Here is a 144,179-nt window from a genome sequence, read left to right on the forward strand (position 1 = left end):
GGTGAAACCATGTTATATCAAACTTGCTTTGATCCGCCAGAGTGCGCAGCCCTGCCCCCCTCCTCCCCCCGAGCACTGCTTTACCACGTTATATCAGAATTTGTGTTCTATCGGGACGCATTATATTGGAGTAGAGTTGTATCTTTTTAGAGAGGGGCAACCATATTTGCACACAAGTTTCAAAATATGGGCATACATACCATGGATTTATATAGAGTCAATATGATATTTTCTGTCTTATCTATCCCTTTCTTAATGATTTTTAACATGTCACGGTGCTGGTGGAGTGGCAGGGGAAGTTTTGGCAGCCCCTGCAGTTCTGTGCTCCTAACAATATGTTTTAACATAAGTGGTGCGGGGCGGCAGCGGAGCCCCACATAAAACGTGGGGGTGCTGCAGCACCCCCTCCCCCTCCCCGCACCCAGGGCTGCTGATTGGGGGGGGGAAGGGAAGGGCGAAAGGGGCAGCTGCCCCAGGGCTCCCGGCTGCCACTACTGAGGTGGGGGCCCCAAAAATGAAGCTGCACACAGGGCCCACCAACTCTAAATCCTCCACTGTTTGTTTAGGTGCAAGGCTACGCTGGTTAGAAAGCAGCCTGACTCAGAGTAGAAGTAAAAACAGCTGTAAAATTTTATATATAAATTATATTAATGGCAATCAAGTTCCCCTTTTTTCCATTTGTTATAATGACAAATGGGGAAAAAGGGGAAGTTAATAGAAATTAACATAAATCACAAGTTAGCAATGGTAGAAACTTAATACAAGAAGCAAAAGGACACAAAGAAATCTTACTGTCCTTTATTTCTGCTTGCCATAGGAATTGTTAAATACAATAGGAACAAGAGGAATCCTATAATGGTAACTGGTCCATTACTTGAGGAAATAGTGGCATTGTCAATAACTACACAGATGTGTAGTTTGATAAATAGTTCTGTTCTATGTTTGGGGGAAAAGTAAGATGGTATTTTCATGTCATATGATTGTGATGAAATACTTTCCATTCCAACAGTAACTAAGGAAGATGTTAAACAACAGCTACTAAAGTTAGTCATTTTTAAATCAGCAGGTCTGGATAATTTTCATCCAAGAATCTTAAGAGCTGGCTGGGGAGCTCTCTGGCCCCCTACTATTGATTTTGAATAAGTCTTGGAACACTGGGGAGGTTCCAGAAGACGGGAAGAAAATTAATGTTATGCCAGTATTTAAAAAGCATAAATGGGATGACCAAGTAAGTATAGGCCTGTCAGTCTGACATGGATCCCAAGCAAAATAATAGAACGACTGACATGGGACTTGACTTAATGAGGGATAATATAATTGATGACCATCAACATGGGTTTATAGGGTGACAAAATTTGTTTTCTCACTGGATATCTTTTTGGATGAGGTTACAAGTTTAGTTAAAAGTAGTAGTGTCAATGTAACATACTTAGACTTCTGTAAGACACTTGATGTGGTATTTTAATTTGTTAGGAAACTAGAATGATACAAAATGAACATGCCACACATTAAATGGATTAAAACATAGCTCACTGATAGCTCTCAAAATGAAATTGTAAATGTGAGGAATCATCATCCAGCGGGTGTGTTTCTGGTGGAATCCTACAGGGATCGATTCTTCCGTTTAACATTTTTGTCAATGACCTGGAAGAAGCTATATGGGGATCAAAAATTTGATAATAGTGTTCTTTGATCTAACAGACGAAGGTATAACAAATTCTACTGGTACCTACATGGAGAAGAGATTTCTGAACATAGCTCTTTAATCTGCCAGAAAAAGTCATTACAAAATCCGATGGCTAGAAGTTGAAGCTAGACATTTTTAGACTGAAAACAAGATGCACATTTTAAGTGAAGGTAATTAACCACAGGAACAACTTACTAGAGATGTGTTGGATTCTCTGTCACTAGAAATCTTTAAATCAGGGTTGCATGTTTTTCTAAAGGATGTGCTCTCATTCAACCACAGCTATTAGACTTGAAGCAGGACTTAATTCAGGCAAGTCCTATGGCCTGTGTCTTATAGGCAGTCAGACTGGATAATGATAATGGTGCCTTCTGGCTTTAAAATCTATGCATCTGTGAGAGCCCGAGAATAAAACAGTAAAGCATGGACAAGTTCCTCTCCAGTGCCCTGTAAATGTATCCCAGACCTAGAGCTGGTTGGTTACATCCAAAATTAATTTGGGGAAATTGCCAACATGTTTTTGGTTCAAAGTGTTTTAAATTGAACCTAGTTTCTTTGTTTACTTTTGGGGGTTTTTGTTTTGTTTTTAATTTTTAGCAAAGACACTGTCAAAAAGATTACTGGAACTTTGCATTTACTAAAAACCTAAATCAACTATTTTTCTTTTACCAAAAAAAACTGACAGTGGGAGAAAATCAAAATGGTTATTGACTTTTTTGGTTATGTTTCTGATTAGTTTTTGATGTAAAAAACAAAACAAAAAAAACCAAAAATATCCAAAAAGGCATGAAAGTGTTGATGTCAAATTTCAACAATGTCAACGAATTTTCACACAAGAAAATCATTTTAGAGACTTTTTGTTTTTACTACAAGAACATGTTCAAAAAATTTCAGCCCGCTCTACTCAAAGCTGAGGTAGAGGGACTCTCGCTCTGGACAAAAGAGGAGTCAAGTCTCCCTGGCTCCTTCAGGTTTGGCGTATTACCAGTCCCGGGTTTACAGTGGCTCCATGGAACCGGGCCCATGCTCAGAAGGGGCCCCGGCCTGCTCCACTTGCACTGCTCCCCGAGACCCCTCTAGCTCCCCCCACCCACCACTTGCTCCTCTTGGCCTGCCCGCCTGCTGCCTCCTCAGCCCCACCCCCCCGCTCCTCTCTGCCCCCTGTTCGGGGAGCTTGGCTGGGCCCCTCAAGGGGAAGTGCATCTTGAGGGAACCCGGCTGGGGCAGGCCCTGGCCTGGCTGATCGTGACACTCCTGAGGGACCAGAGCGATTCCCCACCCCGGGACCAGCTCTGGCTGCACTGCCCGCTCAACCTGGCAGACACAGTTGCCTCCCAGCAGGGCCAGTGAGTGCAGCCGGGAGCCAGGGCATGGGGGAGTGGGTTTCTTGCGGGGGAAGGGGTGCTGGGCTGTGAGGGGGCAGGGAAGATGTGTATGTTGGGGCACTAGGGAGTGGGGGTTCTGTGGGGGGTGCAGGCAGTTGTGGTAGGGCTGTGGGCAGGGGGGCGCTGGGCCAGGGTGGTGGTGTGCAAGGCACTATGCATTTGTGTGAACGAGGTTTGGGGTGGGGTGGGTGGGGGGTGCTGAGCATAGTGGGTCTGGGGGGCTCTGCCCATAGGGAGTCCAGAGGATGTTGTGGGGGGAGGGGCTGTGTGGCGTGCCATGTGCCCGCCCCCTGGGGGGAAGGGACAGGCTGGCAGCACAGGACCAGGTGGGCCCCTGTGTGTCTGGCAACTGCCAGTTTCTAAATAGTGCCTTCGCACTGGGCTGGACAGAACAGGGAGGCCCATGCCATGCCCCATTGCCCCTGGCTGGCCCCTTGCTCTGGGGATTGACCTCCCCGCGCCATGCTCCATTGCTCCCACAGGAGTCCATAAATAAGTTTGGCGCCAGGCCACAAAAGGTTAATCCGGCTCTGCGTATTGCCTTCTAATAAAGGGAGCATTTAATGTCAATTATCTGATTATGCGAATGCCAGGGCCGGCTCCAGGCACCAGCCTGGCAAGCAGGTGCTTGGGGCGGCTGCTCCGGAGAGGGGCAGCATGTCCAGCTATTCGGCGGCAATTTGGCGGATGGTCCCTCACTCCTGCTTGGAGCGAAGGACCTCCCGCCGAATTGCCGCCGCAGATCGCAATCGCAGCGCTTTTTTTTTTTTTCTCCCGCTGCTTGGGTGGCCAAAACCCTGGAGCCGGCCCTGGCAGATGCTTGTCAACTAGGAGCTCCCGGATTATCACAGGCTACGACAGAGCTGTCCTGAGGTAGCAGCTGTCAGTTTCTATTAACCTAGACTGGATTTGAACTAGTACGAGTTTCTGGAGCCTGTCAGTCCCCAGGCCCTGAACTATTTCTTGCTCTGTATCACCCAGCATGCCAGGTTTGCAGGATGTAGGATCTTTCCCCCTCAAAATTGGAATAATCCCTGACATCCAAGGACATGTGACATCCCTAGCCAGCCCTGCCCCCAGTGCCAGCACTCCACCTATGCTTCATCACCCTGCAAGTCAACCACATAAACCGTTCCTATTTGGGTTGCTGCCCCTAATACTCTACTGCCCTAGTAGGCAACGACCCAGCCAACCAACTCTGCCTTGTGTGGTTGAGGCTGCTTGTCCTTTGTGCTTGGCACACAGCAGGGAAGATGTGGGGGAGGGAGGAAAAGGCAGCCTGAACAGCTGTTTATCTCCACTCTGATTCCTGTCAGCAGCAGGAGGAGGGAAGAGCAATGACCTGGGTGTCACTAACACCACCATCACCTCTTGCATCACTAACCACAATGAAAGCATTTCCCCAGCATTAGCCAAAGCAGCAGCCACTGCTCGTGTCTCCCAGTGTGGCATCAGCAGGAGCTTGCACCATGGGGCTCTCCTGCATTCACCTCCTTCTCTTGATGCTGCTTGGTTTGTGGTGGCCAGGTTTGGCATGGCATCGGGTGGGAGCAGCTCAGGTTCGGGAACACTACATAGCCGCAGAGACTATCAGCTGGAGCTACAGACCCCAGTCCAAAGAACAGTCCAGGTAAGTGCGGGAAAGGGCTGAAAGGTACTTGAGTCTCCTGAGGAGTTTGTGCCCAGCTGGGCTTAGGGACTGATCCAGCTTATGGAAGTTAAGAGCCTTTGCATTGACTCCAGTTGGATGAAGCCCTTAATTCAGTTCAATGCTATCAGCTGTTTTATTCACAATGTGATTTTTTTGAGCAGTTTTTATTGATGCCATTTTGATAAAGGCAAACTTGGGCTCACTCCCACATCCTCTGAACTCCCAAAACTCTCACTGGGGTCAATCCTACATTGAGGATTTTTGCATGAGTCTCTCTAGATTTGGTGTCTTCTCACAGCCTCCGCTCCTGCAGCTAAGTGAAAACATCAGAATCTCAGCTTTCATTTCAACAATTAAAAAAAGTTTCTGGCCCCCACAGTCGTGTAGAAAAAGCTCAAAGGTCACAAGGCAAATAAAAAAAAAAAAAAAACCTCTCAACATTATCTGTTTAAAATCTCATCATTTGGGGGGAAATTTTGAGTTCTTTTTATTTGCTTTTTGGTCACCCACTCTTCACATTTTCAAGTTTTCTCTGCAACCACTAGAAATATGCTGTTTTGTGTTTTTGTTTTTTTAAAAAAGCTGAGATTCTCATGCAAACTTTTGATTCAAGTGACTGGGGCCTTAAGGAAAAAAAACAAATATTGTAGAAATAACCCCAAAAAATCACCAGAGTTGGCAATACTACACCTATTTTTAAATAAGAAAAGGTCCATACAAAAAACACCATCAATTTTTAAAAATGTAAATGAATAATCTAGTTTACTTTCCTTATGGTTGCTTACTAAGTACATTTCTTCAGCTGGGGTGATGAATACACAATAATCAGTTTCACTTTCAGGTTCCCATGGCAGCATTGACAATTTTTTTGTGATTAGTATTTTATTGATTTTGTGTGTGTGTGTGTGTGTGTGTGTGTGTGGTTTAAAAAAAAAAAAAAAAACAATAAAAAGTACCAAAAGGTAAATGACTTACAGCTCATATGTGCTGCAGAATACTGCAGGCTTCATGGGATCTCCAACAGAATTATGCAATTTTACAACTCTTCAAAGCTGCAAGAACAGACAGTACTATATAGGCATAACACAGTAGGGTGGAGGTTACAGTAATAATATAGGAGACCTACGTGAATAGGGAGGGGAGGGAAGGACCCAGAAGGGAAAAGGTGGAGGAGTTAGGTGGAATGGAAGTCTGACATTCTTTGAGCAGTCTGAATGGTTTTTATTCAAATGTATCTAGAAAGAGGGCCCAAAACTTCTTTGACTGCATTTAACTGATCTCTAGAGTGATAATCTATTCTTTCATTGGCTGTTAACTCAGAAAGAAGTTGTTCCAATAAAAGACGTTCTCACCCACCTTGTCTCTCTCATATCCTGAGACAAACATGGCAACAACAACACTAAAAACAACTCAGGTCTGAATACGTGACTGCTCTATTTTTGGCATAAGCTTACTCTTCTATTTTGTTTAAAAAAATCTCATGTTTTTGAACATTTGAGGCTGGCAGTACTGTATATGATATAACCAGGTATAATTTTTCAGTGCCCCCTGCCCTCCAAACATACAACGTTAGGGCTTGCATGCACATGTCCATGACGTTTCCAAGCTGCTCTTTGGTTTCCTTTGTGCTACGTGGATATCTCCCACACAGCTCTGTATAGAAACCAAGCTGGCTAGAGGTTTGGCTCTGTTTACACGTGCTGGTCAATGATTATTTCTGGCTGTATGTTATTGCTAATCCTGGCAGAAACATTTCAGATTTAATTAATTAAAAAATGTCAGGTTTTTCTAATGTTTCTATTCCTTTTGTAATAACTTCCTTCTTCCTATGTCCCAGGGTTGATCTGGCATGTTCCATCTAATATCATTACAGGAGGTCACATATCACCTTTGTGAGGACAAACTGTTGCAGGGGAAGACTCCACAGTGAGCTCCATAGATCAGAGCCGTCTCTTGCTGAAGTCAATAACAAAATTCCTGTTAACTCAAGGGGCCCAATTCTGCTCCCCATGGAGTAGAAACCTGTGGCATTTCTGTCTGATTCTTTCCTTGCTGGGAGAGTGATTTAGAGTAATCCACAGCCTTGCAGGGCAGCAGAGCTGCTCTGAACTCAGGCTGGATCCTGAGCCATCACCATGGGCTGACCTCCCCTTCATCCAGCTGTCCTGCCTCCCTGTCTGTGTGCTGTCATCAGCTTCCCCCTACCAAGCCTGTGCCTTACCTTCCTGAAAGGAAGATAGGAGACTTTGAGGGGGAGTTGTTGCTGCACCCCCACTCTGGTAGATTTCTTGGTAGCTACTGATCAGCTAGGGATGCATGACATAAAATGTAGCTGCTCTGCCCCTCCAACCTTCATTTCTGCTCAACACCCATCGTCCAATCGCCACGTGCTCTCTTCCTTTTGCCTGCTTGGGTTTCTTCTACAGCACCTAGCATGGGATCCATTTGATCCTATACTTTTATGAATCAAAAGGTAAAGACAGTTGCCACATTTCCCAAGAAGCAGTTTCCTGAATGGCCTTGATCCCTGGGCTGCCTTATAAGAGACCAGTTTGCTCTTTCAAAGGGGAACGAATCACATTTTCTATTTTACCTAAAAGTCACGGCAGTTACAGATGATAATTGCCATGCTGAATGATTGTGCTGGGATCATTGCAGGTGATCTTGAAACTGAAGCACAGGGATGGGGGATCCAGATTCTGCTCCCAGCTCTGCAATACACATCCTGTGTGACTTTGGGCAGGTCACTTCAGCTCTCTGGGTTCCTATTTCCCCAACTGTGAAGTGAGGAAACTAATACCAACCTCACAGTAGAGCCAAAAGGAGCTACAGCATAGCAAAACATGGTTTGTTACATTATTAAACTGTAACACAATAGTGTCTAGAAGCCCCAGCTGCAATCGGGGCTCCATTGTGCTAAGTGCTGAATAAAGATGTAATAAGAGAGTCCCTGTCCAAAGAACTTACCCGCTAAATGGACACAGGGTGGGAGGGGAAACAGATTAAATGATTTACCCAAATGACAGAGCCAGGAATAGAAGCCATTAGAGGCCCACTCTAGTGCCCACTCCACTGGACCACACTGCATAGCTAAGAAGCTTTACATTTAATTTTTTTTTAATACTTCCTATTGCAGATTAGACAAATCAGAACCTGTGTTTAAGAAAATTGCCTATAGAGAGTATGAAGCAGATTTTCAGACAGCAAAACCAAGAGATACTTTCTCAGGTAAGCAGAAAATAACTTTCAAAGCCAGTTTCTTCTACGTGCAGGAAAATGTGCCTGTATTTGTATACCCATCACTAGCATGTACTGCAAGCCAAGCAAATAGAGAATTCTCTATAGCACAGGAGCCAAAAGCCCAATCCTTAAAAATATTGTCCTCTGTTATCCATATTGATTAAATTGGAGAGGGTTCAAAGAAGAGCCACAAAAATGACTACAGGGTTAGAAAACATGCTGTAGAGTGATTGAGTTCTCAGAGTCTGTCTATTTAGTGTAACAACGAGAAGGTTAAGGGGTCACTTAATTACAGTTTATAAATATCTTCATAGGGTACAAATATTTAATAATGGGCTCTTCAATCTAGCAGAGAAAGCTATAATAGGATCCAATGGTTGGAAGTTGCAGCTAGACAAATTCAGACTGGAAATAAGGTGTACGTTTTTGACAGTGAGAGTAATTAGCCATTGGAACAATTTACCAAAGGTTGTGCTGGGTTCTCCATCACTGGCCATTTTTAAATCAAGATTGAGTGCTTTCAGAAAGATCTGCTCTAGGAATTATTTTGGAGAAGTTCTATGGCCTGTGTTGTACAGGAGGTGAGACTAGATCAGCGGTCCTTAAACTGGGTTGGGACCCCAAAGTGGGTGATGACCCTGTTGTAATGGGGTTGCCATGGGCCGACATTAGCCTTGCTGGAGCCCAGGACCGAAGCTCAAGGGCTATCATGGGAATGCCTTGCCGAGCTGCAACTGCATATCCCACTGCAGTGGAGACAAAGCTTGTGTTGTAAAGGCTGTTGCTCTGGATATCGCATTAAACACTCCCTAAGACTTCGGTCTGCTTTCCTAAAACTATGCTAGTACTGGTGACTAATTTGTAAGGGGAGAAAACCCTTCCCCAACCTTTAAGCTGTCTGTTCACTAAACTTTCCATAGCCAGGAAACAGCCTTCTCGCTTCATGTGCAGAATTTTTCTATGAATTTCAGTGTCCTTTGCTGAATATATAATTCACGGCCTTATTTACATTGGGCCACATCTGTTAGATCCTTGAGGGCATTTCTACCCTCCAGGTATTTCACAGCTAAATCACTGGATAGGATTAATCCTCATTGCACTGGCATTAAATCCTCTGATTTATTTTGTGCCACTTGTCCTTTAACAGGAGTTCACTCTCCCACTGAGGAGAAGGTGACTTTCTCTTTCAATAAGATGCACCATTTGATGCTCATTATCGCTTTTTATTTTTAATACTGAATTTCTGCAGGACTTCTGGGACCAACTCTGCGGGCTGAAGTGGGAGACACTTTAGTAGTTCACTTCAAGAACATGGCCAACAAACCGCTGAGCATTCACCCACAAGGCATAGCTTACAACAAACTGTCGGAAGGTATGTGCTGTAAAATGCCATCTGTTCTTTTTTTCTACTCAAGACTATATAATCTTAGATCGAGAAGGGCCTAAAACCAAGTCCAGGGTATGGACACCATCGACCTTTGATCTTTGGATCTGAATCTACATTTTGTGGCCCAACTTCCTCTATTATTACATCAACCATGTGACAGCCCTGTTGTCTGAGATGTGTATACTGCTGAATGACTCTTCACTTATGCTGGTGACATAGCTGTTTTGCCAAAGCTGAGAACCTGGAGAACAAAAGTAACTGGTCAGTTAAAATACCCACCCTGAAGAAAAGGAGGAGGGAAGTTGTCAGCTGCTGCAGGCTGACACAAACTGACTGGCCTGGTCTACACCTAAAATTTAGATCGAGCTAGCTACCTCGCTCAGGGCTGTGAAAAATTTCACACTCTGTACAAACAGTTAGATCAACCTAATCCCCGCTGTAGATGCAGCTAGGGCAATGGAAGAATTAATCCGTCGACCTAGTTACTGCCTCTCAGAAGGGTGGACTAACAATCTTAATGGAAATCCCCTCGTGTCAATAAGGAAGCGTTACACTTCAGCAGTACAGCAGCAGCACCACAGCTGTGCTGCTCCAATGCAGATGTATCCAGAAGAGAGTCAGGGGCAGCAAGCAGGATGTAATTTGGTCCCCAAGAAAACATGGGCTCCAAGGCTACCTAGGGGCTTGAGGGGAATGCCTAGTGTAGGTAAGACGGTATGTGTATAGGTCTCTTATTTTCAATCCATCTCTGAGTGCTGTGCACCTTTTGGCAAACAAATCATACTTTTGTTTTGAAGAGGCTGCTTCTGTGTCACTGCGTACCACCACTGATCACAGGCTCCCAAGGAGAAACTCTTGCAGGTGCCACGCCATTGGGCTTGCTAGATATCATGGTTGGCAACCAGGGAGGTGTGATCCAGAGACCAAATCGAGGAGTGGTTGGATCAGGGGATCTCACCCCAAAAAGAAATGGAGACACAGCCCTGTCACTTGAAAGAGATGCAGTCGGGGGACAGGAACAGGGTCTCAGAAGGGGTAGTCTACCCAGGGACTATGACAAAGGGTACTTGGTATCTCCCAGTAGGAGCTCAGCTTCTTGCAAGATCTGGCCTTTGGCTGTCAACTCTTAGAGGCGTGGTACTAATATATCCTGCTGGTTTCCTAGAATGCCATAGAGACCAAATCAAACTTGAGTAAAGCTATCAGTTTAAGACACTGCCACTCTATCCTGCCAAATGATTTACCGACATCCATTAATAAAATTAAGGATGGAATCCAATTTGATGTTAACTTCTTCTAACTGGCACTCAATCAGCTTGATTGCATAGAGCTGAAAATGCAACAAGGGGGTAGAAAATAGAGTGGTGAGGGAGGAAATGCTCAGAAAATCCCCCTAAGACTGATGTTATGTGACCTTTGAATCCAGTCTGTGGCTGTTTGTGCACTAAATGAACTGCACGACATTGTCCTGCCTCCTCACATGCTGTTTACTCCAGATACCTACAGTGTTTTCAGAAAGCACCGTATCCTAAAGATTGGGAACTATCCTCCCATACAGTAAATGTTTAAATGTATGTGTTAAAGAAAATGTATTTGTATTCTTTCAGTTCCAAGGCTTTAGAGTTCAAGGCATTTGCCACCATTGGTAATGGGTTATTTAGTACTTAATATGTGCCCAATTTGCATTTTGTGTCTCATTTTCACCAGTGCAAAGTGAATGTAAAGCACTTCCACATCAGAATGGTAGCATTTTACACTCCCTATGCACTGGTGTCAATGACTTCAAGTGGGCTGTCAGCTTGCAAATATTTAATTGCATTAGGGTTGATGTCAGAGGTGGTTGAAATGTTTTGAATCTCGAAACAATATCTGGAAAAATGTTCTCCCTTTTCAGCAGCTCTCAAGGCGGTTGGGATTTTTTCCAGATTTTAAAATTTGTTGAAATTTCAAATTGTGTGAATACATTTTTTGCAAAAACGTCCAAGATTCCTCCCCCCCAACACACCAGTTCTAGATCATCTTGTTCTTTGCTATTAATCAGTTTGTCAGGAGAGCTCGCTGAGGTTTTGTTTAATGCCTTGTTCATATTATGGGCCCAAGAGGAGTTTTGCTCTCAGCTGAGTGGGAGCAGAGCAGAGCCCTGTGTTGAGGAACTATCACTTGTCACTGAAAATCTCCAGTTCCGTTTGATGATGGTTCAGGTTGATATTTCACTGATTTCTGATCGTATTTGCAGCTAGAATTTTGATAACCTCCATGAAGCCTTCTTGTTAAGTCAAAATTTTTATCGGCTGTAGATAATGCAAACAAATTAAATACATAAATGCAATGTTATCACCATTCAGATTTGTAATGTGCAAAAGTCATAAGGCTGCAGTAGCTCCTACTGGGCCAGTGTTATGGAGGGAGGCTGGACCAGGATCAGTGGAGAGCTGGCGATTTGGGCAGCTAGTACCTTCTAGATCGCTCCTGAATCCAACCATGGAGAAGCTGAACAGTTGTACTATGCTCCCCCACCACATCAGCCTGGGTAAATGAAACAGAGTACTGGTCTTGATTCTGCTCTCAGGGACACCAGTGAGGATCGGGAGCAATGATAGTAAAAACCCTGTGCACACGTTCATCAACCTCTCCCTCAATGCCACCTCTACCTCCCTCTCTCGACTTCTACCTACGCAGGTTCCCTGTACGCTGACAGAACATCTTCTTTTGAAAAACTGGATGATGCTGTGCTTCCAGGCCTGGTGTATAAATACACGTGGGAGATCACTGCGGAAATTGGGCCTAAAGAAGCCGACCCACCCTGTCTCACCTATATCTATTACTCACATGAGAACATGGTGATGGACTTTAACTCCGGTCTGATTGGAGCATTGCTTATATGTAAAAAAGGTAAATAAAATGCTTTGGGTAGACAAAAGCTATAAAATGTCAGCTGGTCTACTGTTTCAGTGGCCTCGCACATTCTGATAGTGTTGTTTTCTGTTATGGTAACGATAAAAACTAAAAAACATAAAAATCAAGCTTGAAGATTGTATCATAATGTGAGAAGGCATTTCATTTTCCTCTTTCCTTCTCGTGTTTCTGTGCAGGCAGTTTAGAGGAAATTGATTTTTGTTTCCTGTGTCTTTATTTTAGGCCTTAGGGTTACAGTGTTCTGGACTAGCTGTAATGCACACTAGTTTCTTGAATAATTCTAATTGTAGGCAGGGCTGGTAACACCGCCTTATATTAAAGTTGCCTGACACTTCCCATTTTGAGATCCCCAGCTTCAATTGCTTATAACATTGTCAAACTTCAACTGTTCAGGCTGGAATTTACCATTCCAGGTGTCTGCCTCAGATTGAATTCTTTTGGAAAGTTGTAGCCAAAGTTGTTTAACTGTTTCCAAGAACAAGGCTAGGAAAAAACACTTTGTTTTGCCATATTAAAAATGCTCCCTGTCCTGATGATGTAGCTGATGTGATTGTGTATATGAGTATTTTGGAAATATTTATTTTCTTTCCTTGTGTCAAGCTTCTCTAAATTCATTGATATCTGTCTTAGTCCTGTGTTCAGTGCTTAATGTCTGCCAGAACTGAGCCCCGGCACCTCTGGGCTGAGCAGTTCACAGCCCCGGCACCTCTGGGCTTGCCACATCAGTTATAAAAGTAACAAAATTGCTTGAGCCCCAGCACCTCTTTTGTTACAAATTAAGCACTGCCTGGGAGACACAAGTCAATTAATAAACTAGCAATATATTAAAACCAAGTTTGCATTTCTGACATCTCTAATCTCACGGATGAAACAATGAGATGACACTAGGTTTGGGTGGGATGGCAATACATATGTGTATAAAAAATAAATGCATCTCACCTCTAGGTCACCAGTCCTATTCTCTTCTATTTAGGTTCTTATAATACACTCATCACTGCAGTATCTGCCCATGGCAGTGATGACCAAAAATCCTTACCATGTGAAGGCTGCTTGCTTGTCTGTGTGAAATGATTTGGGGGTCTCAGTCCAGTACCAAGGGGGCAGCTGTCCACATTGGCAGAAACTCAACTATACCTGGTATTAATCTGGTAGTCCCAGAAGAGAAGCCAAGGACTGAATAGGACCTCAAAATGGATCTCCTCTCTCGCGGTCAGAGATAGTCCCTGTGGCACATTACTGGAGTAGTTTAGAGGGAGCATGTACTGATGCTCCCTATGCTGAACCTGTTCTGTGGATGCTAGAGGCCCTCAGTCTCCAAAGCTGCCAGTCCAGCACCTTTCCCCAGAACTAAATTCACCTCAAACACATTTTGAAAAAACGTCCTATGTGGCCAGGTGCTGCTCACACGTGCGGCAAGCTCATGGAATAGATCTGGATGCCTTTTAGTTGATGTGAGCTGTTTTTATTTTTGCCTTCATCTGATACCTCTTGTTTCCTCCCACAGGAAGCCTGAAGGAAGATGGGACACAGAAGCTGTTTGACAGAGAATATGTGTTGATGTTTGCTGTGTTCGATGAAAGCAAAAGCTGGCAAAAATCAACCTCTCTCCTGTACACGATTAATGGTTACGCTAATGGGACATTGCCAGGTACTGTACGTACTCATGGCGTCCAGCCAGAGTCCACAAACTGTGTATTATTCCTCACTGCAGCATACCCTAGTCAGCTGCAGAAAGCAAACAGAAGAAGTAGAGTGGCACAGCCTCGTGTGTAACCGTACGATGAGCAGCTGGTTCCACAAGGGAGCATGTGTGCACTCCCAACCACCACCGCTTTCCCCTGCAGTCTGACCTTGGTGCTGAGAGCACATGGCTTCCAAGAGCGTTGCAGTTCGTGCAGAGAGAGAATTAAATCTCTTCTTGCCACCTGCTGGATAAGGAGTGAGGGTTTTTCAAAAGCACTTAAGTGAGTTAGGCACCCAACTCCCATTGACTTTCAATGGGATTTAGACTCCTAATCCACTTAAGTACTTTTGAAAATCCCACCCATGGCCTATACAATATCCATCCTAGACATGGCCATCAGGATATCAGAGACTTTATTGAAAGTGCAGAGGGGTATTCACTTTTGACCTACCAGTGGGAATTAATTAAACATTCTGTAATTCTGGGATGATTCACCTGTATTCTGAACCCTGCTGTTCTGTTTCAGACCTAGGAGCTTGCACATACGATAACATTAGCTGGCATTTGATAGGAATGAGTTCCAAGCCAGAGATTTTCTCCATCCATTTCAATGGGCAAGTCCTGGAACAAAATCGTCGCAAGGTCTCGACTGTCAACCTTGTGGGAGGTGCATCGACCACAGCAAACATGACTGTGAGCCAGAAAGGAAGGTGGCTGATATCTTCACTTGTCCAGAAGCATCTGCAAGGCAAGGGAACATCTTGTTCAGAAGGCAGTTGTGCAGTTACAGAGAGTGTCATTCTTGTCTCTTCCTCCTTATCTCCGAAAGTGCTGCTAACTTTGTCAAAAACGGTGGCTAACGCATTTGGGATCATCCTAGGAAATCAGTGGAAACAGGGCATTTTGTTTGAATTAGGGTCGCAAGATGTGGCTCAAGTATCAAAGGGGTAGCCGTGTTAGTCTGGATCTGTAAAAGCAGCAAAGAGTCCCGTGGCACCTTATTAGACTAACAGACGTATAGGAGCATGAGCTTTCATGGATGAATACCCACTTTTTCGGATGCATGTAGTGGACATGCATCCGAAGAAGTGGGTATTCACCCACGAAAGCTCATGGTCCTATACGTCTGTTAGTTTATAAGATGCCACAGGACTCTTTGCTGCTTTTAAAGATGGGGTTCATTAGGACTACTGCTGCAAAGGGGCTACAGGGCAACAATGAATCTAACTCTTAGCTTTTAACTCTTTGGGAGGTGCTCAGATGAGCCTCATTATAAAAAAACCTCGAGATTGACCAGCTTTTTCAGGAGAAACAGAAAACTTTTGCAGTTCAGTGAGCAAAAAATCTTTTCTGCTCATCTTTAACAGTGGATGTTAGTTTTCCCCTAGAGTGAAGAGATCTCTGTTGTAATGGATCAGTGGATTCCCTCTTGTAAAGGTTGGAGGGCTCATTTAACAGAAAAGGGGAAGTTCTTGCTGTCAGTTAGGCTGGTATTTTCAAAGGAGGCTATGCGAGTTAGTTGCTGAGCTCTCATTGACTCCCACAAGCCCCTTTGAAAATACCACCCTTAATGCCTGCACTCTTCTTTTCTTTTCTTCTTCTTTTTAAACCTGAATAGACTCAGGTCAATCAGTGAATGTTTTCATGCATCCTGAGCTGATGGGCTGTAGAAATGCACTGTTCATAGGAATAACAGTAACCATTGTACTGTGTCTCTATTCAACCAGCTGGAATGCACGGTTACCTCAACATAGAAGAACATGCCGGGAAAGACGTGTTCAATAAGAAATTCTCCTTTAAGGAACGGCGTATGATTAAGGACTGGGAATATTTCATTGCTGCGGAAGAAATCACCTGGGATTATGCTCCAGAAATTCCAGAGACCATTGATAGGTAAAATGGTGAACTGTACCCTGTTGATGAAATGTTAACTTGGGGTGGCTTAGAAAATGCGCTATATAATGTAAAGTCTTAGCCCTTAAGAACTTCTTCTGCATATTTTTCACAGGAACTCAATCTTGTAGAACAGGAGGAACATTAGAGGCAGGGTTGCATGGTATTTATGGAATGCACTATCTAGAAGTCCTAGTGCGTGGCTTCTGAAGGGCTCTACCAGGCTGAATAAGTGAATGTGTCAGGCTCTGGGTTCTAAGTGGTCAAGCCTGGTGGTTGGAGCAGTAGTCGAAGCTGGACATAGAGTCGGGACAGGGCAGTGCTCAAACTAAGGTCCGGGGACAGGCAGTGTGTTAGAACCAAGGTCAGAGTCCATAGATGAGCTCAGTCAGGATCACAGTCAGATACCAGAAGCAGGCCAAAGGTTGAAGCCAGGTTGGAGTCAGGCGAAGGGGGTCAGGAGGTGGGTACAGGGTTAGAGCGGGTCAGGAACACGTCTGGAGCAGAGTCAGAATAGGGGACAGAGAAGACTGGATCAGGCTGGAACAAATCCCGGGCAAGGCTGGAGCCGGAACAGGGACAGGATCAAGGGCAGGCTGGAAGCCTAGGGAGTCTGACACCACGAGGCAGCAGGAGGTTTCCTAGGCAAGTGGTGCTGTTGCACAGACTAAGATCCATGTCTATGCGAAAAATTATGTTGACCTAAGTTACATCAGCGTACAGCTGCTGCAGTAATTACATCGTTTTTACGTGTCCACACTACGCTCGTTTTGTCGGCTGTGCGCGTTCTCACTAGCAGCGCTTGTATCGATGCAAAACGAGTCACGCAGGGGTGATTAGGAACACGATTTCAACGTCCCATAATGCAGTGTTCTCCAGCCCATAATTTCATCTGCATCCCATCATGTTGTGTGCCTCTTTTCAAAATCCCCACAAACCTGTGCATCCCTCCTCGCTGTCCACTATCTGTGTCAGAAGCATGGATCCTGCACAGCTCTGCCCTGTTGTGACGAGTGCTGTGAGAATGGCATGCCTGATCCTGCAGTATTTGCAGAGCCGCCAGAGGAGCTGCAGGGAACATGACAATTTCTTGGAGGCTAGATTGCTCTGGGACATAGAAAGAAACAATTCAAAGTTGTTGATGGCATTGATGATGGAGCTGGAGGTGGGCCGGAAAAGAAGCACTGATGGGTGGGATCACATCAGGTTTGGGAAGATGAACAGTGATTGCAGAACTTTCGGATGTTCTTGGATCTATGTGCCGAACTCACCCCGACCCTCCTGCGCAGCAACACCAAAATGAGATCTGCACTGACAGTGGAGAAGTGAGTGGTAATTGCACTGTGGAAACTTGCAATGTCTGACTGCTACCGATCAGTCAGGACTCAGTTTGGAGTTGGAAAATCCACCAAGTTGCCAAAAATAGACGTATATTCCATACCCAGGCAAATAGAGAAAAAATTATAATTGAATAAAACTGAAATAAAGGGAAAAAAACTTTTGGAGGGGAAAGAACAGTCATTTCCATTTCAGAAACACATACACTGACCTGTGAGAGACCCGGTTGGTGTATGTGCAGCTGTGATTCTCCAGGGTGGTGTGGAAGGATAAGTGCAGTGGCTCCAGAGGTCCTAGAATGCAGTTCTCTATGGGCTGCAGAAGGAGGCGAGCACAAGATGGTTGAACCTGAAGGTCAACAAGAGTCTGCAGCATGTCTGTTTGCTGCTTGAGAAGCACTAGCATCTCCTGCTGCACGTCTGTCCTTTTCCTGCACCTTTCTCCTCTCTGCTCTCTTCCTGGGCTGCTGTCCATGAGGGTGAACATCCAAGCCCCGGGCTTGGTATCCAGAGCAGCAGAGGTTTGCAGGATCTCTTGGAACATTCCATCCCTCATCTTCCTTCTCCTTCTTATCTGGCTGAGCTGCTCCGCTGCTGTGGATGGAGAGACCCCCCAAGGCTAGGGTTACCATACGTCCGGTTTTTCCCGGACATGTCCGGCTTTTCGGCAATCAAACCCCCGTCCGGGGGGAATTGCCAAAAAGCCAAACATGTCCGGGAAAAATACCGGCCAGGCACTTCCCCTCCCGCGGCTGCTCTGCTCCTCCCTGGACTCAGACTTCGGCTCTGTTTAAGAGCCGGGCTGCCCCAGCGCTACCGGCTTCGGGCAGCCCCCATGCCTCCGGACCCTGTGCCCCTGGACGGGCACTTCTCCTCCCCGGCTCCAGCTGCTCTGCTCCAGTGGCGCAGGGTCTGGAGGCAAGGGGGCTGCCTGAAGCCTGTAGCGCTGGCTCGGGCAGCTTGGCTCTTAAACAGAGCCGAAGAGTCAGGGGAGGAGCACAGCAGCTGGAGCCTGGGAGGGGAAGTGCCCGGCCGGGGGCGCAGGGTCCGGAGGCATGGGGGCTGCCTGAAGCCCAAGCGCTACCGGCTTCACGGGTTTGCCGGGCAGCCTCCAGACCCTGCGCCCCCCGTTGGGCGCTTCCAATCCCGGGCTCCAGCTGCGTTGGGGAAGTGCCGGCTTCCCCAACGCAGTAGTAGGGGTGGGGCCAGAGCCCATGGAGTGTCCTCTTTTTTTTTTTTTATTTTTTAAATATGGTAACCCTACCCAAGGCCACATTTCCAACCGCAAAGGGTACAATGCACAGAGGTACTGTTGTGAGTGTGTTCATGAGATAAATGGAAACTTGGTATACTGAACTCACTCCCCTTCATCCACACAAGTTGCAAGCACTAGGTTCTCATTTTTCCTTGCGATTGATACAGCCCGGCTGCAGTCCAGCCATGGTGAGTACAACCATGAAGGGAAAGGGGGTGGGGCAGAATGAAGGGGGATAGCTCACAGGCATGAGTGTATGCATATAGGGCAATTGAACGCAATATTCTGGCACTGTTTTCCACAGGCAGTGGTGATTTTAACTGATATCTCACTCCTGAGGGTAATGGAGGCTGGAAGGGAACAGATCCTGCAGGCGTCTGGCTGCAAACCAGGGCCGTGTGCTGCAATGGTTCCAGCTGAAGTAATCGCTGAGTTGCGTAGGAAAGTGTCCTATCACAGCGGAAGAAATAAGGAAGCCCTCCCCAGAAACCTTTGGCAGAGGCTTGCACACCACATCCAGAGAAGTTTCCTGACGATCTCTATGGAGGATGCACAGGACATCCTGATGCGCACAAACTGTTCTGCAGGGACCCTCTGCCTAACTCTAGAGGGGGATGAAAAGCAGATAGCAACTTTACCTCTATTGGTTGCTTCATTACCTCACCTAGCATAAGTAAAAAAGAATAAATCAACAGACGTGTCCTGCAACTTTGGGTGTTCCATCCCTGCAATTTCAAAGCAAACTGCATACTTACGAGACATTCCTTCCCCTGCATCAGGCTCACCTGTGTTGGACCGTAGGTACTAGCTGGACTGCGCAGGACTCAAAAACATGTCCTGGCTTGCTGCGCCGCTGGATACCTTGGTCGCCTGTCCCCGTACTCCTCCTCCTCCTCGCTGTTCAAAATTACAATATTGATGCAGACTGCCCCGATTTCTAAACTGCCTGTTCAGCTATTGTTGATTCCATGTACTGTGGAACTGTGATCAGTGATCCTCTTAACTGAAAAATGTGGGCGGGGGGGGTGTCTCTCCATCCACACCAGCGGAGCAGCTCAGCCATATAAGGAGGAGAAGGAAGCTGTGACTCAGGCTCCTCCAAAGAATCCTCAGGGCTCTTGAGGGTGGTGGTGGGTTCTCCACCGAGGATAGCATGCAGCTCTTTGTAAAAGCGGCAGGTCTGCAGCTCCACACCAGAGCAATTGTTGGCCTCCCTTGCCTTCTGGTACACCTGCTGCAGCTCCTTGGCATTCGCACAGCACTGCTGTGGGTCCCTTGTGTAGCCCTTTTTTCTCTCACTTTGAAGGACATGTTCTGTATTATTCAGATCTAATATTATTTGAAGCCCCCTTTGCAATTCCATCCTAAAACAGAAACTCCCTTTCGGGCTACATGGATTTTTTTTTTTCCCCTTTTGGGATTACTGCTTTTATACTCTATGGTAGCTGTAAAATAGTCACTGATTGGGATAGTAGACCCACCATAGCCTCTGGGGTATGTCGGGAGTTGGCAAATAGCAGAGTGTAGAGTTGGTTGGGAATAAAGAATGTAGATTTAGGAGCTTTGCAGGTTGCAGTCTTGTATCAGACTGTATTAACCTGTAGGCTAGAAGACATCTGATGTTGCAGAAAGCGACTTAACACGGTGGATGGTGCTTTCCAATTGTCAGGCAGCTTCTATGGTTTTCTCCAAGGTAAGGCCTTTTACCATGGGGAGTTGTTCATAAATCTTGGGGGACCTTGTTGTCTTCATGACAATTTGATCTCTGATCATTTCATCTGTTAAATTGACGAATTCACGCAGCCTATCCCTGGGCTGGGCCCAGGTCAGATAACCCCAAGGCACAGGTATTTCACGCTCAGTGCCAGAGCCTCACTTTAGGCCTGGTCTACATTACAGAGATAGGTCGATGCAAGGCATCTGACGTTGACCTAACTATGGAAGTGTCTACCCTTAAATTTCAATCCCGCCGAAGTAACTGCCCTGCTGTGCCAAATAAACTCCACCTCCATGAGCAGCGTAGAGTCAAGGTTGATGTAGTTAGGTTGATGCAGTGTCAGTGTAGACACTGCATTACTTACATCAACTTAATGGCCTCAGGAGGTGTCCCACAATGCCCCTCCTTGACCTCTCACTGTTTTGAACTCCATTGGACATATGCAGGAAGCTGCCCCTCCCCTTAAAAGGCCCATGAATTTTTGGAATTCCATTTCCTGGTTGCCCAGCTTGGAGAGCTCATCTAGCAACTGACCATGCTGGCTACATGTTGCAGGCACACTCCTGACTGTACTACACAGGAGGTGTTCAATCTCCTGGATCTGTGGGGAGAAGAGGCTGGTCAGGAACAGCCCCAATCCATCTGCAGAAACTTAAATATCTACAAGCGGATCACTTGGGGCATGGGAATCAGACTTTCCAGAAGTTTTCACAGATACTGAAGGTGTTGCAAAAAAAGTTCAAGCACAAGATGCAGCTAAAATATAATGCGGTGCCTGTACAACATAAAATGCGAAACATACCAGTTGCAGTAAGACAACCACTCGAGGAGATTCTGAAATGACGTAAAGCAGATACAATTGAACCAGTTGATTAATCAGAATGGGTTTCTCCTATCATTCTCACCACTAAGCCCAACGGTGCTATTCACATGTATGTGGACTTGATAAATTTAAACTCCAGCATAGTTGTGTATTGTCATCCTCCTATCCAACATCAGTGAAATGCTGCTCACCTTGAAGGAGGCAAGAGTCTTTATGACTCTTGATTTATGCTCGGCTTACCACCAGGTCCCCTTAATGGAAAAATCCCGCAAATACACAGCTTTCATCACTGCAGAAGGTTTTTTCCAATTCAAAAGGATGTTGTTGTTTGGGGTTAGACTCTGCAGCACCAGTATGCCAGAGAATGATGCATGCAATCTTTGGCGAGAGAATGGGCGTTACATTAGAATGTCATCTTGAAAGTAAGTATGGCAAAGATGAATCTGAACATGATGGCATGCTAAAAAAGCTTCTAGAAAAACTTTGATACAGATTTACCATTAGCAGGAAGAAATGTCAACTCCGTACCAACTCAGTAACATGTCTAGGACATAGAATCTCTCAGAATGGCATACAACCAAAACCAGACCTAGCGAAAGCCGTTTGTGATGCACCACAGCCTGACAAAAAGGACAATCTTCAGTCCTCCTTTGGATTATGCAAATACCATTCAAAGTTTATAAAGAAGTTTGCTGTGAAAGTAGTTCCATTGAGTCCTCTCCTAAAAAAGGACATGTAAGGTCTGAATGAGTTGAAGTGTACAAGAACAGCTTTAGCCAGATCAAATATGCAATGTCCATCATCCCAGCTTTAAGCCCTTTTGATTCTGTGAAACAAATAATTGTCACAACAGAAGTTTGTGAGTAAGGTCTTGGTGCTGTCTTGACTCAGCTTAAAAATGGACAGGAGTCACTACTGCATTTGCCTCCAGAGCCCTGACTGATTCTGAAAAATGTTATTCTTTCATTGAGAGAGAAGTTCTGGCATGGTTCTGGACAGTAAGACACTTCAGAACTTACTTATGGGGTGGTGGGAGATTTATCTTAAGATCTGATCATAAGCCTCTTTCAGCTTATTTTTATTCACCACATAAGGTTCTGGAAAAGCAACTCCAAGAATTGCCAAATGGGCCACCAAACTAATGGACTTTGATTTGCTGACAGTGCATCTTTCAGGAGTCAACACCACCACTGCAGATTCTATCTTGCCTGCCCATACCTTACCATGAGGGTGCAGTAGAGACAGATGATGCAGAGATTGTCCTTGCACAAATTTCTGCTACAACTCAATCTCAGAGTGGGTAACAGCCATGAGAGAAGACCAGGTACTTCAGGACTGTGATGGGGTTGCTGTACTCACCGCTGGATGGCGCCGCTTCATGGCAGTCCTGGGGATTAGCTCAGTCAGGCCAATGCCCCTCCCGGCAATTACACTCTGTCAGTTTCTCCTCTGCAGCCCTCCCCACTTCCGGGAGCTGCAGCGTCCTCTTTGTGACTCAGCCCTCTAGCTAGGTCACTGTTGTGGTTTCCCCTTCTAGGTGCTGGAGTGTATCAATGTTCCTGCTCTCCAGCAGTCTTCCGCTTCATTAGCTCACAGTGCCGTTCCTGCAGTGGCTGGTGGGGGGAACCTGGGCCCATCCTTTACTTCAGATTCCGGCTCAGGGACTCTCTACACAACAGCCAAGATCAGTTCCCTGCACCTTGCTGCCTTTCCCTGAGCCGCTTTCATACCTCTTGGCCTGCCCCCCTCCTCTGGATTTGCCAGTCCCTTCACTCCCTCCTCCCAGGGAGTAACCATAGGCTACCTGCCTCTGTAGCCCCAGCCACATCTCCCTTCTCCCGGGAAGTGACTGCACATATCTCCCTGCTAATTTCCTGTCTTTTGTAGAAGCCCCACCTCTCTCTCACAAATGAGCTTCTCTCTGATTAGCTACCTCCAACCCAAAGCTCCCTTGTTTACAACCTAATTAGCTGATTGGGCCCACCTGACCTAATGCAACTCTTGCAGTTTCAGTGTGGGGCGCACACCCCATCACAAGGACCTAAAGACTTAAATAGACCATAGATGGTCTTACATGACAATGATACCAGAACACTTGGAAACATATAGACATGTCACATGAGCTGTCCTTTGTAAATGAATGCGTTTTGAGAATTAACCATCTTGTTGTGCCTACGCTTCTGAGAGAACGATTAATTCATCTGTCACATGGAGGACATATGGAGATGAGCCTAACCAAAAGACAACTGCGATAAGACTTCTGGTGGCCAGGGATGGACAAGCAAGTTGCGGAAATAATCAAGAATTACATGGCTTGTCCTAGAAGTGTCAACCTTAGCCTAGATCAATCCACACAAGCGGTCCATTTCCTGGACACTACTGTGCTAATAAGCGATGGTCACATAAATACCACCCTATACCGGAAACCTACTGACCGCTATACTTACCTACATGCCTCCAGCTTCCATCCAGAACACGCCACACGATCCATTGTCTACAGCCAAGCTCTAAGGCCTGGTCTACACTAACCCTCCAATTCGAACTAAGGTACGCAACTTCAGCTACATGAATAACATAGCTGAAGTCGACGTACCTTAGTCTGAACATACCGCGGTCCAGACGCGGCAGGCAGGCTCCCCCGTCGACTCCGTGTACTCCTCGCGCCGAGCAGGATTATCGGAGTCGACGGGGAGCACTTCTGGGTTCGATTTATCGCGTCCAGACAAGACACGATAAATCGAACCCAGAAGTTCGATTGCCTGCCGTCGAACCAGCACGTAAGTATAGACAAGCCCTAAGATACAACCGCATTTGCTCCAATCCCTCAGACAGAGACAAGCACCTACAAGATCTCTATCAAGCATTCTTAAAACTACAATACCCACCTGCTGAAGTGAAAAAACAGATTGACAGGGCCAGACGAGTACCCAGAAGTCACTTCCTACAAGACAGGCCCAACAAAGAAAATAGCAGAACACCACTAGCTGTCACCTTCAGTCCCCAACTAAAACCTCTCCAGCGCATCATCAAAGATCTACAACCTATCCTGAAAGATGATCCTTTACTCTCACAGATCTTGGGAGACAGACCTGTCCTCGCTTACAGACAACCCCCCCACCTAAAGCAAATACTCACCAGCAACCACACATCACTGAACAAAAACACTGACCCAGGAACCTATCCTTGTAACAAACCCCGATGCCAACTCTGCCCACATATCTATTCAAGTGATATCATCATAGGACCTAATCACATCAGCCATGGCATCAGGGGCTCGTTCACCTGCACATCTACCAATGTGATATATGCCATCATGTGCCAGCAATGCCCCTCTGCCATGTACATTGGCCAAACCGGACAGTCCCTACGCAAAAGAATTAATGGACACAAATCTGACATCAGGAATCCTAACATTCAAAAACCAGTAGGAGAATACTTTAGCCTGTCTGGTCATTCAATGACAGACCTGCAGGTGGCAATTTTGCAACAAAAAAGCTTAAAAAACAGACTCCAACGAGAAACTGCTGAGCTTGAATTGATATGCAAATTAGATACAATCAACTTAAGCTTAAATAGATTCAATGTTTGTAATGGCTCAGCCATTCCCAGTCTCTATCGCCCCATGTAAGTACTCTCACACTTCTTATCAACCAGTCTGTACTGGGCTATCTTGATTATCACTTCAAAAATTGTTTTTTCCCCTCTTACTTAATTGGCCTCTCAGAGTTGGCAAGACAACTCCCACCTTTTCATGCTCTCTGTATGTGTGTATATATATCTCCTCAATATATGTTCCATTCTATGCATCCGAAAAAGTGGGCTGTAGCCCACGAAAGCTTATGCTCAAATAAATTTGTTAGTCTCTAAGGTACCACAAGTACTCCTGTTTTTTTTGTTTTTTTGAGAAAACCTTCGGCCTCCTTCTCACACCAGTTCTTGATCCCAATTGTCCATGGGAGAAACTGGCTCCTGACCTAATGGGAGCATTTGAAGATCAGCCTGTTACACAGAGGTTTGTCATAGGAATGGTAAACTATCATTCAAATTGGCCACAAGTTACATTCACTGGTAAGGTTACCTCTGAAATAGTAAATAAGTTTAATGTCATCAGTTTTTGCCCGAGAAGGGTTTCCCAAGGAATTGGTACCTGACAATGGAATGCAAATAACTTCTGCTGAAATGCAACGCTACCTCATTAGCAGTGGTATCAAACGCAAAACGGTTTCTTTATACCATCCAAGAGCCAGTGGTCTACTTGACCAGGGAAAGAAGCTTTACATGAAACACTGTTTGCTTACGGGACCACTCCACAGTTAACACCAGGAGTATTACCCTTTGAACTGTTAAGAGGACACAAGGCTGGTAAATGATTTACTACCTGTCAAGGGTCTACATGTTCTCCTTTTTCAACCAAACTTTCTGATGAAACTAATCCTGAATGTGTTAAGAACAAACAGGAGAAATATAGGCAGTGTGTATACTGTAGGGTGCTAAACCTCACAAATTTGAAATTGGAGATCTTGTTCGTGTGAAGCTGTCATACAAAGTCAAAAAAGAACGTTCAAGATATTCCTTTCCTTTGCAGATAACAGAAATCTGAGAAGATTCTGCTGGATTAATAGATCAAAAGAAATAGAACACTTTGAGATTCTCCACAGCTCATCAGCCAGCAGCTGAAGAAGAGAATGCTGATTTCCACCTTGGACCAGAGAACGTTGATGACACCAATAATAATGATGGACAATCTATAGTAGTAGGAATTACTCCACTACCCGATCTTGTTCCTGCCTCTCCGGGTATTAGGAGAAGTGTGAGACAAAAGAAACTGCCTAAAAGATTGGAAGACTTTGTTACTGGACTCAAGTGATAGTCTGGAAGTGACTGAAGTTTTACAATGGTTATTCTAAAGGGGGAAGGTGTGTTGTATCTAGTTAGATGCAGATAGCTATCCCAGTGTGTGTTTGTAAATTTGTTCCTAGCTGGCTCCTGTAGCTTTGAGTTCAGGAATTACAATTCCCAGGATGCACCAGAAGAGAGGGAGAGGATTGAGAGGAGAAGGAAAGGAAGAGAGTGAGGGGAATAAATCTTACCTTTGCTGTTATCACGCTTCTACAGCCTTTCTCAAAAGGGTCCATGTACAAAACAGCCACAGTTCATGGCTAAACCACAACTGCTCACCTCATTTCATGAATGCTACCTATTCTTAGCCATCATTGGGAATTCCACTGTCTTTGAAACCTTGATGTAACATTGATTAAGTCAAGTCTCTTGATTTGGATTCAGGATATCAGAGTTCAATTCCTGGCTCTGCCACAGACTGTGACACCTTGGGCAAGTCACTCAGTCCTTCTGTGCTTCCCTTTCCTATTTGTAAAATGGGAGACGTAATACTTCCTCTCTCCCCTCCTTTGTTTGTCTTGAAAATTTTGATTGGAAGCTCTCTCATACTGTGTGTTTATATAGTGTCTAGCACAATGAGAACCCTGGCCTTGGTTGGGTCTCTAGCTGCTACTGTAGCACAAATCATAATAATCTATTTTATAGAGCTGTGTCTAATCTAGATCTGTTTTTTCCCATGCAATGGGCTTCTGCTATTTCCCCTGGGAGAGTATTCTACCATCTAGTGGATCTCACCATTAAGAAGATATTATTGATACTTTTTCCCTTTTTTTTTTTTTAAGGCAATATAAAGCTCAGTACTTGGACAACTTCTCAAATCTCATTGGGAAGAAGTATAAAAAGGCTGTTTTCAGGCAGTATGCAGATGCCAACTTCAATAAGCGTCTGGAGACTCCCCGGCCCAAGGAAATGGGAATTCTGGGCCCTATTATCAGAGCTCAGGTTAGAGACATAATCAAGGTAAGTGGCGAGGGCCAAATACAAAGACTGTATGTACTGTGGTGTAACTTACTGTAAATGTAAACTAACTTACTGTAAACAAGAAACCGCTTGTGTTGTATTCTTTGTCAGACAATGTGTAATGATACAAAGAGTGGCCATATTTGAAGGTATGAGCACAAGGGGACAGAGTTAAGTTTAAGTTTGCAGTCTTGTATCTGCCATCCCTGACTTTGGGTGCTGGGTTTATCAATCTTAACTTTGCATTGATTTTTGTAAAGAATATTTAAAATAGCTGGTCCAAAACCCCAACTCCAAACACACCTGAACTTCGGGGAAGTTCGAATCTGTCTGAACTTTATGAACCCATAATCTCTACCTTAGAGACTAACAAATTTATTTGGGCGTAAGCTTTCGTGGGATATGTCCCACTTCATCAGCTGCATGGAGTGGAAAATACAGTAAGCAGGTATAAATATACAGCCCATGAAAAGATGGGAGTTGCCACAAGGACTCCTCCTTGTTTTTAAGGGATCCCAGTGATTCCAATCTGTGGCTCAGCACTCTCCATGGCTTTGTGTGCCTGGCAGTGTGGGAAGATCTCCTGAGGACGGCGTTCTCATCAGCTGCCTGAGACCAGGCAGAACAAGAGCAGCCCCAATCCGTGGGCTCCACAAATGTTCACGTTGCAGTATAGCTCCTGGTTTAACGTCGCCAGATTTTTCTTTTAAGGAGTGTTTCTTCCCCTGAGCACTTTCGGTGCTGAAATCTGCAAGTTTCGCTCTCACTGGGATTTGTAGCAATGTACCCAGACCAGGATTCACTGAATGCTGAACTCATACTTTCTTCATCTTCATATCTACGTAGATTGTGTTCAAAAATATGGCCAGTCGACCCTACAGCATTTACCTTCATGGAGTGACACTTTCAAAGGATGCAGAAGGAGCCACTGACCCCCTGGATTCCACAGGTCAGAAACTGTTCACATGTGCACAATATCAAAAGTGTTATTTTGTTTAGGGTCTCTCTTTGCCTTTAGGGGGTCATGTAATTGATTAGGGCACAGGAGTGGGAGACCTGCGTTTTGTTCCCAGCTCTGCCACTGATCTGCTGCCTGATTTGGGGTAAGTTGCATCTCTTCTCCGTGCCTCATTTTCCCCATCGGTAAAATGGGGATTATGTTAAATGCCCACTTTTGTAAAGTGCTTTGAGATCTACAGATGAAAAATAAAATGTAAATATGCTAAGCAGCACTATTATTTAAAAAAAAAAACTGTGTGGACGTGTTCCTCGACTTCAATGAGCTAATGTCAGTTTACACCAGCCAAGGATCTCATCCAACATAACATAAGAACAGCCATACTGGGTCAGACCAATGGTCCATCTAGCTTCGTATCCTATCTGACAGTGGCCGGTACCAGATGCTTCAGAGGGAATGAACAGAATAGGGCAATTTCCAGTGATCCATCCCCTGTCGTACAGTCCCAGCTTCTGGTAATTGGAGCATGGGGTTGGGACCCTGACCATTTTGGCTAATGGCCATCGATGGACCGACCTGTCCTCCATATTCTTATCTAATTATTTTTTGAGCCCAGTTATACTTCTGGCCTTCGTAGCATCCCCTGACATTGAGTTCCACAGGTTGACTGTGCGTTGGGCAAAGTAGTACTTTTGTTTTACACCTGCTGCCTATTAATTTCATCGGGTGATCGTTAGTTCTTGTGTTATGTGAAGGAGTAAATAACACTTCCCTCTTCACTTTCTCCTCACCATGCATGATTTTATAGACCTCTATCATATTCCCCCCCCCCTTAATTGTCCCTTTTCTAAGATGAACAGTCCCAGTCTTTTTAATCTCTGCTCGTACAAAAGCTGTTCCATACCCCTCATCATTTTTGTTGCTGTTCTCTCCACCTTTTCCAATTCTGAGAGATCTTTTTTGAGACAAGGTGACCAGAACTGCACAGTTCAAGATATGGGTGTATCACGGATTTATATAGTGGCAGTATGATATTTTCTGTTTTAATATCTATCCCTTTCCTAATGGTTCCTAACATTCTGTTTGCTTTTTTGACTGCTGCACAGAGTGGATGTTTTCAGAGAACTAACCATGTTGACTCCAAGATCCTTCTGAAGTGGTAACAGCTAATTTAGACCCCGTCATTTTGTATATATAGTTGGGATTATTTTCTCCGATGTGTATTATTTTGTATTTATCAACATTGAACTTAATCTGCCATTTTGTTGCCCAGTCACCCAGTTTAGTGAGATCCCTTTATCACTATTCACAGTCAGTTTTGTACTTAACTGACTTGAGTGCTTTTGTATAGCTGCAAATTTTGCCACCTTTCTGTTCAACCCCTTTTCCAGATCATTTATGAATAAGTTGAACACATTTCCCAATACAGATCCTTGTGGGAACCCGCTATTTACCTTTCTCTGTTGTGAAAACAGACCCTTTATCCCTACCCTGTATTTCCTATCTTTTAATTAGTTACTGATCTAGGAGAGGACCTTCCCTCTTATCCCACGACTGCTTACTTTGCCTTTGGTTAGGGATTTGTCAAAGGCTTTCTGAAAGTCCAAGTACACTATATCTTCATATTCTTTGCATGGTTAAATAGTAACGGAGGAGAAGAAATATTAGAAAATATTAAGAAGCATAGCTAAGGGAAAAAGAGAAATGTTTTCTGCTGTGATATGAGATGAGGCTGAGAGATACAGAAAGAGCAGAAGTAGCAGCAGGAAAAGTCATCAACAGTGGCAAGACTGTGTATCCACAATCTTGGATAGTGAGGATGCTCGTGCTGGGCGAGCAAACGAGAGACTACACAGAAGTTAGGGGCTATGAAATAAGCTGTAGCCAGTCCATGGAAGGCTTTAGAGAAGGAAGAGGGGACGTTTTATTTCCTGATTCCTGGAAAGAATGGGAGAGTCAGTGGATTTGTTCAAAGACCGGAAAGATGTGATTGCACTTCTTTTTGTATGAGTCAGACAGCAAGCACAGTAGTTTGCAGTCAAGATGGAAGGGCATATCAAGTGGGGTCTGGTTCTATTCAATATCTTCATCAGTGATTTAGATAATGGCAGAGAGAGTATATTGTGATATAGCATGGCCAGAGGGCAGCAGGAGAGTGATAGATGAGAGATATGTAAGCCCCAGGATGAGGAGAGCCTTATTCCCTGTAGAGGGAAGAGAGGCTGCTACAGATTAGAGCACCTGAAACCAATTAAGCCAATTAGAGCAGCTGAAGCCAGTCACCTGATTAAACCCCACCCCTGCTTCAATCAGACAGTTGGAGGAGTTGAAGCGGAGTGGTTTGGTGTTGGAGCAGAGAGCAGTTTGGAGGAGAGCAGTTTGAAGAAGTGCTGTGGCGGGCCAGAAGACCAAGACCCTAGATAAAGGGAAACCCGGCTTGCGCAGACCAGAGGGACTCTACAGGCGCAAGGGATTGGGAGAAACTTGGCCCAAGCGGAGAGAGGGCAGGAGGCCCCACAAGCTGAAGGGCCGGAGAGGGAAGTAGCCCAGGGGAAGGAATTGCTAGTTCAAGTGGTTCGCTGCTATCCTTAGGGCCCCTGGGCTGGGACCCGGAGTAGAGGGCGGGCCTGGGTCCCTCCCTCTCCACTCCCCTTTTCTGGGACACTACTGGGACAGTTGATACCCCAGTTCAGGGATGAGAAATGGCGCCCTGAACCCCCACAAGACGAGAAAGCGCGGTACTCCTCATAATAGTGCCGGTAATTTGCCACAATATTTATAAAGTTTGTGGCTGATATGAAGCTGGGAGGGGTTGCAAGTGCTTTAGAGGATACGATTAAAATTCGAAATGATCTGACAAACTGGAGAAATGGTCTGAAGTAACTAGAATGAAATTCAATAAGGACAAATGAAAGTACTCCACTTAGAAAGGAACAATCACTTGTGCAAACACAAAATGGGAAATGACTGCCTAGGAAGGAGTACTGCGGAAACCCCCCACTCCAAGCTAAATATGAGTCAACCGTGTAACACGGTTGCAAAAGAAGGCAAACGTCATTCTGGCATGTATTAGCAGGAGTGTTGTAAGCAAAACACAAGAAGTAATTCTTCTGCTCTACAGTGTGCTGATTAGGCCTCAACTGGAGTATTGTGTCCAGTTCTGGGTGCCACATTTCAGAAAAGATCTGGACAAATCGGAGAAAGTCCAGAAAAGAGCAACAGAAATGACTAAAGGTCTAGAAAACATGACCTTTGAGGGAAGATTGAAAAAATTGGGTTTGTTTAGTCTGGAGAAGAGAAGACTGAGGAGGGGACATAAGTTTTCAAGTACATAAAAGGTTGTTACAAGGAGGGAGGTAATTTGTTCTCCTTAAACTCTTAGGATAGGACAAGAAGCAATGGGCTTAAATTGCAGCAAGGGAGGTTTAGGTTGGACTTTAGGAAAAACTTCCAAACTGTCAGGGTAGTTAAACCTTGGAATAAACTGCCCAGGGAGGTTGTGGAATCTCCTTCATTGGAGATTTTTAAGAGCAGGTTAGATGACCATGCCTGACAGGTGTTTTAGATATTACTTAGTCCTGTCATGAGTACAGGGGGCTGGACTAGATGACCTCTCAAGGTCCTTTCCAGTCCTTTGATTCTATTTCTGCAGCATTAACTTCAACTGATTAGATGCTGTTTTATGGGTGATGGTTTGGTATAGGAAGAATGTAGTGAGTAGCAGGTTTGTTGTAGAAATAGAATGGAGCTGGCTCTAGCCAGGACGTATGCTTAGAGCCAAGGCAATTCCTTCTGAATCTGCCTCCCCAACAGTGTGCAGTTCACTGTCACCTTAAAATGTCACAATTAAAATATAGAATGTTCTGCCCCAGATATGAACAGTCCTTGTTCAACAGTTTTTTTGTCCTTCTGTAGTGCCTTTCATCCATGGATCTCAAAGTGATTTACACGCATCATTCATTTAGCTTCATGACAAGTCTCTAAAGTAAGTGATAGAATTCCCATTTAGCACATGGGAGCTTAGCAGGGACAACTATGCTGTATCTAGGTCCCCATACTCAATTGTTTTTGAAATGTAGACCTGCCCAAAGTACATATTGGACTTCAAGTGCCTGAAGGTGCACTGACTTCATCAGAGCTATGCCAGTTTACACCAGTCATGAATCTGGCTCTAGTTTGTAAGTCCTAATAAAGTTTCTCTCATTTTATTTCTCCTTCAGACAACAGCACGCTGAGTAAAGCCGTTCAACCAGGGGAAACCTACACGTATAAATGGAGCATCGTGGACACCGATCAGCCCACTGCACAGGATGCCCAGTGTCTAACGAGATTATATCACAGTGCTGTAGATGTAACCAGGGATATAGCCTCTGGACTGATTGGCCCACTTCTGATTTGTAAAAGCGAAGCACTGGACAAGAGGGGTGTGCAGGTATGATCATATTGTACAACCTCTGAGGGGGCAGGGGGAAGGGGGCTCCTGTCTGTGTGCAGTGTTTGAACTACAGGGGAATTTGGTTTCATTGATTGATCCCTTAGAGAAAAGGCCTCTAGAACTGAACTGGGATCGGGTCACTAGGCTTCTGTAGAAGTCAGTCTAAAAACCTGTAGAATGTAATGAGGTATGAGATCTGTAGGGTGGTTCAAAGAACTTCTCCAAAGGAACTCCCTAGTTGGGACATTAAATTCTATAGGATGAGTCAAAAACCCTAAAATAAGGGGATTGTTTTCTATTAAATTCGATAGGACTTTTCTATAAGGGCTGCTTGCAGTGATAGCTTTTAGCTGCCTGCTGGCATATTTGGCCCCAGATTTAGTGTGCTCGTTGGGGCTTTCAGTTAGAAAGATCAGGCTGCTAGTGATTTCTTTCATGGTGCTTTGTTTGCCAAGACAAGAAATTGCGAAATCCTGGTTCTAGACACCACCCTAAACTTCCCCAAAGTTTGAAGGTATGCAGGGAGAAAGGGAGGAAGTTCTGACCCCAATCTATCATAGGTTTAACCTAGGTCTGAAACCCCAAACTTTGGGGATCCAGAAGCATTGCAAGGGGGTTGCTGGGAGAGTTCTTCTTCCACTTCCCCTCCATGGGGCCAAAAGAAGGAATCTACTTTGGCAGTGGCTCAGACACCAACCACTAGTGAGTGGAAGCAGTGACTAAAGCGCCTGCACGTACAGCAACAAGTGCCCCAGTAAGGGGAGCCCAGCTCATAGCAGCCATGCTAGTAGCTGGTCCAGTGTCACCCAGTGAGTCGGTTGCAGAGGTAGGAATGGAACCCAGGAGTCCGGAACCCCAGTCCCTTGCTCTAACCACTGGACTGTGCTTCTGTTCACTTGAATGGGAAGTTTGCCTCTGGAGGGGTGGCAAGATTAGGCCCTTAATATACCCCACTATGTATCAATTAGCTGCTTGCAAAACTTACCCTGCCGTGTCTGCTGTCTTTTTCAGAAAAAGGCAGATGTAGAGCAGCAGGCCGTGTTTGCCGTGTTTGATGAAAACAAGAGTTGGTACTTAGAGGATAACATCAAGCAGTACTGCAGCAACCCCTCCAGCGTTAAAAGGGATGATCCCAAGTTCTACAGGTCTAACGTAAAGCACAGTGAGTGGGAAACTAGGCCCAAGGGGAAGTGAAAGTGGCCCCTGCCCTGAGATTGTGTGCTGAAGGATGGATGTGTGCTGAAAGCACGAATGAGCAGAGTTTTCTGGTTCTGGCCTCAAGGATCTGCTATTTCCAGAATTTCATAGGGCAACTTAGCCGCAAACAAGCTCATCATAAGCCAGGCAAGTGTAAACCAGGAAGGGGAAGTGAGAGTGGTCTCAGCAGCCCTGCATGGGCTTCTGGGCCACCAACTGCAGTCCATTGAGGTAGCACCTGGAGGTGGGGGGTGGAGGTATCCGTGACTGTGGGAGACAGAGGTAGAGTACCTGGGTGAGGGACTGGGGTTCTGGTAAATGTCTGCGTAGAGCCTGGCAGAGGGGAATGGATACTGGGCGTGAGTGGTTATAGTGGGCAGGGGCTGGCAGGGTTCCTGGGGTGGTGACAAGGAACAATCTGTGATGCTGCACCTGTTTGCCCTGGGGTGGATGGGGGAAGGAATCAGGAGGGAACTAAAGGGAGGGATGTTGGGAAGAATCCAGAAGTCAGCCAAGCAGCTGCATGCCTCGTACTGCATGCTTTTGGGTTTGGAGCAAGCTGCAGCTATGAGCATGGCACTAAGCAATTGGTAAGTGTTAATGAATCTGTTAACTTGACAGTGGGGAGGGGAGCCTGGCTGCTCAGCCCTGTGTGTGGCCTCAGTGCATGTAGTTGTGAAAAGCTGCCTCCTTAGAGCCACAGCACAAGGAAATCAGGAGGGAGCATGTGGTCCAGTAACACACAGGATAGCAGAGCAGCCAGAGAAACTGCTGATGCAACGCTAGCCTCTGGGGTTTCTTCCAGTGTTTGACTCTAGCTTGTGAATCTGAGCATGTGTCCTGAAGGCATATGCCTTCCCACAATAGCTGGTGACTATGATTGCACAAGCACTAGGAGCCCATTTCTCACCCTCCCCAGCGTACCCGGCCCAGGTCACCCACAGACCTGTGTTATACAGTGAGTAATGCAGAACCCAAAAGTGAAAAGTAAACACAAGTGAAATTGACTCGTAGTCTGTTTTCACAGCTAGCTAGCTGAGAGAAATGTACAAAATAAACAATTTAAAAAATATATATTTGAATTCTTTCACCCTGAATCCATTATAGGGTGACTAGGAACAGAGGTAAGGGCATGTTATTTTAATATGTGATTTTTTTTTTTTTAAACCTAATGGTGTCCCTTCAAATGAAGGTGACTGGATTGCAGCCCAATTTCATTAGAGTGCCAATAATCTTTCTGTCTAGATACAAAGATGTGTCAGTTCCATCCCTGATGTCACTCCATTGAAGGCATGAATTTAGCTTACCATCTTGCATACTGGTGAGGCTTTAAGGTGCAGTAATATCATATCTTGTGCTTTGTTTTAGCAATAAATGGCTACATGTCTGACAGAACTGAAATCCTTAGATTTTGCCATGACGATATTGTGCAGTGGCACGTCTCCAGTATTGGCACCCAGGATGAGGTAGTGTCCATACGCTTTTCTGGTCACACTTTTTTGACTCGAGGGAAGTATGAAGATGTACTGAATCTTTTTCCCATGAGTGGAGAATCGGTCACTGTAGAAATGGACAACGCTGGTACGTGGCAGGACTGCTGTGTTTGTTTAATGATCTGCTAAGAGATTTCGTAGCTAGAGTCCATAAGGACTCATAAAAATAGAAAAGCTTTGAATAAATTGCATACAAAATTTCAGCCCCTCTAAATCTTTCCCTAGATTACAGCAAGCGTGATTGATACACATGGGGTATATGTATGCTGGCTGCACATGACACAGCAGTGCATATGCTATACTTACTGATGATTCTGATTTGCTTTTGAGCACTCCCCAAAAAAATCCTTACTGTGGGACTAGTTGTATAACTGTCATTTGAGGCACTGTATTGAAGTTCTCGTAAAAATCTATAGAAATGGAAAAATGTCCACATCTAAACCAGCAGGCTTGATGCCTTGAAGTAGAAGGGTTTAGATCCCTTAATTATTTATCCTGTTTAAAGTACCTGTGAATGTTCTCCTTGTCCATATAAATGGCTAGTTCTCTGCTAACTTCTTGGCTCTAGTGATACCTTCTGGCAGTGAGTTCCACAGGCTAATTATGCATTATGGTTACTTTTTTTTAAAGGAAAATGTTTACATGAAGCTGGAAACCTCCATCAGACTTAACAGAAATCTCCAAAGTCATACTTTTGTACTTCTCCATCATTATTGTTTGGTTTTAGTATTTGATCACCTCCTTCCCTCCCTAGACCTTCTTTTCCAGTTCTTGTAAAATGTGTTCATTATTGTTGACTTTGGAAATAATGTAAGGAAAGCAATGCAATTCTGTCACGTAATTTTCTACCTCCTCTATATTTTAAATCTGGCATCTTTTTCAGGTAAAAGCCATTTTTGTCCCTCTCTCCCATGTTTTATTCTGGGACATGCCATGAAATGCAAAGAGCCTGGACTCAATTGATGCGCTGTGCCCATTTATTCTCATGTAGGCCAATCTAATGTGGAATTTCACTGTCCTATTAAAGACCTTCACCCTCCAGAGGGTTTTAAATTATTGTAACATATCTGATTTTGAAATGATTTAAAATGCCTGTGAGGATTTTTATCATGATCAGTATTTTCTCATCCTTAGGTTTATACACATAACACAAGAGACATAACCCAAACTCCCAGTTCAAACTTTGCAAAGTTTGGATCCCTATCTAAACTTCACAACTGTCCTCTTGTTTCCATCTAGTTTTGGTCTCTTATCTCCCTTTATATCACGGGTTGTACCAAACACTGGAAACCAAATAACCCTAAACTTTAGGGAAGTTGAGATCCACATCTGTTTCTGAGCTTTATGGGTCAGTTGTATTCAGTATTCATGATTTATTGCTTCGGTTATGCCTAGAAATCTCAATCAAGGACCAGAGCAATATTGTGGGGTGCTGTACAGACTAATAACACAGGAGACAGCCCCTGACCAGGAGAGTTTACAATCTAGATGGGACATGATAGGTGGGGGTCAAGCTATACAAATAATATGTAGTACCATTTTTTTTCTTTTTTCCCCAATTGCAGGTACGTGGCTTTTTGCATCCTGGGGTTCCCCTGAGATGAGCCATGGCATGAGGCTGAGGTTTAAAGATGCCAAATGTGAAAAAGATGTAGATTATTATTCTGATGAGGATGACTCGTACAAAATCATACATTTCTCCTCTGAGAAGACTTTTAAAAATGTGCCTGTCACCTCACCCCAAACTGGAGGAGAAAAAGGAGAAACATCAGAAAAAAAACAGTCTTCTGATGATTTTGATTACCAAGATTTTCTGGCCTCAAGTTTGGGACTTCGGACATTTAGGAATAAATCAATGGTCCAGGAAGAAATGCAGAATCTTACTGCTCTGGCCATAGATGAGAACTTTGGCACCAGCACTAAAAGTGCTGATGTGGCTGCTGGCTCAGATCCGCCATTCATGGAGAACAGTGATACCTTGGACACTGCTGTGCTCTGGGAAACACAAAGCACTGCTCCTCTCCCAACCAAGGCTGGGTCCCTCCATAAAGATTACATAGTGGCAGCAGAAGAACATTCACTGCCAGTCACCACAACAGTGAGTCCTGACTTGGCATCTGAAGCTGGAAACCAAAGTGACTATGAAGCAAATCAGAGTCAGATGTCAGGAAATTATGAGAAAACACTTGCAGGTGAACTACTGAGGACCAGGGAAGAAGCCCAAACAAAAGATGCAGCAGAACTGTTACCTGACAGAGGGGACAGCATGAAGTCCTTTGCAACACTCTCTTCAGAGGAGCCGCAAGAGGAAAATTCAGGAGGAGAATACAATTTCAGTAGAAATAGGGAAAGGCGAGACCTGATGGAGACTAAGTTTTACGCCGTTAAAAAGATGCGAGCCCTCTTCGATCGTATACAGCAAAATAAAAGTTTTTCCTCTCTAGGCAACACCAGTTCAGACAGAGCATCTCTTTCTGCTCACCATGCAGAGAATATCTCCAGTTCAGATATATTAGGGACTGACCAACTTACAAATGAATATGTTGAAGACCAGGGCGTGGAGGAGGAAGAAGAGGAGGAAGCCAAGAAAGAAAATGCTGAATTTCCCAAACATGCAGATAACTTGACTTTTGCTGTGGGACACAGGGCAGAAAACAATGAATTAAACATGTTCAATCTCCCGGACTTAGAACTACCCAAAGATAAACAAGAAAGAAATTTTACTCTAGATTATGCATCGGATATCTTAATTCCTACTCGCAGTCCAGTGGAGACAAAGGACATGCTGGGAAAGCTGTCGCCGACGGGTATGAAGTCTTCATCTAAAATTATGAATGAGGAAAGGAATTTGGCCTCTGGGAAGGAGAGTTATGGGATGGAGACAAATTCAGCTCAGGCTACTGATACATTACAGAATCATTCCAGAAATGCTACAATGCCTACAAGAGAGAGTGTATCCCTGAATAAGAAGCAAGGAAAATTCAAAGGCTACTCACAGTTTACAGAGGGTCATTGGAAAGTAAGCAGTAAGCATCCAACTCTGAAAGAGAGAAATGTGAATGGTACCTTGAGTACATCTGTGACTCGCATCAAGACCCGAAGGAGGAAAAAAGATAATCAAAAGTATAGTAGTCTCTCATTGACACCCAGAGGTGTGAGACCCCCAAAGATACCTGGAGAGCAAAACTGCACATTATTGTCCAGTGAGGCCAACCACACAGTGTCCCTTTGTGAGACCAACAATACAGCATTGCCCAGCGAGCCCAACCTCCTGGTTTTGCCAAGCAGGACTAACTACACGCTGACCCCAAGACAATTTAAGCCAGTCATCATAGGGCTTCCCAGTGGGAATGGGGACTACAAGGAGTATGTACCAGGAGGCTCTGATAGTGAGGAAATTGCAGATAACCTATATTCATATGAATACGCAGACTTCAATGATCCATACACAACAGACCCCAGATTCAACATTAATAATGTCCGTAACCCTGATGACATTGCTGTGCATTATCTACGTAGCAGAGGGAACATGAGGAGATACTACATCACAGCCGAAGAGGTCTTCTGGGACTATGCAGGATTAAAGAAAAGGTTGGGCCAAATTCTTCCTCTCTTGCCTCACACCCTGTTGCTAAATACCAGGCCACTGATTCAGATAGCTGTCCCACAGCAAAGCTACTGTTGTTGAAGGGTTATGGGATTTCTTAATCACACAAGTGCTGTTCAGTTTAACAGTCTGTAATGCAGTAGGTGAAGAGGAAGGAAGGACAGACCAGTGCTTTAGGGCACTAGCCTGAAATTCAGGAGACCTGGGTTTAATGCCCAGCTCTGCCGGGGACTTCCTGTGTGACCTTGGGCAAGTCACTTAGTCTCTCTGTGCCTCAGTTCCCCTTCTGTAAAATGGAGATAAAGCCCTTTCCTACCTCACAGGTGCTTTTGTGGGGATAAAATGCATTGAAGATTGGGAGGTGCTCAGATACTACAGTAATGAGGCCCACATCAATACCTCAGCTTGGTACGTGTGGATGGGATGGTTTGGGGCTCAGTCAAGAGAGAGCCTATAGGTTGCCAGTTTGAATCCAGCTTGGGTAGGTAGGGACTTAGGTGGAGATTTTTCAAAGTGACCTAAGGGAGTTTCAGTGGAGCTGGTGCCTAACACCCTTAGGCCCCACTGAAAATTCCAGCCTTATAGTTCCCACCTCTGAAGTTTTATTCAATCTCCAATACAAAATGAGGAGTTTGACTCTGTCCAGTTCCCAGCAGATAAATATCCACATCATGCAAATCACCACCACCATAGATGATTTTAATTAACCCCCTTGTTGCTAGTCTTAGCAGAGATCAAGAACTGATTGGACCATCGTGCATGAACCCCAAATTTGAGATGTTCACATTTTGTTTTGATTTGGAAAAAGTGGCTTTATTTCCCAACAAGCATTTGTAATCCCGTTTTTCTGAGAGAGAAATTCAACCTGTTAGAAATTTGAAATTTCATTGTGATGAACATCAACACTTAAATCAAACCATGCAAAATTACCAGTGGTTGCATATTTCTGTGCAAAATCTGCCTTTTTTTTTTCTTTCTAAAATTGCTACCCACAAAAATATTTGCACAGCCTGAATTTTCACTGTCTGGTGATTTTAGAACAGGAGCAGAAATTTCACTACAGCAAATTCAGTCTCCGAATTGTGTATTTTTCAAATTGTATTTCCAGGCTACTTGACAAACTTGTCTATTTCCCCCTTCCCAACTTTCCCCATGTAGAACCCTGCTTCAGCTCCACCTTCATTATTTGTATTTGCAAGATTGCCCAGAGGGCTCTGAGTTCTCCATATGTAAAAATCCTGAAGCTCAAATATTGAAATGATTTACCCTGTGTGGGGCAGATACTCGGCTGCTGATATAAATGACCATAGCACAACTGAAGTCAGTGGTGCTTCCCCCAGCTGAGGATCTGTCCCTGAGTCTTTGGAAGAGTTGAGAATAGAACCTACATCCATAAGAAACTGAATCAGCACTTAGAGTTTTGGTGAGGCAATAAGAATCCAGCTCCCTCTCCCACAGGTGTATCGGTACTGGAGAGCTAATGGGAATAAAGGTTGTAATTAGTTATCTGCTAAAATTTAGAGCCACATGAGGAAGCGATGATCCCAGGGCCTTTGCTCTAGTCCAGGGGTGGGCAAACTACGGGAGGCTAGCCCCGGACGCTCTCCTGCTGTCCCCCCTCCCCCACAGCCTCAGCTCGCAAGCTTGCTCCGCTGCCGCCGGCGCAATGCTCTGGGCAGCAGGGCTGTGAGCTCCGGGGGCAGCGCAGTTGCAGAGCCCGGCCTGACCCGGTGCTCTGTGCTGCGCGGTGGTGGCGTGGCTCGACTGTAGCACCGCCAGCGACCGTTGCTCAAGGCAGTGCGGTAAGGGGGCAAGGAGTGGGGGTGGTGGTCAGGGGGTGGGGGTGGATGGTGGTTGGGGGGGAATGGGGGTTGAATGGGGGCAGGGGTCCTCGGGGGCAGTCAGGAAGGAGGGGGGTTGGATGGGGTGGCAAGGGGCAGTCAGGGGCAGGGGTTCCGGGGGCAGTCAGGGGACAGGGAGAAAGGGTGGTTGGATGGGGCAAGGGTCCCGGGGGGAGGGGGAGGGCATGTCAGGAATGAGAGGAGGGGTTGGATGGGGCGGCAGGTATCCGGGGGCAGTCAGAGAACAAGGAGCGGGGGGGTTGGATGAGGCAGGAGTCCGGGGGGGGGGGGGGGGGGCAGATAGGAGGTGGAGGCCGGGCCATGACCTCCTCCCCTAACTGGCCCTACATACAATTTACGAAACCCGATGCAACCCTCAGGCCAAAAAGTTTGCCCGCCCCTGCTCTAGCCACTAGAGGAATAGTGATCTTTCCACTAAGGGTACATCTACACAGTCTGCGGCAGCAAGCCTTCCAAGTGCAGCTCAACATACTTGGCCTTGTGCTAACATTATAAAAATAGCTGTGTAGACAGTGTGTTGAAACTGAAGCACAGGCTGGCACTTGGTCTCTGACTCCCACCCCCCTCCCTAGGCTTCAAAGCCCAAGCCACATCTACACAGCTACAGTCACTCCTCACTTAACCTTGTAGTTATTTTCCTGAAAAATGCAACTTTAAGTGAAATGATGTTAAACGAATCGAATTTCCCCATAAGAATTAATGTAAATGGGGGGGTTAGGTTCCAGGGAAATTTTTTTCACTACACACACTCTCTCTCTCTCTCTCTCTCTCTCTCTAAGTTTTAAACAAACAATTTAATATTGGTACACAGCGATGATGATTGAGAAGCTTGGTTGAGGTGGAGGAGTCAGAGGGTGGGATATTTCCCAGGAAATGCCTCACTGCTAAATGAACTAGCAATTGACAGAGCCCTCAAGGGTTAACTTTCATACTCTATGAGGCAGCAGGAAAGGAGGGAGGGCAGACAGAGAGACACACCCTGTGTGTGAGAAAAAATGCACATTTCCCCTTTAAGTAGCTAAACCCAGGCTTAAGTACCCTGCCTTGTTAATTAAATCAGCTTGCTGAGATCTCTGTAGTGTGTCCCCCCACACACTCTATGGAAGATGGGGTAAGCGGGGTGCAGGAGCAGGGGGGAGGGGGAGACACCCTGACATTAGCCCTCCTCTTCCCCCCTCCCCCGTACAGCAAGCAGGAGTCTCTGGGAGCAGCTCCAAGGCAGAGGGCTGGAGCAGCACATGGCAGTGGGGGGAGGGACACAGCTGAACTGCAGGCAGCTGCTGTACAGGGAACTTAGGGGAGGGGGGAGCTGATAGGGAGGGCTGCTGGTCCATCCTGGTTCCAAGCCCCCACCAGCTAGCTCCAACAGGCTGCTCTTCCTGCAAGCAGTGGACAAAACAGGTGGCTGCCAAACGGAGGTTAGAAGGGAGCATTTCACAACTTTAAACGAGCACGTTCCCTAATTGATCAGCAACTTAACATCGAAACAACGTTAACCGGGATGACTTTAAGTGAGGAGTTACTGTATTTTTAGTTGGGTAGTGCAAGCCCGAGTCTGTTGTGGGCTGTGTAGATGTACCTTAGGTGACTATGGGGGACTAAACTCCTATTTCTCCACAGTTCAGTTGCATCTTTAAATGTGGTTGTGATCAGATGGCAAATATGCAAAGGGACACCTTCTCACTGAGCTGTCAGCATCACTTCCTCATGCGGCTCTGATTTATAGCTGATAACTAATTACATCCTTTATTCCCATTAGCTCTCCAGTGCTGATACATCTATGGGAGAGGGAGCTGGATTCTTATTGCCTCACCAAAACTCTTAAGTGCTGATTCAGTTTCTTATGGATGATGGTGTAAGAAGTATAAATAGCCCAGATGGATTTTCAGAAAACGGAATGTAGTGATATCATTTTGTATCACTTTAATACCCTGGATCATACATTTTCAGTGTGAATCACTGACATTTGTGTTGATTCTTTTTCCTCCAAAGCATTCCAACAGTAAATGTAACTGTTTCTCAGACTACATCTTGAGGGGGTTTTATGTGTAGGTCTTTAATTTTCATCATAAGATGTCCGTTTTTCTAATTCCATGATGTTTATGTTCCATTATGTCCTAATTCCATAATTTTTCTAATTCCATTATGTTCCCCTCAGCACAATGAGGAATGACAGAACCAGCCATGATGGGGGCAACACCATATACAAAAAAGTGATTTTCCGAAGCTATGTGGATAGTACCTTTACAACTCGGGAGCCTGAAGGGGAGTATGACGAACATCTGGGTATCCTGGGTCCTGTTATCAGGGCTGAGGTGGATGATGTCATCCAAGTAAGTCAAGGCTTCAGTGTTTGGTGCATGAAGGTTTCTTACGAGGATCTGAAGAGGCTGAGCTAGAACTGGTTGAAAAATATCAGTCATTTTTGGTGGGACATCTTGTAAAATTAATTTTTTTCTCAACTTCCCACCCAAAAAAGCTTAGTGTTTTAACACAAAACCAAAAAGTGGTGGTGGTAGGGGGGGAGATTTTTAGTTCTACAAAAGTTTGCTCTTTGAAAACTGAAAATTTTCCCCAAAACTCAACTGAAACATGAATTCTTTACTGAAAAAGGTTTTTCAGTGAAAAACCTGAAACTTTAGACAAAAATGAAAATGTTTTCATTTGTCTGAAAAGTCATTTTTTGTCTTAAAAATACTGTGATGTAAAACGTTGAGCAGTTCTCGTGTAAATGTAACTCGCTGGTCAGTATGTGTTACAGGTCCCCCCTCTGAGCCAATTCTCAGAGGACAGGAGTTGTCACAGTCCCCCCCACACTCACAGCCAGCTATGGAGCTTTAGCTCAAGTTGTAGCCACTCAAGTGAATGAGCTCTTTAAGGCGGTGGAACAGTCTTCCCCACGAGAAGCAGTCTCCATTGCTTGGGACTTAAAACTGGGTAGTATATTAGAATATTTACTATAAGGAAGGTGACCCCTCGTGGGATGGACTGAATGAAACAGGATACTTCAGGGGTTCTCAAACTGGGGGTCATGACCCCCTCAGGGGGTTGTGAGGTTATTATGTGGGGGGTCATGAGCTGTCAGCCTCCACCCCAAACCCCGCTTTGCCCCCAGCATTTATAATAGCGTTACATATAAAAAATGTGTTTTTACTTTATAAGGGGGGGGTCGCACTCATACGCTTGCTGTGTGAAAGGGATCACCAGTACAAAAGTTTAAGAACCACTGGGATAGTTCTTCAAGTAATGTCCCTGTGGATACTCCACTTTAAGCAGCAGTGCGTCCCAGCGCTGTCTATCGCAGATGTATGGTAGCAATGGGTCGTGGGTGCGCAGTAGGCGTCTTGTGACGCTAATGGTGCTGTGTGTGTAGCATGCGCACGACCTGAGCCCTCCGGTTCCTTCTCAACTGTCTTCTGCTGAAAAGGGAGCGAAGGGGCAGTGTTAGTACTTCTCCCTAAAAAATGTTAAGAAATAGCTTTTAGATAAATATTTAGATAAGCTGTTAGAGAGAGAGAGAGAGAGAGAGTTAGAGTTAGTGTTAGTAAAACAAAAACAAATTTCTTGTTAGTTCGTTAGACAACAGCTCCCCACACCCTTAAGGGACGGTTACTAGTTAAAATGCCGAGGTCTCCAGGCTTCAAACAATGCAGCTCCTGCCGTGATGCCATGCCCGTTTCAGATGGACACTTTTCATGCGTACACTGCCTGGGTGAGGGGCATATTCCCCAGAAATATTCCCACTGCAGCAACCTGAAAGCCAGAGCCGAGCGGGACAGGGATCTCTGGCTTAAAATGATCCTGATGAAGAAGTCCCTCCAGCCTGAGGAGGACAAGCAAACAGCCTCTCTGGGCACTCCTCAAGATGGAAAAGGAGACCTACCCTCTGAAAAAACGAAAAAGCGGACTCAAACGTCTCTGCAGAGAGGTCTGCGAAAACAGACAGTCTCCTGCCGGACGCTGCCCCTGATGCCATCTTACTCTTGGGTGAGCATCTATAACACTCCAGGCACCTCTGACACCGCCGAGGTCTGAGCAAGAGAAACGGAGTCGAGGCACCGACAAAAACGTGCCTCATCCATGGCACTGAGCTCACCGGTACGGGACTTGGCACTGAGTGTCTCGGGCACCACACCTCCACCCTCGGCACCAACAAATCAGTTGGCACCGGTAGACACTACCAAGTAGGCACCGAGGACACTGGCCAAATAACAACACCGGTCGGCACCGACTCCATCAACTAAAAAGAGAGCACCCCGGGCACTGACTACTCAGAAATGGGCACCTGCACTGTCTCTGCAGCACCAGAGAGACTTAGAAATCTCATTGGCACCACATTCACTCATTCAGTGCCGAGGGCTCCCCCACAGGCTCCAGAGGAGATCACAGCCCACAAGACATGGCATGGTTCTCCAGTGATGAGGAGGAGGAGATATAGGGGACAATACCCCCTATCTCCACATACTCCTCACTTAAGGCCCACGAACCAATGTGGAGCCACATGGGTCCTAAACACCAGATGAACCAACCATGGTGCGGACCTCCATGGATGTACCCTCCTAAGGCTTTCCCAATGCAATGGGCGCATTGGGAACCCTGGAACGCATATAGGGGTCAGCGTTCTAGACTGTCCAAAGCCCATAGAGGTGAACTGCACTCTAACCCAGCATCTCCCACACCACAACCCTTGGAGACACAGGGAGGGGGACAGGACACAGAACCGGGCACAGACCATGATACATCTCCTGTGCATAATTCATCTTTCTCCGCAGATGAGGTGATTATGCCCCCACCACCAATCTCAGCAGATGACTTTAAACAGTTTCAAGAGCTGTTTGAGAGAGTCGCACAAAGCCAAGACATCACGCTAGAGGACATAAAGATAAACAAGCACAAGTTGGTACAAATACTGCAACCCGCATCTACCTCCCAGATTGCCCTTCCCATCAACGAGGCCCTCTTGGATCCTGCGGAGACAGGCTGGCAGACACCTGCCTCTGTTCCACTCATCTGCAAAAGAGTGGATAGACAATATTACGTACCATCCAAGGGGGCAGACTTTCTATTTGCGCACTCGCCTCCCAACACCCTAGTTCTCAAGGCAGTAAGTCACTGTAACAGACAGCCACAATTCAAGGTTGCACCCCATGACAAAGAACACAAAAGACTCGACTTGTTCGGATGCAAGGTATATTCCTCTGGTGCCCTTCAGTTTTGGGTGGCCAATTATTCTGCAGTACTGGCCAAATAAGACTATGACAACTATAGGAAACTTGCCCAGTTCACCTCTGAGCTACCAGAGGAAAAACACACAATTCCGGGACATGGTCACTGAGGGCCAGCTCAGATCCAAAACAGCCCTTCAGGCAGCATTGGACACAGCAGACACGGCATCCAGAACAACGGCCACAGCCTCAGTACTGCGCCGAGCCTCATGGCTTCCGGCCTCGGGGATACCAAAAGAACTCCAGACAAAAGTAGAGGACTTACCTTTCGACCAGGAACAACTCTTCTCTCAGAAGACGGACAACGTCCTTCATTCGCTGAAGGACTCTCGGGCCATGCTCCGCACTTTGGGGATTTACACACACACACCCCCGCAAAGAGAAGGAGATACCAACCATCTCAGAGACCTAGAGACTCCTCAAACAGGCAACTACACCAGTGTCAACAATCACAATGCCAGCGACCACTTCAATCTCAGGCGCCAACTTCTCAGGCAGCACCTCTAAAATCACAATTTTGAAAAGTTGGTCAAGGGTCTGAACGACCTCCCTCACGAAACAGCGCTCATGCCTGACCCATCCCCAATTTTTGGCCATTGACTCCAGCCCTTTTACCACATCTGGGCCACCATAACATCAGACCAATGGGTGTTGGAAGTTATCAAGTCAGGATACACTATACCCTTTATCTCCAGCCCACCTACCCAACCCCCTATCCTGTCAGGGACCCGTCTCACGAGCACCTACTACGACAAGAAGTCAATTATCTTCTACAACTAGGTGCCATGGAACAAGTACCACTACAATTCAGAGGGAGGGGATTCTACTCCCATTACTTCCTGAGCCAGAAAAAGAGCAGGGGATGGAGACCCATCCTGGATCGACAGAAGTTCAACAAGTTTGTCAATCCCAAAAATTCAAGATGGTTACATTGGGTACGATACTCCCAGTGCTGCAACAAGGGGACTAGTTTTCAGCCCTCGACGTCCAAGATGCTTATTTCCATATCACCATTCATTCTGCTCACAGGAAATGTCTACGATTCACGGTAGACGAGAACACTTCCAATATGGAGTACTACTATTCGGCCTATCCACAGCACCAAAAGTCTTCTCCAAAACTCTAGTGGGGGTAGCAGCTCATCTGCACGAACAGGGGGAAATTATTTTCCCCTACCTGGATGATTGCCTTATCAAAGGCCCAACTCTACGAGACACAATGGACGCAGTCCAATCCACTATCACACTATTCCGGAAGCTGGGTCTAGAAATAAATGAATGGAAATCAACCATAAACCCAGTCCAACAACTAGACTTTATTGGGGCATACCTAGACGCCATAGAAGCCAAGGCATTATTACCCCTTACCAGATTTACAAACCTCATGAACCTCATCTCAGAGGTACAAGTTAGTCCTCAAGTTCGGGCTTGCACTGTCCTACAATTACTAGGACACATGGCAGCCACGACGTTCATGGTACAATATGCAAGACTACATATGCAAAGTCTACAAAGTTGGCTAAGCATGGTATACATACCAAGCAAACACAACCTACACAAATGGCTCACAGTTCCACCCAATGTCCTCAGCTCATTACAGTGCTGGTCAAAGCCACAAAATATCTGTATGGGTATCCCTTTTCAACAGAAACCCCGACAACAGTGATCACCATAGATGCCTCACTGATAGGCTGGGGTGCTCACATGTAGGAAAGAATAAAGGCTCCCTATCCCCCTTGTGCAACCCCTGGTAGACCTGCCTGGAATCTGGGTTCTCAGAGGAATGCAGGGGCTGCTACCAACTTGCTCCCTCTTGGGAACAGTGCTGAAAAGGGGGCAGGGAGTAGGCGGAGCCATTACCCTGCTCCCCACATACTACTAGCTGTGAACAGTGGAGTCCGCTGCACCCCAGAAAGCTGTGTCAGGAGTTACACTCCCCACCTCCAACCAGGCACAATCTAGCCCATAATCAGTGGACAAATCTGAATCCTGAATTTGTACTTTACACAGTTCATGGGTGTTTTATGCCTGGGGTTTTGGTTTAGGCCCAAATCTGCCTGTATTTATTTTCTAGGTTCATTTTAAAAATCTGGCATCCAGACCATATTCCCTCCATTCCCATGGGCTTTTCTATGAGAAATCCTCTGAGGGAAGCAGTTATGAAGATGAGTCTCCAGACTGGTTCAAAAAGGATGATGCAGTTCAGCCAAATGACACCTATACCTATGTATGGTTTGCAACCAAGCGGTCTGGACCTATACAACCTGGGGCAGCCTGTAGGTCCTGGGCCTATTACTCCGGTGTAAACCCGGTAAGGAAATCTAAGCAGAAGGGTGCTGGAGTCTGTTGGATAACAGCTACTATGTCTTGTTGCTGAAATACTGGTTTCACAGCACTTTGCATTGCTTCCTATTCTTTGGGGCCTGATTCGTGACTCTCTTGTTCCTCATCTAATCATTTATGCCTCTGCAAAGTGAATATAAATTGCTGCCACTGGCATGAGTGGGTGGAGAACTCTGATTTGGTAGCATTTCATAGCCACTTTGCATAGAGTTCAGTAACTACACAAGGCAATGGGGAATCAGACCCTCTATCCCAAATTTAGGGCCTGATCCAAAGTGTTTCTGTTGAGTTAGTAGACTTTGGATCAGGCCCTTAGTTAGGAATATAGCATAGCTGAGCGATTCGTCCAGCCCCCGTGTTTGCAATGTGATGTGCAAATACATCTTGGATCTGGGTTCCTCATCTGTAAAATGGGACCTTTACCCAACCTTTATTAATTAAGTCTTACTTCTCTACCTGGTAAATTGGTTGAAATAATCATTCAACTAGAATAAATAAAAGATCTGGAAGATCATGGTATGATAGGGTCTAGCTAGCATGGTTTCGGAAAAGGAAAGTTGTGTCACTAATCTGTTAGAATCCTTTGAATGTGTCAGTAAAATAGCGGCTAAAGCAGAATCAAATGGCATATTTTATTTACACTTTCAAAAGGCCCTTGACAAGGTCATGCACAGGAGGCTACTGAAGAAAGTAAGTAGTCGTAGACTGCAAGGCTGAGTATAGTCATGGATCAAATACGGGTTAAAAGAGTTAACAAACAGTAGGATTAAAAGGTCAGTTTTCATGATGGCAAAAGGCTAACAGCAAGGGGTCACAAGGTTGTGTATTAGCTCCAGTGGTGTTCAATACATTTTTCTAATGACCTGGAAAGAGGGGGAGGTGATTAGTGAGATAGCAATATCCATTGATGACACAATTAATTTAGGTTCGCCAAGTCCAGAGAAGACTGTGAGGAACTTCAAAGGGTCCTAACCAAGCTAGTTGAGTGGGCAACATGATGGTAGATTAAATTCAGTATTGATGTATACAAAATTAACATTTTCTGTCCTGTATGCATTAACTACTTGCACTTTATGTGGTTCTAAATTAACCATATCAACTCAGGAACGGTACCTGAGCATCACTGCAGACAGATCAATGAAAAGCTCTGCTCAATGTGCAGCTGCAGGTGAAAAAGCAAACAAAATGTTATGATGCATACAGAATAGGAGGGGGAACAATACAGGAACGATTATAATGCCATTATATAATCAGTGGTACAGCCTCCTCTGGATACTGTATGTGTGGAACTGGCCACCCATCTCAAAAAGGATATTGCAGAACTAGACAGGGATCGCAGACTGGCAGCATACGTTTAGGGTTATTTAAAAAACATGAAAAAAAGTCTGGCACTGGCCATTGCTGGAGACAGGATGCTGAACTGGACGGGCCTCGCGTCTGATCCAGTCTGGCAATTCCTGTGCACCAATGTTAACATTTGTAAGGGAAAATCCTCAAATGAAAGCCCCTGTGAATATGCAAATTGTTATTAATGACGGATTTTGGGAAACCCTAATTTTTACTTCTAATTTGTATTTATTGCCTTCCAGGAGAAAGATATTCACTCAGGCTTGATTGGTCCAATCTTGATTTGTCAAAAGGGAACCCTCAGTACAAGTAACAGGCCAGTAGATACCCGAGAGTTTGTCCTGCTTTTTATGGTCTTTGATGAAGAGAAAAGCTGGTACTTCAATAAGCATTCCAAAAGGACTTACACTGAGAAGACCTCAGAAGTGCAAAAATACTATAAATTCCATGGTACTACTGTTTTCCTTTGTCGGTTATCCATGTTGGGAGGGAAGAGGAAGGCGTTAAAAAGACCTCAACCCAGCTTCTCTTGGTGCACTTGTAACTTTGTGCGCACACATCATTTGCATGAACCTTTTTTTATTTTTTTTATTTTTTTAATATGCACTGTTCCTTGTGCATATAAAAATAGAATATGCATATAGACTAGAGCTGTTTGGAAAATGTTGACAAAAACAGAAAAAATGTTTTTTGTTAAAATTTTCCACAGAAAATTTTGACTTTTTGCCAAAAAAAAATGAATTTTTCAGGTTTTGGACAGGAAGTTTTGGGTTGAAAATCATAATCTCCCTGGTTCTTCCGTTTTTCAACACAAGTTGAAGTTTTCCATGGAAAACAGAACCTTTTCTGTGAGAACTTCATTTAAAAAAATCAATTTTCTATCAAAAAGGAGTTTCAAGAGAATTTTCAGCCAGGCCTAGCACAGGCTCCATCTGTTGGTTTTTGTTTGTTTGTTTGTTGGCAAGAGAGCTGGTAGGGAAATTTCAACTGAAACAGTTTTCAATTGAATTGAAAATGCTGATCTGATTACACCAAAATATTTTGCAAAATTGCATCAGTTTTAGTTAATTTCCCACAAAAATACATTTTTTGTGTTTCATAAAAATTGTGAAATTCCCCATGAAACAGAACATCCTGGTTTCAGCCAGCTCTAATTGGCACAGATGGGAGTTTGTGCATAGGGGGTGGATTTTCAGATGTGCTTGGCACCCACAACAGAATCTGGCTTTTCAGAAGAGTCCAGTTCCCACCTAGGTACCAAAAGAAGTGGCCAATTATTCCAAAGAGCTCAGAACTCAGCAGCTCCACCCATTCACAACAATGAGAGCTGTTGGGTGATGCACACTTTTGAAAATCTGATCACTTCATTTAGGTGCCTAAATGGGAGACCTCTTTTGGAAACTTGGCCGGTTAGTACTACTATTTATGTGAATAAGTGATCGTACGCAAAAATGGAAGCCACGTTTTTAAAATGTGATCCTTAAAGTCAGGCATAAGTCAGATCTTTTGACATTAATAGAGTCTGTCTCATTATATTCAAGCCCCCTGTACTCTACAGCAAGCAGTGCTTAAATCCCGTGGCCTGGTCTCTGAATTCTCTGGCATTCAGGTGCAGCAGGCTGTGAATTCTGTGGCACTTCCATTTAAATTTAAAAAATGGAGTTTTTCTGAATTTAATATGATAATGAATATCGCCATCAACACAGGAACCTCTGTTAGTTTGTTTTAATATTAATCCCCCAACTGAGGAGATGAGAGGCAGTTTGGGATTGGAATAAGCATATTCACTGGATGTTTCCACTAAAATGATCAGTAGTAAAATATTTAACAAAGTTGACATTTAAATCGTCACCTTTACATTTCAGAATTAATGCACTATTCAAATGAAGTGGATAGGTCACACCTCTCAGAGCTATTGCTTTAGGCTGTTTGCAATCTCAGGCAGACATTTGGGTATTGCGTAACACTTGATTCATGTTTTTGAGACTTTTTTTTTCCACTGCCAGCAAGAACCCTGGTGGATTTTCCCTTGAAATTTTCAGAGCTGCAACACCCATTTGATAATGACCCTTTAAAAGGAATCAACTTAATTTAGGCCCCCTCATATAGGCTTTATGAATCAAGCTGGCCTCATGTTCGACTTGTTCAAACAGATAAATTTCAACACTATCTACTTTTGACTGTTCAAGAGTTTCTGGGGTTTTTGTTTATTTTGTTTCTACCAGGAAGGTAGAAAGCATTCTTGCTTATTTGAATGACCATCAATTACACTTGCAATGACACTTAATTTATTAACTGAGAAGGTCATTATTATATGTTGACACTAGAGATTGGCATGGACCAGGACACCAGATCTGAAACTCTATAGGCTTTGGGGACATTTTGGATCTAGATCCAATCTGTATCCTCTGCTCCAATTCTAGTTGACATCTTTATTGCCGCTCAGCTGGAGTGTTTGTAGTTTCTTTTATCCCTTGTAATATTTTTCTTTTCAGCCATTAATGGGATCATATATCACTTGCAAGGACTGAGGATGTATAAAGATGAACTGGTCCGATGGCACTTGTTGAATATGGGCGGGTCAAAAGATATTCACGTGGTTCACTTTCATGGTCAGACCTTCACAGAAGTCCCTGGGCATCAGCTTGGTGTCTACCCTCTCCTTCCAGGTACATATCAGCTCAGTGTTTTCCCATTTATACTCCTAATTATGAGGCTAAACCCTAGACTTGGTAATGTTGGGGTGACTCTACTAAAATTCAGTGTCATTAGATCAGCAGAAGCAGAAATTGGTTTGGGCCCATTAAAATAGTGATGATCAAGTCTTGTGTTGCAAGGTACTAGCTGTTCATTTCCTGTAAGTTCGGAAAGGACTTCCCCAACCCCAGCATCATCTACCTCATTGAGTTGGGGAGATAGGACTGGAGAGGAGGCCGCCCTCCTCTGAAATGTAAGTTACTGGGCAAGGTTGGAGATGGGATATGGAGTGCATGGACTGATGTCCTGATCAGGCACAGCAGGTTTGTATAGGGGAGATGGAGCTGGTAGGCCGTGTTGTCTGGGGTCTGTTCCCAGCTATGCCACTGACCTGCTGTGTGAACATGGGCAAGTCCCTTCCCTGCTCTGTCCCTCAGTTTCCCCCATTTGCAAAATGAGGACAATAATGCTGATTTCCCTTTGTAAAGTGCTTGGAGACTTTTGGCTAGAGAGCTTAGTATTCATACTGAAAAGAAAGAGCCCATGAATAAGAATAATCACAATAGTTTGTTGCCATCAAAATGCTTTTCATACAGTCCCACAAGACATTCCCAAACCAAACTAGGGAAATTACTATAAGGAGGGGGAACAACAGGTTGAAAGACGGTACTCAAAGACTAGTTATCAATGGTTCACTGAAACTGGGAGGGCTTTTCCAGTGGGGTCAGTCCTGGGTCCAGAACTAGTCAATATTTTCATTAATGACATGGATAATGGAGTGCTTGTAAAATGTGCAGGTGGTACCAAGGTGGGAGGGTGCAGGATAGGATTAGAATTCAAAACAACCTTAACAAATTGGAGAATTTGTTTGAAATCAATAAGATGAAATTCAATAAGGACAAGTGCAAAGTACTTCACTTAGGAAGGAAAAATCAAATGCACAGCTACAAAATGGGGAATAACTGGCTAGGTGGTAGTACTGCTGAAAAGGATCTTCTGGGTTATAGTAGATCACAAATTTAAAACGAGTCAACTATGTAATGCAGTTGTGAAAAAGGCTTAAAATCATTCTGGGGTCTATTGACAGGAGTGTTGTATGTAAGACATGGGAAGTAATTGTCCTTCTCTACTCAGCACCGATGAGACCTCAGCTGGAGTACTGTGTCCAACTCTGGGCACCATAGATGCAGACTCTGTGGGTGCTCCAGGGCACGGAGAAAAATTAGCAGGTGCTTAGCACTCACCGGCAGCTAAGCTCCACTCCCAGCTGGCCCCTGTTGATAAACTCCTACCCCTCCCTCCCAGTGCCTCCTGCACACTGCTGAACAGCTATTCCGTGGCGTGCAGGAGGCGCTGGGAGGGGAGGAGTGGGAAAGGGGCGAGCGCGGGGGAGGGGTTGGAAAGAGGTGGGGGTGGGAAGAGGCAGGGTGGGGGTGGAGGTGGGACCTGGGGCTGAGTGGAGGTTGAGCACCCCCAGGGAAAATTAGAAGCCGGCACCTGTGCTGGGCACACACTTTAGGAAAGATGTGGACAAAAAGGAGACAGTCCCAAGGAGACCAACAAAAATGATAAAAGGATTAGCAAACCTGATCTATGAAGAATGGTCCAGTTTATTTGACATGTTTAGTCTTGAGACGAGAAACCTGAGCGGGTGACCTGCTAACAGTCTTCCAGTATGTTAAGAGCTGTTATGAAGAGGACGGTGACCAATTGTTCTCCATTGAAGGGGCTACAAGAAGTAATGGGCCTAATCTGCAGCAAGGGAGATTTAGGTTAGACATTAGGAAGAACTTTCTAACTCTAAGGGTAGTTGAGCTCTGAAATAGGCTTCCAAGGGAGGTTGTGGAATCCCCGTCACTGGAGGTTTTTAAGAACATGTCAGGATGGTGGGAGCAGCATAAGGCAGTGACTCGTGGAGAATTCCCCTCTAGTGCATGGTCTGTTGTGGCTCCTTTACAACCCTTACACACTGCCAGAGCCATGGCTGGAGCAGGGACCAGCATCAGCCCTTCAGAGTTACTGTTACCACAGCATGAATCCGTGTAAAAGGTTAGGTCATTCACTACATGACCACACAGCCCATACTGCGTATGCAGTATTCTACAAAATATGTGCATGCATCCAAGGTTATGTGAAAAGGTAAATTTTAAAGTGATGAATTTTGGATTCAGATCTGAACTTTTGATTCCCGCATGTCTCTAATTAGAACCCCTTTCTTAAAAGGAGAATGATGTTGGTATCTGCTACGCTTTCCAATAGGCGCAAAATATTAGACTCTCATCTTGTCAAGCCACCAGAAATGGGCAGGATCGATAGGCCTTGGTTTATCCAGCCTCACTGTTCTGTGTCAGCCAATCTCCTGCTAACGTTTCAATAGATTAGCTGTGATTTATTTTTCTCCTCTCTATTTTAAAGGCTCATTTCGAACTATTGAAATGACCCCACCAAAAGCTGGCATGTGGCTTTTAGACACCGAAGTGGGGGAATATCAGCAAGCTGGAATGCAGGCCTCCTTTATCGTTGTAGAAAAAGGTACTGAATCTAATCATGATCATTCTAATATACAGGAGTCTAGTTACAAAGTTCTCTCTCCCTTTCAGGGCATGGGACAGTAATGGCGGAATAGAATCTGAATTGAGGAAACAGCTATATTATAAAGGGGGAGCTCATGGAGTGATTATAGTAAATTGAATTTTAAAAGAAGTGTTGTATAGCATTCAAAGCACTAACTTTACATTCGTTGATTCCCTAAAACCACCTATGAATTCTTAATTGAGGGAACTGAACGCAGAGATGATTTTGATCATCTGGGCATACAGAGCTCGCTCTCTCTCTCTCTCTCTCTCTCTCTCTTTTTTTTAAACAGTGATGAAATCCCAAATGTGCCCTATTGGGAGTTGGTACGAAGGGTGATCTCATCAGAAATGCCCAGCCAGCTCCTCAAACATGACTCTGAAAGACCCTTTTTCCTGATAAGTTATGGAATGCAGCTCATCAGTCATCAACCATTTTTGTGTTCTCTCTAGAGTGCAAGTTACCAATGGGCCTAATGAATGGACTTATACTTGATTCACAGATCAGTGCTTCTCATCACATAAGTAAGTTTAAACACACGGTAGAAGAACATTTTATTATTTGAGAAGATCAGACATGGTCTTCAGTAATACGACTTGGCACCAGGCAGTGCAATTGAAGATTTTCTCTGCCTCTCTGTGTTTCATGCATGCTACTGTCTTATGGCATCATTTCAGTAATTAACAGGCGGTCAGACTTCAGAAAGCTCTTGGTTCTGCAGGCCCGGAGTCGGAGCAGGACTGAGCAGCCCAAGGCCATGTGTACACTGCAGAGTTTGGCTGGCATAGCTATGCTGACAGAAGGAGTTCTGATGGGATAGCTACACTGCCTCCCTGAACAGCATTAGCTATACCTACAGAAGATTGCGGGGGAGGAGGTTGCCAGCATAACTGTCAGCTGGGAGATGTGATTTCCCCCTTCTGCCCTCCCCCCCAATTAACAGAACTATGCTGACAAAATGTAAGTGTGTAGACCAGGCCAATATCACTGTAGTCTTCTGACAGTGAGGTAGGCTTTTCTGCTCCTCCTGTTCTATGTGCTGGCTAATGTAAAGGACAGGGTTGTCAGGAGACCTGGGTTCTATTCCTGTCTCTGCCACTGGCCTGATGAGTGGCCTTGGACAAGTCACTTCTCCCCCCAATGCCTCAGTTTCTCCAGCTGTAAAATGGCATTGAGGATGCATTGCTATTTTTAAGGGGAATGAGAGGTAGAAGTGCAGTGTATGAATATTATAAGGGAGTAAAATGCTGCAAAATGATATTCCAAGCAATGTTGGGGTCTTTTTTTCTCTCACTTATTCCCATCCCAAAGGTGAGCTTTTGAGGGGAGTTTGGTAACGTTCCATATACCCATGGACGGATACTCTTTTCAGATGCTATTTCCTCCCCGAGATAATAAAGAAATGGCTTATTTTGGTGACTTCAAACTTCCTGTGGATTTAGCTCTCTATGAGGGACAGATGCCTCTGAAGGCATTTGCTTTAGAAGTAATCAAGTCACACACATTTGAAAATTACCTATCAGACAAGAGAAACAATTGATTTTTAACAGTGCCCTTCCCGAGGGGTTGCTTTCTACAGTGGATGTTGAACGTGGTTTGTCTCTGCCTCCACCGCTAGCTCTGGCTGCTGCATGTTGTAACTTGAGTCCAGCCCCTAATGCTGACAAAGCCAAAGGAAGTAGTACGTTCAGTAAAAGGGTGCCATGGGAGGCAGTGTTGCCCAGTGGTTAGAGCACGGGACTTGGGCTCAGGAGATCTGGTTTTATTTTTAGTTCTGCCACTGGTCTGCTGGGTGACGTTGGGGAAATGACTTCACTGTTCTGGGCCTCCGTTTTCCTCATCTGTAAAATGGGGATAATGATACTGATCCCTTTTATAAAGTGCTTTGAGAGCTGCTGATGAAAAGTGTTAGGTAAGCGCTAGGTATTATATTATTTTTAAAGCCACTTTTCTGACTATAACCATGTTTTCAAAGATAACATCCAATGTCTCTGAAGCTTTTGTCAGCTTTACAGCTTATCAGGTATTTGTACTGGAGTCTCTTTCTTTAGGACAAACCAAAAAAGAACTGAAGTATGCATGCTGAGAAGCCAGTGGCTTTCTAGTTTTCCTTGATTTTTACCATATATCCTTCTTCCTTTTTTCCACCTAGACTATTGGGAACCTAAATTAGCTAGATTAAACAACGCTGGAAAATATAATGCTTGGAGCACTGACATGGAGCAAAGTGAATTTCCATGGATCCAGGTATGGTTGGTATAATACATACTTGCTCACTGTGACGTCCGGACTAGTTAGCTGATGCCTGCAGCCACACCACCACACACATGCTGGGTTTATTTGGGGTCTTGTGTGTTAAACAAGGTCAAACTATAACTAGACCTTCCCAAAGAGGCTGCCAAGGAAAACTCAGGGGTCGCAGGAAGTGGTACTGATGATTCAGTATTTGCACACTCCTCTTCAAGTGAATGCTGAGCCCTGCCCCAGTATTGTGTCACTGTCGTGGCCTGTTGTCGGGGGGAATTGTTGGGAAGTTTGCCCTGCCGCTGCCTAGGGTATAATCATACTGTAGATAAACAGCCTGTCCTTTTGCTGTCCCCGTCTTTCAATGTGTATATGTATTCACCCCTTGCTGCGTGACCAGCTAATCCTCCAGGCTAGTCATGGGTTGGACATCTTTCTACTTCACTACACAAACTGTTACATGGGGTGAGGGGGGGGTTAATGCATTACAAGTTGTTTTGTACTTTAAGCTCTTCCTGTTCAGCTTCTGGTGGCTTTCCAGATACCCCAGAACAAGTGGTCAGGTTCTTGGAGAAGCTCAGCGACCTGTTAGGCCCCTAAAGACTTGGCCAGATGTTCAAGAGTGGAGACTTCTGGGTGCGGAGTACTTCTGAATATCCAGTCACTTCATTTCGGTGCCTAACGGTGGTGGTAGCTGAGCTGTTTTGAAAAGCAGGCCCCCACGGAGTATTTCCTTAGAACTGGCTGTAGCACTAGAAGATTTTGCAGAAATTGCCTGTTTGTTGTTGTATCTGCTCTCTGTAGCTTGACAGACAGTATGTCCTGCATGTCACTGCAGCTCATGCTCCTAAATGGGACATGTGTGATCCCTAGGCAGCTGCTTTACCAGGTGTGGCAGACCGGAGCCTCCCAGACTCCTTGCTCAGCCAGAGCTGTGCTAAGCCTATCTCCTCTAAAAATTGCCTCTTTGCTCATTTTACTGGATCAAAGAGAAACTTTCTATAAGCAGCTGCAGGTTATTATGGATGTTCAATTAAAACTGCTGCTAAGGAGGAACTTAACAGCTCACAAGATAGATAACAAGATGTGCTGGCTTTCTCTGCGATGTCGCTTGTCTGAATCCAGCCTGGTTTTGCTGGAGCCAGAAAATCACAGCAGAGACCTGTGTATAATGAGTTGATGTTCTCAGTCCACATCCCAAACCCATCCCTTCTCCCACCAAAACTGGTGCTAACTGGCCCCCTTGCTGGGAGTCTCAGAAGAGAGACCATGGACTGGATGGGCCATGGAGACCGAACACCCCTGTGAGCCCTGGGGATGGCACCTGCGGCTCAGGGAGGAGGCCTGTTGGTGGGCTAGCGTGGGGGAAACTTGCACTGTCACTGCACATGTTGGCTGGATAAATAGAAGATTCACTCTCCCCCGAGCTATCAGCCCAACACCTTTCCTCTCCTCTTTCTTCCCCCCCCAACACTTTTGAAGTGATTATAGTCAACATCATTTATTTATTAAAAATACACAAAAACAGTCTAGCAGCTGTGAAGGAGTTAATGGCTCTCATGTGACTTGCTCAGTAGAAACCAGGGTCTGTGGTTACAGATGCCTTCCAAATCCCCCTGAAATCCATGAAAAGAATTGCTTTTCTTTTGTAAGGGCAGAAAACTTGGAGAGAGAAATAATCCGTTTGTGCTTGATGAAGTGGGGCTGAAAACTCCCTTTAAAATAATTGCTCTTTGTTCAGCTGATCAGAAGAACCCCCTCTCCCCCTCCATCTTTCTTTTCCTGCACAGCTTCGCTAGTAAACAACATCACTGACCTTTTCACTGTCTGCATCAGAAGGCCTAAGGGGGGAGGAAGGGTCCTCTGGTGAAGGCACTCACTCCCGGGAATCAGGAGACCTTGGCTCTGCTACACAATCACCGTGTGACCTGGTGCAAAAACTTTCAAACGTTGCCTGGTTGTTTTTTTGGAGGGTGCTTCTGTGCCCAGCTTGAGACACCAGGTTCTAATTTTTCAGTGGTACTGAGCACTCATGGCCTCTGGTGGCTTCAGCTGGAGTTGTGGGGGCTCAACATCCCCAAAAAACAAGCCCTGGTTATCTCCGGCTGGATGCTCAAAACCAGAGGCTGCTTTGGAAATGTAGGCCTTACCCATTCTGTGCCTCGCTCTCCCCGTCTGTACAGTGGAGATAGCAACACTCCCCTGCTTTGCCCAGAGACACTGCGAGGATGGATTCATTAATGTTTGTCAGGTGCCCAGATACTGTGGTGATGGGCACCCCAAAAATGCCTACAAGTAAATACACACATCAATAAAATAGGTTAGGACACAACTCCTCATTTGGATTCTTACACCAGCTTAGACACCCCGTTATCCAGCTTGAGTAGAGCCATTCTGAGTGCCAATGGAAGTGCCATTCTGAGTGTCTAAATGCAGGCCTGGGCCCCACTCCCTAGCTGCCAGAGGATGAAATTGGGTTCATGGTTCAGCTTTTCTTACAGTTTGTGTATCTTGCTGTTCTACAGGTGGACCTGCAAAGGCAAGTTCTGATCACAGGGATACAGACGCAGGGAGCCAAGCAGTTGATGAAGTCCTTGTATGTCAAAGAGTTCTTTATGACTTACAGCAAAGACAAACGGAAGTGGATCACCTTCATAGGAAACAGCACTGGGGGACAGAAGGTCTGCCTGCTCGTTAATCACCACAGCCTCCCCGGCTTTACGCAGCTGTAAGCGGGTGGGCTGGCTCAGCAGAAAGTACCACACAGGCAGCCACCAGGGGTTTTTCTCAAGGAATAAGGGGTCAGATTTTTAAAGTATTTAGGCGCATGAAGATGCAGATTGGAAAATCCCACTAATTCCAAAGGACCTAAGTGCCTAAAGGGGTTTTTGAAAACCGCACTAGATGCCAATCTGCACCGTGAGGCACCTAGATCCCTTTACTAGTCTGGCCTGGTGTGTATAACACAGCAGAATACAGGATCGTAATAAGAGATAAGGAATCTCCCCAGCCTGGGCTTCAACCCAGCCCCATAACCCTGGTTGTGCAGCCCCACTTCTGCACAGGCCTCTGTCCCCACTTCTGGCTCACGGCCCTTCCCCTGAGCTAGGATTACCATTCATCCGCATTCCCCCGGACATGTCCGGCTTTTTAAGCTAAAAATAGCGTCCGGGGGAATTTGTAAATGTCCGGACTCCCCCCACCCCCATGCAGAGCACGCGCGGCTAACAGTGCAGCTGGCCGGATGGTGCCACTCCCTCCCTCCCTGCATCGCAGATCATCGGCTCCGGCAGTCTGGAGCTCCTCCCCCACTGCTGCCCAGCGTCCGACGAACGGCTAATGCAGTTCCTGAGCAAGTTCACCGAGACATTAGGCGAAGAAAGGCCAACAACAAGGGGGCCAGGGGGTCGGAGAAGGGGCAGGGAGGTTTTGGAGGAGGCAGTCAAGAGACGGGGGGGGGTGTGGATAAGGTTTTGGGCAGTCAGGGTACAGGTAGGGGGTAGGGTCCTGGGGGGCATTTGGGGGGGATCTTAGGGGACAAGGAACAGGGAGGCTTAGGTAGGGGGTGGGGTTCTGGAGGGCAGTTAGGAGCAGGGGTCCCAGGAGGGGGCAGTCAGGGGACAAGGAGCAGGGGGCGGGGTGTTTGGGAGTTCTGGGGGGGGCTGTCAGGGGGCAGGAGCGAGGAGAGGGATCGGAGCAGTCAGGGGACAGGGAGCAGAGGGGTTTAGATGGGTTGGGAGTTTTGGGGGGGGCTGTCAGGGGATGGAAAGTGGTTGGATGGGGCGTGGGAGTCCCCGGGGTCTGTCTGGGGGTGGGGGTGTGGATAGGGGTTGGGGTAGTCAGGGTACAGGTAGGGGGTAGAGTCCTAGGGGGCCAGTTAGGATGGGAGGAGGGTCTCGGGAGGGGGCAGTCAGGGGGCAAGAGGCAGGGAGGCTTAGGTAGATGGTGGAGTCCTGGGGGGGCAGTTAGGGGCAGGCGTCCCAGGAGGGGGCAATCAGGGGACAAGGAGCGGGGGGAGGGTTGGGGGTTCTGAGGGGGGGGGAGTGGGAGGGGCAGGGGCGGGGCTAGGACAGGGCAGGGGCGGGGCTCCTCCCGTCCTCTTTTTTGCTTGCTGGATTATGGTAACCCTACCTGAGCACATGTGCAAGGAGAGTGGGACGCTGGGCTGAACTCATGCCCCGGTTCAGTGCGGCCCAGCCCTGGCACCCTGTCACAATAGTACTGCTAATATTAGCAGTAGCTACCCAACGCATGTGCAACCCAAGTGTCCATATAGCACCTTCAGGGGTCTCCTATCTATGCCCAAACTCCCCTTCCCTGCCAGCTGGAGCTCAACTCTGAGGCCTGGTTTCCACCCAAAAATTAAACTGACCTAGCTACATTGCTCAGGGCTCTGAAAAATAGCACACCCTGTGCAGTGTAGTTAGCTCAGCCTACGCCTCACTGTAGATGCAGAATTCTTCCATCGACCTCTTGGAGAGGAGAATTAACTACACTGATGGAAAACCCCTTCCAGCGACAAAGGAAGGGTGAACACTATGGCACTACAGTGGTACAGCCCCAGCACGCTGCACCTGTAGCTGCAGTAGTGTAGCCATACCCACAATGTCATGGTGTTTGTATGATAGGTGTTAATGAATGTTAAGTCTCCATTGGTCTTAGTTGTCTGTCTATTAATATCCTAATAAGGGTCTTTACTGCGCCTAACACACTGGGTCCTGGTTTAGCCTCTGGGTGCTATACTAAGGCAAAGATAAGGATGATGTGTTTTTAGGTTTTGCTATAATGTGAGTAGCCCCATTGAAATTGCATAAGTAAAGACTTAATCTCATGATGTAGGGTTTGCAGGATCAAGCTTGTAATTAATATCATTATCTTTTCTGAAATCTTAATTGCTTTTTTCTGTTTTACTAGTTGTTTGAAGGTAATTCAGATGCCCATGGGATAAAAGACAACCATATTGATCCACCTATCATTGCTAGGTATATTAGGGTTTATCCAATTGATTCCTACAACAGGCCTACTCTTCGCATGGAACTCCTGGGCTGCGAAGTCGAAGGTGAGCAATGAGAACTCACTGGTACTTGTTTCCCCTCTACCCCTTAGAAAAATACGCTCAACCTTTTTTTCTATGGGCCAAGATTTAAGAACATAAAAATGGCCCTACTCGGTCAGACCAATTGCCAGGATCACCTGTGGAGCCCTTTTTAAAAATTGGCGGCACATTAACTATCCTCCAGTCATCTGGTAAAGAAGCTGATTTAAATGATAGGTTACAAACTACAGTTAGTAGTTCTCTAATTTCACATTTGAGTTCCTTCAGAACTCTTGGGTGAATACCATCTGGTCCTGGTGACTTATTCCTGTTTAATTTATCAATTTGTTCCAAAACCTCCTCTAATGATACCTCAATCTGGGACGGTTCCTCAGATCTGTCACCTACAAAGGACGAGTCAGGTTTGGGAATCTCCCTCACATCCTCAGCCGTGAAGAGCGATGCAAATAATTCATTTAGTTTCTCCACAATGGCCTTATCATCCTTGAGTGCTCCTTTAGCACCTCGATCGTCCAGTGGCCCCACTGGTTGTTTAGCAGGCTTCCTGTTTCTGATGTAATTTAAAAAAAAATTGCTATTACTTTTTGAGTCTTTAGCTAAGACTTTAGCTGTTCCTCAAATTCTTTTTTGCCATTCCTAATTGTATTTTTACACTTCATTTGACAGTATTTATGCTCCTTTCTATTTTCCTCACTAGGATTTGACTTCCACTTTTTAAAGGATGCCTTTTTGCCTCTCGCTGCTTCTTTTACTTTGTTTAGCCACGGTGGCTCTTTTTTGGTTCTCTTATGTTTTTTTAATTTGGGGTATACATTTAAGTTGAGCCTCTATTATGGAGTCTTTAAAAAGTTTCCATGAAGCTTTCAGGGATTTTACTTTTGGTGCTGTACCTTTTAATTTCTTTTTAACGAACCTCCTCATTTTTGTGTAGTTCCCCTTTCTGAAATTAAATGCTACAGTGTTCGGTTGCTGTGGTGTTTTTCCTGCCACAGGGATGTTAAATTTAATTATATTATAGTCACTATTACCAAGCGGTCCAGCTATAGTCACCTCTTGGACCAGATCCTGTGCTCCACCTAGGACTAAATCAAGAATTGCCTCTCCTCTGGTGGGTTCCAGGATCAGCTACTCCAAGAAGCAGTCATTTAAGGTCTCAAGAAATGTTATCTCTGCATCCCATCCTGAGGTGACATGTACCCAGTCAATATGGGGATAATTGAAATCCCCCATTATTATTTTCAACATGAGACACCTCAAAGGGGCCTGATTTTCAGACACAGTTCTGCCCACCTTCTGAAAATTGGGTTTCTCAAGTTGGGCATCCAAAAATCACAAGATGCTTCTGAAATCCTTGGCCTTAATGAATTTAGGGTGCAATATTTTTTTTTAAAAGCATCTAGGTACCCAACTCCCATTCAAAGCCATTGGAAGTTAGGGGTCTTTTCCCGTTCAGTGATTTTGAAAAGCCCATTGTTAGCACTGGGGTTTGTATTTGGATTGACAGCTCTGGCTTTTCTCTCTTTATCCGCAGAACAGGCAAGGCACAAACAAAGCTTCCTGCACACTGCCTTCTGTATGTGCCTTAACACAGACCTGGGGAAACTTCCTCCGGGACTGGGAGCAGAGTTTAGTCTTCATGTCTCATTCAGTCATAGGCCTCTCTGAGAACAACAACAAAGTGGCCATTAGCGTGCTGACAGTCAGCACCACCTGAAGTGGTGATGTGAGCTCACGGCCAACAGGAACAGGACTGAGTCCGTAAAACTCATTTCACACAAGCCATTGCACAGTCATGGCATGGGTGACGTGCAGTTACGCCTGCCCTGGGCTGGATTCAAACCTGCAACCTAGAAATGAGAGGCTGTGGATCCCCTTTCCCCAGTTCCCTGGACAACAAGCCCCTTGTTGGTTTATTTGAATGGCAATATAAGAATACAGAGTGGGACTTTCAAAAGCGCTCAGAATTGGTCTAACTCTGGGTGCTTTTGACAGTCTCGCCCACAATAGGCAGACGCACAAACCTTTCATTTCACAGATCTGCTGGCCTTAGTTTTCATGATGCCTGGGCAAAGAGAGCTCCACTCCCTGACTGCAAATGTATTCTCTTCTGCCACTCCCTGAGCAGTTAGAATGTAGATAGCGCTTCACAACTTCAAAGTGCTTTACACGTTTTAACTAATGAATGCTCACAACAACCCTGCATTACCCCCTTTTTAAAGATGGGGAAACTAAGGCACAAGGGAGGTTACAATGACTTGAGCAAGGCCATACAGCAAGTCAGTGGCAGAGACAGGAATTCCTAGCCTGTTGCTTATTCCTCTAGTCCGCTGCTGCTCAAGAGATGAAATGGAGACCTGCTGCTATTCTCTTAACAGGTTGCTCTCTGCCACTGGGAATGGAAAATGGGGAGATCAAGAATGCTCAGATTACAGCTTCTTCCTATAAGAAATCCTGGTATAACTCATGGGAGCCTTCCCTCGCGCGTCTCAATCAGCAAGGGAGGATAAATGCCTGGCAAGCGAAGGTAAGAAGCAAACAAAAGACAAAACTGCTAAGTCAAAGCTGCTGCCGTTAGCAAATGTGCTGCTGCTCCGGTGTGTGTCTGTGCAGGGCCGGCTCCAGTATTTCTGCCGCCCCAAGTTAAAAAAAAAAAAAAAAAAAAAAAAAAAAAAAAAAGCCACGATCGGCGGTGGCAGTTCAGCGACAGGTCTTGCGCTCCTAGAGGGAGTGAGGGACCTGCCGCCCCTCTCCCTTGCCGCCCCAAGCACCTGCTTGTTAAGCTGGTGCCTGGAGCAGGCCCTGTGTCTGTGCCTGCTCCGTGTGCCCCCTCCGTGCTGTGCTCTGGCTTGTTCTATCCAGTCCTCCAGTGAAACGCCTGCTTAGTTCCCTTCCAGGGGGAGGTTTGTGACATGCTCGCAAAGAGATTTTTTTTTTCTTTTAAAAAAAGAACATTTGCTAATTTCATAATGTGAAGTGGAAAGCAATGAAACTATGTGGAGATAATATGCTCAACTTGATGGGCCTGACCCTGCAGCCGTTACTCATGGGAGTGGTCTCTTTGGACTCAGTGGATGAGTAAACACTGAAGGTAGGTGGCCTGTGAGCCAAATTCATCTGGTGTAATTCTGTTGGCTTTACTATTGAACAGAAGTACTGCCTAGTGACTAGATCAGGGGTTCTCAAACTGGGGGTCGGGACCCCTCAGGGGTCGTGAGGTTATTACATGGGGGGTCGCAAGCTGTCAGCCTCCACCCCGAACCCTGCTTTGCATTCAGCATTTATAATGGTGTTAAATATATTAAAAAGTGTTTTTAATTTATAAAGGGTTTCACACTCAGAGGCTTGATGTGTGACAGGGGTCACCAGTACAAAAGTTTGAGAACTACTGGACTAGCACATTGGAGTGAGACTCAGGAGGCCTGGGTTCTATAACCAACTCTGTCACTGGCTTGCTGGGTGCCCTTGAGAAAGTCAGTTTCCCCCATGTCTCAGTTTCCCTATCTGTAAAATGGGGATGATGTTGATACTTTAAAGCGCTTTGAGATCTATTGTTGAGAAGCGCTTTATGAGAGCTACATTAATTCACCAGGGATGAATTTGTATTGCTTTTCATTCTGCGCTGGTGATGGAAGTGAATGCTGGATGGAGGGTCAGCGTGTATCATCTGCAGTGATTAAACGGATCTGTGGCCAGCAGAGAATGCTGGTAGCGCTTCCCTTAACTTTGTTTGCAGAGGTTTGAGGTTCTGGGTGGGTGGATGTCTTCATACAACTTTAACTGTCATTGAGCAAAGTTTCTGGTTGTGCTAATATTGGCACAAACACGCATTTGCTCACGCATTACTCTTTGTATTGTTTGTAGTCAAACAACAACCAGCAGTGGCTGCAGATTGATCTCCTCAAAGCGAAGAAGATAACTGCTATCGCAACCCAGGGTTGCAAGTCCATGTCTACAGAGCAGTTTGTGAAAACCTACGCCATCCTTTACAGTGATGAAGGCACAGAATGGAAACCTTATATGGATGACTCCACTTCAGTGGGAAAGGTACCATGTCCATTTCTGAATCCCGAGCACTTTGTCATACTTCTCCAGGCCCAAATGAGGGACAGCCCCAGAATGAGGGGCACAAAAAATTGTTCCTGCAGTTGAATTTAAAATGCTGGTGGAGTGGCTCTTCTCTTATAGAGGACTCTAGAACTTTCCTTTCATGGCTCTTTATTTCTGAGGTAAGTAATTTTCCACAATAAAAGGGAGGGGATGCTACATTTGTGTGTAATGCCGTTGAACCTGGGATGAAATCAGTGGCATGCCTTTTACAGAGGAACATTTCAAAGGAATGCACAGAATGTGTACGCGGAAGCCTCTGCCAAACTTCACTGCAAAATATTTTTTGCTTTAAATTTTTTAAGTGAATTTAGTGCTGGTGGAAGGTCCCAGATTGACAGAGCTGAGACCTCCCTCATCCACACAGCAGGTACAGCACTTAAAGAATCCCCCAAGCCACCTTGATGGATGTGCTTCAATCCTGACCTGCAGGGACCACATCTAGGGATAAGAGAGGGGGGATTTGTCAGTCCCCAGCCAACACAGGGGCCAGTTAGCATCCGTTGTGGTGATGGTTTCTGTGATGTAGACAGAAACAGAGACCATGAAATCATTTCACCCAGACCACAGTTTGGATCTGACTGGATTTGAACCAGTGACCTAGAGGAGGAAGGCTGTATATACACCACTGGAGTGATCCAGTCAACTTCCCCGTCCCCTAACGCAGCAACGCTGAAGCATTTAGATGGGGAAAAAAAGCGGCAGCATTTAAGATTTTTTTTCATTAATTCATTGTTTTGTTTACTTTCAGGTATTTGGGGGGAATGAGAACAGCAGCGGACATGTCAAGCATTTCTTAAATCCACCCATATTTTCCAGGTTCATCCGCATTGTTCCTAAAACCTGGAATCGAAGCATTGCTCTTCGGGTAGAACTCTTTGGCTGTGATCCTTCCTAGGTGCTGGACGCACAGAGTACACATGAACAAAGGATTGCCAAGTCTGGGAGCCTTACACCTTTCAGCAGTCACTATGCAGAACTACATTTTTTTTAAACTCTTGGAGTGGTCATATTTAGTCCTTCTGAAGTGCCTTTCCTCCAAGGATCTTGGTGTTTTGCCAACGTGAATTAAGAGATTTCATTGGCAGATATTTCATTCATATAAATGTACATTAAGGATACAACGGCACAGCAGCTGGGAGGGCGCTTCCCAGAGCGGGTGGGTGGACACGTGCTTGCTCTGCTTGACCTTGTGTGCTCAAGCATCAGCGTGGGCAGCAGCTCAGGCTGGCCAACCGCATATGGACGCAGAGTTCAGGTGGCATTGTTCTCAGGTGGCTAGCCCGAGCCGCCATAGCCATACTGCTATTTTTAGCACGCAGGCTGGAGCAGAGCTAGCACGTGTCTGTTTACCTGCACCGACCCAGCTGCAGTGTAGACCCACCCTTAAAAAGAGAAAGTAACAAATATCAAATCCACAAAGCATGCAAGTTTGACATGCCCCTTTCCATGGGAATCTGTGCACCCAAACGCATTCCCTCCATTTCTTTACCACTGTCTTCTTCCCCTAGTCACCCACAATGGTCTGTTCTCCTTTTGTCCTGGTCCTGACCTAATTTTAGATTAAATCTCTTGAGGGCAGGGACCTTGGGCTTAATCCTGAGCCCAGATTTGCTCTCTTTGTAACCCTCTCACTGCTGAAAGCTATCAGATGTCTCTCCCTAGACATTCCCCTTGAAGGGGGAGTCCCCAGTACACACAAAAGCCCTGTCTACACCACCATCCAGTAGCCGCTGGTGTTGGGGCTGGGAAGCGGGTGTGATGCTGCACTCCAGCAATCCCTGGCTGGTAGGTGGTCCCTTGGAGGGTCATAGCCAGCCAGTGTAGAGAAGAGAGGCCTCCACTCTGCTCTGATCTCTGCTGGGGCTAACATAGAAGTAGCCTCTCAAGATCAAGGATCTGCAACCCCTTCTCTGAGAATCTAGGGCCCTCATCTTTATATTTGCTTTTTAAACATCATGCATGCCTCTGACTCTGTATATCATAAATAACCATTAATCTTCTCTGCACCCCTGGGTGGGGATCAACAGTATCTTTATAGGTGGTAGGAAAGAGGCATAGAGAGAGATTTACCCAAGATCATGGCAGGTCCGTGGTAGATCCGGAAATAGGATTCGTGGCTTCCAGTCCTATGCTCTCTAACCCCTAGAAGCTAGGCAATGCTCTTTTGTTAACCCTACTGGCAGAAACAAGCCTTCTTGGCTGTTGATGAGAAACAGAACCTGATGGTAATAAAATATTAGATAACACTATGGTAAAGACACCTACACCTTGTCTATGCTACAGCATTTGCCAACATCGCTGGTGGAGCTGCTGATGTGCAGAAAACATTTATGGATTTTCTCAGGATGGATGTACTCAGTGAGAATATATTCACTATCCCGGAATATATCTTTTCAGCAGAGTTTTAGCTAAGCTTTCAGTACTGTCCTAGGCTCCAGTCTTGTCAGCAGAGGACTCCCTCTGCTCACATGGGTCCTCATGGCCTGGGGCGGAATATCATCAAGAACCCAGGGCCACGTTTTGGTCTATAACCTTATAAAGTATTGTCTCAAGCTGTTTCAAGAGAATTAGAGTTCTTATATCAAAAAATGTAGGTATTTCCAAGTAAAGATGTATAAAAAAAGTGAAATAAAATTTAAAAACCTCAATCAATATTATTTTCACATTTTATTCTGCCTTTTTAAAATATTTCATACCGTCACCATTTTCCACTTGAAAGTACAGCTGAATTTCTGGACCTTAGAGTAAAATGTGAACATTTCTGATTTTCCATATTTTCAAAGGCAACTTTGCTAGTTTGACAAAACCATCCCCAAAAATGAAATGTTTGCATCACAAAATGGCCTGCAACAAAATCACCAAAGTGTTCATGTGAAAGTTTTCAGGTTGATTGCAGCTACAATTTCCTAATTTCTGAGATCCTTTCATACTGTGAAACAGTTTTAATAACTGCATATTATTAAGTGATCAGTTGTTACAACCGTTAAGTCATTATGAAATGTTTTATGTTCAACCCAGCCATGACTTCCCAGACAAAAACATTTTTGTTTAAACAAACAAAAGTTCTGGAGTGAAGTCCTAGCTCCAGTGACATCAATGGCAAAACTGACTTCAGTGAGGCCAGGACATCACCCTATGTCTCTCAAACCATTCCCAAGAAAAGAGGTAGATGTTGCAGGCAGGTCCTGAAGATTAACAAATCTAAATTCATATGGGAAATGGGAAAAGTCAGTTCCAGAGCCAAGGGATCTTTGCCTCCCTGTCAGTAGCCTCTTTCCATGGAAATCTGTAGGGTGCTCCACTTCTGTTGATCAATCAGAGCACCTGTGTTACATGCTCTTGTCATGAAAATACTTAATAATCGAGCAGCTACACTTTATAACAGCTCCGGATTCAGGGTGATCTCCTATTGTCACATTTTGTAGAGCCCAAGGTGATGATGGCAAGAATCACTGTGTGGCAAGGACCACACTTTTCTTGCCAGACATGGGTGGGGGGAAAGAAGTGCCTTTGGCCACACAACTTCTACCTGAGTATCCAGAAGTGCCCTGAGATTTAACAAGGTTGCTACATGATTAACCTGTCTCAAGAACGGCCATACTAGGTCAGACCTAAGGTCCATCGAGCCCAGTATCCTGTCTTCCGATAGTGGCCAATTCCACGAAAGCCAGAGGGAATGAACAGAACAGGTAATCATCAAGTGATCCATCCCGTCATCCATTCCCAGCTTCCAGAAAACAGAGGCTAGGGACACCATCCCTGCCCATCCTGCCTAATAGCTACTGATGGACCTATCCTCCATGAACTTATCTAGTTCTTTTTTGAACTCTGTTAGTCTTGACCTTCACAACATCCTCTGGCAAAGAGTTCCACAGGTTGACTGTGCGTTGTGTGAAGAAATACTTCCTTTTGTTTGTTTTAAACCTGCTGCCTATTAATTTCATTTGACTCCTTGTTTTTTGAGGAGTAAATAATACTTCCTTATTTACTTTCTCCACACCAGTCATGATTTTATAGACCTCTATCATATTCCCCCTAAGTCATCTCTTTTCCAAGCTGAAAAGTCCCAATCTTATTAATCTCTCCTCATACAGAAGCTGTTTCATACCCTTAATCATTTTTGTTGCCCTTTTCTGACCTTTTCCAATTCCAATATATCTTTTAGAGAGGGGCAACCACATCTGCACGCAAGATTCAAAATGTGGGCATATGTACCATGGATTTATATAGAGGCAATATGATATTTTCTGTCTTATTATCTATCCCTTTCTTAATGATTCTTAACATAGTTAGCTTTTTTGACTGCTGCTGCACAGTGAGTGGGTGTTTTTGAGAGAACTATCCACAATGACTCCAAGATTTCTTGAGTGGTAATAGCTAATTTAGACCACATCATTTTATATCAGAGGGTAGCCATGTTAGTCTGTATCCACAAAAACAACAGGGAGTCCAGTGGCACCTTAAAGACTAACAGATTTATTTGGGCATAAGCTTTCCTGGGTAAAAAACCCACATCTTCAGATGCATGGAGTGAAAATTACAGATGCAGGCATTATTATACATTGTGACAAAGTTCCTCCTCTATCTTGGTGGGTCCTGCGCTTATTGGCGGATTTTCTTGCCTCAGAGATTCACCATGTGGGTTGGGGAACAGCCCAGAGACCTTCCCCTCTGGAAGAACCCACAGTCCAGGTCAATTGGGAGGTTTGGGGGGAACCCAGGCCCGCCCTCTACTCCGGGTTCCAGCCCAGGGCCCTGTGGACTGCAGCTGTCTATAGTGCCTCCTGTAACAGCTGCATGACAGCTACAACTCCCTGGGCTCCTTCCCCATGGCCTCCTCCAAACACCTTCCTTATTCTCACCACAGGACCTTCCTCCTGGTGTCTGATAACGCTTGTGCTCCTCAGTCCTCCAGCAGCACACCCCCTCACTCTCAGCTCCTTGCACCTCACACTCGCACCACAAACTGAAGTGAGCTCCTTTTTTAAAACCCAGGTGCCCTGATAGCCTGCCTTAATTGATTCTAGCAGCTTCTTAATTGGCTCCAGGTGTCCTAATTAGCCTGCCTGCCTTAACTGTTCTAGCAGGTTCCTGATTACTCTAGTGCAGCCCCTGCTCTGGTCACTCAGGGAACAGAAAACTACTCATCCAGTGACCAGTATATTTGCCCTCTACCAGGCTCCTGTACCCCACTGGTCTGGGTCTGTCACAACATGAAGAAAAGGGCGTTACCTTACCAGGGGAGAACCAGTGTTGAGAGGGCCAATTCAATCAGGGTGGATGTGGTCCACTCCCAATAACTGATGAGAAGGTGACAATACGAAGAGAGGGAAAGTTGCTTTTGTAGTGAGCCAGCCACTCCCAGTCCCTATTCAAGCCCAAATTAATGGTGTTAAATTTGCAAATGAATTTTAGTTCTGCAGTTTTTCTTTGAAGTCTGTTTTTGAAGTTTTTTTGTTGAAGTATGGCTACTTTAAAATCTGTTACCTCAATCTCCCTGGACATTCTATATTCTTCTGCTGTCTTATGTATGTTACCATTCACTACAAAAGCAAGAGATGAATGTTATGGAGACTCAGAGCTGGGTATCACCAGTGTATTGGAGACAATGTAGACCATGTCTCCTTACTAACCCTCCCAGAAGCCTCCTCATATGCACATTAAACAGAAGCAAAGCTGAGAAAGCCTTGGGGCATTTCACATGACATAAGCTTAAGCAACACGGAACTGCAGGGGGAATTTTGGGTAGGCAGAACCTAATTAGGTAAATTTGGCCAGGAAGCAAAGTGAACTAAATACAAGTTGAGACAGATTATTAAGCATTTTGATATCCTGAAAAATCTTCTTTTGAACCCTCTCTTCTGGCGTTCAAACAACTCCCTAACATTGCCAAGCTCATCATCAGAAGCAAATTCCCCACAGACCAGGATACACTAACTCAAAGGGGCACCAGGCCCTGCCTGCACAACAGATGTAAAACCTATAGATGTATATCCACTGCTACAATGATCAGCACCCCCTCAACAAACCTTTCAAGATCCATGGGTCCTACCCATGCTTATAAAAACATGTGGTGCACCTCATACAGTGCATCGAATGCCCCAGTAACAACTATGTGGATGAAACCAGACAATCGCTATGCTCTCAAATGAACTCACACAGAACAATGATAAAAGACACAAACATCACATCACCTGTGGTGAACACTTTTCACAAAGTGATCACTCCATATCTGATCTTTCAATACTTGTCCTCAAAGGAAAGTTGCACTATACCTTCAAAAGCCTGGGCTTAACATGGACACTGGTTTTATGGCTCATTGCAACAATTTGTGACACACCTCACTGCCTGCTATCCTTAATTGCCCATTTCAAACCCTTTATGCATAACAGTCTAGCCCCTAACTTTTCAAGTGACCACCTCCAACATGTGTTACCCCTTCTGCTTAACAATCTGTTCCAACTTGTATTTAGCTCAGACCCTCTGTTTCCTTCCCCTGACCTGACAAGGAGCTGTGTGTAACTCGCAAGCTTGCACCTTCCACCAGCAGAAGTTGATCCAATAAAGAGCTATTACCTCACCCACGTTGTCTTTCTGTTTATAGTTCATTTCACTTTTCTAGCTGAGTTTTGTTGTGTACTGGTTCACAACGGTGCACAGGACGCTTTAAATACAAAAGTTATCTTTGTAGTGACAACTTATATAGAGACGTTTCAGGAGAACGTGTCTGCACATGTGAGATTTTTTTGTAAATCCTTGCTGTAAACCACAGACCTAAACTTGACTGCCTCCCCTTTAATGTACTTCTCAATGAACTCAGAAGCAGTTCATGAACTGGGTAAGATGTAAGTTACAACTATGTTGTTGTTGTCCCTCTGGCAACATTGTGCTTTCATATGAGTTATTCAGGTTTCATGCTGACTAAGAACATCCCCTAGGGGTGATTGCACCCTAGATCGAGGACAAAAAATGCCGCTTAGTTACTAGGAGCACTAGACAAGGCGGAACCAGAATGGGCTGATGAGATTTTTGCCTTCCAATAGGCCTGCAGCAATTTCTGAGACTTGTTTAAAACCATGTGAGTGCTGAACAAGCTCTGCCAAGTTCTGGGCTGACCTAGTTCAACATCTCACACAGCAAACATTTAAGATGAAAGTCACCCTGGTGTGCAGGGCAACCGGAAGGCCTTCTGCAGCACTGAAGCCCTATGTCAAGGTGCTAGTGGAGTGGCATAGGGAACTTTTGGCAGCCCTTACGTTTGCGAAGGGGAGGTGGGGGAAGTGTGGAGGTTTCTCTGTGCAGCCACATAGCCCAGCACAGAGGTGAGCTGGGGATGGGGCAATAGGATCCAACAACTATGTGGATCCACTTGAGAGGGCCTGGCATAGTAGCAAGGTGGGGAGCGCTACACTACAGGCTTCAGGCTTGGAGGTAGATTTTGCCTCCCTAAGTCTGTGACCTTCGCCACCCAATTATTTGCACTATACGTGGGTGAAGTGAATTTCACATTTGAAATTCAAGGACCTGGTTGTGCTTTCTAATATGTCCACTCGGATTACATGGGTGTAATTGAAATCACAACTGAGCCCTACACTCTTAAAGAGTTACGGCCAGGATACTGAATACCCTTGGATTTCCACCAGTACGGAAGTTCTTATCTTCAAAATCACATCCATTTACACTTGGCAACTTTCCTCTCATTTTCATCTTGAAGCAGGTGATGTATCCTGTCATATCCTCTTTATGTTGCAGGATGTATTTGTTTATATAAAATAGTACTCACAAGGATATGCTCAGGAGATTACCTGCATACATTTTAGGTGGCTCCCAACAGACAGCATCACACATTCATTATGCTGGCTTGGTGTGACAGCCAGGATTCATATGACACAGTGTAGAAACAGTGTCCCTGGTAAGCCTCATGCTATATATTACAACTTTGAAAGGGTTTGTCAAGGCTGATTCCCCACTCTGGCACTTGGAGTGCAGAAGGCGGGGGCCCGCAAGGATTCTAAAAACTAATACCGGTCACTCCAGGCTTGTATTAAACTCCCAAGGTTACAGCTTCTCTCTGACTTTGGATGCTGCCACCACCAAAGTGCCAAAAAAGTCCCCTTTGGACCCAGGAAGGCGCACTTGGGAATTCCTCCCTGTGGAGTACCCTCAAGCCCTTTCACCCCACTTCGCGGAATAGCTGAGAAAGAAAACAAAGGAAATCAGCTGTTGTCACAAGCTAATTAAACGACATATGCATAAATCTCTTAGGACACAAAAACCCAATCCTGTCTTAAGAAAGGTACATTTTATTTATTTTATTAAAAACAAAAAGAAATAAAATACATTTGGAACTTAGGCTATTGCTAGATTTTAAAAGAGCAAATATAATAATAAGCATCAAGAATGGTTTTCTTGAGGTCTAGCTTAATGGTTACAAGCAAAACAAAAGCATTTGGGGGTTAGCACAGAGGAGTCCACAAGCCTTACAGAAATAAGAGAGAAACCTAATGGTGTCTTCCTAGACATTCCCTTATCTACTTACATATCTGGGGTTTCAGATAAGTAATTCCTAGGTATGATTTGATGATTTTTCATACCTGGTTTAAAGCTACATACAGCATTGCTGCTCTGTGTCTTCTCTCTCTGGAGACCAACAACAGCCAGACAAAAGGAAAGTTTTTTTTCCCTAATTTTTAAAAGTTCCAACTCTCCCATTGGCTTTTTTGGTCAGGTGCCCACTCCCTTCCTTTTACCTATGGGGTTTTTAACCCTTTACAGGTAAAGCAAGTAGAGAACAGCTACTAAAAGCGATTTTGTAGCTAACTGGCTGGCTGGGTGTCCATAAAAGGGAGCTACCCCCCACACATTTCATTTATTACAGGGTTCATTTGTGCAGAGCTACTACATCCACAGAAGTAATAATGTTCAGTGCTCATAATAAGATAAACTGATAGAGCAGTCAAATTTCTGACTGGAAAATTAGAAACAAAATCTTGTGACAATGGAGGGAAGTCCCTATTTTTCATATTTATTTACTATTTTCCAACTGGAAGAAAAGGATAAAAAAAAGTGAGAATATTGTGTTTTCTCTACTTTCAGGCACTTTTTAACCTTTACCCTCCTTTTTCCATGGGAAAGAAGGAAAAAAAAATAAAAAGGGAGAAAAATACAGTGGGAACAAAAATCCAGAAAACTGATGGTGTAATATTTCTAACCTGATAGATAAACCTGCAACCAAAGTAGAGTGGTTTGGTAGGTGGAGTTTCTGTAGACCCAGACAAAATGGGCATTCACCTTCTCACCAGCCTCCTCATGCAGCTTCAATTACTCTTCTGAATTTCTCTCTCACTCCTAATAAAACCTTCTAGCCCCACATTTCTTTGCATCAGTTTTGCTTCCCATTCTCAAATGTCCCCAAAATTTCAGTATCTTTAAGTCTATTGTGTGTGAAGTAACAATATACTGTAGTAATTTTTCTCTGCACTCTTTAATAATGTCAATGAGGCTGCTATGGTGGGATTTGAATTTTGTACAGGAAATGTCAGTGCTGCTCAGAGGAGCATTAACTTCCTGTGGCTGGTTTGAGAGGAGAATGAACTAGGCCAAATGTCTGCCTAGTGTTAGGGTCACAGAGGGTCTCCTCCTGGATCCACCTTCTCCTAGCATAGAGGGTCTACCCTCAGCCGTATCTGTTTGCAGTATCCCTCCCACCTTGGACCTCCCAGAGGTCCCTTCAGAGGGTGAGGGATCCATAGCTCTGGAGGCAGGGCCGGCTCTGGCTTTTTGGCCGCCCCAAGCAAAAAAAACAAAAAAAAACCTGCGGCGCGGCCAGAGCGCGGGTGCAGGGGGACCGGCTGTGGGGGGGGGGAGGGAGCAGGCGGGAGAGAGAGAGAGAAGGGTGAGGCCAGGGCTACAGCAGGGGCGTTGCCATGCAGCCCCTCCCACTGCGCTGCCTCCTGTCGCCAGCCGCGAGGGCTCCGCTCCGGTCGGCGGGGAGGGAAGGAAGAGGACTGCCCTGCAGGGCGCTCTGGTTCTCCGTGCCGCCACCCCCTACAGGGCGGCTGGAGCGGAACAACAACAACAACAAAAAGCAGCCGTGCTGCCCTAGGATTGGGCAGGATGCCGCCTCGAACAATCTGCCGCCCCAAGCACCAGCTTGCTCAGCTGGTGCCTGGAACCGGCCCTGTCTGGAGGGGCAGTCTAGGGGAGCCAGAAAAGAGGAAGATGCATATAGTTCCCTCCAAAACCCTGAAGAAAAGCTGGCAGCCAGATGATGTAGTATAGGGGTTAATTAACTCTTCAACAGCCCCTACACTCTAGTAAAGGGGAGCACTGGGGAACAGCAGTTGAGTGGATCCCTTGTAGTCTGGCTTCAATGAAGTAACCCAGTGAGGGAGCTGTGGAGAGCAGCAGGGGCTATCAGTGGTGGGCACAGGTCCTGTGGGATCTGTGGTAGAACTGCTACTCACTTGCTGGGTAAGGGTTTCAGGGTCACAAAGTTCAATCTCCTACCTCCAGTCTGCTGATTTCTGTGTGAGGAGATGATCCCAGCCAGCACCAAGATCCCTCAACCCTTCCTCATTCTAGCAGGCCAGGCCTCTATGCTAGGGTTATGGCGGGAGAGGGGGCTGAGGGGCAGCAGGCTTGTGGAGGCAGCTCGCTGCCGCTGCAGGTTGTTGAGGGTCACCCCCTGCCTGCCTGCCCTGCTCCTCCTCGCCCTGCAGCCTCTGCCTGGTGGGGTTTCGGACGCTCAGCCGGAACCGCGGCGGCTCAGGTCCCTGTAGCCCCCGCACACACCGCACTCCGCACCCCACGCCACAGTCCGAGAACATTCCCCCGGCCTGTCCCCGCTGGAAACAACTTCTGCGGCGCTCGGTTCCGATCCGCGCGGTGCTGGTGGCGCCGCAGGGTCAGCAGGGAGGGGAGCTGGGGTGACTCCGTCCCCAGACCACCTGGCCAGTATTAAGGGGCACCCTTTGGGGCCCAAAGTCCTGCACAGAGGTGGTGTGTTAGGACACTCTGCCCATCAAACATTTGACCAGCTCCAGCGCTTGGGGGGAGCCTGTCTCTGTCTGTGCTGATCAATGCGGGGTTTTCCCTTGACTTCAATAGGGGAAGGGGCAGGATTTCACCTTTCCTGGTTTCTGAGCAATGCCTGTGACTTACCACACAACGTCTTATGGTGCCAGGTCTCCCAACAATAACCTTTGTCCTTGATTTTTCATAGGGATATATCCTGGATGGCCTTGAAAAGCAGGTGATTCCCTTACTAGTGCTAATGCCAAGCACTCAAAAAATCATGAGGCAAACCCCCAAATATCCTGAGATTGGCTTAAAAATCATGAGATTTTAAAATATAATACTATTGGGGTACTTTTTATTTGCCTTCTGTTTTTTGAGCTTTTAGGGTTCCTGTTTTCCAGCTTTGCCCCCCTCTCATGAGGGCTAGTATCTAGTATTTGTTGTTGTTAATGATAGCTGAGATTCTCACATACTCACAGGCAGGGCCAGTGCTACCATTAAGGCAAACTAGGCGGTTGCCTAGGGTGCCAAGATTTCGGGGCGCCAACAAGCAGTGCCCCCAATTTTTTTTACAGCATTCCTGGGCTGGGCTGCTGGCAGCACACTGAATATGGCTCAGACTCCCTCTCCCAGCGCAGCGGCCGCTCCATGCAATTATTGTCATTGCCGGCGGGGGCGGTGTGCTCGGGGAGGGGGCGTAGCAGAGGTGACCTGGGGTGGGGAGCCCTGCGGCAGCTCCCCACCCCAGGTCATCTCTGCTACACCCCCTCCCTGAGCGCACAGTTGCCGGTCCACTTCTTCTGGCTTGCAGCGCCAATCAGCTGTTTGGCGCTGCAAGCCTGGGAGGGGAGGAGAATTAGAGCGGGGGCGGTGTGCTCAGGGAGGAGGCGGAGCAGAGGTGAGCTAGGGTGGGGAGCTGCTGCACGGCTCTGGGGGGGAGGGGGAGGGAACTGCCGGGGGCGGGGCGCCTCAGGACAGGGGGGCGAGTTGCCGCGGGGGAGCACCTCAGGGCGGAGGGGGGGCGGGGAGCTGCTGCAGGGCTGGGGTGGGGGGGCGCAAAGTGGAAGTTTTGCCTAGGGTGCGAAACTTTCTTGCACCGGCCCTGCTCACAGGCCTCTATGAGGTGAGGCTCTAAAAAGAATAATAAATGTCACTAGATAAGTGCTTAATTTGTAATGAAAGGTGCCAGGGCTCAAGCACTTTTTTTACTTTATAACTGATGCAGCAAGCCCAAAGGTACCAGGGCTATGAATTGCCAAGCCTACAGGTGCTGGGACTCAGCTTTGGCAAACCCTTGCACAAATTTAGAGAGAGAGAGAGAGAGAGAGAGAAATTGGTTAAAAACCCTAGCTTTCAGTACTCAGTGTTTCAAAAATGTTAGACTGCCAACCTATGTCATAGAGATGTCTTTTATTTAAAAAACACCCCATGAATAAAGCTACTTTAAGGGAAATTACTGCTTTGTCCAAGCCCGAAGAGCTATGAGATCTTTGCTCACCAATTCTCATAAAACTTGGGCCTGGTCTACACTATGACTTTAATTCGGATTTAGCAGCGTTAAATCGAATTAACCCTGCACCCGTCCACACAACGAAGCCATTTATTTCGAAATAAAGGGCTCTTAAAATCGATTTCTGTACTCCACCCCAACGAGCGGAGTAGCGCCAAAATCGATATTGTCATTTCGAATTAGGGTTAGTGTGGCCGCAATTCGATGGTATTGGCCTCCTGGAGCTATCCCACAGTGCACCATTGTGACCGCTCTGGACAGCAATCTGAACTCGGATGCACTGGCCAGGTAGACAGGAAAAGCCCCGCGAACATTTGAATTTTATTTCCTGTTTGCTCAGCGTGGAGAGCACAGGTGACCACAGATAGCTCATCAGCACAGGTAACCACGCAGGCCGATAATCGAAAAAGAGCACCAGCATGGACCGTACGGGAGGTACTGGATCTGATCGCTATATGGGGAGAGGATTCAGTGCTAGCAGAACTTCGTTCAAAAAGACGAAATGCAAAAACTTTTGAAAAAATCTCCAAGGGCATGATGGAGAGAGGCCACAATAGGGACTCAGATCAGTGCCGCGTGAAAGTCAAGGAGCTCAGACAAGCCTATCAAAAAACAAAGGAGGCAAACGGTCGCTCTGGGTCAGAGCCACGGACATGCCACTTCTACACCGAGCTGCATGCATTTTTAGCGGGGGGCCGCCACCACTACCCACCTCTGACCGTGGATTCCAAGGCGGGCATAATCTCATCAGCTACACCTGAGGATTCTGCGGACGGGGAAGAGGAGGAGGAGGAGGAGGAGGAGGACGAGCTTGCGGAGAGCACCCAGCACTCCATTCTCCCCAACAGCCAGGATCTTTTTCTCAGCCTGACTGAAGTACCCTCCCAACCCTCCCAAGCCAGTATCCAAGACCATGACCCCATGGAAGGGACCTCAGGTGAGTTTACCTTTTAAAATATAAAACTTGTTTTAAAAGCAAGCGTTTTTTAATGATTACTTTGCCCTGAGGACTTGGGATACATTCGCGGCCAGTACAGCTACTGGAAAAGTCTGTTAACGTGTCTGGGGATGGAGCGGAAATCCTCCAGGGACATCTCCATAAAGCTCTCCTGGAGGTACTCCAAAAGCCTTGCCACAAGGTTTCTGGGCAGTGCAGCCTTATTCCGTCCTCCATGATAGGACACTTGACCGTGCCATGCTTGCAGCAAGTAATCTGTTATCATTGCATGACAAAGCCTGGCAGCGTATGGTCCCGGTGTTTGCTGGCATTCAAGCAACATCCATTCTTTATCGCGCTGTGTAATCCTCAGGAGAGTGATATCGCTCATGGTAACCTGGTTGAAATACGGGAATTTAATTAAGGGGACAGAGGTGGCCGTTCCTAGTGGGCTGTTTGCCTGTGGCTGAAAAGAAATCCTTCCCTGCAGTTAGCCAAGCGCAGGGGGAATTGGCCCAGAGCTTTTCGCGTTTGGCTAGCAGGGATCTTCCCTGATACCAGCCACGTGGTGGGGGGAGGGATAAAGCGATCATCCAGAGAATTGGATGGGGGGGGTTAGTTTGTTTTCTGCTGCTGAAGGTTAATAGGAAAACCGCAGCAGTCAATGGGCTTTGCTTGGTATGTGGGAAAGGAGGGCGCAGAAGCCAAAAGACAATGGCTTACCATGGCCGCATGCAAGCCGAATTCTGTTGCCTGTACCTGTGTCTGTGATCTCTAGCAGCAAAGCCACAGGCACTCAATATTAAGAGGCAAAATGCGACCTTGCACATAAATCACATGTGCTATGTAATGTGAATAGTGTTGGTCACCGTGAAAGAGTATAAGCATTGTTCTGCAAAATGTATCTTTTTAAAAAATTTTCTCCTTTTTTCCCTCCCTCCAGCAGCTGCAAATTCTTCAAGCCTCCCTCCTCCGTCCCGAAGGCTATCTCAGATAAGGCGTCGGAAAAAGAAGACGCGAGATGAGATGTTCGCAGAAATCATGGAATCCACCCACAGTGAAAGAGCTCATCTGAATGAGTGGAAGGACACGGTTTCAAAGTATAGGAAAAAAGCCAGTGAATGTGAGGACAGGAGGGACCAACGTGAGGACAGGAGGGACCAACGTGAGGAGAGGAGAGATGCTCGAGATGAGAGGTGGCGGCAGGAAGATCAGAGGAGGCAGGATGCAACGCTGGGGCTGCTGCGTGAGCAAACAGACATGCTCCGGCGTCTGGTGGAGCTTCAGGAACGGCAGCAGGATAACAGAGTGCCGCTACAGCCCCTGTATAACCCCCCTCCCCCCTCCCCATGTTCCATAGCCTCCTCACCCAGACATGTATGAACGCGGGGTGGGGGGGAGGCTCTGTACACCCTCCCATTCCACCCCAGTGGACAGCCCAAGCAAAAGGCTATCATTTTTTAAACTTTTTTTAATGGCCTTTTCCTTCCCGCTGATCCTCCTCCCAAACCCCACCCGGGTTCTCTCCCTCTTTTTATAATCAATTAATAAAGAATAAATGATTTTTAAACAATAGTGACTTTATTTCCTTTGAAAGCAAGCTGGGGGAAGGGGGAGGGTGGGTTCCTTACAGAGAATGAGTCAATAAAGGGGGCGGGTTTTCATGAAGGAGAAACAAACAGAAATTTCACACTGTAGCCTGGCCAGTCATGAAACTGGTTTTCAAAGCTTCTCTGATGCACAGCGCTTCCTGGTGTGCTCTTCTAAGCGCCCTGGAGTCTGGCTTCACGTAATCAGCAGCCAGGCGATTTGCCTCAGCCTCCCACCCCACCATAAAGGTCTCCCCCTTACTTTCACAGAGATTGTGGAGCACACAGCAAGCAGAAATAACAATGGGGATATTGGTTTGGCTGAGGTCTGAGCGAGTCAGTAACCATCACCAGCGACCTTTTAAATGGCCAAATGCACATTCTACCACCATTCTGCACTTGCTCAGCCTGTAGTTGAACAGCTCCTGACTCCTGTCCAGGCTGCCTGTGTATGGCTTCATGAGCCATGGCATTAAGGGGTAGGCTGGGTCCCCAAGAATAACTATTGGCATTTCAACATCCCCAACGGTTATTTTCTGGTCCAGGAAGTAAGACCCTTGTTGCAGCCATTTAAACAGAGTAGTGTTCCTGAAGACGCGAGCGTCATGAACCCTTCCCGGCCAGCCCACGTTGATGTTGGTGAACCGTCCCTTGTGATCCACAAGTGCTTGCAGCACCACTGAAAAGTACCCCTTGCGGTTTATGTAATGGGTACCCTGGTGCTCTGGTGCCAAGATAGGGATATGGGTTCCATCTATCGCCCCACCACAGTTAGGGAATCCCATTGCAGCAAAGCCATCCACTATGACCTGCACATTTCCCAGAGTCACTACCTTTCGTAGCAGCACCTGAGTGATTGCTTTGGCTACTTGCATCACAGCAGCCCCCACAGTAGATTTGCCCACTCCAAATTGATTCCCGACTGACCGGTAGCTGTCTGGCATTGCAAGCTTCCACAGGGCTATCACCTCTCGCTTCTCAACTGTGAGGGCTGCTCTCATCTTGGTATTCTGGCATTTCAGGGCAGGGGACAGCAAGTCACAAAGTTCCATGAAAGTGCCCTTACGCATGTGAAAGTTTCGCAGCCACTGGGAATCGTCCCACACCTGCAACACTATGTGGTCCCATTAGTCTGTGCTTGTTTCCCAGGCCCAGAATTGGCATTCCACGGATAGAACCTGCCCCATTAACAACATGATCTCCAAAGCACCAGGGCCCGCGATTTGAGAGAATTCTGTGTCCATGTCCTCATCACACTTGTTGCTGCGCTGCCGTCGCTGCCGCCTCATCGCCTTTTCTGGGCCTGGCTCAGCATAAACTGCACGAGAATGCGCGAGGTGTTTACAATGTTCATGACGGCTGTCTTGAGCTGAGCGGGCTCCATGCTTGCCGTGGTATGGAGTCTGCAGTGTTCACCCAGGAAAAAAGGCACGAAATGGTTGTCTGCCGTTGCTTTCATGGAGGGAGGGGTGAGACTGTACCCAGAACCACCTGCGACAATGTTTTTTGCCCCATCAGGCACTGGGATGTCAACCCAGAATTCCAATGGGCGGGGGAGACTGCAGGAATTATGGGATAGCTATGGGATAGCTACCCACCATGCAATGCTCCGGAAATCGACGCTAGCCCCGGTACATGGACGCACACCACCGAATTAATGTGCTTAGTGTGGCCGCATACATTCGACTTTATACAATCTGTTCCCAAAATCTGAATTATATAAATTCAGATTAATCCCGTAGTGTAGACATACCCTTGTATTTGTCACGCCTTTTTGGTGACTTTAGTATTACGATCTATTATAAATGTAACCCTTCTGCCCATCTGAGTTGGCAGCAACAAGGGCCGGGTTCAGTATCTAGGGGTTCTGTTTCAATAACGCAATGCAAAACCGGCTTGAGCCCCCACCCAGTGACCTGGGACAATTATATACCACCCCCCTGGGCGCCTCTAAGAGGCAATACTTCCCCTCTCGCAAGCACGGAGTCTGAGTGTAGCAGAAAATGTTTAATAACATGAGGTAAACGACATCAGCAGTAAATTGGAAAAACACCACAAACAGGATTCATAACACAAACTCTGAGCAAAAGACCCACCCCAGCAAATTGGGCCGTGTCCAACATCCCAAAAGTCTCTGCCCCTGGTCAGTGCAGCCCCAGAGTTCAAAAGTTTATCTGCAGGGTTTTATCCCCCCCAGCCTGGGTGGAAATGGGGGGGGGAAGGGGGCACACAGGGTGTTATGGGGCACCTTTCGTGGTCCGAGGCCGACTGCCCACCTCTCCATGGGGTTCCGCTGCACCCTTCACCATGAGCCACTCCTGCTGTCCCACAAACTGCTCCGCTCTACCAGCTCCTCCAGCCGTCCCTGCAAACTGCTCAGCTCCACTCCGCTGTTCCATGGGCCACTCCACCAGCTGTCCTGCAAATTGCTCCACTCTGCCAGCCACTTAGCAATATAGCTTCAGGCTCCCCGACTAGTTAACACAGCACTCAGTGATCTCAGCTCTTAGTAACTTTAGCTCTTTAGTGACTTCAGCGCTTAGTGATTCCAGCTTATAGTAGGGGAGCCCCAGTGCTGGTGCACTATTGGCCCAAAGTGAATTCCATCTAGCAACCTGTAACTAGACTCTCAATAGAATCAAAATTAGCTCTGCTATTCAATAGTGGAGAGAGAAGATGGTGTAATTGGTGTATTAGGCCCTCAAAGAAGGCCCATACTACCAAGCACAAATATTTGTCCCCATCCTCTCTCAATTCACTGTATTTTGGAACCAATGTCCCTTGTCTAGCGAGTGCTACTTAGGTGATGGTGAGACCCTCTGTCATAAAACAGTTTCATTGTCCTTTATTCACATAATCAGGGTAACAACACTTTATTCCTCCTGCCCCAATAACAGAGAAACTGGGGATCCCACAGCAACCAAAGTGACCATTTTGGGCTTCCATGGGCTCATGGCTAGGCGGGGTGGGTATGCCTATGCCAACAAGATCAGCCCCTGGATTTCTTTTCCACACTCGCCATAATTCACCACCAGATGTCAGGGTAGAGCTCATCCTGACTCTGCTTACATCAATAAAGTGCATTTCATTGATTGATTTTAAAATGAAATTAGTAACTGGAAAAAATGGCCAGTATTTTTTTTAAACCTGTGACAATTATAAACTACTGTATTCTGTCATTTACTTTCTAGAATCTAAAGTATATCTAAGTATAATCTAAAGTTCTCCTGTGAAATGCCGGCTGTGCAAACCCTTCCATGGCTGGATCATTCTTGTGTTTTTTTTTAAGTACAAAATAAATATGTATAACGAATTTAAAAGTAGGTAATTAGTAATTTGATATGTCGGGTGGTGCCTTTTTTTATGTGTTCGCTCCCCCTGATGTTAGAACCTGGCTATGCAACTGGTACAGGGTGCAGAGAGGGTGGTTATGGCTTTGTGACAGTGAGGACACATTTTTGTTCATTTCTCGTATTACAGCTCTTGCTTCAGTCACAATTTCAGTTTGTTTCACACTGATGAGGCTTAAGAGAGCAAAGGTTTCTTAAAAACAGAGGGGATAAGTGCCTATTTTAATGGGCCTAGGAGCTCATTCCATCTATTTGGGGCTTGAGTGAATTATTCCAAATTAAAGAATGGCCTGGTGAAAAGGGATCGCTCCCTCCTGTTCCCATTTCCCATACACAAGAACAAGGGGCCGCAATGATATTGAGGGGCAGTAGCCTTAGAGCTACTGAAAAAGAAATTCTGCTGCTCACAGAGGACAGACAGCCTGCAAAAATCACTGCCATAGGAGGATGTGGATGGTGACAAAATGCTTGGCTGGGTGCTATAAAGAGCTGGCTAATATTATGACACTCATAACTTTTGCAGCTATGCAAGTGAAGATATAATGATGGAGAGGGTGAGAAAAACCCATGGTTCTAGGCATAAGAAAATAACTTATTACACGAGTCATCAAGATACAGTAGGTGCATTATGAAGGTTTATTCTGCTTCTTCCCTTTCACGCATCAGGTATTATTAACCCTAGCTAGAAGCAGGCTACTTGATTGCATGGATGAATGGTACGACCCAGTCTGGTAAATCCTATTAAGTCTCCTATTGTATTGCAGCTCCCTCTTTGGGGAGCAAAGCATGGATGGAAGGTAACAAAGCATAGGAACTGCAGCAATGCAGGTGTGAGCTAGAAAGCAGAGCACAAGGGCAGATGGAAAAACAGGGAGTTCCTGCAATGCTGCAGGATGGATCTGAACTGAGAGCAGAGAACAGCAAATTATCTAGGAAATATGTATAAATTGTATAGAATAGCTCCAATCAGAGCTTAGAATGAATTGTTCTCTTTCCTCCTTTCTTCTCGCTCTGAAATATTATTTCATGTGATCATTATCTCATTCTCTGCATAATATTTTCTTGTTCTAGCTAGTAAGACAGTGAGGAGCTATTTTTACTGACTTTGAGGAATGCTGCCAGCTCTGATCTTGCCTGGGGTGGGGGGAGTGCTGGAACTCACCCTCTGAAGTTCAAGTTGCATCCTGCTGGAAAAGAATGACGACACAATGGAAGATAAAAGATCCCTTTGTTGAAGCCTTGTGACTCAGGGCAGGTCTACACTAGAAGCTCAAGATGGCTGCTATGGTGCATCTGGTGAAGACACTCATGGGAGACGGGGAGCGAGTTCTCCCATTAGCTGGGGGAGGGATAGCTCAGTGGTTTGAGCATTGGCCTACAAAACCTACGGTTATGAGCTCAATCCTTGAGGGGATGGATTTGGGGCAAAATCAGTACTTGGTCCTGCTAGTGAAGGCAGGGGGCTGGACTCGATGACCTTTTGGGGTCCCTTCCAGTTCTATGAGATAGATAGGGATAACCACCTTTAGGAGAGGCGGTAACTATCACACTGGCTCTTAGGTCGGTATAGCTTACATCACTTGGGCGTGGCTGAGTCATACCCCTGAGTGACAAATTATACTGACATAACCTATAGTGTAAACAAGCCCTAATCCTTAAGGAAAGAGAGGGAGTGGGGGAACTCCTGAAGGTGATTCATAATGTGAGATGAGCAATGGCTGTGTATATGGTATTGTGTTTTCCTGGGGCATAAGAATAGGGATGCCAAATTCATTTAATTTCATTCAATTTTAAAGTATATTTCATGGGCCAGGGGATAAATTTGGAAATTATTACATCCTAGGGGTGTGTTTTTTGTGTTTGTTTTTAAACAAACAGCTTTCACAACATAGAAGATCTTAAAAAATAAAACGGAGACAGCTACTGTCTAAAAATTACCTATGAATCACCAAAAAATCCTGAGCACAAACTGACTCCATAGACAGGAGTTTTTTTAAACCCTCTGCAGACTTTTGTGCATTTTAAGTACTCAAATACACTTGTTTTCTTTTAGCTTTCCTTAAAATTCTCACAGACCCTGCGTGCTGTCTTCTGTCTTCTGTTTTTGTCTGCTGCATGGCAATATCAAGTAACATGACCTTACTTATCTTCTTTAATAAATAAATGGAGATATCCTATCTCCTAGAACTGGAAGGGACATTGAAAGATCATCAAGTCCAGCCCCCTGCCTTCACTAGCAGGACCAAGTATTGATTTTGCCCCAGATCCCTAAGTGGCCCCCTTAAGGATTGAACTCACAACCCTGGATTTAGCAGGCCAATGTTCAAACCACTGAGCTAATATACCACCTATGTCTGACCTGTTTGCCCGCACCATTTGCCTGTGACGACTGCCAGATCCATAAAATCTTAGACTCTTCATTCTCTAGAGCACTTGCAATTCGCTGGTCAGAATATCGCAGGGTGAGTTTAAATCCGTACTTGCCACATAGTCTCAATTGCAGACTCTTGGCAACCTCATTGTGTCTGTTCATATATTCTCTCCCAACCAGGCTCCTGCAGGTGATCAGCACATGCTGCATCATCTCTTCCTTGTTGGAACAATTCTGCAGTTCAGGGAGTAGTTCTGTTGGTCAATTTTATTTCAAAATTTAAGCTTTGACAAATTTTCTGCGCTCATAATGAGGCTCTCTGTCTTTCCTTTGAGGTCTCCTTCTAGAAGCCATGAGTTTGTTAATCTTTCATCAGTGATTGGTTATTAATTATTTAATAATAATAATTTTTATTATTTATATTACGTTAGCACCTAGGAGCCCCAGTCATGGACCAGAACTCCATTTTGCCAGGTGCTGTACACAGAACAAAAAGAGAGTCCCAGCCCCAAGGAACTTACAATCTAGGTATAAGACAAGAGACAGCAGATGGATATACACAGGTATGAGCATACAAGGAAACAATGAGATAATGTTGGTCAGCATGACAGGCAGTGGTCTCTGCACACCAGCAACCTAAATAGTTCACTTAGTCCACAACTTTCAAGGGTGGAACACAATCTTTATATAGTAATTAAACTTTTAGTTGTTATAATTATTTGCAACAACTTATTGTCATGATCCACATCACTCCAGGGGCAAATATGTCCACCTTTAGGATGACCACTATCTCTGCACAGTTATTCCTCCGTCCCCATTCTCCTTCCTGTTTTTCAGCCTCTTCCCTATCCTTGTAGCTCACCTGCTTTCTTCCTGCTACCTTCACTTTCCTTAGTAATTTCCTGTTTCCACACTGTGGGCTTCATTCCCACTCTCTATCACAACTGACCTGCTAAAATAACCCGCAATGACATAGTCAATACTGACACTGAAGTGTCATTACTATGCTTCAGAGTAACATGTCCAATAAGATTAATGAGGTGCAGAGAGTTCACAATCTCAGACTGCCCGCAGAATCAGGAGAACACCATCACATCATTGGTTTACACTCAGGTCACATTTGGAAGGCTAGTTTTGTAATCACGAGGCCTAAAAACTTACTTTAATAAAAAAAAAAAAAAGCTGTGCAAACTTGATATGTCATCAAGGCCACAAAAATACATCAGATTGGCTAGATCCTACCCACAGATTAGGTGTTTGACATCAATAATGCCCGATATTGTTCTGGATGTGCAGTAATTGCCCTAACAAGTTCTTTGTACAATTACTGCATAACATGGCTGTTGTACCATGTTGCCATGCTGACAACTCACCAATCTACCTCTCTACTCCATACTTGTCTCCTTCTGTCCTAACTAAAATCTCAGCCTCTGTCTCTCTGACATCTTCTCGTGGATGTCCAGACAACAGCTTAAACAGAACTCCTAATTATCCGCCCCCCCTCCCAGCTCTCCCTCTACCCTCCTTTCTTGATCGCTGGGGACAACACCACCGTCCTACCTGTCATTCAGGCCTGTAACCTGGGTGCTATCTTTGACTCAGCCCTTTCTCTAGATTCTCACATCCAGACTGTGTCAAAATGTGCTTATTCTTTCTCTGCATAACATCTCTGAAAGATATGGCCTCTCCTATTTACCCACACAGCTAAAACTTGTCTAGGCTCTCATCATCTCACTTCTTGATTACAACAGCCTCTTCTTTGACCTTGACAAATTTAGTCTCGCCCCGCTCATATCTATTCAGAATGATGCTGCAAAGATCATTCTCCTAGCTCATCACTTGGACCCTGTTACCCCCTTCTTTGCATCCCTCCACTGGCTCCCCCTTTTCTATTGAAACATAAGCTGCTTGTCTGCACTTTCAAGGACTTTCACACTCTACTCTCACCCCACCCACCGATCATGTCTCATATGTTATCGAGATGTCAGCTCTTGCTTCAGCTCCGCCAATGATGCCAGCTTCCATCACCCATTTGTTCAAATTTCAAACAAGCACCTTTGTGCTTTCTTCCATGCTGCCCCTCCCGCTTGGAAGGAACTCCCCATAAACCTCCACGAAGCTACCTCATTATCCTCCTGCAAATCCCTCTTAAAACTCTCCTCTGCAAAGTCACCCACAAAAATCTTGACAATGGTTAGGCCGCTGGTATGCTGGGACCACTGCCCATCATGCTGAACAGTATTGTCTCATTGTTCCTTTGTGCTCCCCCACCTATTGTCTCTTATATAATACTTAGCTTGTAATCTTTTTGGGACTATCTTTTTGTTTTGTGTTTGTACAGCATCTAGCACAATAGGGTCATGGGCCATCATTGGGTCTGGTAGGAACTACCACAATATAACTAATAAACAATAATATAAGTATATATTGCAGTGCACAGTACTGGCGGTGCAAAGACTTTATACTGTATGCTGCCAGTGAATGGGGCACATTGCATATAATTGCACAGCTCATTGTTAGCTCATTGTGCTGCTAGTGAGGATCAGGGTAGTTATAATACTGAACAATCCTCTTTTTTAATCTGGTTTGTGCCCTGTCTGCTACTGAGACAAAACAGGGTGTGGCTTTGTCTGGTACTGGATGGGGGAATGCCATTTTGAACAGTGCTCTGCTCTGTCCCTGTTGGCATGACCTTGCGCTCATGGTACATATGAGATCACGCTGGAAGGGCATGGAGGCATGCTCTTGAAAATGGCATCCCCCATGCAGCATGACCTTGCACGCATCACGCATACAAGGTAGGGTTGCCAATTTTGGTTGGATGTATTCTTGGAGGTTTCATCACATGACATATTCCTTAATTAAAGATTAATCTTTAATTCCTGGAGGATTACTATTACAAGGTCATGCTGGTGGGGGGAGGGGAGCATCATGCAGGCAGAGGTGGGCCCATGCTGTTACCAAAAGTGCTGAAATGTCTGGTATTCTGGGAACATGTGACCAGCCACTCTATAGTAGGCACAAGATGTACTGCAGCTTATGTTACAGGCCAGTGACCCTGGTGGGTGTGTGATCTAGTGCAGGCTGGTGTATACAGGATATGTTGTTACAGGCTGCTATTGGTGATGTGCATGGGATACGTCATGGGGTGATGTGTCAGATGGAGGGTAGGCAACATTGCCAACTCTTGTGATTTTATTGTAAATATGTGACGGTCTTCTCATTTGACTACGTCAGAAGTTCAGCCTGTGCTATTTAAAAACAGCAAGTTTCTAGCACTTGTGGCCGTGGAGGAAAAAAACCTGGAAAATATGACCTTGAGGCTCAAACCAGAGAACAAATAAAAAAAAAAGAACACGGTATTTATTATGTTTACGATCACAGGGCTTTTCTGTGAAGTTTTCTCAGGGCCTGACTCTTGAATGACCCCCTCCCCACCTCCAGCACGCGCTCGATCTCCCTTCCCTCCTCTCCCCCCGCCCATCTCTTACGTCTGTCCAATGGGAAGGCCGCTTGCAAGTCCTTCCTTCCCAGTGTGGGTAAGTTCGAGCGGCGGCGGCGCGGGGCTGGAGGTGCCTTTGACAGCGCGTGCGGGCGCATGGCGGTTTCTCGGTGCGTGAGGCCTTTGGGCGCCTCGCGCTGAGTCGCGAGCCGCCCCGCTCCCCGGATGGAAGCGGAGGCCGGGCTCCAGGTGCCGCCTCTTTCCGGGCGGGCTCCCCGGGGCCGCTGCTGGGTGCTGCCCACCGCGCTGCTCTGCCTGTACGGCTTCTTCGCCAGCCTGCGGCCCTCGGAGCCCTTCCTCACCCGCTACCTGCTGGGGCCGGACAAGAACCTCACCGAGACCCAGGTACCGGCCCGCCGGGGGCGCGGGGCTGCGCGGGGGGGGGATCTCTGCGCCCCGTCCAGGGATCCCCAAACTCCGGATTAACGCAGAACTCCCGGAATTGCATCTGCACCCCCCCCCCCCCGGGCAGAGTATCCCCCTGGGGGGAGTGAGGGCAGCTGTGCACAGCACCCCCCCCCCCCACCCAATGGCGCAGCTCAGGTGGTGACTGTCTGATGGCAGGGGGTCGTCTGGGATTGTAGGGAGACAAAATGGAATCACCCCGGTGGAGTTTGGCTACTGCATCCCCTGCTGCAATGTGACTCCTTGTTAGTGTGGTGGTGGTGGGGTTTTTTTGTTTGTTTTGTTTTTTTGTTTTCTAGCTAGTCTTCAGGGAGGCAGTGGTGCCTACCTATTCGCTTGGGGCAGCAAGAGTCAGGACTTCAGCTCTGCCACTGAGTCTGTCTATGAACTTGGGAAAATCACATCAATTTATGCCTCCCCTTCCCTTTCTGTAAATTGGGGTAATAGCTTTTGTAAAGTGCTTGAGATCATCCTGTTAAGCGCATTGTGTACATTCAGTGTATCATTGTTCTGCAGGAGGGCGGTGACAGGGATTAGTAGTGTAAGCTTGCCCTATGTTACCCTCCTAACATGCCTCAACTTGAAGCTGGAGAGAGTATGGCTAGGTCTCTTTCTCCCTCCTTCCCCCCTCCACCCCCCGGTGGGTTTTATAAGCAGTGAGATAGCTATCTTAGTGTAAATCCTAGTGGAGAGAAGGCACAGGTAGTTTTTACCCTGATGTAGCCTAGGTAAGGTCAAACCCAGGTGTGGGGTATAACATTATCCTCCCCTAGCTACATTTTGTTAAAAACTACTTGTGCCTTGTCTAGTAGGATTTTTACAGCAATATAAGAAACACGCATTAGTTGTCTTGCTGTAAAATGTCTTTTTTTTTTTTTTTTTTTCTTCAATGTAGACATAACTGCCCTCTCACTACTAGATATAGGCTCGGTCTCTGACCTGTTCTTGGCCTCTCTGACCCAGGGAGAGTGTATAGGGGCATTTAAACTTAAAAATAAAAAATCTGAAGTATTGGGGATCTTCTTGTCAAGTAGATTTCAGTACAGTGACTCTTGATCACAGCTGATTGAATTCAGACTGGTGATTTGGAACAGAAATGTTGGTTCGTTTACACTCTCTCTCCCTTCCCATTGATAACTAGTTTCCTGGTGTTCCTTGCATGTAAATGTCTGGGAAGTACCAGGAATTTAAAAATAATTCTGTCATGTATTGAGAATGCAGGTTTTTTTAAATAGATTTGTACATGGTTTAGGGACAGCAGATGATGATTGGTGTGGCCTTGGACATTGTTGCCTGTGTGCCTACAAGATGATGGAAATGCCACAGAGGCAATAAGAACAGGAGTACTTGTGGCACCTTAGAGACTAACAAATTTATTAGAGCATAAGCTTTCGTGGACTACAGCCCACTTCTTCGGATGCATATAGAATGGAACATATATTGAGGAGATATATATACACACATACAGAGAGCATAAACAGGTGGGAGTTGTCTTACCAACTCTGAGAGGCCAATTAATTAAGAGGAAAAAAAAAACTTTTGAAGTGATAATCAAGCTAGCCGAGTACAGACAGTTTGATAAGAAGTGTGAGAGTACTTACAAGGGGAGATAGAATCAATGTTTGTAATGGCTCAGCCATTCCCAGTCCTTATTCAAACCGGAGTTGATTGTGTCTAGTTTGCATATCAATTCTAGCTCTGCAGTCTCTCGTTGGAGTCTGTTTTTGACTCTTTGTATGTGTGTATATATATCTCCTCAATATATGTTCCATTCTATATGCATCCGAAGAAGTGGGCTGTAGTCCACGAAAGCTTATGCTCTAATAAATTTGTTAGTCTCTAAGGTGCCACAAGTACTCCTGTTCTTTTTGCGGATACAGACTAACACGGCTGTTACTCTGAAACAGAGGCAATAGTTGGTTCCTATAATGCAGACAGCATGCAGATTAAGGCTATGTCTACACTGGCAATTAAGTGATAAAACTTTTGTCGTTCAGAGGTGCTACCCTCTCCACCCCCACCCCACGGAAGACACCGCGGAAGTGTCAGTGTGAACACCGCATTGTTTGCAGGCATGCTCTCCTGTCGACAATGCAAATGCTGCTCGTTGTGGGTGGAAGTATTTTTGCAGACAAACAGCGGCTACGCTGCCTGACTTTTAGCGACACAGCTAAAAGCTGTGTCGTGTAGACGTAGCCTTAGAGCATCCTTGGGATCTGAGCTCTGCAGTTCAGAGGGGAGCGCGTATGCAGCAGTATACAAAAGAGTGAAGGTGCTCCACTTGTGAGAACTCAACGGCTGGTCTGTTAAAAGGTGGCCAGGGCTGTTTGCTTGGGGTAGGGAGGAAGGACAAGGAAGAAGTCTGGTTGGAAGAGCTGCTTGAGAGAAGTCTGTGGGGTTAATGGGGAGTTTTGGAGGAGGATCAGGATGAACTAGTAAGGTCTATCCAAGGTTACTGAAGACACTTCTCTCCCTCCTCCGCACCCCTCAAAAAATTCTGCCATCACTGATCTGTAGGAAATGCCTGTACTCCTGGTGGATTTTGGTTTTATCTAACCTTGGTCCACCCCCCACAATTGGAAGTGCCAGAGTACAAATTGAGAGTAGCTGTTATTGGGAAGAAAATCTTCACGGGAGGATCTGCTCTCCCAAAATACTAATGTCCATGGCCTAAAAATTAGAAGTTTAAAGGGACACTCACATAAGTCACACTTCTGTCTGAAAATGTATGCACTATCATTCTAAATTACACTTAAGATTGCTATAAATATTTACAGGGAATTATTGCAATGTAGGGCAGGAAGAAACCTAGAGAGGTCAAGGTCCAAATGTCTTGGTCAAAATAGAGTCGAGATCCAGACTCTAGAGAAAATAATAACAATAATGATGATAAATAAATAAGATTTTGTGGTCTGTTCAAAAGGATCTGACGATCTGAATTTGGCATACAGTCTGCCTATTAGCTATCCCTGCCCTATGCTGGGGCAGGAACAAGTATTCCTAGTACCTCCCTCTTTAACCTGTTCTTAAAAACCTCCAGTGACAAGGATTCCATAACTCTGTTGGTAATCTAGTCAAGGTCAATGACCCTTATTTGTGATCTTCTATATCCCCCAGATCCTTTCCTGCAGTTCTACTGCTTAGTTATTTATTCCCTATTTTGTGTTTGTGTACCTGATTTTTCCTTCCTAAGTGTAGTACATATCTTCATTGAATTTCATCTTGTTGATTTCAGACCAATTCTCTAATTCTAAACCTGGGCTCCAAAGTGTTTGCAACCCTTCCTGGCTTGGTGTCATCTGCAAATTTTATAAGGATACACTCCACTCCATTAACTAAGTCATTAATTAAAATGTTGAATAGTAACAGCCCTGAGAGAGCCTCGTGTGGGACTCCACTAGATAAATCCTTCCCAGTCGGACTGTGAACCATTGAGAACTACTCTGTTAGTGCAGTCTTTTAACCAGTTATGCATGCGCTTTATAGTAATTTCATCTAGACCACATTTCCCTGGTTTGCTTAGGAGAATGTCATAATGTATAACATAATATAGTTTGAGTGTTTGACAGCACTTGGTATATAGTCAATTTCCCCTTTGTTGGTGTTTATAAAGATATTCCCAACAGGGAACCAGAAAAACTTGTACAAATAATCTTAAAAGGAATTTTCTAAAGGCTAACTTCAGGGCAGGCTTTTTAACTGATCCAGAGAGAGAGAGAGTGTGTGTGTGTATGTATGTATGTATACATGTCAACTGTTTCATGTTGATAGTGACCACTGTAACTGGTAATGAATTTGCTACTGATTAAAAGTAAATGTCAGTTGGTGACATGGCAAAGTAGTAAGAGAATCAAAATAGAGAAGCAACAGCTACTACTATCTCTTCACTAACGAATGAGCAGTAAAGCATGATCACTTTTTGGTTAATAACATTAATAGTAATGTTCCTCTTCATTGGAGGAATGAACAAATGTACTAGTTGCAGGTTCAGACCTAAACTTGCCCTTAGCTTAATTAGTGGCTAGGATACTGGATTATAGTCTGGCATCCTGACCTCCTGGGTTCTGTTTCTGGTTCTGCCACTGGTCCGTTGTGTGACTTTGGACAAGTCAGTTTCCTTGGATGTAAAATATATAATGATTTATAAATATATTATAAAGTAACTTATTCACTTCTGTAAAGAAAGTACTCTGTGATCTACACCTGGAAAGCCTTATGCAAGTACTTAAGCATCTACATAGTAGTCTGGTATATGGGTGTTGCATTTCACTAGTGGATGAAAATTATTGTATTTGTAAAGCACTCTGGAAATTCTGGGGATGGAAGGATATGTATAAATTTAAGTTTTTTATTCTAAGTATCCAAACTCAAATCTACTGTTACCTCTAGCTCCCTGTACAGCACTAACTAGAGGTAGAAGGGAGGGATGTTGCATTTTGAGTATATTGTAGAGATTATTTGTTGGCATTGCTGGGAAATGGTTTTACCTGCTGTTTCTTAAATGTCTGTGTTTAGGAATCTTTTTCTTTGAACTTTCAAATACACAGAGTTTACTTTCCCAGGTGATTGGTTAATGGCTTGCTTTTCTTCTTACAGGTTTTCAATGAAATTTATCCAGTATGGACCTACTCTTATTTGGTGTTGCTGTTTCCTGTATTCCTTGCAACAGACTATCTCAGGTACAAACCTGTAATCCTCCTCCAGGGACTGAGCCTTATAGTGACATGGTTCATGCTGCTCTACGCCCAAGGATTGCTAGCTATTCAGTTCCTTGAGTTCTTCTATGGATTGGTGACTGCTACGGAGATTGCCTATTATTCCTACATCTATAGCATTGTGGATTTGAACTTGTACCAGAAAGTCACCAGTTACTGTCGAAGTGCCACCCTGGTGGGTTACACTGTGGGTTCCATCTGTGGACAGGTTCTGGTATCGGTTGCCAATTGGTCTCTGTTCAGCTTGAACGTCATCTCCCTGACCTCTGTGTCTGTGGCTTTTGCCACAGCTTGGTTTCTGCCAATGCCACAGAAAAGTCTTTTCTTTCATCACGTCTTGAGAGGCCAGGTCAGTAGGGAGATGACAACTCCATTTTTACAATCTAGAACTTTAATCGGAGATGATCCTGCCTTAAAAAGAGTCCCTGGGTGGGAAGACATTGAATTGAAAGTTCCCTTAAATGTAGAAGAGCATTCTGCAAAGACACAGGTAAGCCATGCTGTTGTCTTCCATTTCCCTGGAACATGTCACTATCATGGCCACCTTGTATATGTAGTGAACTGTGTGTCTCAATTACCGGACAGCAAAAGGTATCCCTCTTCACCCCCTCACCTATGCATGGCCCAGGAAAGTTTTTTCCTGGCTTCCTTTTGATCACACAGTATTGTAGTGCAGTGGTTTTCAAACTTTTTTTCTGGGGACCCAATTGAAGAAAATTGTTGATGCCTGTGACCCAACGGAGCTGGGGATGAGGGGTGTGGGAGGGGCTCAGGGCTGGGGCAGAGGGTTGGGGTGCAGGGATGAATGCTGTAGGGTGGGGCCAGGAACGAGGATGGGGGGGGGGCTCTGGGCTGGGGCAGGAGGTTGGAGTGTGTGTGTGTGTGGGGGGGGGTCAGGGCTCTGGCCTGGGGGTGCAGGCTCTGGGGTGGGGCTGGGGATGAGGGGCTTGGGGTGCAGGAAGAAGTTCTAGGTTTGTAGCGGGCTCAGGGTTGGGGCAGGGGATCGGGGTGCGGACTTACCTCCGGCAGCTCCCGGTCAGCAGAGTTGCTAAGGCAGGCTTCTTGCCTGTCCTGGCACCATGGACCGCTGTGCTGCGTGCTGGAAACAGCCATCAGCAGGCCTGGCTCCTAGGCGGTGTCGGAGCAGGTAGGCACTAGCCTGCCTTACCTGAGCAGCACCACCAACGTCCCAGGGTTCTGAGCCAGGCGACCCAGTGCCTTACATGCCGCGATCCAGTACTGGGTCACGACCCGAAGTTTGAAAAACACATGTAGTGCATTATTCTTGCAGGTACCTGGTCACTTTATTTAAAATTCTCTAGTGCTTTATATTACCAAAGAGGAAATTCATATTTCCATTCAGTTACTTAAGAAATGAAACACTTTTTGGGGGGGAGGTGGTGAGAACCTTATGGGTGCCCAAAGTGCAGTTAATACACCCCCATGGCATCATAATATGCAGCTTGCAGCTGCCACCTCAATAACTGAGTGAGGGGGGAAAAAAACTGAGGAACTATAGCAAATTCACTTGCAATGAAACTCTAATAATTTAATCTGGCCAGGAAGATACTGAATCAGTACAAGAATTTAGGGTTGTGTGCACTAAGTTCTGATGCAAGCCTGTGGGAGTATTTTAAATTTGTCCAGTTGCCCAGTTATATAATTAACTTATTACCACTTGGCATATGTAATTGCTGTAACTGGACTACAACGAACATAGTCCTATTTTTTTGATCCCGGAAGTTTCTTTGTACTAACTCTGCTGAAATTCTTTATAACGAGTGACAATAAATCACAGCAAATGCTTGTGTGTATACACTGTGGTACAGGTATAAGATCAGTAAGTGACAAAGAAGTCCTTCAGGAGGGACTTGAAATGAGATGAGTCAGCTTGATGAAAAGATGTTAGGAGCTACAGGGGAGAAAGCTCTTGCACTGTTATTGGTGATATTTGCATCACATTCCGAGGGGCAATCCAGACCGGGGAGGGGATGTGTCACCGCTTGCTCTTCAATCTTGGGTCGCTCACAGTCAGCCTGCCAGCATGCAGATCACACCCTGAGTGTACAGTCACAACCCTGGTCCAGCAATTCTGACCCCAGGAGCCTGTCAGGAACACTGCAGTCACACTCTTGTTTCCAGCAGCCTTCATTATTACTTGCAGGTTGACCTCAACACATTCCCAGTCCCAAATATGTTCTTCACTACCCAACCCCCTCCTGGACACTCCAGATATTATAGGTTTGTTGCCCAAGTAAGGGGTCAATGTACAACAGTTTACTACTTGGAGTTACCAAACAATTCAGTTTAAACACAATACTAGATACTTTTTAGTTCCCAAAAAGCATTTTCTTTGTTTCTCTTGTAACCATTTCTGACTTTAATGCCTTATATTTGTACTCAAAATCACTTTGTACGTAAAGAAACTTTCTATTCTTTAATTTAAAACTAAACAAGCTAGACTTGGCTCAAGGTAAATCCTTATCACCTGTTCCCAGCAACAAGGATGACCGAATTCTTAGGTCCGAACCCCTCCCAAAAGTCCAAAGGCTTGTTCCTTTGTTGTCTTAGGTGAAAAAGAGAGAGAGAGATCCCCAAGTGTGTATTTGCCCCTCACTTTTATAGTCCAGTCCCCCTTTGAAGTAGATTCTTCTGAGGATTAACCCTCAAAGCAAAGTTTATTCAAACAGTAAATGTGGCTATGTGGAGTCTGGGGGTGAAGGTGTTCCCATCCTCTTTCTTCTCTCTTGTATATGCTGAAATGCAGCTTTGCACCATCTCAGTGTATATGTAAATAGAGGTAAACACATTCCTTTGTTTAGGATAGACCTGATAACCACGGCTTTCTAGTCAGGGCTGCATGGGTTTGATGATGTGCTACCAACATCATACAGGAGAAAATATGCAACTTGACATATAATGTTGCTACGTACACTTTACCATGCTATCATTGATCAATGAGTTTTTAGGTTTCAAGTGATACCTCAAAAAGCATATTTTGTGCAAAAATGATTACTCTAGGGTGTGACTACAGGGGTGCGTTTGGTCATAACTTTGATCAGGCGGAGGCTGATGCAGAATTTGAGGGGGGTATGGAGAGACCAGGCCCATAAGGTGGGTTAGAGTAAGTTCATGGAGAGTTTTAATACAAATAAATCACTTTCTAGCTGGATCCTGAAGTGAATGGAGAGTCAGTGAAGTTAAGGTTGGGGCAAGATTCGAAGTAGTACAAGCACACACAAGAATTTGGACTGTATCACTCTTGCACATGCTGGAAAGCTGAGGCATGAGAAGTCCCTGCAAAAGGGAGTTGCAAGGTAAGATAAAATCCTGCATGAGAATTTCAGCAGAGCTAGAGTCAGTATGGCTATATAATGTGTCAGTCTCCCCAACCAGGTTTCTCTTCAAATATTATCCCTGGCAATGAGTGGAAGGAGGGCAACAATGTTGGGCTCCATTTTAGCCAGAAGGGTTTATCCTTTCATAGGCTACCGCTGAGAATTAAACCTATTAACATTCCCGGGAATTAATCTTACCCAATCTAACAGTTTTGCAAGGCCCCTTTACTGAGAGAACTGGAGGAACCACTGAGCATAGATGAAGGGAAGTCTTTCTTTTATTTTGCTGCTTTTAGTGGGATGGGGTGGGGGAGTTACTGGATCACTCAGGTACATGTAATGGACTGTTGAACAAGTGATCTTGATCAAAAGCCTTCCTCCTCTCTAACCTTCAGCCTGGGGATTTTTTCAGTCAGTCCTAACAGTATCTGGACTATTTGTCCGCAGTGGCATTAGCAATAGGATAGCACTTTCCTTGTCTGTTTCACTGACCATTTCATCTAGCAATAGCTGTAAATACCTTCAGAATTCTTCTACTTGGGAGGAAAGGGTATGTTAAGGGAGTCGAATGTGAGCAACCTGAGGCAAGGATCCTGTCTTCCATTGCAGCATACTCAATATGCTGAAAACACTCAGTAATAAAAACATGTCATTCTGTGCCGTTTGATTGAGGGATTACTGAAAAAATATCTTTAAATGTCCTGTAAGACAGGAACAAGGAGGCCTTGATGGAGAATCTAAATAAAATAAAGGGAATGCTCTCTGAGATCAACTACAGTCATCTAGGAAGTTAAATTACACCAGATATTTAAATACTGAGGCTCCATTATTATCATTTTTTAAAACCAAAGTAGAGCTGAATAACATTGCTCCATAATGGTTTTGCATGTTAAGATAATGGCAGTTAAATCTCAGGAGCATAACCTGATGGCTACAGGGTTCAGGGAAGAATTTTATATCTTCCCCGTGCAGCACTGCACAATTAAAAAAATGTTTAGGGGGATCCTGCCTTCTGAAGCATCCAATACCTGCCACTTTGGACCTGAAGAATCAGTGGCTGCTTCCTACATAGCAAATCTGTTCCCTAACTTTCCTACACCTAAATCCAGGCTCTATCTGAAATCCTCTGCTCAGGGCAAGAATAGAAACAGCATCCACTGTTTTGTGCTGATGTGTCCTCAAACTGGTTGTGTTTTGTCATTAGAAAATTGCATTTGTTTGCACCCACCCAGAGAACAAGGATCTAGACAATTACTGAACTTATTGCAACTGGCAGAGCACCAAGAAATCATTCCATAGGGAGTGTCTGATGGCTACTAGAGCTGAGCAGAAACTAGAGCAGTGGTCTCCAACCTTTTTAAGCAGAAGATCACTTTTTGAATTTAAGTGCAACCCAGGATCTACCTTCAAGGAAAATGTAGAAATAACTGTAATTACACACACCCTTGCCCTCCCCCTTCTCTGAAGCCCTGCCCCACTCACTCCATCCCCCCCTCTGTTGCTCACTCTTTTCCCCCACCCTCCCTCACTTTCAAAGGGCTGGGACAGGGTTGGGAGGGTGTGCAGGCTCTGGGCTGGGGCCGATGGGTTCAGAGTGTGGGAAGGGCTCTGGGCTGAGGTTAGGATGCAGGAGGGGGTTCAGGGTGCAGGCTCTGGGGTGGAGTTTGGGTGCTGGAGAGCTCTCAGAGCTGGTGCAGGTGGGGATGTGGGGTGCTGGCTTGGGGGGGGGCTCAGGCAGAGGGTTGGGGTGCAAGGTGTGGGCTCTGGGAGGGGGCTGGGGCAGAGGTTTGGGATGCAGAAGGGTGTGGGGTGCAAGCTCTGGGGTGGGGTGCAGGGTGGCTCAGGGCTGGGGTGCAGGAAGGGTTTGGGATGCACGCTCCTGCAGGTGCTGCTTACCTGAGGCAGCTCCCGAGCGGTGGCAAGTGGGACTAAGGCAGGCAGGCTGCCTACCTGCCCTGGTCCTGGCCCTGCGCTGCTCCTGGAAGCAGCTGGCATGTCTGGCCAGCAGACTCCTGGTGTGGGGAGGGGCAGGTGGCTCTGCACACTGCCCCTGTCCAAAGGCACTGCCCCTGCAGCTCCCATTCACTGTGGTTCCCCGTTCCTCCCCCCTCTGCCCCCGAGAGTGGCCGTGCAGAAGAAGAGGAAGTTCCGTCCCTCCCCAGCCCGGATGGGGCTCTCCTAGCAGCACAGGGGAAATCAGACCCACCTCTAGGAGCTTCCCTCAGGTGGAGGAAGCTCCATGGCTGCTGTCTTCACAGCCACTCTCTGAAGGCAGCATAACCACAGAGCTTCCTGCAGCTTGGGGAGGTGTCCAGTGGTGGGTCTGATCTCCCCCTGAGAACAGTCGTGCAAGGGAAGAGGAAGTGTTGTCCCTGCTCAGCCCCACTGGGGCTAGCAGCTGGACCCTGATGCACAGTAGGAACCCTGCCCCTCCTTCTCCCCTACAATAGCTAGATTTCATGGTGGAGATCTGATGTCATAGTTCGTGACACGTTTTTCACAGCCTTGAATTTAGTAGGGCCCTAGCCATGAATGAACCATGGGCAAGTCACTTAACCTAACCATAATGTCCACTTGTAAATGTACTGTGATCCTTGGATGACAGGTGTTGTTTACTGTCCTATTATTGCCTCAGTGAAACCAAGCATGCCAGCTGCCACTCACTTTGTAGCATTGTAGGATCAAGAGAGTGGCTGGAAGGGCTGGTAGTCTGTAAATCTCTTGTCTTCAGTGGCCCTGATTCATGTGGGTCTGAGAATCCTGGCCTGGTCATTCCTGAAAGGTGAGAGAAGCTGATCATTATTGAGCAGCTACTCTCTCCTTATACAGCAAACATTATGCTGGCATCAGTGAGATACTTTTTGCATCAGAAAGCTAACATCCCCCTCCCACACCTAGTCTCGTTCACATTCAGCATAGCATGATTCAGGGAGGAGGGTTGTCCACAGTAGAACTTTCTCTTATTTTTTTTTAACCTCAAATTACATGAAAACAATATTTAGGTTGCAGAGTCCAGCACTCAAAAGTAGAGAAATGCCAGTTTTACAATTGCCTGGGTAACCTTAATTTGGCCCTCTTGTGCCGACACATTATGATAATGTATAATTGCATGATCATATACTGTTTTTTCCCCCACAGGACCCCTGCTTCATTCAGTGTACAGAATGGGTGTATAAGGGGGTAAAATTAAGATTGCACAGACCACCATAAATATGGCATTTCCTAACTTTCAGGGGCTTGACTTTTTCCTCAACCTTAACATTCTCAGCATTTTTTTTTTTTTTTTTTTATAAATGTAACTTGCATATAAAACCTCCAGTTGCTAATAGGTATCACGGTAGAACTGGGTTTTGAGGACTGTGAAGCTCCTGCCTTGTCCTTCAAATCAAACTAGTTCAGGAAGGGCATTCCATGCATAAGGGGCTGCTGATGTCCATTGCGGGGTGGGGGGTGGGAGGGGGGGTTGGGAAGGAGGAATCCTAATGGTGCTTATATGACCCTTAATGGTTTTGGGAAGAACCCTGCAGTGTCTTGGTACAATTCAAATTACTCCGTACAGTTCCTGCATACTGTTGTTTTCATTTGGCGTGAGGAGTTGCTAGATTTGCTACTGAACCAAAGTAGTCTGAAATCTAGCATCTCTATTACAAAGCAAGCTAGTACTAATTTTCTCTGGTGCTGTTCACATAAAGCAGTAGGGAATATAATTCCATGTTGGATACTAAAGTAACCAGCCTCTCTGATGGATAATTAATTTCTGTTCTCTCCACCCAAGGCAAACACTTAAAAAATCTGTCCCCTGTAACTTCTCTACCCAACCTCATTCTAGGTGAGCTGCATGAGAAGAGACCTTAAGTTTCTTTTTCTTCACACAGTCCAGCAACTGTGGTTGCATGAAACTTCTGCTCTGCAGCTCCCATTTCTGTTGAAACAACCTTCTTCAATCTTTGCTCCATAGACTCTCCATCACCCTTCAGATCTCCTCCAGACAACATATCTATGATTGTCTGAGCCTTTTGACCTATGTAATTATATTGCATCTCTTGATAAATGGCGTATGAAGCTATGTAATAGGGCCACTAATTTGAATAATTGTAATCTCTAAAAACTGATTTTGTGGGAAAGTTCCAAATACCTGCTTCGGAAAACTTCCATGGTTGCTCTCAAACTCTTACTACTTGGTTTCGGGCTCAAATCCAGGTCAGGTTGGCAATGACTCGAAGCTGTTATTTGATATGACTCTGTGGCCTGTGTGATGTAAGTTGGTAGCTTCTGTCCAGTTCCTTGTGAATAGGGTGGGGAGGGAGAAATCAGTCTCTCCTCCGCCAAACTAGCAGTAAATTGACCCTTAGAGCACAGAGGCCAAGGTTTACCTAGATCATGGAGAATGAGCTATTTCTTCACCTGTGTAGGGCTAGGGTGGGAGAGCGTGTCGCTGGGACAGCCTGGTGGGGATGCTTTGTTGCCTGCTGTGTGACAGACTGGGCTCTTGCTCTGGCACTTCCTGCCAGTGATACGTGCACTTGTGGAGTAAGGGGAATCGTTCAGAAATGAATTTTTTTTGTTTTTTAAATCTGTGCAGGAGCAGAAAGTGGAGATCTCAAAGGTGCTCAGAGAGCTGTGGCGGGACTTCCTGCAGTGCTATTCCTCCCGGCCTATGCTCTGCTGGTCTGTGTGGTGGGCATTCTCAACTTGTGGCTACTTCCAGGTAATAAACTACACGCAAGGCTTGTGGGAAATGGTGCTGCCTTCTCAGAGGTTCGAGATCTATAATGGTGGCGTGGAGGCAGTTTCTACGCTACTAGGTAAGCTACCTACTTAACTCCAGTTTCAAAGGGTGCATGTCAAAAGGCATCTAAACACTATAACAAACCACAGAATTAGCATGTTACGTCCTTCAAACTGAGTATTGCCAAAACAGGTCTGTTGTTGCAGCGCTTCCTATCATGTACAGGCGAGAGAATGACACTGAATGAAATTTTCATTGGGTGAGTTTCATGTGAATTGTCTACGGGTGACTCAGCTGCACTGCGCTGATTTTGTAATCCAAGAGGCAGGTATTGAAATGTTGAAATACCTGGTCTTTCTACCTGCGATGTGCAGTGTTACAGGACCCTCCCAAAGCAGTTGCAGCTCTGGAATGTTTTAACAAAACTCTCCAGGTGTATGACAGATTCCCTGTGTACTATTAGGTGTTAACATGACTGCCAGTTTAAATGCCGTTGAGGCTATATGGCTTCATTGCTCAAACAGACTGAGCTACCATCATTTTTAGTTGGAAGTATTGGAAGAAACTTGTGAACCTCAAAGTAGTCTGCCCTGTATCCTCAGTTGCCAAAAGTCTTGCTTGACTGAAAGGGTCAGGTAAGGCATAAGTGGAAAAACTTTTGTGTAATAGAAGAAGTTTACTGGACATTCTTTGTCACAGCTGTGGGGATACTTTTAATACTGCTCTAATGTGTTCACTCAGAGGAGCACTAAATGATACACAACGATGGCATCTAATGCAGTATCGCCCTCCTAGCTTAGTTGGGGAAACTGAGGCAATATATATGAATGGCCTTGTATTCCTTCCCTTCCCCAGAGCGCTTATGTGGGGTTCAGTGGGAACAGGTTGCTCAGCACCTCTGAGGACTAGATCATAAGAGACTTGGCCCATGACAGATCATCACTTTCTAGGCACAGAACCCAGCAGGTTTAACTCCCACCTCTCTGCCTTAACCATTAGACCACCTGCCTCCATAGTGCTCGGCCAAGTTTAAATAAGTAACAGAACAAACCTGACTGCTAGAGTACAGTACCTCCTGATGATGGGGTCAGAATAGCTCACTCTGGTCTGAGCTGGAAGATTGTATGAGAACGAGTGAAACCGCTACAGTCCGGGGCACCAGGGTTACTCTCTTGCAGAGCTAGGGTGGGATTTTCAAAAGCACTTGGTGCTGGCTTGACTTTATTCCCATTGAAGTCTAGTAGGAGGTTACCATAGACTTCAACTAGAGATGAGTTAGGCCAATGATGAGTACTGTTGAGAACCCTACTCTGTTGATTTTCATAAGGGTTTGGACACAGTCTCACATGATGTTTTCATAAGCAAACTAGGGAAAATGTGGTCTAGGTGAAATTATTGTAGGATGGGTGCACAACTGGTTGAAAGACCGTACTCCAAGTAGTTATCAACGGTTCACTGCCAAACGGAGAGGGTATCCCATGGGGGTCACTCCTGTGTTTTTGGTACTAGTCAATATTTTCATTAATGACTTGGCTAATGGAGTGGGGAGTGTCCTTATAAAATTTGCAGATGACACCAAACAGAGAGATTACTAGCACTCTGAGGGAGAGGATTAGAATTCAAAACGACCTTGACAAATTGGGGGAACTTGTCTGAAATCAACAAGATTAAATTCAGTAAAGATAAATACTTCGCGTAGGAAGGAAAATCTCAAATCCACAACTACAAAATTAAGGATTACTGACTAGATGGGAGTACTGCTGAAAAGATCCTGGGAATGATAGTGGATCACAAATGGAATACGAGTCAACTATGTGATGCAGTTGCAAAAAAAACTAACATTCTGTGGTGTATTAACAAGAGTGCTGTATGTAAGACATGGGAAGTAATTGTCCTGCTCTACTTGACACTGGTGAGGCCTCAGCTGAAATACTGCATTTGGTTCTAGGCACCATGCTTCAGGAAAGATGTGGACAAATTGGAAAGAGTCAAGAGAAGAGCAACAAAAATGATAGAAGGTTTAGAAAACCCAATCTATGAGTAAAGGTTAAACAAACTGGGCATGTTGTCTTGAGAAAAGTCTTATCAGGCTCCCCCTCAGCTTCAAATATATCGGGAGCTGTTATAAAGAGGACAGTGATCAATTGTTCTCCAAGCCCACTGAAGATATTACTTCTTGTTCTAGGCCTAGTCTACAGCAAGGGAGATTTAGGTTAGATATTAGAAGAAACTTTCTAACTCTAAGGGTTAGAAGCACTGTAATAGGCTTCCAAGGGAGGTTGTGGAGTCCCCGATCTTTGGAAGTTTCTAGGAACTGATTAGACAAACACCTGTCAGGGATGCCTCAGGCAGGGGTTTGGACTTGATGGCCTCTCAAGGTTCTTTGCAGCCCTACAATTTCTGTGTGTGGTTTTAAATGTGCACAGTAGTGGAGCTCCCCTCGTGCACATCTCGTATATTTAGACATTGGTTTCTCTTAATCTAATGCACAGAAGGTTTAAGCTGAATGTCTGAGCAACTATCAAGTTGTATTTTGTTTTCCTTTCTACTTATAGGAGCTGTTGCTGTATTTGCTGTGGGTTACATAAAAGTATCCTGGGCTACCTGGGGTGAGGTGGCATTGGCCCTGTTCTCCTTCCTCATTGCTGCTGCTGTATATGTCATGGACACTGTTCGTAACATCTGGGTGTGTTATGCCTCATATGTAATCTTCAGAATTGTCTACATGCTTCTCATCACAATAGCAACGTAGGTATTTTAATTTAAAAAACAAACCAAAAATAAAACTTTGACAAGATTATAGCTGTCTGTCTCAAAACTGGCTTAATGTTTTGCATGTAGAAGATCCTTGCACAAAAGGCACTGCCAAGTTCTTTACATTTGAGCGTTGACAAATTGCCTGCAGTTCAATGGCAGACCTGGGAATAGAACAGAGGTTTTGTGATACTAAAGTCATTGTTTATAAATACTGGGTAGTGTTACCTGTCAGTGAAATGTTTTTCCATAAACATTGTTTGTTTGAGTGAAGCCATAGGGAGGGAAGAGGGGCAAGTGCTATGCTAATAATACATGGTCAAAGTTTAGACATACCAGAAGGAAAATGAGATGATATTATGTCACTTGTGGAGTGGAATGCAGCAACTGTTTAATCAAACACTGCAGCACAGGTTAGTTAAGAAGTGAAGGAAATACTGTAATCCACTGTAAACTGGAGAGGGAGTTTTCCTCAGTAGGACAAACTGGAATCTGGCCAAGACAACCAATAACGAGTCTCCTCCTTAAAGGAGGAGGGTGGGAGTCAGTGCAAGCGTGCCCCCTTCTGGCCAAGCAGGGCATGAGCCCAGCTCACGCAGCTCAGCGGGGCTGTCAGTCTGTTTCTGGTGCCCGGGATACCCTCTTTGTTCTCAGGTACCACAGGGGGTTGGTCCCTTCATCCCTGGGCAACTCTTTAGAAGTTTGCTGACGGGAGCTCCTTTCTCCAGCCTGCTTACTCCTCTGATAGCTCCTGCTTCCCAACCCTTGTATCCCCCCAGCTGCTGAGCGACTGCCAGTCAACAGTGGTTGGCAGTGCCTGTATTAACCCTTTAGTTGCTGGGCCAGTGTGGAGTACATACACCCCGTGCTAGTGGGTCTTCTGTATGACTTCTGAAAGATGGCCCCTTCCAATGGCACAGTGCCATTCAGGTACCAGGAGAGAGTATTTCAGTACTGACTCAGATAAAGAGTGCAACTTACTGAACTTCTGAAACTGTTTTCTGCAGCAGTTTGGGTTTCCCTGTGGCATTTTCCCCAGTGCTAGCCAGCTGGGACCCTGCTTAGCTTGTGAGATGTGATAAGATCACAGTGCCAAATGATATGGCTGTGGAAATATTTAGCCAGTTTATGAATTAACTTTTCACCCTACATAGTTTTACCCTGAAAGTTTCCTTCTTCCCTTTTCCTCCTGTATTCACATTTCTCCCTTTTGGTTTTCTGCTTAGGTTCCAAATTGCTACCAATCTAAGCATGGAGCGGTACGCCCTGGTGTTTGGAATCAATACTTTCATTGCCTTGGCTCTGCAGACTTTGCTCACCTTGATTGTTGTTGACTCCAGTGGTCTTGGGCTAAACATATTCACACAGGTAAGATCACTGCTTTATCTTTACTAACTGGGGAAGAAGGAAGGGATGTAAATCAGAACGTGGAGCCTTCCTCCTGCTTCTGTCATCTGTGGCCTGGTCCACGCTAACCCCCCACTTCGGACTAAGGTACTTCAAATTCAGCTACGTTATTAACGTAGTTGAATTTGCGTATCTTAGTCCGAACTTACCGCGGGTCCAGACGCAGCAGGCAGGCTCCCCCGTCGATGCCGCATACTCCTCTCGCTGAGCTGGAGTATCGGCGTCGACGGCAAGCACTTCCGGGATCGATTTATCGCATCTAGACAAGACGCGATGAATCGATCCCAAAAGATCGATCGCTTAAATCCGGACCAGGAAGTAAGAATTGACGTACCCTGTGTGTGATTCTGGTCCAGGTCATTGCTGTTCAGAGGGTGTTCAGTGGCCTGCTCTGTGACCTTGTGTGTGGAGAGAGAAGAAAAATAAAGTGTTTCAGTTCTGTTGCTAACAGACAGTTGTGTCCATGTTACAAAACTACAACCACACTTAGCACCAGTTGGCTGTCTTGTTAATTTTCTCTGAGTAGTCAAGGATGGAGGCTGAGCTCCCATCTCACCCCATTAAGACAGGGGTTGAGGAACAGGTGTATGGGAGGGCTGGGCTGCCACTGTTCTATTACAGACATCTTCCTGTAGCCCTGTGCAAGCGAAGCTCCTGTTTAGTTCAGTGAGAGGATTTTCTGTGCGCACACTGCGGCATTAGTCTCCAAGGCTGCTTACCTAAAAGGGACCAAACTCCATTTGTCTAGAGTCTTTCACCAGTTCTAATGAAAGTAGTGATTAAATCCAGATAACGAACTAGATGCAGCACACTTCATTCACCAATCCTATTTTTAAAAAAAAAACTGAATATTTTTCCTTTCATATAAGGATGGAGGGGAGTGGATTTGCTAACCTTTAACTTAACAGTTTTCTCTCCCACTCTGCAGTTCATGATCTACGCTAGTTACTTTGCAGCCATATCGCTGGTGTTCTTGGTCAGTGGCATATACAGTGTTATGAAGAATTACAGAAGACAGGAAGAGATGCCAAGCAGTTCTACTGCAAGCCCTCCTCAGTGCAGCGAATGAGGACATATTCAGCTGTGATGTATGAAGATGAAGTATTTATTAGTGTCTTTGCCACTTGTTTTCCAAGGCAGTCATCTGAAGTGTAATTTATACTATATTAGTAGCACACATCAGAGGGAAAATTATTTAAGTAGATCTTACGTAAGTAAGAATAGACATTCCTTCTCAAATGCCTTTTTTTATTGTTCAATTCCATGTGTACAGAGGTGCACTGAGGTATCACGAGTTTGCTCAAGAGGTGAAAGGCTAGTGAAACCTGGGGCTCTCAAGATCATCAATGCAAATAAGGCTTTGTGTGTGTAAATGCGCCCTCCATCCACCTATCAGTGTTTGAGCACGAAAAGCCTGGAGCTGCTGCAGGTCAGTTGTGAGGTTCACTAGCAGAGCTGTGTGTGGGTGGTGGTGGTGGTGGGGGATCCGGGGCTGGAATAGCATAGGGCATGCTATAGGTCAAAATAGAGGTGCATTGGCGTAGCTGGCATTGTGCCTTACCCATGCAGTTACACGCACACTTCTGAGTACTGAATATATTTTAAATTTGAGGTTTGTATGTCTGCATGTTTCTTCATATTGCTTGTATTATTTCTACCTGGTCTGCCATCCCGTCTGTCAGAGTATCAAACGTAGCTTTCCTTGGTTCTCTCCCCTGAAAGCTAAAATGTGTTTTGGATTAGCCTTCTGACACCAGTGAGTTGGCAGTTGGCAAATACATTTTGTTCTGGGAAAGTCCATGCTGTGGCTTGCTTCAAAAGGACTATAATGCTGGAGAGAACTGAAGAAGCTAACTATTTGTCCAGAATACTGGTCTGTGGGATCATGGATGTCCTTTAGAACTCTTGACTCCTGTAATGCAAAGGCCATTGACCCTGAATGCTCCAGTATAGGTTACTATAGTACACTAGTACTGGGAATGAAGTTGAGTGACTGCAGTTACTGCAGTTTTTTCATTTAAATACTCATTTCTTTTTTCTTTTAAAACACTTGGTGACATCCTATTGTGATTAGGTCTGTCCATACTTAAACCCTTCCCCCTTTCTAACTGGACAGGAAAACTCAATGCATCCTAAAACCTGCCTTTGTTTTGCAGTCTGGACAACTTATGACTCGCCTGAGTAATTTGGAAAAGGAAATACACAAAAGATTGCACTGCTGTATCTAAATTGGCTCTTTGGGGAGGGTCAGTTGCTATGCTGTATGCTTCCTACCCAGCTGATTCTACCATGTTTACTCACTTCTGCCTTTATTTATTTTATTTGTAAATGCAACTGAGGTTTCACAGGGCGGAAGAATTTTTTTTCTGCTGAGAACTGAGAATCGTCCATGGGGGATGTTGGGAAGGGAGATAGTTCCATGAGAGAATGCTTTTTTTACAAAGTGAGCCACAGAATTGAGTGTGTAAGTTCATTATTCTCCTGCTGTCCAGGACCTGATCCATCTCAGATTTGAGTTACTTTAAAGAGTCCAACAAGTATAGATGGACCTCAGGCAAAATCCCAGGATCTGGACTTCCCCAAATTTCCTGATGTTTGAAATCTGATTTCTTAATGTTTCCTGGGGCCATTTTTGCTGACATCTATTTGTATGTAACTTAGCTACCATATCCTGAAAAAAAAACTTGAAAGGAACATTTAAGTGTGTTTTAAGAAAACTTCTCAAGCAGTGTTAGAGGGTAGGTTTTAGGCAAGAAGAAATAGTGATTAAACATAATTTGATAACTGTTCTTGGAAAACAGATGGCCATTTCACATGCAGCCCCTTGTGATATAATCTCAGCCTGGTTGCAGATGATACAGGAGCATGGGGATGAATACCCAAAAGAGGAAGCTGAACCTCCTAGCTGTGGCTCCCGGGTGGGGAGGTGGGAGAGGAGACATGGTCTGGGATAAGGGGGTCAAAGCTGGGGATGGGGCTGGAGCAGAGCTGGGAACGGAAGGACTAGGTGGTGTTCCCTCCCCACCCCTGTGGGGGCTGGCCTGGGCCCCACCATGCCCTCTCCCTTCCTTCCTCCCTCCTCCCCGAGCGTTTTGCCCCACAGTTTGGGGACCTCTGTTCTAGAGTGATGTTACTAATGGATTGTGGCAAGATCAAAATGTCTATAGGACAAAAATTATTGCCATGTCTGTTTTAAATATATGGTCACTTTACCTACATTCATTGGTTTAAATAATTATAGTGTATCTTAAGCCTGGAAGTCCTTTTCAGGTTCTTATGCTATGCCATCACTGTGGTATCTGAATGCTGCAGTGATTGAGTATAAGAACCTAGATGGAGGAGGAGATTTGTTTGTGGAAGCAAAGGTACATACATATGAAATATTGCAAACAAGACATAATCATGGATAGGACCTTTTTATTTGATTTTGTTCTGATATTACAGCAACTTTTATCAAATAAAGTATTTTACACAGTATTTCCTAAAATGATCTTATCTGTATTTCAGCACCTTGCTTATCTTGAGCATTGCTATGGCAATGGGCATGGCTTTTTCTAATAGTTTTTATGTAACAGGAAGTGTGGGGGGGGTGAATTAAAAAGGAACCACAGCTAAAACAAATCTTGATGGATGGCAATTAACTATTTACTGTTCTTGGTAGCTTTGTAGATGTCAGTATAGGAAAAATCTTGTGTCCTAAGACAAGGTCTCTACTCTGACCTCTTTGGGCTGCTTAGCAATCTAGTTTTAGTAAATATTTATTCAGCAAGGGTGAAATTCATTTGTAGGTGGAGGGCCCAGTAAAAGGGTACTGTAGGAGGGAACACTAGTCAAGGAGCCACAGACACATCCGCTGCATGGGAGAGGAGAGATCACTGGAAAGCAGGTTCCAGAGAGGCAGGTTCAAGGAAGAGCCACTGAATGGATGCGTGTGACCAGGAACCCTCACACACAGAGAGCTGCCACCACCCCAGCCCATAAACTCTACAAAATAACCCCCCAGAGAGAGGTTGTGCTTCAGTTCCAGTCTAAGGGTGGAGGTGGCTTGGCTTTTGCGAAACCTGATCCAGTAGAGTGAGGTTTGAGGGAGAATGTAGGTGCTCGAAGAGTAGCTGTTGCTCTGTGTGACCATTGCTGTATAGTGGCCACGTGAAGGACTCTTGCATCGATGTAAGTACTGAAGACATGAGCCAGAGGCCTGAGCATCAAGCAGCAAATATCCCAGGTAAGAAGTAGAGGTCAGCCATAAAGGGGAAATACTTAAAATAGGTTTGCTGGGTCCACATCTGAAAACTAGGTGGGGAGACAAAAATAGTGCTGTCGATGTCACCACCACTACATTCACCAGCAAGCAAAAAGGAGTTATGCTACCACAGTGTGTCTTCTCTATAACCAACTCTTAAAGATCATTACCTTGGGATCTAGACTATTTTTAATTAGTTTTATGTACTACACCTCCCCCTGCCAAGGCTTCTGGCTTTACAGATGCTATCTTGTTTCAAAAAGTCTCTCTCATATTTAATGTATGGAAGAGCTGAACAAACAAGGCAAACGTTCACTATACAAGCGAAATGAGGAAATTGACAGCACACACAGTCCCATTAAAAGCAAGAAATCTATATAATGTAATGTAGAATAGTGTGCTTTTTTTTAAAATCATGTGTGGATGTTTTTTGCCCCAAATTGGTGGTGTCCCTCTAATTTGGAAAAGGGTTGCTTTGGTCTGGGACTGTATTGATTTGTTGTATCCTTGTGCCACCTAGGGCACCAGTCAAATTACTGGGACACCAAACAACACTTACAACACTTACTAGTGATCCTGGAACACTTATTGCTCTCGGAATACACATGGTAGTGGGCACTATGCTTGGTAGCAAGTATATGCAAGTTTGGGCCAATAATAAGGGAAAGGCAGAACCACATTTTCTAGTACTTCACTTTTACAAAGTGCTTCTCATCCGAGTTCTTAAAAGTACTTTACAAAGGAGGTCAGTATCATTACTCCCATTTTCCAAAGGGGGAAACTCAGGTGCAGAGATGAAGTGATGTGCAGGATCACCCAACAGGCCAGTGGTAGAACTTAATTCCTTATCTTTAATCTGAAAATTGATGACAATAGTTCACCCTTCTGCCTTACCTGGATGACTAGATGAGCTGACTCAGCTGGGTTTCCAGGCAATCTAGGGGATTAAAACCTGATGCTTCAGGCTAGAATCAGCTGTGATGGTGAACTATAAAGCAATGGGTGAGATTCACTCAATGATGTGTCTCCGCTTGGCACAAGACTCCCAGTGGAAGGCAGTTTGTCAGGTAGGAGGTCATAATTACAGCCACAACTATCCATTTGTAGAGAGCTCTGGAGATAGTGAAGCTCCAAAAGTGCATGGGTGTGGCTAGGTTTGCAATGAGCCAGCAGCCAGTGAGGGCATTCCTGGAAGCCCCCAGCAGAACTTAAAACTAACATCTCCCAGGGAGTAACCCTAGTGGGCAGGGGGATGGAGTGGAAACACCTTGAAGTAAATCTGGAGGTACAACGTGAACTTCCCTGCACCAGCTATGCCACTTGCTGTGGATTCTTTGCTAAAGCTTTATAGTCACAAGCTTCTCCTTTTTTGGTAAGTCTAGTATTGCCTGTGGGAAATTAGAGCAGGCTTGATGCAAAGTCTGTAATGTGAGTTGTCATGTGAAAACAGTGTGTCTCAAGTGTACTGGTCAATAAGCATCTATTTCAGTCTAGCTAAAGGTGACATCTAACCAATGGTTCTCTGTGCTGTCATCACTTGCCCATTAAAATTGTGTTTTGAAAACCAATGGCATGTTTACCATAAGTGCTAGGAGACTTTCAGGAAAGAAGTAATACAGCAAGTTAAATTGGCTATTTAAATGTTACTATAAGATTTGTCAGAATTAGTGGAGCCCTATATTATTTGCAAGGTATTGACAGGTGCTTAGCAACAGTGACATGCTCCCAGCCACCTAAGAATGCTGCTGATAGCCACCATTTCAAACAAAAGGGTTTCTAGTTCATAATGACCTGTTTCTATTTATACATTGTATGGCTGGCTTCATTGCCATGCAACAGCTACCAGAGACTGCTAAGCACAAAGATACACTGTGCTACAATCTACAGGTATTATTTGTTTTACGCTCTATAAACATCAGACAACCCAGGATTTAACTGTAAGATGTTTTGATACTTAAAGATCTCTTTGAATTCTTTCCATTCTACCCTTAGTCATAAATGTGTCATGAAGTTCCTTGAAATTTGTGGAAGTTATTAATTTGTATTAACTTCACACTTCAACATTTACTCCTAACTTCATTTGAATTTGATCAGTGTTCATTGCCAAACAAAACATGTTTAATACACAATCTGACAAATGTAATCTACATAACCTCAAACACTGATGTAATCCTAAATCATTTAAACCTATTTAAATTTATACACTAATGGTCTTCTCTTAAAATGTGTACTTCCACAGTAAGTCATACAGTTATAACAAAACTTAGTACACTGAAATTCTGTGGCCTGTCAGAGATCTATTAAGGTATGTCTCATAACAAAATTTAACTATATAACCAAGAACTTATTTCAGTTGGCTTATTTGTACTTATGAACATAATTATTGGACTATTGTGTATGAAAAAGGAAGTGATTTCTAAAGTTTCTCAGAATCTTAACTCAGGATTTTTTGTTAGTGCAATTTAGAAATGAACATCAAAAACTGTCACTTCATGTTAACCCAGTTGGTTGGGTTGGAATACTTATACTTAGCACTCAACAGTTTTCATCTCTACCTGATTTTTCACTGCCCTGCACTTGTAGCAATTTACATGTATGCAAATCCATGTTGCAATGGTTTAAAATGACTAAAGCAGTGGAAGACAAGATCCTAGCTATCAGTGATTTAAAAGGTGGGTAAATAAGTACCTTACTTTTAAGAATACTTAGCACTTATATGGTCTTCTAGACAGTATTTGGTCCTGCCATGAGGGCAGGGGACTGGACTCGATGACCTCTCGAGGTCCCTTCCAGTCCTTGAATCTACGAATTTATACAGTGTGTTTCCAAATAAGGCACAGAATGGCTCAGTGACATGCCCAAAATCACACAGCAAGAAGACAGTGACAGAAATGTGAATTCTTGCTATCTAACTTCCAAACCCTACTTTAGATAACTAATAATATTCACTGAGAACTATTACATTGCAGTGGCAGTTTAAACATCATTATAGTATTGCCAATAATAGAGGCATTCTCACTACAAGCTACTGTTTTTCAAATTTTTGCATAAACTTAAGCCCATAAGGCATTTTATCATGTTTAGTAGTAGTGTCTGAAATAATTTTTTGAGTTGTTATATATATTTTTTGGTCATTTGTTTAGATGTGTGAATGAGTGATATTTTCCTCCATTTAAGCATCTTCAGTGTTCTTTTTGTGCCCTTCTTGAGCACCTTACATCTGATGAGCTCAACAGCCTTCGCAAATAGTGAGATGCCCTACACCCACTTTTTGAAGCAGCTAAGCTCCCCTATTTTACAGCTGGGGAAAGAGGCGGGGGAAGGAACTTGCCCAGGGTAACATCGTGAGTTGGTGTCAGTGCCAGGGTTAGAACCAAAGGCACATGGAATTCTTTAGATAAGTACTTCTCAAGGGCTGGAATATGACCTAGAAGTAGATTGGAAGAGGGTGGTTGGTGAAACACATCTCATTGATGAGAAAGCAGAAAAACCTTTTAGTTACTAGGGCCCAGAAAGAACCTGGGCAAGGGAGGGAAGGAATAGCTCCCCCTCCTTCTGTTCCTGCAGTCTCTACAGCCCTTCTCTCAATCCTACTGCAGGTCTTTGCACCTCTTTTTTCCCTACTTGCCAAGTATCAGATTCAGGGCAATGAAAGTGGCACATCAGGTCCTGTGGAGATAACCTCACCACCTTTTGGAGTGATCCTATCCAGAGCTGAGGGCTGTGTGGGCACGGTGGGGAGAGGAGAGGCACTTCCATCAGAAATCCTAGCCACTTGTAGTACCCAGAAACCTCTAGTTGTTTCTTCATATGATCCCTAACAGATTGTGGGATTCTGGACCACTGATCTGTGAAGCATGCTGCCAAAAACTGTCATTTAAGAAACTTGCTGTGAATTAACTTTGTGTAGATAGCTGTGAAGTGATTTGATTTATAAAAAATGTGATAGGGGGGGTGGTAGAAATATTTAATGGAACTTCTGCATTGTTGTCCTTCTCCCTTACGTTCCATCCCAAGTTTGTATACATGTATGTATATTAAATTAAACTGCTGTTTGCGATGTTGTTGCTATCCCGGTCTAAGGATATGGGAGAGGCAAGGTGGATGAGGTAATATCTTTTATTGGACCAACTTCTGTTGGTGAAAGAGGTAAGCTTTGGAGGCTCACAGAGCTCTTCCTCGGGTCAGTTAAATTGCTGTGTGGGCTGGGGCGTAGCAAAGGAGCCCAGAAGCAGGGGGAAGGCTGCTAGGCCAGTTACTAAGTCAGGATTTTATCACCAGTCTTGTAACATTCAAGGTTTCCTTAAAGCCCCAGCTCCTGCAATTTTGGGAGATTGGGCTTACTTTTTTCTTTTTCTTTGAAAAAGTAATTTTTCTGTGCCCCTTGGTTAACAAGAGGCTTGAAACCATGCCCAGCGTGGAACCTAACAACAGCTCAGAAACCCGAGAGGGGAGGGAAATTCCCAGTGGTGGTTATATTTTAAATCTCATGATTTCTGGCCCCCGACTCTTGATGCTGGGTGCCGTCTACAAACGGGCAATGGGTCTGGGGTGCTTGGTCACCTTGTGCCTTAAGGGCCACATGTGGTGTGAGACGTCAGCCTGGGGCTGCATGTCTGGCTGCACAGGGGGCTTCCCTAGGAAAGCAGGCTTGGAGCGGGGAGCAGGGGGGGAGGTGCAGCGCCCCAAGGCAGGGCAGCTGGAGGGGAGGTCACAGCCTGTGTGAGCTCTAGCGCTAACACACCTGCTCTGGGTGGCCCTGGCCAGCATCCAAGATGGCGGCACTCCCGCCTCTACCTAGCTTAGTAGTTATCTAGGTCTCCATGGAAACCGGGACGAGCAGACCTCTCGTCTATTTTCTCACGAGACTTCACCCGCCCTCTCTTTGTTGCTTAGGCAACGGAACAGAGAGACAAGTTTGGCCCTTTTGACCCGCCGTTTCAGCGCTGGGCTCTACAGGTGAGTGAGGGGAGCTGGGGCTGGTTGCTGCTACTATGGCAACGCCAGTCGCTGAGGGCTCCCGGCACAGTGCGCAGGCGAGGGAGGGGCGGAGCCCGAGGCACAAGGAGCTGATGGGACGGGCAGCCGGCGGGCGGCGGAGCCGGGCGCAGAACCCCGGAGTCCGGCTCCCAGCGCGTCCCCCTCCCCCGGTTCCTTTTGCGCGGAGCAGAGCCGGGCTCCCTGATCTGCCTGGAGCCCGCCCGACCCCAAAGGTGAGAGCGGGGAGCCGCCCTCCTCCGGCCCCTGCGGCTGCTGCGCCCCGCGCCGCTCCCTGCGCCGGGTGGGGGGAGCGGGCGCCCTGGAGACGCAGGGGCTTCGCGCCAGACCGCCGCCGTGACCCGGCTGCGCGGTACAGCCCGTGGGGTGGGCCCTGCGCTCGCTGCTAATGCGCTTAGCCGCAGGGAGCAGTGGGGGCAAAAGACATTCCTGGCTTCAAGACTAAGCTTGATAAGTTTATGGAGGGGATGGTATGATGGGCTAGCCTAATTCTGGCAATTAATTGGTCTTTGACTATTAGCGGTAAATATGCCCAGTGGCTTGTGATGGGATGGGGTCTGAGTTACTACAGAGAATTCCTGGCTGGTGAGTCTTGCCCATATGCTCAGGGTTTAGCTGATATTCATATTTGGGGTCGGGAAGGAATTCTCCTCCAGGGCAGATTGGCAGAGGCCATGGGGGGTTTTCACCTTCCTCTGCAGCGTGGGGCAGGGGTCACCTGAAGTCTTTAAACCACAAGTTGAGGTCTTCAGTAGCTCAGACATAGTGCAGGGGGTTGTTACAGGAGTGGGTGGGTGAGATTCTGTAGCTTGCATTGTGCAGGAGGTCAGACTAGAACAGGGGTAGTCAACCTATGGCACGCGTGCCGAAGGCGACACGTGAGCTGATTTTCAGTGGCACTCACACTGCCCAGGTCCTGGCCACCTGTCTGGGGGGGGCTCTGCATTTTAACTTTAAATGAAGCTTCTTAAACGTTTTAAAAACCTTACTTACTTTACATACAACAATAGTTTAGTTATATATTATAGACTTATAGAAAGAGACCTTCTAAAAACATTAAAATGTATTACTGGCATGTGAAACCTTAAATTAGAGTGAATAAATGAAGACTTGGCACACCACTCCTGAAAGGTTGCCATCCCCTGGACTAGAAGATCATAATGGTCCCTTCTGACCTTAAAGTCCTATGAGTCTAACTAGGCAGCTTATCTCCGGCTGGGAAGTGGCGACTGGCTCCTTTGCAGTGTGAACATTCATACGGTGGAGGAAGGTAAATTGGAGATCCCCGTGGGGGCCGGGTGCTCCCAGCACAGGGCTGGAGCCTGCTGGAGGTGACAGGGGTTCGTGCTTGGTTTTGCATTGCAACTCATGTGCTGGACAAGCCACTGTCAGCACTCCATGCTCCAGTTTCTCCACATAGGTAAAATGGAGTTAGTGCCTGGGGATACTTGCTCTTAATTTGTTAATGAATTTGTTGCACATTGCAATAGCTTGGGAGGAAGGTGTTATAAACATATAGTGTCTTGTGATTTTATTTCTAGGAGCCAGAAAAAAAACTGTCTGAGAGGCAGACTGGAAATGTTCTTAAAACTATCCAGAGCATTACAGACTTTACAGCTGCTTTGAATTAGTGAGGCAGATAACTTGCGAAGTCTACCAAAGGGTTAGTCTCATGAACTTAATGCAAAATTATGGTAATGATTAGTCTCCCCTCTGCACCCCTTTGTTCATACATAGTAATTTTTTTGTTAAGGCAATAACTTTTTTGTTTTGTGTACCCTGTGCAATGTGATACCGTTTAGGTCGTACTTAGAACTTTGCAACTTTATAAATGTTGAATTTCTTACTTTTTGTGCATGTCAAGTCCCTACCATGATTTTATTTTTATTTCTTAATTGTATTATGGTGCTAAGCACTGTACAAACATATAACAAAGACAGCCAGTAATCTGAAGACCTTACCATCTAAAGGCTTGTCTATGCATGAAAATTTTGCCAGTACGTCTATATTGGTGAGAAGAATAAACTATACTGGCAAAAGCATACTTTTGCTTATATAGCTGAGTCATAAAAAAATCACACCTTTAACAGGCATAATAAGCCAGCAAAACTTTTAAATATAGACCTGGCCTAAGTGATGAGCTTTTACAGCTGAATGTGGTGGTCTGTGTGTAACTTTTTTGTGTTTTAATGATTATTATCCAACTAAATAAAAACAGTTGTTTTTTTACTTTACTGTGCTGATTGAGAATTACAGTACAATAGAGACAGAAGTCGCATTAGATACTCCAGTTCACCCTTCTGCAGGGCAAGGTGCTTGCTAACTGCACTTGAAGGAGAGAGATCCTTAGCTGGTGTAAGTCAGCTTAGCTCTAGTGAAAGTCAGTGGAGCTATGCTGATTTACATCAGGTGATGGAGAAGACTAAAACATATCGAATGAGTAGTGCACTGTTTTCATTTGTTCTATTTCTTAATTTCTCAATCAGTTTTTGTCCAAGAATAAAGCACCATACATAATTTGGGACCGCTTAGCTCTCAAATTTAACTTTTAAAGTAAAATTGGTTTTTGATCAGAAGCAACATCTAGTGGTTAGCAGAGGGAGGGAGTTCAGGTGCTATTCCTGACTCATTGCCTTGTGGCTTCATCTGTAAAATAGAGGTAAAATTTGCCTTCTGAACATTAGACTCGAAAGGTTTAATTCCTTTTTTTTAAAGCATTTTGAGTGTCTCTCATATGGTTCTATAGAATGGCAATGTAGACAAGTACAAAAGATGCATCCAAATATTTTTTTAATTATTACAGGTTCCTCACCCAGGCTTGGATAACTCAAATAGCCTAATATCAGGGGGTAGCTGTGTTAGTCTGTATCTACAAAAACAACAAGGAGTCTGGTGGCACCTTAAAGACTAACAGATTTATTTGGGCATAAGCTTTCGTGAGTAAAAACCTCACTTCTTCGGATGCATAGAGTGAAAGTTACAGATGCAGGCATTATATACTGACACATGGGGAGCAGGGAGTTACCCAGACTCTTTGTTTTTTTTTTAAAAAAAAACTCCCACACCCCAATCTGGGTCTATGCTGGTTATGTGATATGTATGTATCTTGTGATCCTTGTAATGGATACCTGTAATTCCTCATAACTCAAGCCTGACCCCAGATGTATAGTATCTTCCCTCTTAACTTGTGTATATTTAATTTTAAACATGAACTTTAATAAAATTTTTAAATATGTTCTTGCAAGATCAGGTCCTTAAATTGAAAGTGCCCTCTCAATCATGAATGTAGGATCTATGCTGTGATCCTTTCTAATAGAATACATTTTGTTCCTCTCGAAAGACACTGTATAAATAAGCTGAATTTTGCACAGTATTGTGATTAAAAGACATCACTCATTAAAGTGAACATATGCAGCATTTTGTATTGTGATTATGCAGAATTGTACAAGTCGGAAACTCAGGCCAGGTTCACTGCAAGTTTCACACAAGCATAGTACCTATTTGGGTGGAACTCGAAAAAACTCTGTTTTTTGGCTGAGCTCCACTTTGAGTTTTGGACTTCATTTGAACTCCAGCATTCAAGTGTGAACCAACCAAGGCAAATGTGTGTGCATACTTCTGCGCTTGAGTTGTATGGTCATGTTGTGAAAAGTCCTATTGTGATGTGTGTAGCGGGATATGAATACAGCTACAATTTCTGGGGGAACTACAGCAGAACCCTGAAATCCCTAATGTTTATTAATATCTCAAGGTGAAAATTACATTCTTATATTATTTGCATTGAATTAGAGACATGTATACATGAGTAAGCAGGATATTTGTTGTCTTGCTCTTTTTTTCTTCAGTTAATCATAATCCTTTGTGACATAATAATCACCAACGCAACAAATTTTGATGTTAGAAACTGAGGATTTTGACTGAACGTGAGGAGGGAGTAATAGCCATCTCACTATTTCCAGGATCTTCTTGGGGCATGAAAGGGTCACAGCTAATTCTTGTAGTCTATATTGTATTGCAAACTTTTGCTACTTAAAGATCTGTTAATGCATTGCACTACCATGAGACACTCAGGGGCAACCTCCAGGTTGTAGCAGAAACCACAAGGTGCAGGAAAAGAAACTTTTAAACAATCCCAATATCCTGCATTTATACAGATACCATTAGAAATAAGGAACAAGGAACTGAAGATCTAGAATGTGTAGGCAAAACCGTAAAAAGACTGTTTTCCATGCATTGTCAGCAGCTGCCCAGTAGCTGGTGAAAGGATACTGCAACATGCAGCCACAAAGGGATGGCCCAATCTTGTCATTAATAAATTGTTTACTCTGTGCTTTGCTGACAGTCTGGTAACTCCCACCATATGAGTGATTCTTGCCTCTGTGCAGAAAAATTGTAACTTTGGCTCTCAACCCTTTTCCCAGTTTCTCTGCATTGATATCCAAATGATGTCATTTCTCTTCTAATACTGATGTGGATGGTGTTATCTGAAAGCTAGCAACAAATGTGTAAATGTGCAGTAAGGCCTCGTGTGTGAAGTTTTTTAATAAATTCAAATAGTAATCTTAATCTACTTCTTTCTAACCAGAGGGTAACATATCTGTGTGTCCCCATCTTATTCACTGTTATTCAGTTAGCTCCATTGTCAAAATCCCAACCCTCAGCAATGAGCTATGTTAGTCACAAGGTGGTAGTACCAGATGGAAATGAGGATGGAGGGAAACAGGATGGGAAGGAAAGGAGGAATGGGCTCTGTCTCTGATATCCTAGTTCTACTAACCCATGCTCTTTTCATATGTACCAGCTAGTTTACAAAGTATCTCTACTCTATGTTGGGGTCCATAACTCATTAATATGCAATTTGTTATAAGATGTTAACATGAAATATTGGGTTAGAAGTTTAATGGTAAAGCCAGGATGGGCAGGGATAGTGTCCCTAGCCTCTGTTTGCCAGAAACTGAATGAGCGACAGGGAATGGATCACTTAATGATTACCTGTTCTATTCATTACCCCTGGGGCACTTGGGATTGGCAACTGTCAGAAGACAGGATACTGGGCTAGATGGACCTTTGGTCTGACCCAGTATGGCCTTTCTTATGTTCTTAAGTATGAGATTGTAACTAAGAATTAACTTATAGTTGAATATTATTACTTCATCTTACTAAGTTGTGGTTTGATTTACTTGGTTGTACTTACTAGTAAATGTAAAATTATCCAGAATAAAATATAAAGTAGTAAAGCAGTATTTCTGATTATTAGGAATAGAAAGTTGAACTTAATAATAAATTATTGAAGTTGATTAAGTATATAATCAAAATTTGTGTGATAACATTCCTATATTTAAAGTGGAAATAGATAAATTCCTTTTGGAAAATATTTGAGTAAAGAATGAATATTGAACTCCAGAATTAAAACTTTAAGAAAGCTGCACTAACATATCCCAGAATGTGAAAGGATTATTATAACTATGTAGAACTTTGAGAAGAATAAATGGCACGATTACTAAAGACTTTAAATCACGGGTGGGAAAACTACGGCCCGCAGGCCGGTTCCAGCCCCTCAGGGCTTTGAATCCCGCCCGTGGGATTGCCCCCCGTGGTGCCATGGGATTGCCCCCCGTGGCGCCGCAGGCCCCGCGCCACTTTCATCAGCGGCCGGCCCGACGTCCCTGCAGCCCCCAGCCCTTGCCTCCAGGCACCGCCCCCCACAGCTCCCATTGGCCGGGAACGGGGAACTACGGCCAATGGGAGCTTCGGGGGAGGTACCTGGAGGCGCGGCCTTCCACCCCCCTCCCCCAGGGGCCGCAGCGCTTCCTTGAATGGCGCGGGGCCAGGACCAGGGCAGGCACGCCGCTGCCACCCCGGAGCCCGAACCCCTCCTGCACCCTGCCTCCCAACTCCCTGCCCTAAGCTTCCTGCCTGCACCCCAACTCCCTGCCCTGAGCCCCCTCATAAACCCCGCACCCTTCCTCTGCCCCAATTCTTTGCCCTGAGCCCTTTCCTGCACACCTAACCCCCTCCCACACCCCGCACTCCCTCCTGCACCCCAACCCCCTGCCCTGGCCCTGCATACAATTTCCCCACCCTGATGTGGCCTTCGGCCCAAAAAGTTTGCCCACCCCTGCTTTCAATTGATTCTGTGACTGAAAGATAGACTTTTGCCAGACCACAACGCCCTCTCCTGGGCGCACACACGTAGGGCAGCTCTTCCTAACCTGTCATTGAAAAGACAGATTTCCAGCAATGTGATCAGCACATTACTCCTCCAAAACTTGCAACTATTTAGTGGGACGGTGAACTATCAGATCTAACTGTTTTTTGGATAGGAACCACCTCCATCTATATATTTCAATGGGAAACAATACCTATAAAATAATTGGACCTATGCCAGCCAAGGGTAGCTGTAACTGTACCAGCAAGGGTACCATCTGTCTACCAAAGCTCAATGCTCCTACTACAAAGAAGCTGCCTGATCCCATGAACTGTTGTCACTTCTAGCTGAAGTGAGTCACCTTAGCATAAGGATAACGTTTCATCTCCTGAGAGAGAGGTACTCTTAATTGAGTCCTTCAGGGATAACATCCTTGGGGAAAATTTGGTCCCAGGCATACATTCCTACCAGAAACCAGCCTTAGGAAGGAGGTTGCCTTCTTAAAGAAATGGAGACATCACAAAAATCCATCTTGCTCAAGAGCTATCAGTCTCTAAACTGAATGGTGAGATAAAACAATCCTGCTTCAGTATAGAGACTGGGCAATCATTGTTTTCCCCTCAGAAAACCCGTAGGTGAACTCTGGACTCTGAAGGAAGACCAGAAGTTCTTTGGGGAAAGAACTATGTTGCTTTCCCATATAATCAACCAACTGGACCAAATCCCTGTGTTACATAATTCCAGGTTTAAAACTTCCATCGTAATATTGCCAAACTATTCTGTTCCAATAACTGAAAGACAGATTGTGAATAAGTCCAAAGAATAAGAAGCTTACTGCGGTCAGCATAATAGAAACCTAAATTCCTTTCCATGATAACAACCAAAAATTAGGTTCTTAGAATTGCGAGAAATAAGCTTTGCTGTAGCACCTAAAGTACTGTTTTAACCAGCACTGTGTTCGTGCACAGATACAGTTGTATTCGTATGCTTTTAAGGCTGATTTCATCATTGCCCATGCTTATTAAAAATATGTTGGCTACTCTTTAAAGATGCTAACCAAATGCTTATAATTTCACCTTGTTTTATGCTATATGCTTTAAACTGAGCCTTTGCTGTGTTGTTGTACCTTTTAGAATTAGTGTTACTAGTCTGCTGCTTTTTATTCCAGTTTAAACTGCTTTAAAGGCTTAACTACTTAAACCCCTACTCTGACTGCCTTTCTGTCTATTTCCCTTTCATGCCTACTTTGCCAAACTAACAGTCACTGCTCTTGCCTGTGTCTGTGTGAGTGAACAAGTGACAGGTAATTTCTATTTCACCCTCCTGCTTCAAAATCTGCTGTTCGTGCTGCTGTGTGTGCAGAGAGAGAGAGAATAACTTTCCATACTCTCCATTTCATTTCTACTGTAGTGTAGTCTGGAACACCTTTGTCTATACTTATCTTGTTTAAAAAAGGTCCTATCAGAATTCATTCTAAAATTATGAAAACTACCAATTGCTGTCTGTCTTTTAGTTTGAGAGAAACCTCCAACTGTGAATGAAATTTTTGTCTAACTCAAGCTCTGAGAGCAAGTTGAATTTTGATATTCCTTTGGTGTCTTAAATTTCCAGCATTCACTCTAGACTGTTAAAAATTTTCACAAAACATGCTCTTCCTATAGATAGATTAACTGGGACTGAATTTTTGCATCCAACATTGCTTCTTAAAGACACCTTACTTCACTGTTCTTGACTTAAGCCTTAACTTTACACTGCTGCATTTCATAGTAATTATACCTTTCACGCCTTTCGGCTTAATCCTTATGCTATTGTAGCTATTCTATTTTGCTATTGAAATGTCTTGTGAAAATTGTAACAATAATTATGCATGTGTGTACACTAAACATTAGTATTGTGCTTACAGTGGTCACATCATTTGAAGTTATTTTTTTGACTCTCCCAGTCAGTTTTAAAAGTATTTTCCTGAGAGCATTCAAAAGAAGTTACTACTTGGCTTTACTAAAGCTTGTTTAGTTTAAAATGCTAAAATTGTATTGCCTTGTTTTATTCAATTCCTAATTCAGTTTAGACTGTGATATAGCTCAAGTATGTTAGTTCATAGAAACCTGGTGGAGTGAAGTGGATTTGCCTGCATTTATTTTGTGACTCAGTTGCCTCATTCAAATCTGTATTTACCTGTAAAGTACTGTTTCTTTAAGTATGATTTTGTGTTATATTAAGGATTTGTAGTGCTGCCTTTTTCAGTCATACTGTACTCTTTTCTTAGTTGATTTTTCAAAGTGGTATTGTATCCTGAATGACTAATGGAATGACATAGATGTTTAATTTGTGGTTATTTGTTTAACTTATACTTGCTTTATGGTATCCTTTGACCTAGTTGATGCTTTGATTTTTGATGTAGTTTTAGAATGTATACTCTATTTTAATATGGTTTCTTTTGCACAGTCAATATATTGTATCACTTATTTATTTACATTTATGTAATCCTTACCTGCTAATTTTTGAATAATATTTTCTTTTGTTTTTAATTTACTTCCATAACTAATTTTAATAAAAACTTTTCATTTATTTTAAAGTTGTTTCTTTGGTTGGTTGGCATTCCCTAATGCTTTAGAAAAGAATTCTTGGTGGTAGAATGTGGGACCACCTCCCTAGTCTAACAAATTAATAGCTATCAATAATTCTATTTTTGGCTTTTGTATTCCCTGAACTACTCAGATGAGAAACGATTAGTTAATAATTCCATGCAACTGTTGTTTCTCTGAGTTATCAATTTTGATAGTTTGGTAATCTAATTTTAAAATTACCTCATGCTCAACTCTTTCAAAGACATGTTTTTACCCCCACACTTAAATCCTGTTGTTTACACAGGAAACAGAGGCATTTTTAAATACATATTTTAAATGGGAACAGTTAGTTGGAGTTTCATTCTACAGCTGCTTTGGATTTAGGACGCTCACTGATGTCAGTCAAGTGTCTGATGCATCAGGCTCTTCTTGTTTTGGATACTCTGCTCTATGGGAAGCTATGAAAGGTCTCTTCTAGGACTTGTGGGCCCCAGTTCTTTGCTGCGTTGGCTTTAACCTGTGGGAATTGTTTCAGTAGAGGCTAGACCTTCTTTGAACGAACTGGTGGTGCCTATGCTGCTAACATGTTAAGGAAATAAATATATTGCCACTGCCACAGGCAGAATTGCCCTCCCCAGTCTTGTTATAATAAATGAAACATCTCCCCTGCTGTTTTTATAGCTATTGAGAGAGAGAACAACAAAGCAGTAGGAGAGATGTTATCTGGTACCAGTGCTGTAGGTACACATGCAAAAATGGTCTAATGGTTAAAGAATAGGGACTAGAAGTTAGGAGATCATGGGTTCTCTTCCTACCTCTGCCAATGACTTTCTTTAAGACTGTAGCTGAGTCAGCTTGCTTCTCAGTGCCTCAGATCCCCATTTTACAGGTGGGAATGAAAATATCTCCCTACTTTACAGGGGTTGAAAGGCTAAATCCATTCACGATGGAAACCCCATTGGGATCCTCTCTTGTAAGGTGCTGTAGAAATAGCTAGGCAGTGGTATTGTCCACCACTTTACCTATATGCCACAGGTATCAACAGTATATTGTTGTGTGTCAATAAAAGTCTTGTGAAAATAAGAATATTTTCCCCTCTTGTAGCATTGCTGTAACACAAAGCCAAAATGAGTGACAAGAAAGACACTAATGACTTAAGAGAGGCTGGTGACTCAACAGAAAGTGCAGAATATGAGGATGATTTTGAGAAGGATCTTGAGTGGTTTATTAATGAAGAAAAAGGAGAAGAAGATGACGACCCTGGGGAAACAGAGGTATTTGATTAGGAAAATGCTAGTTATTTTACAGTAGACTTGGAGATTTTAACAACTTGAACCCCACATACAATTAATGCAAAGTTTGATTTGGTATATGTATGTAATTGTAAACATGCTGATATTTAACTAGGAAAAGGGTATTTGGGATTCTAGTGAAAAGAGATGCAGAGCACCATGGCTTTTTCCAGTTACTCAGATCATTCCTGTCTTTAAAATAGAAAAGTCAGTATTCCCTATAGGGACAAAGATAATGTGCTTGGATAAAAAGTACTTCTTCCATTTCCACGGTGGTGTCTTTAAGCATTTGTGCAACTCCCATTATGATTTTTTTTTTTAATGTTGCCTCATACCACTTTGCTGCTCAAGCTTTGGTTAGTTCCAAATTACATGAAGATGGGAATATGGAAGGACGCAGTGAGAGAGGAGTTAGTGCCAAAATGGAAGCTGATTATGAAATTCACTATTTGATAGCCTGCCTGAGACAGGCTATGTTTGGTACTGCCCTCCTACCACTCTTGCTATTCTTCTGTCCTTCCTTTTGCTCTCTTTCTGGCCCCTGTTGGGTGGAGAGACTGAAAGGTGGAGGGTGAATGGGACTCTGACAACAGAAATGAGAGCCACATCCTCCTGTACAAGTGTGAAACCATATGGGATAGAACTCAAGTCCTACTATTGCTGGGCCTTTTGGAGACCACAGCTCTTTCACATCATCCCCTCTGGAAGCATGGCCATCAGTTCTAATAGAAGGCTGAGCTCATAAGAGTAGGGCCTTTCCCTGTAGCTTGCATCTCATCTGTGTGGTATATTTTAGCTATGTGACTGTTTTCTATATACTGCACCTTTGAATCTCTAAGGATGGCTATTTTGTATTCAGTTCAGTGCAGACTGTAATAGGTGGGGAAGACAACACACTGTGCTCTCTCATAGCGACTTTACTTTCATTCTCTTTTTTTGTTTAAGTTAATAGACCAGACTGAGAGTAAATGGTTGCTTTTTGTGTATGGAAAACAGGTTTGTGTTGCCCTCGTTTTGGCCCTTTGTAGCATAGCTATGTTTGCTACCATCAACATTCCCTGTGAGCTGTGTGGCCACATAGCCCTGCATCTGTCCTGTATCCCCTGCCCATGTCACATGGCTGGGAGTGCAGCCAGGAGCTGGGAGTGTGGCACAAACTGCTCTCTGGCGCAATTTGCTACTTTTCTGCTCCTGAACTTGTTTAAGAAATCTGAGCATGCTCAGTAACATCTGCTGAAGCCTCTGCCTTAACTCTACTCTCACTTGGAATCATGATGCGGGCGGCCTTCTGTTCATATGGGCTAAAAAGGTGCAGAGGGGGCACACTGGAGAGGAACGATGGGCTGAATTTGTGCCTGGGGAAAAACTGTATACACTGGGGGGTCAAAAGGCAAAATCAGGGATGGGGTAGAAGCGGGGTTAAGAAAGTGATAGAGGCAGTGGCAAAAGGGAAAACCACCAGAATAGTGAGGGGCAGAGAAGATGAAAGTTACCCCAAATGGGGTGAGCAGTGTTTGCAGAATTAGGATATAGTCAATGGTGAGCTGCCAAAAACTTAACAATCTACCGGGTCTTCAGCGGCATTTTGGTGGCGGGTCCTTCACTCACTCTGGGGCTTTGGTGGCACTTCGGTGGCAGATCCTTCAGTGCCACCAAAGACTGAGTGCCACCCGGTGAGTACAAGCCCCACATATTTTTTATGTGGTGTGTTTTTTATTTATTTATTTATTTATTTTTTAGTCATCCCTGCTGGGGCCCTGTCGAAATTGTTCGAATTGGGCCCTGCACTTCCTAAAGCCGGCCCTGCACATCGGGGTTGAAAATTGTATCGGGGGCTGGGTAGGGAAGGCTGTACTTCCCAAAACAGCCTGTCCCCCCCCATCTGACCCGCACCCACGTCCTGCCCTCGACTGCCCCTCTCAGAACCTGCAACCCATCAACCCCCCCCCGCTCCTTGTCCCCTGTCCATCCCCCTACCCAATTCACCCCACTCCCTGTCCCCTGACTGCCCCGATACCATCCACCACCACCCCGACAAACCCCAGGAACTCCCACGCTTACCCAACCCTTCCCCGCACAGCTCCCGGCAATAAAGTGCTGTCTATACTGGTGCTTTTCAGCGCTAAAATTTTTGTCGCTCAGGGATGTGTTTTTTCACACCCCTGAATGACTAAAGTTTTGGCACTGAAAGTGGCAATGTAGAATCTTGAACAAAATTGTTAGCAACACTTCACAGCTTACTTAATTATGGGTATCAACTCTGCTAGAAGTGGAATGCTTGAGACATGCTTCCAACTGAATGTTCCTCTATTGGCACAATACTGCACAATAATACATGTCTTTAAAACTCCCTGGACACACATTTACATGATACCCTATTGTAGTAGGCCCTGTCAGAACTCGGCATTTTCTGAAGTCCTTAAATACACATTTACATAATCCATACTTTAAGCAGTCCTGGAATATTTATTTACACAGTTGACTGTAATCTCTCAAAAAAGCAATTGCAATCAATTGTCTACTCTCCCACAGTGCTGTGAGGGGCTTGTTTCTTCTTAAATAGCAAAGTGTAAGTTTGCCCAAGGACAAAAATGTAGTCCTCAGTGGAGTTTGTAGCCTGCTCAGCACAGAGAAAATTTAGAGGGAACGTTGGCCACGGTCCTGTCACTGACAGGACCTCAGACAACCACTGCTGCTTCTCCGCACACGCATGGTTTGGAAAAGCAGCAAAGGAGTTTGTTACGCAGAACAGCAGAAACTTATGAGGATGTTTGAATTTTACTTAAGCTCATGTGAAAGATGAATAAGGCATTCAGAGTGCCTTTTCATTAGAGTCTACCAGGACTTATGGAGGTGAGCTTCTATATGGTACCAGTAGTGGTAGAGGGGATAGAGTTATCTATGTAGCACTTTGTCTTCAAAATGGGGTATGCACATTAACTATATAGGGTGGATTATTGCCATATAGCTGTGTTTTCCCTCTGACCCCCTTTCTACTCATATTGGTTCTGATGTGCACCATGCAACAGAGAAGCCAGCCATCAGTCAGTCAGGCCTTTCCCAATCATCTTCCTCCTCCCTTCTGTCCTACCTCCACTTCCTTTTCTTCTGTTTTGTCAAACTGCAATCCTGTTGATTTAAAAGTGTCTTAATCTTGTTTTTAATTAAAAACTTAAGCCACATTTTTTTCTATAAGTAGTACATATACAGAGAAATATGATTCCAGAGGTCCCTCATTTATGTAAATAAGATCACAACCCTAGAAGTCGTGTGCTCTGTGAAGAAACAGAGAAACAACTGAATGTTGTTATTTGGATTATTTCTCCAATCAGTTGAACATGTCACATATAATATGTATGCAAGATTTGATTGGTATGCCATTAAAATTCAGACATTCAGAATTATGGTTACCACACCAGCCTTAAAGATACCAATAAAATAAGGCATATGTCATATATTTAAAAAAAAAATCTTCATTTATGTTACAAAATACCTTTGATAAATTTCAACTGAAGTAATTAAAAATATCCAAGTTACTTACTTCACCAGTTTGTTTTTTTTTTTTTTTTTTTACATTTCTCTTAGTACAAACAAAAGTGAACCAGACTGATCATCCTTATGTTTCAAACTATCATCCGTTTCCAGTGAACTTTAGCTTCTAGATTTTGGGCATCACCACATTACTGCAATGTTTGGGTTGCAACCACTGCGGGGGATTTTTTCTCCTGTAAACTACTTAAATTAGAAGGAGAAGCTTCAGTCAGTCTTTTATTTTCTTCTCCTGATGAGGTAGTTGTACCAGTCTCATCTTCATATCCTGATGAGTTTAAATCCTTTCACGAATTGCTGAAGAGCATTGCTGACTCCATTCAAATTCCATTAGAGGAATTACAGAGGACTCATGACAAATGGGTACTGGAAATTGTTACTGCCTTTCATACAATACAAATTCACACTTTTATCTCCTACAATCCACCTCCTTGTCCATTTTTAGGGACCCCTCTACTGAGACATTTCTTCTACAAGACATAGAATTTCTCTGTTACAGTTATCCCCTCAAAACAGGAGGAGAGGCTTTTATTCCAGATACGTCCTTACTTCACAGGAGGTTGAAGACCCGTTTTAGATCTGAGACAGCTAAACACTTCAGTTTGTCATTTAAAAATCAGAATGATCATCTTAGCCTCAATAATTCCATTGCTAGTTCAAGGAGATTGTTCTCAATCTCAAAGATGCTTATTTTCACCTAGATGTACATCCAACACACAAGAGGATCCTAAGATTTATCATCAATCCTGATTGCTACCAACACAGTGCTTCCGTTTGGCCTATCAACTACGCCAGAGTATTCATGAAGATGTTAGTAGTAATATCTGTGTCAAAAAGGGATAAGTCTAGTCATATCTAGATGACTGGCTAGTTGAAGGGAGATCTTATTAAGAAGCTCAAGAGTCAGTGCCTACTCCTCTTCTTTTCTGCCAAAATATGGGGTTTAGAATAAGAACAATGCAAAGTACCAAGTTTGTAGGAGTGAGATTGGACTCCAAGGTCGTCAAAGCTCATTTGCCTTGTGAGAAGTTTCAGACTATGTCCATCGAATAAATCAACTGCAGTCAAGTCCTTGAACAACTGTAGGATATTGTAGCTGTCTGCCAGGTCACATTGCATTATGCACCTACATAACACATGACAATCTCCATCTTTGTTGTTTGTATCTTTGTTTGGATGGGAAGCCATCTAGATGGGCCCCTAGTGCAAGGAACTTGGATTCCACAAGAATCTGGGTTTACATCAACATACTTGAACTCAGAGCAGTTTACAATGTATGCAATCAATTTCTGCCAGTTATTCCAAATCAGTCCATTTAAATTGTCAGACAACACAACAGCAGTATATTACATAAGCAAACAGGGAGAAGGATATTCTTCCCTCCTGTGAAAAGAAGTAATAAGACTCTGGAATTGGTGCACATGCTATCAGCTCACTCTGTCAGCAGTTCACTTACTGGGTGTACAAAACACACTAGCAGGTGATCTCAGCAGGCATTTTTTCAGGGATCGTGAATGAGTGCTTTTTGACTAGGCGGTACAAGCCGTCTTTAGCTGTTGAGCTCAGCCAGCAGTAAATCTGTTTGTAACAGACACAAACAAGAAATGTCAGAAGTTCTGTGCAAGGAAAGGACAGAGTCCAGGTTCTCTGATGGATTGCCTTTCAATTTCAATGGTCAGAAACTTTAATATACACATTCCTGCCAATTCCTCTTCTTCCAAGGTACTGAGAACAATCAAAGCAAAAGTTACTTTGGTGGCTTTGAGATGGCCACGATTATCTTGGCTTTCCATTTTTTCCATCCGTCCTCTGATTTGTCTGCCTCTAACATCTGACCTTTTACCTCTCTAGACAAAGGAACAATTGGGCATCCTGATCCATCCACCTGACAGTTTGGTATTTAGACAGATGTCTGAGTTAGAGAGATCATGTTCGTCTGAAGTCCAAGTAATCCTAATCAGTAGTAGGAAATGTTCTACAAGAAAATTTTACGATGCACAGTGGAAGAGATTTGTATCTGATTAATGTCAACTCTTTACCCCTTTAATCTAGTATATCAGAGATTTTGGATTACATTCAATTGTTTAAAAACCTGGGATATTTCACTCAGTTCTCTGAGGGTGCACCTAGCCGCCATTAGTGCATTCCATCTATCTATAGACAATTCTATTGTATTTTTTTCACCTTACCACATCTAGATGACTGAATAGGCTAGGGAGAGTATTTCCTCCAGAGTTTAAACCTATGCTTATGTGGGCCCTCAACCTAGTTTTGTCAATCTTAGTGAGACCACTGTTCAAATGGTTAGCTTCACCTTTCCCTGAAGACTGTCTTGCGGCAATAATATCAATTAGGAAAGTGGGAGAATTGGGAGCACTCATATAAGAGCCCCTTTATTTTATACAGCTTTTCACCATGATAAAGTATCTCTTGGGTATGAATTTAGGATGAGGCCTACAATTGATTTGGAATTTCACATTAATCAAAACATTCACTTATCTGTGTTTTATCCTAAACCACATGCTAATTGGGAGAGATGAAATTACCTATTTTAGACATGTGGAGGGCATTAGCCTTCTGTCTTCAGAGTGTGAAAGTTTTCCAGCATTCCAACTATTCATTTTGTTCACTAAGAAAATGAAAAATGATGCAACTTCCACTCAGATTCTCAAAGTGGATATCTGGCTGTATAACCTTGTTGTGAATTATCCAAACCACTGGTGCAATCTCATATTAGAGGGCACTTAGCCAGGGGTCAGGCAACCACAATAGCTTCCCTTAGAAATGTTCATATTGTTGACATCTGTAAGGTGGCTACCTGGAGTTCTGTACATACTTTTGGGACATTATGTTTTAGTAGAGGCTTCTGCGTCAGACACCCCTTTTTGGTAGATCAGTCCTTCAGGGTATTGTGTAGGACTCCAGCCCTCCCCTTCCTTGCTTTACCTGCGGTTTGGGAGTCACCTACAGTGGAATGCACTTAGGGACAAGCACTCAAAAAAGAAGTTACTTACCTTGCAGTAAATGTCAATCTTTGAGGCGTGTTGTCCCTATGTGTATTCCAGTACCCACCCTTCTTTCTGTCTGCTTCACATTACTTTTAAACTATGTGGATTCATGGTAGAGAAGGAATTAGAATGTTGGTTGGTCCTGCACTGCCCTATATATCGCCAGGGCCGCCCAGAGGATTCAGGGGGCCTGGGGTCTTCGGTGGTGGGGCACCCCTGCCGCCAAATTGCCGCCGAAGACCCGGAGCGGAAGAAACTCCGGGGGCCCAGGCCCCACGAGAGTTTTCTGGGGCCCCCGGAGCAAGTGAAGGACCCTGCTCCAGGGGCCCCGAAATACTCTCGTGGGGGCCCCTGTGGGGCCTGGGGCAAATTGCCCTACTGCCCCTCCCCCCCCAGGCGGCCCTGTATATCGCTGGTACTGGGCACTAGGATAGGCAGAGCACATAAATGGGTCAGACAGACACTGTTAGCAAGATTTGTCTGATCTCAGGGACGTGGCACATGTGCATTAACAGTAGAATATACTTAGGGACAATGCATCTCGAAGAATTCCAATTACTGTAAGATAACAATTATTTTCTGAGTTATAGGAAACCAAAAAGGCTTAGAGAAATCTGCAGAATGGGACATGTCAATAAACCTGGAGCTCAAAAAAGCATTTGTGTTCAAATCCTCAAATGTTTATCCTTACAACTAGGACTTTTCAGACAAAATGGGCTATTTTTAACAAATATACATGGGGGTCAAAAAATAAGGGCTTGTAATGGAGAGCTGATTGCAACTTTAAAAGCTGAGCCATGAACCTGGCTTAATAGTACTGATAAATCACATTTTTCTTGATAACTATGAATGCACGTACAGTACTTTGTATTCCTTCATATTTAATCCTGTACCTTACTGGATTTAGCTGTCAAGATCTAAACAGTTTTATCTCTTTCTATTTTTATGCTACATAGTGACAAAAATGAACTTTTTGGACACTACGAACAGCTATATTTTTAATGACTCACTTCTGAGCTCTGTCCTGTTTAAGCATGGTCGAAAAATTGTGTCTTGGGGACATACTTCATATACCAGTTCTGAAGCTGATGACATTAGAGTTTTTTAACGAGGGAGCGAAAATCAAGCATGTAATGAAAAATGAGTTACAACCTTATTATGTGATCATGTACTAAAAGATCCTCTTCTAATGAATATTTGCAGAGGCTGGATGGGGGCAGTGTGCTGTGAGAGAAGCAAAGCCCTGATTTAGGGAGTGAGGCTTCTCTGATTGGGGGGCCTGTTAAGGCAACAAAGGAGCCAGACAGAGGCACAGGAGCCAGCAAACAGAGCCGAAAACAGTGGAATCTGAGTGGGAGTTCAGTGGGAGGGGGCAAGCCCCTGTTACTTAGGGACTGCGAGTGAGTTCTTGTATTTTTTGGGGGGGTGTGCGCATGTGCATGTTTTTCAGATTGGGTGATAGGGGGCAGTGCACTGAGAGAGAGACTGATTAGGGGGCGGGGCTTCCCTGATAGAGGGCCTATAAAGGCAGTGAATGAGCCAGCCAGTGGCACAGGAGCCAGCACACCCAGCTGAAAACGGGAGTTTGTAAGGAAAGTTTGTGGAAGTGGGGGTGTGGTGTTTGTTTTTTTCTGTTCTTTGACAGAACCTTAGGAGGGAATGCTATGACAAATACAGAGGAAGCAGTGGTAGTGACCCAAGGAATGGAAGAGAGAATGCAGATGACCGGATTCTATGGGATGTACATTATTCTAGAGCGGATACCCAAAAAGAGCTTTGTTTGTATGAAGTGCTGCCTAATAGAGGTGTTGGAAGAGAAGATCTGTGGTTTGGAGATGCAGGTGGAAACTATGGTTGAGTTTTGAAGGGGATTCGAGCAGATGATTGAGGGAAGGCTCGAGGCTTAAGGGAAAAGTCAAGAGTCATGGATGCAAGCTGAAGTGGTAGACTGGGTTTGGAAAGTGGTTAGTGGAAGTATTTGACTATGAGAACTAGGCAGAGGAAGAGGCTAGTTAAGGAAAAATAGAGCTCAGGAACAGGTTTGCTGAGCTGGAAAATGAAGAAGGGGCAGAGCAGGCAGTAACAAGGTGGGAGGGCAAGAAAGAAAAGATTGGCTAGTCCTGTAAGAAAGCCTGAGTTCAGAGCCCCGGGAGGATACAGAAGGACTTGCAGAAGATTGCAAGGGAGAACAAAAGACAGGGGGACTTGGGGCCAGAAAGAACGGGAGGTGGGCCAGAGATTAACTTCAACACCAGGAAGAGGCAGGTCTATGTGACTGGTGACTCCCTACTAAGAAGAACAGACAGGTGTGTTGCCAGAGCTGATCTGGCGAACAGAGGGGTGTGCTGTCTGCTGGGAGCAAAGATAGTGGATGTGGACCTGAGGCTGAAGAGGATCCTAATAGGAGCAGGAAATAATCCACTGATTTGTCCTTCATGTGGGAACAAATGATATTGCTAGATTCTTGCTGGAATGCATTAAGGGAGACTATGCTAGGCTGGGGAAGATGCTTAAAGAAATAGAGGGTCAGGTGATCTTCAGTGGGATTCTGACTGTTCCTAGAGGATGAGAATGAAGACAAGACCAGATTATGATAATCAACAGCTGGCTCAGGAAGTGGTGGCAGGCTTTGGGATGTTTGACTGCTGGGAGCCATTCACGGACAGAGGGCTGTTCTCATGGGAAGGACTCCACCCGAGTAGCGAGAGAAATAGACTCCTGGAATGGAGGTTGTCACAATTGACTGAAAGAGCTTTAAACTAGGAACTTGAGGAAGACGCTTATGTAATCTCCATGTCTGATTCCAATGATCGGAGGAAAATCAAGAAAGAGAATACATCAGTGGAGAAAGTAACAGCAGTGGGTAGGAGAATGGACATTAAGAGGAAAGATGGTTGTTGTTAGTGCTGTGGCATGTTGTTGCTTCTGCAAGTGTTGCTGTTCTTGGAGCTCCAATGTCAGCTGCACTAGCAGACAGTGCAGCATGTTAATTCAGCAGACCTCAATGTTGTTCATAAGAAAGACCACAGGCTCGGTTCAGTGGCAAAGGCCCATGGCCAGGCTTATTGTCAACAAAGCATGGTACTAGCACCCCATAGGAGCTACAGGTACACTAACACATATATGCCCATGACAAGGTACCCCCTCAGTCAGTACACCAGGATGCTGTCGCCTTGGTGAGTACAAAGTTGTCCCTCCTAGGACTTCTCCTTTTATACATTAATACAAACATGTTACATATTATACTCCAGACCTTGTTAGTTGCCACCTTTATCCTTGTTCCTGCTAGTTTGAACAAAACATCCTTATCCATTATCCTGTCCATCACATCTTTTATCTTATGAGGGGTCAGTGTGTTCTTGTACTATCTCTTAGGGACGTGTTTATGTAGTTATTTGAGAGATCAGTGGGTTTTTTTGTACCATTCTCTCCAGCCAAGAATGTGCTTACTTGGTGTTAGCTGATACCTAGTGTGTTATTTTGCCAAGGCCAGGCCTACTCTGGTTCACAGCCTTTGGCTCACACTGCTAGTTATGTCTACGGCTCCAGCAAGGCGTACAGTAGTGTCAGGACCAATGAAATCAACAGTCAGGTAGGCGATACTAGCAGTAGAATGACTATACCCAATTGGGTGAAGAATCTGGGCAAAGCCAAGCAGAAACAACTAAGATATATGTATATCGGTGCAAGGAGCCTGGGTAACAAAATGAAGGAACTAGAACTACTGGTGAAGGAAGTGAAGCCAGATATTATAGGGATAACAAACATGGTGGAATTGTAATCCTGACTGGAGTCCAGGTATTGAAGAGTATGTGCTGTTCGGGAAAGACATAAGTAAAGGTGGTGAAGTAGCATTGTATATTAACGATGAGGTAAACTAAAGAAATTAGAAGTGATGGAATGGATAAAACGGTCTGTGTTAATATCACTTTTGGGAAGAAAACTATTAGAAGTTCCCCTGGGATAGTTCTTGGGGTATGCTATGGACACCCTGGATCTGATTGAGATATGGATAGAGACCTCTTTAATGAAATAAAGACTACCGGCAATGGTATAGGGAGACTTTAGCTTTCCAGATATAGATTGGAGGACAAGTGCTACTAATAATAGTAGGGCATAGATTTTTCTGCATGTGAAAGCTGACATTTTTCTTCACCAAATAGTTACTGAACCAAAAAGAGGTGAGGCCATTTTAGATTTTGTATTAGTGAGTAGTGAGGACCTTATAGAAGATCTGGTTGTAGGAGGCAGCCTTGGTTCAAGTGATCATGAGCTAATTCAGTTTGAACAAAAATAGTTCTGCAACTAGGGTCCTTGATTTCAAATGGGCAAACCTTAAAAAATTAAGGGAATTAGTTAGGGAAGTGGACTGGCCTGAAGAACTCAAGGAACTGAATGTGGAGGACGCTTGGAATTACTTAGTTTGTGCAACTTTGACTTATCTGAAGCCTGTATTCCGAGTAAGGGGAAAAAAATTGTAGGGAAGGGTTGCAGACCAATCTGGATGAGCAAACATCTCAAACAGTTGGTTAAGAGAAAACAAAGCCTACAAGCAATGGAATATGGGATGGATCAGCAAGGAAAGCTACCTCTTCAAGGTCAGAAAGTGTAGGGGAAAAGTGAGAACTACCAAAAGCCAAGCAGAGTTGTACCTTGCAAAGGAGATTAAGTAAAAGGTTCTATAGCCATATAAATAAAAAGAAAGCAACCAAGAAGTAGAAAAGGTAAACACTGACGATGGGGTGGAGATTAAAGATAATCTAGGCATGGCCCAATATCTAAACAAATACTTTACTCTTATTAAAAACTGAGGCAATGAGAGGCTTAGGGACAATGGCAGGGTGGCTAATGGAAATGAGGAAATGGAAGTAGAAATTACCACATCCAAGGTGAAAGTCAAACTCAAACAATTTAATGGGACTAAATCAGGGGGCCAGCCAAGAATATTAAAGGAATTGGCATATGAAATTGCAAGGATTTTAATCAATCTATAAATTTATGACTGGAGAATTGCTGCTATAGTACCTATTTTTAAGAAAGGAAAAAAGTGACCTAGTAAACTACAGGCCTGTTAGTTTGATCTCAGTTGTATGCAAGGTCTTAGAACAAATGTAGAAAGAGAAAGTAAAGGATATAGAGGTAAGTGGTAATTGGGATAAAATACAACATGGTTTTACAAAAGGTAGATTGTGCCAGACCAACCTCCTTTGAGAAGATAACTGATTTTTTTAGACAAAGGAAATGTAGTAGATCTGATCTATCTAGATTTCAGCAAGGCATTAGATACAGTTCCACATGGGAAATTTAGTTAAATTGGAAAAGATGGGGATTAATATGAGAATTGAAAGGTGGATAAGGAACTGGCTAACAGGGAGACTACAATGGGGGTTTTACTGAAAGGTGAACTGTCAAGCTGGAGGGGGGAGGTTACTAGTGGAGCTCCTCAGGGATTGGTCTAGGGACCTATCTTATTTAACATTTTTATTAATGACCTTGACACTAAAAATGGGAGTGTGTTAATAACATTTGCGGATGACACAAAGTTGGGAGATATTGCCAATATGGAGGCGAACCGGAATATCATGCAAGAAGATCTGGATGACCTTGTAAACTGGAGTAATAAAAATGGGATGAAATTTAATAGTGCGAAGTGCAAGGTCATGCACTTAGGGACTAACAAGAATTTTTGCTATAATGTGGGGACTTACCAGTTGGAGGCAACAGAGGAGAAAGAGCTGGATGTATTGGTTGATCACAGGATGATATGATGTGTCTGTTAAAAAAGATAATGCAGTCCTAGGATGCATCAGGCAAGGTATTTCCAGTAGAGGCGGGGAAGTGTTAGTACCATTTTACAATGCACTGGTGAGACCTCATCTGGAATACGGTGTGCAATTCTGGTCTCCCACATTTAAGAAAGATGTCTTCAAACTGGAACAGGTTTAGAGAAGGGCTATTAGGATGATCAGAAGAGTAACCTACCTTATGAGAGCTTGGCTTGTTTAGCCTAACCAAAAGAAGGCTGAGGGGAGATATGATTGGTCTGTATAAATACATCAGAGGGATAAATATCAGAGAGGGAGAGGAGTTATTTAAGTTAAGCACCAATGTTGATACAAGAACAAGTGGATATGAACTGGCCATCAATAAGTTTAGGCTTGAAATTAGACAGATTTCTAACCATCAGAGGAGTGAAGTTCTGGAACAGCCTTCCAAGGGAAGCAGTGAGGGCAACCAACCTAACTTTTATCTAAACTGAACTTGATAAGTTTATGGAGGGGCTGGTATGACGAGACTGCCTACAATGTCACGTAACTGATCTGTGATTGCTAGCAACAAATATCTCCAACGGCCAGTGATGGGACACTACTGGGGGAGAGGTCTGAGCTACTACAGAGAATTATTTCCCAGGTATTTCGCTGTTGGGTCTTGCCCACATGCTCAGGGTCTAACTGATCGCCATATTTGGGGTCAGGAAAATTTTTTTCCTCTGAGTCAGGTTGGCAGAGACTCTGGGGTTTTTTCACCTTTCTCTGCAGGATAGGGCATTGGTGACTTGCAGGCTTCAACTACTGTAAATGGTGGATTCTTTGTAACTTGAAGCCTTTATCATGATGTGAGGACTTCAGTAACTCAGCCAGAGGTTATGGGTCTATTACAGGAATGGGTGTAGTCTGCAGTGTTCAGGAGGTCAGACTAGACGATCATGATGGACCCTTCTGGCTTTAAAGACTGAGTAATATGCTCAAAGGGGCACATTCAGTTGTTTGCCTAAACTGTAAATTTCCTGATTTCTGTGGTTTTAAAGTCCCAACCTCAATTATATATTATGTATGTATTAACTACCCTGTGTTAGTTTTTAACTTATTAGAGAGGTTATTTCTTATACAATTTTAAAAGGAGGACTGATGTTCTTTTTAAAATTCTAATCAGAATGAAGAGGATGTTGAAGCAAATACTGACGAAGACAATGAGGAAAGAAAAGAAGGTGTAGATCAGCTTCCTCAGCCTGATGCAGATCTGAAGGAGAGTCCACCAAATGAAGAAAAACCTGTATCCATATCCGAAGTTAAACCATTGGATCATACATCTGATACTGACAGCGAAAGCTCCATCCAGGAATCCAAGCTGGAAAACCAGCAGGAACTGGATGAGGAAGATGATGAAGAAATAAAGCGTTATATTTTGGAAAAGATCGAAGAAGCCAACAAGCTGCTGGAGAACCAAGAACCTCTGGATGAGAATAGAGAAAGGAAACTAAAATTCAAAGATAAATTGGTAGATTTGGAAGTTCCCCCTCTAGAAGATACAGAAGCTTGTAAAAATGATCCTGAAAGTGAAGAGGATTTTTCAAGTAGGCTGTCTCAACTGCATATTTCTAATGATCCAGGACTGCAAAGCATGTCCTTTTCACTTAATGGTGGCAAGGATGAGGAACACAAGGATGGCAAAATCCTAGTAGAGAAAGATGGAAAGTTTGAACTCTTGAGTTTACGTGATATTGAAAGCCATGGCTTTTTGCCCCCGATAAGTGTTTCTTTCACTGACATTGAAGCTCAGCCTATTTCTCCTAAGTTTTCCCATGCTGTTATTTTTGGCACTCCCAGTCTAACAAAGGAAGAGCCTCTAGTGCAGCCAGGGGTAAATGCTTTCTTCCCCATTGGAGAAGAGTTTGTCTGTTTCCCTAAGCCTCCACCTAACCCTAAGTATCGCCCAAACTCGGCCATCAACATTGCAAGAAGTGTGGAAATGGGAAGAACTCCCCGCAGGGTGCAGTCTGCAAATGTTCCTTTGAGAAGCTCCACCTACGGTCTTTCACCCAAACAAAAAGAGATGCAAAAACAGATGCAACAAAGAAAAGAGAAACTAAGGAAAGAGGTGAGTACACAAAGGAAATAACCAGAACATAGTGACCACCAGACCTTCTATGTTTCTCAAACTTAATGGGAAATATTGCTTCTCAAAAGCTATTCAGTGGATCATTTCTTTCATTGCCTCAATGGTATAATAATACTTTGCACTTATAAACCAAATCCACAAAAAAACCTCTTTCATTAAAAACTAGTTAAGGCATCGCTCATGCATGGAAAGCAAGGAAACGTCCATTTAATATATCCATAAACATGCCAACCCCCATCACATTCACCATTTTCACTGACAGACTCTTCCTTTCTGTTCGTAAGTCCCATACACCTCCAACATGTACAATAACAGAATACACACGCATGCCCCACACCATCACATTTCAATCCAAAACCTTAACTCTGACCTCTGTGACATTGTTAGAATCTGTTTGCTGAATAAATATATGATATATGGTTTTCCCATGGGGAAGTGTTTGGGAGTTAAAGGTTTGTATTGAAGTGTGATTGTAAGGAATGTGGTGTGTGTAGTGTGTTGATGTATATGTTGGCAGTATATGGAACTTTTTTAAAGAGCGGCAGAATCTGTTGGCGAATGTGGTGTGTGGAGATGAAAGTATGTTAAAGAAGGCTACTGTAATTGGACATTTCTTTGCTTTTAAAGGTTTGCGTAGGTGAGTGTTGCCCTCAAGCAACCTCAAAGGTTTCCTTTTGTGGTAATTACCTGGGTTTTTAATGTAGGGGTTAAATGGAAAACAACTCAAGTACTCAACTCTCAACACTGTTATGTAGGACAGCAATTTCAAACAAGACATAGGGCTTGTCTACACTTGAAATGTTGACCAGTGCCTTTATTTTATAATCATGTACTAAAGAGAAGAAGCTGTACTACGATTCCTCTTAGCTCTCAGGAAAATAGTGTATAGTAGGAAAAGTAAGTTTCTGAAAGATTAAGTGTGTAGCAGAGACCTCAAAAATGTGTAATAATTGTCAGTTTTTGAAGACAATTGCTAAAATATTTCAGGGAAAAAGATACTTGGACTTCAAAGGAGGTGCATGTTGGTATTTTGAATTTGATGGGTGCATAGCTTTTGTGCAAAGAGGAATAACATTTCATGAGACAAAATTTCGGAATAGTGTGGTTTATTGGAATGCTTGGCAATGACCAAAATATCCTCAAATGTTTACAGACCTCTCAAAGATTTTCTACTTTTTAAAAAAAAGCAGTCCACCATGTTAGCTTCAGAGAAGTGTTAAGCTGTCAGTGCCTCCATAATTGAATGACATTCTCCTCAACCCCAGTGCATGTTCACACTCCAGAAACCTCTATTATAAGGCCAATCCCTGCAGTCACAAGTACTTTCGATTTTTAGTGTCTGTCTAGGCAGGAGAAATCTTGTAATGAGTTTTGAAAACAGGTCAGTGAAACTTATTTTAAACCACTTAGAACCGTGGGGTAGATCTGGTTTAAAATGTCCTGATCCATTTCTACTGAACCTCCAGTGATTTGAGACAAAGCATGGAAGGCTTCTGGAAATTGAGGTTGTAATAATAATGGTTAGAATGAAAGCCTCCAGATATAACCTTAATCATAGAGGTGCTCAAGGCCAGTTTTCTCCTCAAGATAGTATTGACTTGATGTGTCCGTTGATTATTCCCAGTTCCTACAGTACGTTTTAAGGCAAGGCTGATATGTAATTCAGACTATTTGTATTGTTCGCTCTGATGCTAAAGCCCTTTGCATGTGTCAGACTAACACCTTTCTTGTAAGATATTACTCAATCCTTAATTTCACACAAGGAAGCAGCACAGAAAAAACAACAGGAAGAAGAAAAGAAGAGAGAGAATGACATGGTCTTTAGAGCTTGGTTGCAGAAGAAAAAAGAACAAGTGCAGGAAGAGAAGCGAATTCAGCGTGCAAAGGAACTAGAAGGCTCAAATAGTAGAGTAAGTTAAGACCTCTCCATCCCATACATGTTAAGGGTGCTCTAGGTATTCAGAAACATTGAAATTTACACCTGTTTTGCTCAGCATTATAAAAATGAACATAGCAAGGAATATTCCATGTTTGCCACACTGTTTTCTCTTAAAAGTGCTAGAACTGCTCATATATCAGAATTTTCCAGTTTTAACAGGATGAACTTGCATAATGCAACAAGCTGTGCTCATGTGATCTTTATGGTCCTAGGATCACTTATGAGAAATGTTACTATATTGCATTTTAATATGATGATGATGATTTAGCTTAGCCCTATGGTGAACCACAACCAGGAACTAATGTTTGTGAAGTGTCTCCACTAGCATTTATTTACACTTGTGTTAGCAAGCGATTTATACGTTACAACGCCGCCAAAAACTCTAGTTGTAGAACCAGGACTTTTGTCTCAAGTTCAAAAATAGGAGCAATAATACTTAGTAAGGTTGTGAGGGTAAATGCAGCATTGTTTATAAAATATGTTTCATAACCTGGGATGGAAGATTCTGGAGAAGTTCAAAGTAGTACTGTTATATTAATTTCAAAGACAAACAGCATATTTAATTACGTGTGTGTGCGCTTTTATATAGCAGGAGAACAGAGATCCAGAGGAAGCTTTCAGGTTATGGCTTAAAAAAAAGCACCAAGATCAAATGAAAGAAAAACAAATGGAAATCCTTAGACGCCAGGAAGAGTGCCTGTACTTCCTTCCAAGAACAGAAGAACGTGACAGAGCCTTTAAACAGTAGGTCTATGGCTCTTATTTCCTACGGAGCAAGGAAATCTGAATGTTGTATCTTTCAGCAGTCTGAAGATCCACAGATGCCTAGGGCCAGCCCTGACTAGAGTCTGGTGAACTCACTTTCAGTTCCTCTGACCCTCCTCCCAACCTTATTGTACTCATCCAACTGAAGCTTTCAGCTAATGCCCTCC

At 44.6% G+C, this 144,179-nt stretch overlaps 3 protein-coding genes across 8 annotated transcripts in view; all 3 read left to right on the plus strand.

The window, feature by feature from the left end:
- Positions 1 to 4,472: 4,472 nt before the first annotated feature.
- Positions 4,473 to 68,626, plus strand: LOC128845518 (coagulation factor V-like). The gene is made up of 25 exons (XM_054044300.1): positions 4,473 to 4,702; positions 7,860 to 7,951; positions 9,213 to 9,335; positions 12,030 to 12,242; positions 13,771 to 13,914; positions 14,477 to 14,698; positions 15,678 to 15,843; positions 26,657 to 26,834; positions 27,681 to 27,783; positions 32,013 to 32,224; positions 33,239 to 33,389; positions 34,793 to 35,005; positions 36,483 to 38,508; positions 42,545 to 42,719; positions 47,685 to 47,921; positions 49,543 to 49,750; positions 51,796 to 51,969; positions 54,413 to 54,529; positions 55,024 to 55,095; positions 56,724 to 56,818; positions 59,341 to 59,496; positions 61,730 to 61,874; positions 64,247 to 64,395; positions 65,733 to 65,915; positions 66,727 to 68,626. Exons 1-25 carry the CDS (start codon positions 4,542 to 4,544, stop codon positions 66,871 to 66,873), a joined length of 5,862 nt encoding a protein of 1,953 aa, XP_053900275.1. The 5' UTR covers positions 4,473 to 4,541; the 3' UTR covers positions 66,874 to 68,626.
- Positions 68,627 to 90,292: 21,666 nt separating this feature from the next.
- SLC19A2 (solute carrier family 19 member 2) lies at positions 90,293 to 111,081 on the plus strand. Of its 2 annotated transcripts, none has more exons than XM_054044325.1 (6): positions 90,293 to 90,601; positions 95,258 to 95,866; positions 103,297 to 103,519; positions 105,999 to 106,191; positions 107,424 to 107,565; positions 108,533 to 111,081. In XM_054044325.1, exons 1-6 carry the CDS (start codon positions 90,422 to 90,424, stop codon positions 108,671 to 108,673), a joined length of 1,488 nt encoding a protein of 495 aa, XP_053900300.1. In that variant the 5' UTR covers positions 90,293 to 90,421; the 3' UTR covers positions 108,674 to 111,081. The 2 variants fall into 2 exon arrangements, with proteins under 2 accessions (XP_053900300.1, XP_053900305.1); XM_054044330.1 differs by having other exon boundaries at positions 95,258 to 95,725.
- A 5,642-nt stretch (positions 111,082 to 116,723) lies between these two features.
- CCDC181 (coiled-coil domain containing 181) overlaps positions 116,724 to 144,179 on the plus strand; it is a 28,314-nt gene continuing 858 nt past the window's right edge. The window contains exons 1-5 of one of the 5 annotated variants that reach the window (XM_054044358.1): positions 116,724 to 116,806; positions 126,665 to 126,834; positions 140,343 to 141,287; positions 143,072 to 143,218; positions 143,840 to 143,991. In XM_054044358.1, the coding sequence (XP_053900333.1) occupies positions 126,688 to 126,834; positions 140,343 to 141,287; positions 143,072 to 143,218; positions 143,840 to 143,991 (1,391 nt within the window). In that variant the 5' untranslated portion in view covers positions 116,724 to 116,806; positions 126,665 to 126,687. The other 4 variants (XM_054044346.1, XM_054044355.1, XM_054044332.1 and 1 more) reach the window with 4 other exon arrangements.

The sequence above is a fragment of the Malaclemys terrapin genome, chromosome 1 (genome assembly GCF_027887155.1).
Source record: "Malaclemys terrapin pileata isolate rMalTer1 chromosome 1, rMalTer1.hap1, whole genome shotgun sequence".
NCBI lineage: Eukaryota > Metazoa > Chordata > Testudines > Emydidae > Malaclemys > Malaclemys terrapin.

What these genes read in the sequence shown, in the direction of transcription:
- LOC128845518 (XM_054044300.1), top strand. Translation starts at nt 4,542, where the DNA reads ATGGGGCTCTCCTGCATTCACCTCCTTCTCTTGATGCTGCTTGGTTTG. An exon ending in AGGTTAGAGACATAATCAAG is followed by an intron (nt 26,835 to 27,680) that starts GTAAGTGGCGAG and finishes ATATCTACGTAG; the next exon opens with ATTGTGTTCAAAAATATGGC. An exon ending in CTTTATCGTTGTAGAAAAAG is followed by an intron (nt 54,530 to 55,023) that starts GTACTGAATCTA and finishes TGTTCTCTCTAG; the next exon opens with AGTGCAAGTTACCAATGGGC.
- SLC19A2 (XM_054044325.1), top strand. Translation starts at nt 90,422, where the DNA reads ATGGAAGCGGAGGCCGGGCTCCAGGTGCCGCCTCTTTCCGGGCGGGCT. An exon ending in AGAACCTCACCGAGACCCAG is followed by an intron (nt 90,602 to 95,257) that starts GTACCGGCCCGC and finishes TTCTTCTTACAG; the next exon opens with GTTTTCAATGAAATTTATCC. An exon ending in CTTCTCATCACAATAGCAAC is followed by an intron (nt 106,192 to 107,423) that starts GTAGGTATTTTA and finishes TTTTCTGCTTAG; the next exon opens with GTTCCAAATTGCTACCAATC.